The sequence below is a fragment of the Heptranchias perlo genome, unplaced genomic scaffold, assembly GCF_035084215.1.
Source record: "Heptranchias perlo isolate sHepPer1 unplaced genomic scaffold, sHepPer1.hap1 HAP1_SCAFFOLD_156, whole genome shotgun sequence".
Taxonomy (NCBI): domain Eukaryota; kingdom Metazoa; phylum Chordata; class Chondrichthyes; order Hexanchiformes; family Hexanchidae; genus Heptranchias; species Heptranchias perlo.
In genome coordinates, this window is record NW_027138817.1 from 349865 (window position 1) to 478851 (window position 128987).

Below are 128987 nucleotides of genomic sequence, written 5' to 3' on the forward strand. Positions count from 1 at the left end.
AAAAAGGATAGAACAGGGTACTTTCTAAATGGTAAAGTTAAAAACAGTGGATGTCCAAAGGGACTTGGGGGTTCAGGTACATAGATCATTGAAGTGTCATGAACAGGTGCAGAAGATAATCAAGAAGGCAAATGGAATGCTGGCCTTTATATCTAGAGGACTAGAGTACAAGGGGGCAGAAGTTATGCTGCAGCTATACAAAACCCTGGTTAGACCGCACCTGGAGTACTGTGAGCAGTTCTGGGCACCGCACCTTCGGAAGGACATATTGGCCTTGGAGGGAGTGCAGCGTAGCTTTACTAGAATGATACCCGGACTTCAAGGGTTAAGTTACGAGGAGAGATGACACAAATTGGGGTTGTATTCTCTGGAGTTTCGAAGGTTAAGGGGTGATCTGATCGAAGTTTATAAGATATTAAGGGGAACAGATAGGGTGGATAGAGAGAAACTATTTCCGCTGGTTGGAGATTTTAGGAGTAGGGGGCACAGTCTAAAAATTAGAGCCAGATCTTTCAGGAGCGAGATTAGAAAACAATTCTACACACAAAGGGTTGTAGAAGTTTGGAACTCTCTTCCGCAAACGGCAATTGATACTAGCTCAATTGCTAAATTTAAATGTGAGATAGATAGCTTTTTGGCAACCAAAGGTATTAAGGGATATGGGCCAAAGGCAGGTATATGGAGTTAGATCATAGATCAGCCATGATCTTATCAAATGGCGGAGCAGGCACGAGGGGCTGAATGGCCTACTCCTGTTCCTATGTTCCTATCTCCTTCTTGAATACATCTAACGACTTGGCCTCCACTGACTTATGTGGTAGAGAATTCCACAGATTCACCACCCTCTGAGTGAAGAAATTTCTCCTCATCTCAGTTCTAAATGGCATACCCCGTATCCTGAGACTGTGACCCTTGGTTCTGGACTCCCCAGCCATCGGGAACACCCTCCCTGCATCTAGTCTGTCTAGTCCTGATAGAATTTTATGTTTCGATGAGATCAGCTCTCATTCTTCTAAACTCTAGTGAATATAGGCCTAGTCGACCCAATCTCTCCTCATACGTCACTCCTGCCATCCCAGCAATCAGCCTGGTAAACCTTCGTTGCACTCCCTTCATGGCAAGGACATCCTTCCTCAGATAAGGAGACCAAAACTGCACACAACACTCCAGATGATGGTCTCACCAAGGCCCTGTACAATTGAAGTAAGACATCCCTGTTCCTGTACTCAAATCCTCTTGCAATGAACGCCAACATACCGTTCGCCTTCCTAACTGCTTGCTGCACCTGAATGCTCGCTTTCAGCGACTGGCGTACAAGGACACCCAGGTCTCGTTGCACCTCCCCTTTTCCCAATCTATCTCCATTCGGATAATAATCTGTCTTCCTGTTTTTACAACCAAAGTGGATAACCTCACATTTACCCACGTTATACTGCATCTGCCATATTCTTGCCCACTCACCCAACTTGTCTAAATCACATTGGAGCCTCTTTGCATCCTCCTCACAGCTCACATTCCACCCCAGCTTTGTGTTGTCTGCAAACTTGGAAATGTTACATTCCGTTCCCTCATCCAAATCATTGATATATATTGTGAATAGCTGGGGCCCAATACTGATCCCTGCGGTACCCCATGAGTCACTGCCTGCCACCCAGAAAAAGACCCGTTTATTCTTACTCTCTGTTTCCTGTCTGTCAACCAATTCTCAATCCATGCCAGTATATTCCCCCCAATCCCATGTGCTTTAATTTTGCACACTAACCTCTTGTGTGGGACCTTATCAAAAGCCTTCTGAAAATCCAAATACACCACATCCACTGGTTCTCCCCTATCTATTCTACTAGTTACATCCTCAAAAAACTCCAGTTGATTTGTTAAGCATGATTTCCCTTTCATAAACCCATGCTGACTTTGTCCAATCCCGTTAATGCCTTCCAAGTGTTCTGTTATCACATCCTTTATAATGGACTCTAGCATTTTCCCCATTACTGATGTTTGGGTTGGGGGAGTTCTAGATGAGTTGGAGTTTGGGTGGGAGAGTTCTAGATGAGTTGAAGTTTGGGTGGGGAAGTTCCAGGTGAATTCGAGTTTGGGTGGGGGGAGTTCTAGATAAGTTAGAGTTTGGGTGGGTGGGGGAGTTCCAGATAAGCTAGAGTTGGATGGGGTGAGTTCTAGATGAGTTAGTGTTTGGATGGGTGGAGTTCTAGACGAGTTGGAGTTTGGGTGGGGGTAGTTCTAGATAAGCTGGAGTTTGTGTGAGTGTGAAAGTTCTAGATGAGTCGGAGTTTGGATGCGGGAATTCTGGATAAGCTGGAGTTTGTGCGGGGGAGATCTGGGGGAGTTGGAGCTTGGGTGTGGGAGTTCTAGTTGTTTTGGAGCTTGGGTCGTGGAGTTCTGGTTGAGCTGGAGTTTGTGTAGGGGGAGTTCTAGATGACTTGATGTTTGGGTGGGTGAGGGAGTTCCAGATGAGTTGGAGTTTGTGTGGGGGATGGTCTAGATGAGTTGGAGTTTGGGTGGGGAAGTTCCAGGTCAATTCGAGTTTGGGTGGTGGGAGTTCTAGATCAGTCAGAGTTTGGGAGGGGAAAGTCATAGATGAGTTGGAGTTTGGGTGGGGAAGTTCCAGGTGAATTCGAGTTTGGAGTTTGGGTGGTGGGCATTCTAAATCAGTCAGAGTTTGGGTGGGTGGAGTTCTGGATGAGTTGGAGTTTGGGTGGGTGGAGTTATAGATGAGTTGGAGTTTGGGTGGGTGGAGTTATAGATGAGTTGGAGTTTGGGTGGGTGGAGTTATAGATGAGTTGGAGTTTGGGTGGGTGGAGTTTTAGATGAGTTGGAGTTTGGGTGGGTGGAGTTATAGATGAGTTGGAGTTTGGGTGGGTGGAGTTTTAGATGAGTTGGAGTTTGGGTGAGTGGAGTTCTAGATGAGTTGGATTTGGGTGGGTGGAGTTTTAGATGAGTTGGAGTTTGGGTGGGTGGAGTTCTAGATGAGTTGGAGTTTGGGTGAGTGGAGTTATAGATGAGTTGGAGTTTGGGTGAGTGGAGTTATAGATGAGTTGGATTTGGGTGGGTGGAGTTTTAGATGAGTTGGAGTTTGGGTGAGTGGAGTTATAGATGAGTTGGAGTTTGGGTGAGTGGAGTTATAGATGAGTTGGATTTGGGTGGGTGGAGTTTTAGATGAGTTGGAGTTTGGGTGGGTGGAGTTCTAGATGAGTTGGAGTTTGGGTGAGTGGAATTATAGATGAGTTGGAGTTTGGGTGGGGCAAATTCTAGATGTTTTGGGGTTTGGGCGATGGGGGGAGGTCTAGATAAGCTGGAGTTTGGGTGGTGTGAGTTCTAGATGTGTTGGGGTTTAGGTGCGGGGTGTCCTAGATGAGTTGTAATTTGGTTGGGGTGGAATAACGGAGGCTGGCAAGGAATAGATTAGCGGTGTGAGCCTGGAAGCATTAATGAGGGTTTCAGCAAAGGAAAGTGAGATAAGGATGGGGGGATGGGTGATGGGTTGGAACGAGTCTCAATGAGGGAGTGGAGGGGGTTCTGAGGCTCAGCTTAGGGCCGAGCAGGGCGCAGAGGTTCAGCCTGAAGAAGCAGCAGTGGGGCTAGGGGTCATTATTTCTGAAGAGAAAGAAACAAGGTGACTTTTGTCTTGCCAATGTTTGGTCTCAATGTAGAGGAATCAACAACAAAAGATTGGATGGTGAACAACAGATGCCACTGATGAGGAGAAGGAACAGAGTGGGAGAGGGGACAGAGCCTGGGGTTGGGGGGCAGTGTTGATGGGAAAAGAGCACAGATCTGTGCCCATCTGTTCTTCGGATTATGATATCGATGTATTTCCTTGAGTGATGTCTCTTTTATTCATTTCTCTGGTCCTGCATGTGATTGAATGCCAATTTTTTTTCTTTTGCAGAATGGAACCCCCCAGTGCCGGAGAGGCTGTACCAACCCAGCTTGCAGGAGCACATGCCCGTCTATGTAGGGGAGAATGGAAGGAATGTGGTGTACTGTATTGATGCAGGTAATCACCACCCCGGCTGCCTCAGACCATGATCCCCATTGGCTGCAGCCACCTGTGGATGCCTGTCTGATTCCCAGCTGTGTGCCTGGCATTCCTAGATACGCCCAGGGTTCAGATCTCACCATGGGCTGGTTTTGTGTTTGCAACTAAGGTCTTCTTTTTGTTTACTCAGCAAAATATTAGCAGTCTCATGCCTTGGGGAGTTTCTCTATTGCTCGCTGTTGGTGTTTGGGAGCAAAACTGGGAATCTGGAGGAAAGCGATCCTGGAGTTAGATGAAATCCTGATGGGTGAGACGCCCCCTGTTCACTGATCTCAGGGTGAGCTGCTCTCTGTTCACTGATCTCCGGGTGAGACGCCCCTTGTTCACTGATCTCAGGGTGAGCTGCTCTCTGTTCACTGATCTCAGGGTGAGATGCCCCCTGTTCACTGATCTCAGGGTGAGATGCTCTCTGTTCACTGATCTCCGGGTGAGACGCCCCCTGTTCACTGATCTCAGGGTGAGCTGCTCTCTGTTCACTGATCTCAGGGTGAGCTGCTCTCTGTTCACTGATCTCAGGGTGAGCTGCTCTCTGTTCACTGATCTCAGGGTGAGCTGCTCTCTGTTCCTGATCTCAGGGTGAGCTGCTCTCTGTTCACTGATCTCAGGGTGAGACGCCCCCTGTTCACTGATCTCAGGGTGAGCTGCTCTCTGTTCCTGATCTCAGTGTGAGGTGCCCTCTGTTCCCTGATCTCAGGGTTAATTCCTTCCTTTTCTCCTATCTCCTTCTATCTCCCCTCATGCCCTCTCCAAGCTCATCTTGACCATAAGACCCTCCTGCTGCCTCGACCCTAGTCCCACTAAACCGCTGACCGCTCAACTTCCCTTCCTGGGCCCCACGCTAGCTGACATTGATTCAGGTACTGTCCCCCTTCCTTTCAAAACCACTGTAATCACCCTGCTCATCAAAAAAACATCCTCTCCTCCTACAAACTGTCACCTCATCTCCAACCTCCCTTTCCTCTCCAAGATCCTTGAACGTGTTGTCACCTCCCCAATCTTTCCACCATCTCCATGTTTGAATCCCTCCATTGAGGTTTCTGCCATTTTCACAGTACTGAAACGGCCCCTTTCAAAGTCACAAATGACATCCTATGTGACTGTGACCGTGGTAAACTATCTTTCCTCAACATTTTCGACCTGTCTGCAGCCTTTGACACGGTTGACCACACCATCCTCCTCCAACGCCTCTCCTCTGTCGTCCAGCTGGGTGGGACTCGCCTGGTTCCAATCTTATCTATCCAGTCGTAGCCAGAGAATCACCTGCAATGGCTTCTCTTGCCACTCCCACACCGTTACCTTTGGAATCCCCCGAGGATCTATCCTTGGCCCCCTCCTATTTCTCATCTACATGCTGCCCCTCAGTGACATCATCCGAAAACACATCAGGTTCCACATTTACACTGACGACACCCAGCTCGACCTCACCACCACCTCCCTCGACCCCACCACTGTCTCTGATTTGTCACATTGCTTATCCGATATCCAGTACTGGATGAGCCACAAGTTCCTCCAGTTAAATATTGGGAAGACCGAAACCATTGTCTGCGGCCCAGGCCACAAACTTCGTTCCCTCACCACTGATTCCATCCCCCTCCCTGGCCACTGTCTCAGCTTAAACTGCACTGTTCGCAACCTTGGCATCCTATTTGACCCTGAGATGAGCTTCCGACCCCATATCCGCTCCATCACCAAGACCGCCTACTTCCACCTCCGTAACATCGCCCGTCTCCACCCCCTGCCTCAGCTCATCTACTGCTGAAATCCTCATTCATGCCTTTGTCACCTCTAGATTTGTATTCCAATGCTCTCCAGGCCAGCCCCCCATTTTCCACCCTCCATAAACTTCAGCTGATCCAAAACTTTGTTGTTCGTATCCTAACCTGCACCAAGCCCCACTCACCCATCACCACAGTGCTCGCTGACCTACATTAGCTTCTGCTTCCCCCAATGCCTCTAATTTAAAATTCTCATCCTAATATTTAAAATCCTTCACGGCCTTGCCCCCGCTATCTCTGTAACATCTCCAGGCCTAAAATCCGCACCCCTAACTATGGCCTTCTGTGGATTCCTGCTCTCTTTGCCCCTTCATTGGTGGCTGTGCTTTCCATTGTCTTAACAACATAAGGATAAGAAATAGGAGCAGGAGTAGGCCATACGGCCCCTCGAAACTGCTCTGCCATTCAATAAGATCATGGCTGATCTTCTACCTCAATTCTACTTTCCCGCCCGCTCTCCATTCACAGCCCACCAACTCTCCTCTCCACCATCCCCACCAGCTCCCATTCACAGCCCACCGACTCTCCTCCCTACCATCCCCACCCAGCTCGCCATTTACGGCCACATCTCCGCTCTGTACCATCTCCACCAGCTCCCCATGAACGATATACCAATGACATAGGTAGAAAGAGAGATGAGGTCCTGCAGGCAGATATTAAGGAGCTAGGAAAGACATTAACAAGCAGGACCTCAAAGGTAGCGATCTCCAGATTACTCCCGGTGCCACATGCTAGTAAGTATAGAAATAGGAGGATAGAGCAGATGAATGCGTGGCTGGAGAGATGGTGTAGGAGGGAGGGCTTTAGATTCCTGGGGCATTGGGATCAGTTCTGGGGAAGGCCGGAGAGGTTGCACCTCAACGGAGCTGGGACCAATGTCCTCGCGGGGAGGTTCACTCGTGCTGTGGGTTTGGTTTGAGTGACCCATTCCCAGTTGTTGGATTTGAGTGACCCATTCCCTGTTGTCGGGTTTGAGTGACCCATTCCCTGTTGTCGGGTTTGAGTGACCCATTCCCAGTTGTTGGGTTTGAGTGACCCATTCCCAGTTGTTGGGTTTGAGTGACCCATTCCCAGTGGTTGGGTTTGAGTGACCCATTCCCAGTCGTTGGGTTTGAGTGACCCCATTCCCTGTTGTTGGGTTTGAGTGACCCATTCCCAGTCGTTGGGTTTGAGTGACCCATTCCCAGTTGTTGGGTTTGAGTGACCCATTCCCTGTTGTTGGGTTTGAGTGACCCATTCCCTGTTGTTGGGTTTGAGTGACCCATTCCCTGTTGTTGGGTTTGAGTGACCCATTCCCTGTTGTTGGGTTTGAGTGACCCATTCCCAGTCGTTGGGTTTGAGTGACCCATTCCCAGTTGTTGGGTTTGAGTGACCCATTCCCTGTTGTTGGGTTTTAGTGACCCATTCCCAGTTGTTGGGTTTGAGTGACCCATTCCCAGTCGTTGGGTTTGAGTGACCCCATTCCCTGTTGTTGGGTTTGAGTGACCCATTCCCAGTCGTTGGGTTTGAGTGACCCATTCCCAGTTGTTGGATTTGAGTGACCCATTCCCTGTTGTTGGATTTGAGTGCCCCCATTCCCTGTTGTTGGGTTTGAGTGACCCATTCCCAGTCGTTGGGTTTGAGTGACCCATTCCCTGTTGTTGGGTTTGAGTGACCCATTCCCAGTTGTTGGGTTTGAGTGACCCATTCCCTGTTGTTGGATTTGAGTGACCCATTCCCTGTTGTTGGGTTTGAGTGACCCATTCCCTGTTGTTGGGTTTGAGTGACCCATTCCCTGTTGTTGGGTTTGAGTGACCCATTCCCTGTTGTTGGGTTTGAGTGACCCATTCCCTGTTGTTGGGTTTGAGTGACCCATTCCCAGTCGTTGGGTTTGAGTGACCCATTCCCAGTTGTTGGGTTTGAGTGACCCATTCCCTGTTGTTGGGTTTTAGTGACCCATTCCCAGTTGTTGGGTTTGAGTGACCCATTCCCAGTTGTTGGGTTTGAGTGACCCATTCCCTGTTGTTGGGTTTGAGTGACCCATTCCCAGTTGTTGGGTTTGAGTGACCCATTCCCTGTTGTTGGGTTTGAGTGACCCATTCCCAGTCGTCGGGTTTGAGTGACCCATTCCCAGTCGTCGGGTTTGAGTGACCCATTCCCTGTTGTCGGGTTTGAGTGACCCATTCCCAGTCGTTGGGTTTGAGTGACCCATTCCCTGTTGTTGGGTTTGAGTGACCCATTCCCAGTTGTTGGGTTTGAGTGACCCATTCCCTGTTGTTGGGTTTGAGTGACCCATTCCCAGTTGTTGGGTTTGAGTGACCCATTCCCAGTCGTTGGGTTTGAGTGACCCCATTCCCTGTTGTTGGGTTTGAGTGACCCATTCCCAGTCGTTGGGTTTGAGTGACCCATTCCCAGTTGTTGGATTTGAGTGACCCATTCCCTGTTGTTGGATTTGAGTGCCCCCATTCCCTGTTGTTGGGTTTGAGTGACCCATTCCCAGTCGTTGGGTTTGAGTGACCCATTCCCTGTTGTTGGGTTTGAGTGACCCATTCCCAGTTGTTGGGTTTGAGTGACCCATTCCCTGTTGTTGGATTTGAGTGACCCATTCCCTGTTGTTGGGTTTGAGTGACCCATTCCCTGTTGTTGGGTTTGAGTGACCCATTCCCTGTTGTTGGGTTTGAGTGACCCATTCCCTGTTGTTGGGTTTGAGTGACCCATTCCCTGTTGTTGGATTTGAGTGACCCATTCCCAGTCGTTGGGTTTGAGTGACCCATTCCCAGTTGTTGGGTTTGAGTGACCCATTCCCTGTTGTTGGGTTTTAGTGACCCATTCCCAGTTGTTGGGTTTGAGTGACCCATTCCCAGTTGTTGGGTTTGAGTGACCCATTCCCTGTTGTTGGGTTTGAGTGACCCATTCCCAGTTGTTGGGTTTGAGTGACCCATTCCCTGTTGTTGGGTTTGAGTGACCCATTCCCAGTCGTCGGGTTTGAGTGACCCATTCCCAGTCGTCGGGTTTGAGTGACCCATTCCCTGTTGTCGGGTTTGAGTGACCCATTCCCAGTCGTTGGGTTTGAGTGACCCATTCCCTGTTGTTGGGTTTGAGTGACCCATTCCCAGTTGTTGGGTTTGAGTGACCCATTCCCTGTTGTTGGGTTTGAGTGACCCATTCCCAGTCGTTGGGTTTGAGTGACCCATTCCCAGTCGTTGGGTTTGAGTGACCCATTCCCTGTTGTCGGGTTTGAGTGACCCATTCCCAGTTGTTGGGTTTGAGTGACCCATTCTCTGTTGTTGGGTTTGAGTGACCCATTCCCTGTTGTTGGGTTTGAGTGACCCATTCCCAGTCGTTGGGTTTGAGTGACCCATTCCCAGTCGTTGGGTTTGAGTGACCCATTCCCTGTTGTCGGGTTTGAGTGACCCATTCCCAGTTGTTGGGTTTGAGTGACCCATTCCCAGTTGTTGGGTTTGAGTGACCCATTCCCTGTTGTTGGGTTTGAGTGACCCATTCCTTGTTGTTGTGGTTGAGTACCCCATGCCATCAGTGGTGAACACCTTTAATTCTTCTGATGCTGGCATTAACTCCTATTTTCATTGACTGATCGATACCTTGTGGTCCCGTAGCCAGCAAAGGTTCTTATTTCACCTGTTCCCGTGTTGGAGGTCGCCGAGGCCCTCTACATATTGCTTCAATCAGCAAAGATGGCAACACATTGTTCTTCGAGTCAAGATTTGAGAGCGGAAACCTGCAAAAAGCCATTCGAGCGTGAGTATGTGTGATTGCTCCTTGTTTGCACCATGTGCTTTGGATGTAGCCTGGCACCCTGCTCCATACCACGCCTTCTGATCTCACCACTCGACTCCACCTGCGTTGTTCCTGAGAGCCCCTCCTGTCCCCCAGCTGGGCTGTGATCACTTCCCCTGTTTGGTTTTAGTTCGTTCTGCTCCTGTGTTCTGTTAACCACCGTGTGTGTTTTCCCTGCCTTCCTCCTCACTCCATTCTCCATGGCTGCTCTTTCATGTAGTCCTAGAGCCACCAGATGGTGGAGTTTAGACCTGGCTCGAAGAATCTCAGACACTCTCATCAATCACAAACCGTGGCAGCTTCACTTTGTTTCCATGGTGCCTTTCTGGATCCCAAAGGTGATGTGTTCCTCCCCACGGTGCTCCAAGCCCATCAGTTTCCATTGTAATGGTGTTTGCTGCTCAGTTCCAAGGGAGGTGCTGGTCGCTGGCTGACCCTCTGCAACACAGTGCAAAAATCAGATGAGGAGGGGTGCCTCCGCCTATTCACTTGCTCACACTATTTTTTTTTATTCGTTCATGGGATGTGGGCGTCGCTGGTGAGGCCGGCATTTATTACCCATCCCTAATTGCCCTTGCGAAGGTGGTGGTGAGCCGCCTTCTTGAACCGCTGCATTCCAAATGGTGAAGGTTCTCCCACAGTGCTGTTAGGTAGGGAGTTCCAGGATTTTGACCCAGCGACGATGAAGGAACGTCGATATATTTCCAAGTCGGGATGGTCACACTGTGGCGATATGATCATTAGTGGGCTAGGATCAGGCTGCTTAGCTCATTCTCTTCGACACGTGCCAGACATAACCCGGGGGAATGGGGGCAGTGGTTGCCTGGGGAGCGGTGTGAAGGGTGCTTTTATAATCACCTGTTTCTCTGTTTCAGGGGTCCCTACGAATACGAACTGACTCTTCGCACCGACCTATACACAGACAAGCACACACAGTGGTACTACTTCAGGGTCCAGAACACTCGGCCGGGAATCATCTATCGCTTCACTATAGTCAACCTGATGAAGCCCAACAGCTTGTACAATCAGGGCTTGAAACCACTGCTGTATTCTGAGCAGGAGATGCAGCTGAGGCAGGTGGGCTGGCACCGGACAGGCAAAGACATCCGCTATTACAAGAACAGCCTCGGCCAGGAGGGCAGGAGCCTGTACTCGCTCACCTGGACGTGTCAGTTCCCGCACAGGAACGACACCTGCTACTTTGCCCACTCTTACCCATACACGTACTCCGACCTGCAGCGTTACCTAGCAACCATTGCCAGCGACCCCTTGCAATCCCAGTACTGCAAGCTGCGGGTGCTGTGCCGCAGCCTGGCCGGCAACATGGTTCACGTGCTGACTATCACGTCCCCGTCCAGGACCCAGGAGGCCAGCCCTGCCAAGAAGGCGGTGGTGGTGACGGCCAGAGTCCATCCGGGAGAGACCAACGGTTCATGGGTGATGACGGGATTCCTGGACCACATCCTAGGCAGCTCCGACGATGCCCGGCTCTTGCGCGACATGTTCATCTTTAAGGTGGTGCCCATGCTGAATCCGGACGGCGTGATTGTGGGGAACTACCGTTGCTCGCTGACCGGCCGAGACCTGAACCGAAACTACCGGACGGTGCTGCGGGATTCCTTTCCCTGCGTCTGGCACACCAGGAACATGGTGCAGAGGTGAGTGTCACAGCTCCCTGCGCTGCTCTGTGCATGTGTGACGCACTGGGATCTGTTGGAATGTTAATTTGTGTTTGTAATTTACACTGGATTTGATGTTAAAGGGACTGAACGAGGAGAGAGGAGGCAGGGCAGTCTTAATACTGCGGGTTGGCAGTGTCATTGGGGGAGATGGCAGGTCGTGGGAAATGGAAAATATCACACCCGAGCAGCAGGGGACATTCTTCTGAACTTGGGACAGTGTACAGCATGGGTAAGATACAGAGAGGAGAGGGAGCTGTTCACAGGTTACAGCACGGAAGGAGGCTATTCGGCCCATCGAGTCCAGGCCGGCTCTATTCAAGAGAATTCCAGCTAGTCCCACTCCCCCGCCCTATCCCCGTAGCCCTGCAAATTTTTTCCTTTCAAGTACTTATCCAGTTCCCTTTTGAAAGCCCTGATTGAATCTGCCTCCACCACCCCCTCGGGCAGTGCATTCCAGATCTTAACTGCTCGCCGTGTAAAAAAGTTTTTCCTCATGTCACCTTTGGTTCTTTTGCCAAAGAACCTTAAATCTTTGTCCTCTGGTCCTTGACTCTTCCTCCAATGGGAACAGTTTCTCTCTATCTACTCTGTCTAGACCCTTCATGATTTTGAACACTTCTATCAAATCTCTCCTCAACCTTCTCTGTTCCAAGGAGAACAACCCCAGCTTCTCCAGTCTATCCACGTAACTAAAGTCCCTCACCCCTGGAATCATTCTAGTAAATCTCCTCTGCCCCCTCTCTAAGGCCTTCAGATCCTTCCTAAAGTGCACTGCCCATAACTGGACACAATACTCCAGTTGTGGCCGAACCAGTGTTTTATAAAGGTTCATCATGGCTTCCTTGCTTTTGTACTCTATGCCTCTATTTATAAAGCCCAGGATCCCATCTGCTTTTTTAACTGCTTTCTTAACCTGCCCTGCCACCTTCAACGATTTGTGTACATATACCCCCAGATCTCTCTGTTCCTGTATCCCTTTTAGAATTGTGCCCTTTAGTTTATATTGCCTCTCCTCATTCTTCCGATCGAAATGTATCACCTCACATTTTTCTGTGTTAAATTTCATCTGCCTCTATCCGCCCATTCCACCAGCCTGTCTATATCCTCTTGAAATCTATCACTATCCTCCTCACTGTTCACTGCGCTTCCAAGTTTTGTGACATCTGCAAATTTGGAAATTGTGCCCTGTACGCCCAAGTCCAAGTCATAGAATCATAGGAAGGTTACAGCAAGGAAGGCCATTCAGCCCATCAAGTCCACGCCGGCTCTATGCAAGAGCAATCCAGCTAGTCCCACTCCCCTGCCCTATCCCCGTAGCCCTGCAAATTTTTTCCTTTCAAGTACTTATCCAGTTCCCTTTTGAAAGCCATGATTGAATCTGCCTCCACCACCCCCTCGGGCAGTGCATTCCAGATCACAACCATTCGCTGTGTAAAAACATTTTTCCTCATGTCACCTTTGGTTCTTTTGCCAATCACCCTAAATCTATGTCCTTTGGTTCTTGACCCTTCCGCCAATGGGAACAGTCATTAATATATATCAAGAAAATCCATTCTCAACCCACTGAAATTGGCCCTCCTCCAATAGAGTATTTTTACTTTAGAGTGGTCCATGTCCTTTTCCATAGCTATTCTAAACCTTATGATACTATGAATGCTGTTCCCTAAATGCCCTCCCACTGACACTTGCTCCACTTGGCCCACCTCATTCCCCAGAACCAGATTGAGCCATGCCTCCTTCCTCATTGGGCTGGAAACATACTGATCAAGAAAATTATCCTGAACAGACTTCAGAAATTCCTCCCCCCCACCTTTGCCCCTTATATAATTATTGTTATCCCAGTCTATATTAGGATAGTTGAAGTCCCCCATTATCACTACTCTATGGCTTTTGCACCTCTCTGTAATTTCCCTGCAAATTTGCTTCTCTATATCTTTCCCACTAGTTGGTGGCCTATAGAATACACCCAGTGGTGTAATGGCACCTCTATTGTTTCTTAACTCTAACCAAATAGATTCTATTCTTGGCCCCTCCAGGACATCCTCTCTCTCCAGCACTGCAATATTCTCCTTAATCAATACTGCCACCCCCATTCCTTTTTTTCCTTCCCTATCTTTCCTGAACACTTTGTATTGAGGAATATTTAGTACGCAATCCTGCCCTTTTTTGAGCCAGGTCTCCGTTATCTCCACGACATCATATTCCCACATGGCTATTTGCGCCTGCAGCTCACCAACATTGTTTACCAGGTTTTGTGTGTTTACACACATGCACTGTAAACCAGTCTTAGGCTTTCTTGTACTCTCTCCTCGTCTGATCCCACTTAATACTGTACAATTTCTTACTCTAGTGCTATCTTTCCCAATTCTTTGTACCCCGTCTTTCTCCTTTCCAATGCTACATTCTGGTACCCATTCCCCTGCCAAATTAGTATAACCCCCCCCCCCCCCCCCCCCCCACAGCACTAGCGAAATTCCCCGTGAGGACATTGGTCCCAGCTCCGTTGAGGTGCAACCTGTCCGGCCTTCCCCAGAACTGATCCCAATGCCCCAGGAATCTAAAGCCCTCCCTCCTGCACCATCTCTCCAGCCACGCATTTATCTGCTCTATCCTCCTATTTCTATACTTACTAGCATGTGACACCAGGAGTAATCCGGAGATCACTACCTTTGAGGTCCTGCTTGTTAATCTCTTTCCTAGCTCCTTAAAATCTGCCTGCAGGACCTCATCTCCCTTTCTACCTATGTTGCTGTCATATCATTCATGGGGAGCTGGTGGGGAAGGTACAGAGAGGAGAGGGGGCTGTAAATGGGGAGCTGGTGGGATGGTAGGAAGGAGAGTTGGTGGGCTGTGAATGGGGAGCTGGTGAGGATGGTAGAGAGTTGGGGGGCCGTGAATGGGGAGCTGACTGTCACTCATTGCCCCTGCAGGTTAATGGAGGAGCGAGAGGTGGTCATTTACTGTGACTTCCATGGGCACAGCAGGAAGAACAACGTCTTTATGTATGGCTGCAGCAACAATGAGCAGCCGTCCCTGCGGCTCTGGGAGAGAGTCTTCCCGTTAATGATGAGTAGGAATGCAGCTAACAAGGTATGGAGGGGGCGGTGGTGGTGGGGGGATTGTCTGGATGTTACCCTGTGTGAATGCTAATGGTGTGATGGGCCAAGCCACAGCGAGCTTCAGTGGAGACTTCCTCGCATTTTGGATTGTTGAACTTCTGTGTCAGTCAAGCCCTGTGACTCCTGCATTTATTAATATTGGGATGGTACCATTTGTTGGAGCTCCGCATTGAGCCAGGAGCGGTGGGGCGGGGCGGGGGGGATGGAGGCGGTTGTGCCTGTGAGACCCATCTTGAACCCGGCCGCTCTCGTGCTGAGCAGAGGCCTGTTCGGAAAAAAATAGCTCTTTCTCGCACCAAGTTGCTCGTCTCCTGAAAGTGCTGCCTGCTCACTGGGGTAGGCTCTGTACTAGGCTGGTCACTTGACCCCACTGCCCATTCCTCGTGTTGGCTGATGATGCAGTGCAATGGCGTTCTTTGTGTGGGCTGGGCTGTTGGCTTGTCATAGGAGAGGGGAGAGAGAATCAACCTGTAAATAATAGGAATCTAGCGGGAGGAGGAGAGCTAGTGAATGACTGAGCTAACTGCTCCTGTTAATGTCAGTTCTCTTACCAGAGCTGCAAGTTCAAGGTTCAAAAAAGTAAGGAGGGCACGGGCCGGATTGTTATGTGGAGGATGGGAATCACTCACAGTTACACCATGGAAACCACCTTCGCGGGATCCACCCTGGGTAAGGAAGACACTCCCACTAACTGCATGTATTTCCATCTTATTTAGCAGGGTAAGGCTGGTGCCACTTGCTGTGTGTACTGTATACAGAGTCAGAACAGCAGTGTGTGAAGAGTGACTCGCTCCAGCGATGGGGTAACACCTCAACTCTTGGCACTAAACGCAGTTCAGAGCTCCTCCTGTATCCCCCGCCTACCCCCAACCCTTTCCCGTCTGTCTCTCCAGATTTCACACCTCTGCTGTCTCTCTGCTACTCACAGTGAGATTGCAGAATTAACCTTGAACACGTGGCTAGCTCTGCGCCACTGGGTTAAAACAGCGCAGAGAGGAATGTGTTTTAAGCGGTTGTACCGGAACAGCAGCGGCCGTGGCTTGTGCTGGAGCTGGGTTAACCCCTTCAATGCCACGGTAATGACTGGGCGGCCGAGGCAAGTACCCGTCAGTTCTAGTCGCACTGCTAGCTGCCATTTTGCGTGGACATTGTCACCAATCTCAGAAAACGAGTGGCCAAGTCAGCCCTAAAATGCTGGCAAGTCAAGACCCCCCCCCAAAACCGCCCAGTCATTTCTCAATTGGTAGCAGTGGCTCCCCTGACCGACAGTGGACCATAACATGATTTTACCTGACCTGATGTGGAATTAACCAACACTACAATCCAATACCCAGGTATACAGCTTTAACAGGGTCAATTTCAAGGGACTGAGGAAGAGCTTAAACAGATCAACAGGGGGGAGGGGGTTTACTAAAAGAAACCTCAGCTGAGGATCAACGGAGTCCCTTTAAGGGCGTACTACCGAGCATGCAGGTTAAGTTCATACTTAGTATTAGTAAACACAGATTAATGAAACACGACACAAGCTGGATTAATAAGACAATATGACCCCTTCAATGCCCGGCACGGGCTCGATGGGCCGAGTGGCTTCCTTCTGTGCTGTAACCATTCTATGATTCTATGAAGAGAAATACGTAAGAAAAAACAAACTGTACGAGGTGAAGAAGAAAGGTGAGGGGAACCTCCAAAAAAATCAGAAAAGGTGCTCAGAGGGGGACAGAAGGAACCAGAACTGAGCACAGCTGGAGGTGGCAAACAGAATTGTGAGCAATCCCTCCAGTATTATAGCAGCGAGGGGGTTATTAGAGGAGAATGAGAACCCTTAATGTTGCCAGCAGGTTTGAAATGGAGGAGGAACTGGTTATTAATATAGCCAATGGTTACTTCATAGAACTATTGCCTAGAGAAGTTACTGGTAAGAGGCCAGCCCATCATAGGAAATTCTACAATCCAACTTCAAGGCTTTGATATCACTTGCATGGACAAGCGAGAATGGTTTCAAGAGCTCAAAACTAATAAATCCCCAGAAGCTTTATACCGGAGGGAGCGCAGAGACTTGCGACAAAGTGCTGACGCTCCTCGTGAGGGAGTCAATGGTGGGGAGGGTGGTGAGGAGTCCCACTGGACTAGGAGCAAGTCAGGTAACTGCAGACTTAATCGTCTTACGTAACTGAACAGAGGTCGGGAGCCCCGACATGCGAAGAATCTCAGAAGTTAAGGCCGACGCCGTTACAGATTGGGCTGGGGGGGAGGAGCTGTTAAAGCGGACCTCTGAGCAGGTTCACGGTGATTGACCTCCGAGACCTGAGCTGTCGAGGTGACTTTCGATCCACAGATTGTCACTTAGCTGTGATGCCGACAGTATCATCACTGCTTCTGAAAGATCCACCAACCCGACACCAGTGATAATGGCAGGCAATGGGAACTGGCTGTACAAACACGATGTGAAGTGAGCTTGAAGCTGGCTCAGCCCAGTTCCGAGTGCTCATCTCAGTCCTGAGGGGCTGCAGAGGAGCTGGTTTAGGGAATTGGAATAGGTCCCACTGGTCTGGTTAGGGTTAGGTGAAGGGGGAGGTCCTCTGTTTAGGTTGAAGCTCGGTGCATTAAGGGAGTGTGTGGAGGGTGCTGACTGTATCTAACCTGCGCTGTGCCATTTTACTGAATGCTGTGAATTGTATCCGTCTAATAGGCAACCGCAGGGACACCCACTTCAGCACGGAGGACCTCAAGTCACTAGGGTATCACTTCTGTGACACGCTGCTCGATTTCTGCGACCCTGACCGCTCGAAGGTTAGCAGCTTAGGCTCACCGTTCCGCACCCCTCTGAACGTTTGCTCACTGTTTAAGTGCAACGGCATTTGAAATAAGTTGAACACCATTTATTTTGAACAAGGTGCAGCCTGTGCAGCTTTTACTGAAGTTCACAATTTCTGAACCCGCGCACTTAGAAATACGGCTACCTGCGTGAGCGTTTTAACATGTGACACGCACCCCACGCTCATGAATGAACATGCGGCTTGCACCCAACACACATGGATATATACATGTGTCACACAGGTATACGTGGCCATGTGCAAGTATGTGTGACCTGCACCCATTGTTCATATGCAAGTACATGTGACAGGTGCAAATACATTTAACATGCAACTAACACGCATAGGCATGTGTATGTACAGATATGCACCCAACATGTACAAGTATGTGTGACATGTACCTAGCGTACTTATGCAAGTACCTGTGAGATGTACAAGCTTGTCCATACGCACAAAGTACGGTTTTGATTCCCAATGACATTGTCGCTCTCTCTCTCTCTCTCTCCTGTCCTTCAGTTTGAGCAGTGTCTGGGAGAAGTGCACGCAGCACTGCACAGGGAGCTCCGTCTACGGCTGGAAAAGCTGGGCCGCGAGTATAGTTCAGACGTGACACTGAGTGACCTTTCTGTATCAGATGTTGAGTCCAGGTATGAGCGCAAATCAAAAAGGAGGCAGTGCTGAGTGAAGAAATGAAACAATTATGCCTGTGATGTGTGAGGGGGTATTGGCTTTCTATCCTGGTACCTACTGGGCTACCCACAGAAACTGGCCCAGCTTGCTTTGTTACAGAAGCCCCAGCTACATTAGCCAGATGGCTGAGGAGGGGGGCGGGGTGCAAGCTATTCATTTCAAGTTCAGGCAGACTGTGGGCATTATTTGTACGTGGGATCAATAATCTAACTCCCCACCACCCCCACACACCACCGGTGCCTGCCCTATCCAAGCGCTCTCTGCACGTGCTCAGTTAAGGACTGACCTCTCGATAATGCGAGGTCAGCTCATTGCATAATTATCCCATACTCTGGGTAGGGGGCTGGTAACGTACCAGGAGCGCCTGGGCCGGGATGTTGGGCACCAGCAGCTACTAAAGGGCTGCTGGCTAGCCCTTTTCAGCACCGGGTTATTCTCCAGCATTGGAGGAGGGGTAGGGGTGGAGGAGGAGAACCAGGGGGAGTCGCCAGGCGGAAATGCCAGGATCTTGTTGTTTTTATTTTACTTTTTGAAAGGCAGCCTCCCTTCAGTGCATGTTCCAAATAGGTGGCGAGTGGCTGGAGTGCCGCTTGGGACCACCAGCCGCACTATTGGCGTGCCTGCTAATTCAAACAGAGGTTGGGCGGCCCCATGAGCCTTGCACATAGGCGCTGGTCGCCCTCTGGCGCCCCGCCCAGGTCTCCATTCACCATGAGGGAGCTTTGGCGGTGAGTGCCAGCAGGGTATTCGACTGCATGGGTCGTCACAGCTGAGTCCGATCCTGTGGTCAGACATCAACAGAGGTTCAGGAGCAGGAATCCTGGTCGATTTAACTCTCGCTACCTAGAATCATAGAAAGGTTACAGCACGGAACAAGGCCATTTGGCCCATCGAATCTGTGCCGGCTCTGTGCAAGAGCAATCCAGCTAGTCCCACTCCCCCGCCCTATCCCCATAGCCCTGCAAATTTTTTTGTTTCAAGTGTTTATCCAGTTCCCTTTTGAAGGCCATGACTGAATCTGCCTCCACTACCCCCTTGGGCAGTGCATTCCAGATCACAACCACTCGCTGTGTAAAAAAGTTTTTCCTCATGTCACCTTCGGTTCTTTTGCCAAACACCTTAAATCCATGTCGTCTGGTCCTTGACCCTTCCGTCAATGGGAACAGTTCCTCTCCATCTACCCTGGCTCTATCAAATCTCCTCTCAACCTTCTCCGTTCCAAAGAGAACAACCCCAGCTTCTCCAGTCTATCCACATAATTAAAGTCCCTCATCTCTGGAGTCATTCTAGCAAATCTCTTCTGCACGCTGCCTAGACCGTCACATCTTTCCTAAAGTGCAGTGCCCAGAACTTCTCAACCTGCCCTGCCACCTTCAACGATTTGTGTACATAAACCCCCAGATCTCTCTGTTCCTCCACCCTTTAGAGTTGTGCCCTCTCGTTTATATTGCCTCTCCTCATTCGTCCTACCGAAATGTATCACCTCGCATTTTTCCGCGTTAAATTTCATCTGCCACATGTCCGTCCATTCCACCAGCCTGTCTCTTGAAGTCTATCATATCCTCCTCACTGTTCACTACATTTCCAAGTTTTGTATCATCTGCAAATCCCAAGTCCAAGTCATTAATACATATCAAGAAAAGTGATGGTCCCAGTACCGACCCCTGGGGAACACCACTGTATACCTCCCTCCAGTCCAAAAAAACAACCGTTCACCAATACTCTCCGTTTCCTGTTACTTAGCCAATTCTGCATTCTGAGGGGTGTTGAGGAAAACTGTAGCACTCCATTTGTGTGCAGGCCCCCGGCCCCCTTTATGCTGCCCACCCATGTAGGACAGTGTATAAAATAATAGGAAAAATAGCTTAACAATACAGAAGTCAGTATTAACATCTTTGTATTTTAAGAATGTATTCTGTGTGACAGAAGTTAACACATGGATGGATTAAGTTGTTAAGATTCCACGGGGGAATGCTCATTAAGCAGGAGGTGTCAGCTTAATGCAATTTAAGAAACATCAAAGGGTTTGTGTAAGAGTTATTGCTAGTTTGGAGCCAACATGTCTATGTTTCAGATGTTAAAGTGTGATGTTTATAACAACGCAAAATTGTCTTATCATCCACATAAACAAAGCCCATATTCCAGTGAGAAAGGAGTGTATATGGTGCAACATTGTCATCTACTGGTGTAGTAGCATATGAAACATAACAATCACATGACAATAATCTCAGAATTGACAGGTTTAGAGCAAATCATCTGACATTATCCATCTAGGTGGATATAAACTCGCTTTTAGAACTTGCCTGGATTGGTTAGTTAAAGGCAGACCTGAGGCATATCCTACTAGTAAAAGTATATAGATGTATAACACTTTCTGTTGATATTAATAAAACCAACAAGTTGATTTATTTCTGGCATTTGAACTTATAGAATTTGGATCAATCTACTCGGTGATCTAAGAACACGCACTGGGTACACTGGATGCCTCAGATACATTGCAGGCCCAGTGATACAGGTACCAGCAGTGCATCAGGCATCTACCATTGGATTCTCAGCCCTGACATGTTTGATTGGCCACTCTTTTCGAGTTTGAGAGATACATATTTAACTTTGCTTTTTCTTGGTCATTTTTTAAAATGCATTTCTCAGCCTGTCTTGTTAAAATTGAGTAGGCTATCTGGAGCCATCAGAGAGAGATAAACAGACTCCACGCTGGTGAGCAATAAACAGTCACATGGAGTGGAGCCTCGTGTCCAGACCGGTTTATGTTGCAGCAAACGTGACCATTTTGTTACTTTTCTTCTTCTGAGGAGGGATCGTTAAGCCTGTGACTGGTTTAAATCTTGAACCAACAGGAGAACAGGCCATTTTACATTTAGTAATGAGTAACGAGCCTGAATTAGTCAGTAATCGAATGGTTACGGAACATCTAACTAACAGTGACCATAATATGATAGAATTCGATAATAAGTTTGCGAGGGAGAAGGGTGGGTCACGAACCAAGGTTTTAAATTTAGGTGAAGCCGACATTGAAGGGATGAGGCAGAAATTGACCACGATGGCCGAGGCAAAACTTTTTTAAAAATTCGTTCATGGGATGTGGGCGTCGCTGGCGAGGCCAGCATTTATTGCCCATCCCTAATTGCCCTTGAGAAGGTGGTGGTGAGCCGCCTTCTTGAACCGCTGCAGTCCGTGTGGTGAAGGTTCTCCCACAGTGCTGTTAGGTAGAAAGTTCCAGGATTTTAACCCAGCGACGATGAAGGAACAGCGATAAAGTTCCAAGTCGGGATGGTGTGTGACTTGGAGGGGAACGTGCAGGTGGTGTTGTTCCCATGTGCTGCTGCTCTTGTCCTTCTCGGTGGTAGAGGATTTGGGAGGTGCTGTTGAAGAAGCCTTGGCGAGTTGCTGCAGTGCATCCTGTGGATGGTACACACTGCACCCATAGTGCACCTGCAGTGAAGGGAGTGAATGTTTAGGGTGATGGATGGGGTGCCAATCAAGCGGGCTGCTTTATCCTGGATGGTGTTGAGCTTCATTCGTCCAGGCAAAACTCCTGACTTGTGCCTTATAGATGGTGGAAAGGCATTGGGGAGTCAGGAGGTGAGTCACTCACCGCAGAATACCCAGCCTCTGACCTGCTCTTGTAGCCACGGTATTTATGTGGCTGGTCCAGTTAAGTTTCTGGTTAATGGTGACCCCCAGGATGTTGATGGTGGTGGATTCGGCGATGGTAATGCCGTTGAATGTCAAGGGGAGGTGGTTAGACTCTCTCTTGTCTGGCGCGAATGTTACTTGCCACTTATGAGCCCAAGCCTGGATGTTGTCCAGGTCTTGCTGCATGCGGGCAAGGACTGCTTCATTATCTGAGGGGGTTGCGAATGGAACTGAACACTGTACAATCATCAGCGAATATCCCCATTTCTGACCTTATGATGGAGGGAAGGTCATTGATGAAGCAGCTGAAGATGGTTAGACCAAGGACACTGCCCTGAGGAACTCCTGCAGCAATAGAAACATAGAAAAAAATAGGAGCAGGAGTAGGCCATTCGGCCCTTCGAGCCTGCTCCGCCATTCAATATGATCATAGCTGATCCTCTATCACAGTACCACATTCACGCTCTCTCCCCATACCCCTTGATGCCTTTTGTCTAGAAATCTATCGAGCTCCTTCTTAAATATATTCAGTAACTTGGCCTCCACAGCCTTCTGTGGTAGAGAATTCCACAGGTTCACCACCCTCTGAGTGAAGAAATTTCTCCTCATCTCAGTCCTAAATGTCCTATCCCGTATCCTGAGACTGTGACCCCTCGCTCTGGACCCCCCAGCCAGGGGAAACATCCTCCCTGCATCCAGTCTGTCTAGCCCTGTCAGAATTTTATATGTTTCAATGAGATCCCCTCTCATTCTTCTAAACCCGAGTGAATACAGACCGAGTCGACCCAATCTCTCCTCATACGACAGTCCTGCCGTCCCAGGAATCAGTCTGGTAAACCTTCGCTGCACTCCCTCTATGACAAGTATATCCTTTCTTCGGTAAGGAGACCAAAACTACACACAATACTCCAGGTGTGGTCTCACCAAGGCCCTGTATAACTGCAGTAAGACACCCTTGCTCCTGTACTCAGATCCTCTTGTAATGAAGGCCAACAAACCATTTGCCTTCCCAACTGCTTGCTGCACCTGCATGTTTGCTTTCAGTGGCTGGTGTACAAGGACACCCAGATCCCTTTGTACATCAACAATTCCCAATCTATCACCATTTAAATAATACTCTGCCTTTCTGTTTTTCCTTCCAAAGTGGATAACTTCACATTTATCCACATTATACTGCATCTGCCATGTATTTGCCCACTCACTCAACTTGTCTAAATCGCCTTGAAGCCTCTTTGTATCCTCCTCACAACTCACGATCCCACCTAGTTTTGTGTCATCAGCAAACTTGGGAATATTACATTACATTTGGTTCCCTCATCCAAATCATTGATATATATATTGTGAATAGCTGGGGCCCAAGCACCGATCCCTGTGGTACCCCACTAGTCACCGCCTGCCAACCTGAAAAAGACCCATTTATTCCTACTCTCTGTTTCCTGTCTGTTAACCAATTTTCAATCCATGCCAGTATATTACCCCCAATCCCATGTGCTTTAATTTTGCACTCTAACCTCTTATGTGGGACTTTATCAAAGGCCTTCTGAAAATCCAAATACACCACATCCACTGGTTCTCCCTTATCTATTCTACCAGTTACATCCTCAAAAAACTCCAGTAGGTTTGTCAAACATGATTTCCCTTTCATAAATCCATGTTGACTTTGTTTAATCCTGTGATATTTTCTAAGTGTCCTGTTATCACATCCTTTATAATACTCTAGCATTTTCCTTACTACTGATGTTAGGCTAACTGGTCTGTAGATCCCTGTTTTCTCTCTCCCTCCTTTTTGAAATAGTGGGGTTACATTTACCACCCTCCAATCTGCAGGAACTGTTCCATAATCTGTCCTGGGGCTGAGATGATTGGCCTCCAACAACCACTACCATCTTCTTTTGTGCTAGGTATAACTCCAGCCAGTGGAGAGTTTTCCCCCTGATTCCCATTGACTTCAATTTTACTAGGGCTCCTTGATGCCACACTCGGTCAAATGCTGCCTTGAAGTCAAGGGCAGTCACTCTCACCTCACCTCCGAAATTCAGCTCTTTTGTACATGTTTGGACCAAGGCTGTAATGAGGTCTGGAGCTGAGTGGTCCTGGCGGAACCCAAACTGAGCATTGGTGAGCAGGTTATTGGTGAGTAAGTGCCGCTTGATAGCACTGTCGACGACACCTTCCATCACTTTGCTGATGATTGAGAGTAGACTGATGGGGCAGTAATTGGCCGGATTGGATTTGTCCTGCTTTTTGTGGACAGGACATACCTGGGTAATTTTCCACATTGTCGAGTAGATGCCAGTGTTGTAGCTGTACTGGAACAGCTTGGCTAGAGGCGCGGCTAGTTCTGGAGCACAAGTCTTCAGCACTATCAACCGGGATGTCTGGGCCCATAGCCTTTGCTGTATCCAGTGCACTCAGCCGTTTCTTGATATCACCTGGAGTGGATCAAATTGGCTGAAGACTGGCTTCTGTGATATCGGGAGGAGGCCGAGATGGATCATCCACTCGGCATTTCTGGCTGAAGATAGTTGGAAATGCTCCAGCCTTGTCTTTTCAACTCAAGTGCTGGGCTCTGCCATCACTGAGGATGGTGATGTTCACAGACCCTCCTCCTGTCTGTTAGTTTTTTGATTGTCCACCACCATTCACGACTGGATGTGGCAGGACTGCAGAGCTTTGATCTGATCCGTTGGTTGTGGAATCGCTTAGCCCTGTCTATAGCATGTTGCTTCCACTGTTTAGCATGCATGTAGTCCTGAGTTGTAGCTTCACCAGGTTGGCACCTCATTTTTAGGTATGCCTGGTGCTGCTCCTGGCACGCTCTTCTACACTCCTCGTTGAACCCCTGGCTAATTGGTAATGGTGGAGTGAGGAATATGCCGGGCCATGAGGTTACAGATTATGCTGGAATACAATTCTGCTGCTGCTGATGGCCCACAGCGCCTCATGGATGCCCAGTTGTGAGCTGCTAGATCTGTTCTGAATCTATCCCATTTAGCACGGTGGTAGTGCCACAACAACACGTTGGACTGTGTCCTCAGTGTGAAGACGGAACTTTGTCTCCACAAGGACTGTGCGGTGGTCACTCCCACCAATACTGTCATGGACAGATGCATCTGCGACAGGTAGGTTGGTGAGGACGAGGTCAAGCAGGTTTTTCCCTCGTGTTGGTTCGCTCACCACCTGCCACAGGCCCAGTTTGGCAGCTATGTCCTTCAGGACTCGGCCAGCGGTGGTGCTACCGAGCCACTCTTGGTGATGGACATTGAAGTCCCCCACCCAGAGTACATTCTGTGCCCTTGCTACCCTCAGTGCTTCCTCCAAGTGGTGCTCAACGTGGAGGAGGACTGATTCATCAGCTGAGGGAGGGCAGTAGGTGGTAATCAGCAGGAGGTTTCCTTGCCCATGTTTGACCTGATGCCATGAGATTTCATGGGGTCCGGAGTCAATGTTGAGGACTCCTAGGGCCACTCCCTCCTGACTGTATATCACTGTACCGCCACCTCTGGTGGGTCTGTCCTGCTGGTGGGACAGGACATACCCAGGGATGGTGATGGAAGAGTCTGGGACGTTGGCTGAAAGGTATGATTCCGTGAGTATGGCTATGTCAGCTCTCCCAATTTTGGCACATGTCCCCAGATGTTGGTGAGGAGGACCTTGCAGGGTTGACTGGGCTTGGTTTGCCTTTGTCGATGCCGGTGACTTTCTGTAGCGCTATTGTGCAACAGAGTGGCTTGCTAGGCCATTTCAGAGGGCGATTAAGAATCAACCACATTGCTGTGGGTCTGGAGTCACATATAGACCAGACCAGGTAAGGACGGCAAGTTTCCTTCCCTAAAGGGGATTAGTGAACCAGATGGGTTTTTACAACAATCCAGTAGTTTTATGGCCAACATTACTGATACTAGTTTTTTTAAATTCCAGATTTTATCTAATTGATTGAATTTAAATTCCCCAGCTGCCGTGGCGGGATTTGAACTCATGACTCCGGATTATTAGTCCAGGCCTCTGGATTACTAGTCCAGTAACATAACCACTATGCTACCGTCCCAGTATCTCTCCTCAGCCTTCTCGACCTGTCTGCAGCCTTTGACACGGTTGACCACACCATCCTCTTCCAACGCCTCTCCTCCGTTGTCCAGCTGGGTGGGACTGCCCTCGCCTGGTTCCAGTCTTATCTATCCAGTCATAGCCAGAGAATCACCTGCAGTGGCTTCTCTTCCCACTCCCGCACCGTTACCTCTGGAGTCCCTCAAGGATTGGAGGAGTGCAGAGATCGCGGAGGGTTGTGTGGCCGAAGGAGGTTACAAAGATAGAGAGCGGCCATGCCATGGAGGGATTTGAAAAAAAGGATAAGAATTTTAAAATCGAGGCTTTCCCGGACCGGGAATCAGTGTAGGTCAGCGAACACAGGGGTGATGGGTGAACGGGACTTGGTGCGAGTTCGGACACAGGCAGCAGAGTTTTGGATGAGCTCAAAATGGGAGGCCGGCCTGGAGAGCATTGGAATAGCAAAGTCCCTATCCTTGGCCCCTTCCTATTTCTCATCTACATGCTGCCCCTCGGCGACATCATCCGAAAACACAACGTCAGGTTCCACATATACACTGACGACACCCAGCTCTACCTCACCACCACCTCCCTCGACCCCTCCACTGTCTCTGATTTGTCACACTGCTTGTCTGATATCTAGTACTGGATGAACAAAAATTTCTTCCAACTAAATACTGGGAAGACCGAAGCCATTGTCTTCAGTCCCCACCACAACTCAATTCCCCAATCACCAACTCCATCCCTCTCCCTGGCCACTGTCTGAGGCTGAACTAAACCGTTCACAACCTTGGCGTCCTATTTGACCCTGAGGTGAGCTTCTGACCACATATCCCCTCTATCACCAAGGCCGCCTACTCCCACTTCCGTAACATCGCCCGTCTCCGCCCCTGCCTCAGCTCATCTGCTGCTGAAATCCTCATCCATGCCTTTGTTACCTTAGACTTTGCTATTCCAATGCTCTCCAGGCCGGCCTCCCATTTTGAGCTCATCCAAAACTCTGCTGCCTGTATCCTAACTCGCACCAAGTCCCATTCACCCATCACCCCTGTGTTCGCTGACCTACACTGATTCCCGGTCCGGGAAAGCCTCGATTTTAAAATTCTGATCCTTTTTTTCAAATCCCTCCATGGCATGGCCGCTCTCTATCTCTGTAATCTCCTCCAGCCCTACAACCCTCCGAGATCTCTGCACTCCTCCAATTCTTGCCTCTTGTGCATCCCCAATTTTAATCGCTCCACCATTGGCGGCCGTGCCTTCAGCTGCCTAGGCCCTAAGCTCCCTAAACCTCTCTGCCTCTCTACCTCTCTCTCATCCTTTAAGATGCTCCTTAAAACCTACCTCTTTGACCAGGCTTTTGGTCACTTGTCCTAATATCTCCTTATGTGGCTCGGTGTCAAATTTTGTTTGATAATCGCTCCTGTGAAGCACCTTGGGACATTTTACATGTTAAAGGCGCTGTATAAATGGGAGTTGTCGTTGCTGTAACGATCCCGCCGGCTGGGAGAGATATAAAGGCATACGATGAAGTTGGTAAGAGCTGCAAAAAGGGAATACGAGAAAAAGCTTGTGAGGGATATCAAGGATAATACTAAAGGATTTTACAAATATTGTAAGAGAAAGAGGGTGGCTGAGAGTAATGTGAGCCCCTTAATGACAGAAGCAGGTGACATTGTAATTGAGAATCTGGAAATGGCAGACTTACTAAACAGCCACTTTGTATCGGTCTTCACTTGTAAGAATGAGGATAAAATACCAGAGATCCAGGGAAAAGTAAAAATAAATCAAGGGGAGGAACTAACTAGATTCAATCTAAGTAAAGACAGACAGATCTCCAGGACCTGATGGTTTCCACCCCAGGGAATTAAAAGAAGTAGTTGAGGAAACTGCTGGTACGTTACTCCTGACCTTCGAGAACTCCACAATTCAGGAATTGTCCCCTTGGATTGGAAAATTGCCAATGTCACTCCATTATTTAAGAAGGGTAGGAGAGATAAACTAATAAATTATAGGCCCATTAGTCTAACATCAGTTGTGTGGGAAGTTACTAGAATCTGTTATTAGGGACAGAGTGACTGAGCATTTGGATGCTTATGAGTTGAACCAGCATGGATTTGTAAAGGGTAGGTCTTGTCTAAGGAACCTAGTTGAATTTTTTGAGGCGGTAACTAACATGGTAGATAACGGGGGGACTATGGATGTTATTTATATGGACTTCCAGAAGGCATTTGCTAAGGATCAACATAAGAGACTATTAACAAAAATGAGAGCACATGGAAAATGCAGGCTTGGATAGGAAATTGGAGGGGGAGGGACTGTGTGTCTGTGTACAATGGACGGTGTTGTACGTGGGGAGGGAGGGACCGTGTGTCTGTGTACAGTGGACGGTGTTGTACGTGGGGAGGGAGGGACCGTGTGTCTGTGTACAGTGGACAGTGTTGTACGTGGGGAAGGAGAGACCGTGTGTCTGTGTACAGTGGACGGTGTTGTACGTGGGGAGGGAGGGACCGTGTGTCTGTGTACAGTGGACGGTGTTGTACGTGGGGAGGGAGGGACCGTGTGTCTGTGTACAGTGGACGGTGTTGTACGTGGGGAGGGAGGGACCGTGTGTCTGTGTACAGTGGACGGTGTTGTACGTGGGGAGGGAAGGACCGTGTGTCTGTATACAGTGGACGGTGTACGTGGGGAGGGAGGGACCGTGTGTTTGTGTACAGTGGACGGTGTACGTGGGGAGGGAGGGACCGTGTGTCTGTGTACAGTGGACGGTGTTGTACGTGGGGAGGGAGGGACCGTGTGTCTGTGTACAGTGGACGGTGTTGTACGTGGGGAGGGAGGGACCGTGTGTCTGTGTACAGTGGACGGTGTTGTACGTGGGGAGGGAGGGACCGTGTGTCTGTGTACAGTGGACGGTGTTGTACGTGGGGAGGGAGGGACCGTGTGTCTGCGTACAGTGGACGGTGTTGTACGTGGGGAGGGAGGGACCGTGTGTCTGTGTACAGTGGACGGTGTTGTACGTGGGGAGGGAGGGACCGTGTGTCTGTATACAGTGGACGGTGTTGTACGTGGGGAGGGAGGGACCGTGTGTCTGTGTACAGTGGACGGTGTTGTACGTGGGGAAGGAGAGACCGTGTGTCTGTGTACAGTGGACGGTGTTGTACGTGGGGAGGGAAGGACCGTGTGTCTGTGTACAGTGGACGGTGTTGTACATGGGGAGGGAGGGACCGTGTGTCTGTGTACAGTGGACGGTGTTGTACGTGGGGAAGAAGAGACCGTGTGTCTGTGTACAGTGGACGGTGTTGTACGTGGGGAGGGAAGGACCGTGTGTCTGTGTACAGTGGACGGTGTTGTACGTGGGGAGGGAGGGACCGTGTGTCTGTATACAGTGGACGGTGTACGTGGGGAGGGAGGGACCGTGTGTCTGTGTACAGTGGACGGTGTTGTACGTGGGGAGGGAGGGACCGTGTGTCTGTATACAGTGGACGGTGTTGTACGTGGGGAGGGAGGGACCGTGTGTCTGTGTACAGTGGACGGTGTTGTACGTGGGGAGGGAGGGACCGTGTGTCTGTATACAGTGGACGGTGTTGTACGTGGGGAGGGAGGGACCGTGTGTCTGTGTACAGTGGACGGTGTTGTACGTGGGGAGGGAGGGACCGTGTGTCTGTATACAGTGGACGGTGTTGTACGTGGGGAGGGAGGGACCGTGTGTCTGTGTACAGTGGACGGTGTTGTACGTGGGGAAGGAGAGACCCTGTGTCTGTGTACAGTGGACGGTGTTGTACATGGGGAGGGAAGGACCGTGTGTCTGTGTACAGTGGACGGTGTTGTACGTGGGGAGGGAGGGACCGTGTGTCTGTGTACAGTGGACGGTGTTGTACGTGGGGAAGAAGAGACCGTGTGTCTGTGTACAGTGGACGGTGTTGTACGTGGGGAGGGAAGGACCGTGTGTCTGTGTACAGTGGACGGTGTTGTACATGGGGAGGGAGGGACCGTGTGTCTGTGTACAGTGGACGGTGTTGTACGTGGGGAAGAAGAGACCGTGTGTCTGTGTACAGTGGACGGTGTTGTACGTGGGGAGGGAAGGACCGTGTGTCTGTGTACAGTGGACGGTGTTGTACGTGGGGAGGGAGGGACCGTGTGTCTGTGTACAGTGGACGGTGTTGTACGTGGGGAAGAAGAGACCGTGTGTCTGTGTACAGTGGACGGTGTTGTACGTGGGGAGGGAAGGACCGTGTGTCTGTGTACAGTGGATGGAGTTGTACGTGGGGAGGGAGAGACCGTGTGTCTGTGTACAGTGGACGGTGTTGTACGTGGGGAGGGAAGGACCGTGTGTCTGTGTACAGTGGACGGTGTTGTACGTGGGGAGGGAGGGACCGTGTGTCTGTGTACAGTGGACGGTGTTGTACGTGGGGAGGGAGGGACCGTGTGTCTGTGTACAGTGGACGGTGTACGTGGGGAGGGAGGGACCGTGTGTCTGTGTACAGTGGACGGTGTTGTACGTGGGGAGGGAGGGACCGTGTGTCTGTGTACAGTGGACGGTGTTGTACGTGGGGAGGGAGGGACCGTGTGTCTGTGTACAGTGGACGGTGTACGTGGGGAGGGAGGGACCGTGTGTCTGTATACAGTGGACGGTGTTGTACGTGGGGAGGGAGGGACCGTGTGTCTGTGTACAGTGGACGGTGTTGTACGTGGGGAGGGAGGGACCGTGTGTCTGTGTACAGTGGACGGTGTACGTGGGGAGGGAGGGACCGTGTGTCTGTATACAGTGGACGGTGTTGTACATGGGGAGGGAGGGACCGTGTGTCTGTATACAGTGGACGGTGTTGTACGTGGGGAGGGAGGGACCGTGTGTCTGTATACAGTGGACGGTGTTGTACATGGGGAGGGAGGGACCGTGTGTCTGTATACAGTGGACGGTGTTGTACGTGGGGAGGGAGAGACCGTGTGTCTGTGTACAGTGGACGGTGTTGTACGTGGGGAGGGAGGGACCGTGTGTCTGTGTACAGTGGACGGTGTACGTGGGGAGGGAGGGACCGTGTGTCTGTATACAGTGGACGGTGTTGTACGTGGGGAGGGAGGGACCGTGTGTCTGTGTACAGTGGATGGTGTTGTACGTGGGGAGGGAGAGACCCTGTGTCTGTGTACAGTGGACGGTGTTGTACGTGGGGAAGGAGAGACCGTGTGTCTGTGTACAGTGGACGGTGTTGTACGTGGGGAGGGAGGGACCGTGTGTCTGTATACAGTGGACGGTGTTGTACGTGGGGAGGGAGGGACCGTGTGTCTGTGTACAGTGGACGGTGTTGTACGTGGGGAGGGAGGGACCGTGTGTCTGTGTACAGTGGACGGTGTTGTACGTGGGGAGGGAGAGACCGTATGTCTGTGTACAGTGGATGGTGTTGTACGTGGGGAGGGAGGGACCGTGTGTCTGTGTACAGTGGACGGTGTTGTACGTGGGGAGGGAGGGACCGTGTGTCTGTGTACAGTGGACGGTGTTGTACGTGGGGTAGAAGAGACCGTGTGTCTGTGTACAGTGGACGGTGTTGTACGTGGGGAGGGAGGGACCGTGTGTCTGTGTACAGTGGACGGTGTTGTACGTGGGGAGGGAGGGACCGTGTGTCTGTGTACAGTGGACGGTGTTGTACGTGGGGAGGGAGGGACCGTGTGTCTGTGTACAGTGGACGGTGTTGTACGTGGGGAGGGAGGGACCGTGTGTCTGTGTACAGTGGACGGTGTTGTACGTGGGGAGGGAGGGACCGTGTGTCTGTGTACAGTGGATGGTGTTGTACGTGGGGAGGGAGGGACCGTGTGTCTGTGTACAGTGGATGGTGTTGTACGTGGGGAGGGAGGGACCGTGTGTCTGTGTACAGTGGACGGTGTTGTACGTGGGGAGGGAGAGACCGTGTGTCTGTGTACAGTGGACGGTGTTGTACGTGGGGAGGGAGGGACCGTGTGTCTGTGTACAGTGGACGGTGTTGTACGTGGGGAAGGAGAGACCCTGTGTCTGTGTACAGTGGACGGTGTTGTACGTGGGGAGGGAGGGACCGTGTGTCTGTGTACAGTGGACGGTGTTGTACGTGGGGAGGGAGGGACCGTGTGTCTGTGTACAGTGGACGGTGTTGTACGTGGGGAGGGAGGGACCGTGTGTCTGTGTACAGTGGACGGTGTTGTACGTGGGGAGGGAGGGACCGTGTGTCTGTATACAGTGGACGGTGTTGTACGTGGGGATGGAGGGACCGTGTGTCTGTGTACAGTGGACGGTGTTGTACGTGGGGAAGGAGAGACCCTGTGTCTGTGTACAGTGGACGGTGTTGTACGTGGGGAGGGAAGGACCGTGTGTCTGTGTACAGTGGACGGTGTTGTACGTGGGGAGGGAAGGACCGTGTGTCTGTGTACAGTGGACGGTGTTGTACATGGGGAGGGAGGGACCGTGTGTCTGTGTACAGTGGACGGTGTTGTACGTGGGGAGGGAGAGACCGTGTGTCTGTGTACAGTGGACGGTGTTGTACATGGGGAGGGAGGGACCGTGTGTCTGTGTACAGTGGACGGTGTTGTACGTGGGGAAGAAGAGACCGTGTGTCTGTGTACAGTGGACGGTGTTGTACGTGGGGAGGGAAGGACCGTGTGTCTGTGTACAGTGGACGGTGTTGTACGTGGGGAGGGAGGGACCGTGTGTCTGTGTACAGTGGACGGTGTTGTACGTGGGGAGGGAGGGACCGTGTGTCTGTGTACAGTGGACGGTGTTGTACGTGGGGAGGGAGAGACCGTGTGTCTGTGTACAGTGGACGGTGTTGTACGTGGGGAAGAAGAGACCGTGTGTCTGTGTACAGTGGACGGTGTTGTACGTGGGGAGGGAAGGACCGTGTGTCTGTGTACAGTGGATGGAGTTGTACGTGGGGAGGGAGGGACCGTGTGTCTGTGTACAGTGGACGGTGTTGTACGTGGGGAGGGAGGGACCGTGTGTCTGTGTACAGTGGACGGTGTTGTACGTGGGGAGGGAGGGACCGTGTGTCTGTGTACAGTGGACGGTGTTGTACGTGGGGAGGGAGGGACCGTGTGTCTGTGTACAGTGGACGGTGTTGTACGTGGGGAGGGAGGGACCGTGTGTCTGTGTACAGTGGACGGTGTTGTACGTGTGGAGGGAGGGACCGTGTGTCTGTGTACAGTGGACGGTGTTGTACGTGGGGAGGGAGGGACCGTGTGTCTGTATACAGTGGACGGTGTTGTACGTGGGGAGGGAGGGACCGTGTGTCTGTGTACAGTGGACGGTGTTGTACGTGGGGAGGGAGAGACCGTGTGTCTGTGTACAGTGGACGGTGTTGTACGTGGGGAGGGAGAGACCGTGTGTCTGTGTACAGTGGACGGTGTTGTACGTGGGGAGGGAGGGACCGTGTGTCTGTGTACAGTGGACGGTGTTGTACGTGGGGAGGGAGGGACCGTGTGTCTGTGTACAGTGGATGGTGTTGTACGTGGGGAGGGAGGGACCGTGTGTCTGTGTACAGTGGACGGTGTTGTACGTGGGGAGGGAGGGACCGTGTGTCTGTATACAGTGGACGGTGTTGTACGTGGGGAGGGAGGGACCGTGTGTCTGTGTACAGTGGACGGTGTTGTACGTGGGGAGGGAGAGACCCTGTGTCTTTGTACAGTGGACGGTGTTGTACGTGGGGAGGGAGAGACCGTGTGTCTGTGTACAGTGGACGGTGTTGTACGTGGGGAGGGAGGGACCGTGTGTCTGTATACAGTGGACGGTGTTGTACGTGGGGAGGGAGGGACCGTGTGTCTGTGTACAGTGGACGGTGTTGTACGTGGGGAGGGAGGGACCGTGTGTCTGTGTACAGTGGACGGTGTTGTACGTGGGGAGGGAGGGACCGTGTGTCTGTGTACAGTGGACGGTGTTGTACGTGGGGAGGGAGGGACCGTGTGTCTGTGTACAGTGGACAGTGTTGTACGTGGGGAGGGAGGGACCGTGTGTCTGTGTACAGTGGACGGTGTTGTACGTGGGGAGGGAGGGACCGTGTGTCTGTGTACAGTGGACGGTGTTGTACGTGGGGAGGGAGAGACCGTATGTGTGTGTACAGTGGATGGTGTTGTACGTGGGGAGGGAGGGACCGTGTGTCTGTGTACAGTGGACGGTGTTGTACGTGGGGAGGGAGGGACCGTGTGTCTGTGTACAGTGGACGGTGTTGTACGTGGGGAAGAAGAGACCGTGTGTCTGTGTACAGTGGACGGTGTTGTACGTGGGGAGGGAGGGACCGTGTGTCTGTATACAGTGGACGGTGTTGTACGTGGGGAAGGAGAGACCCTGTGTCTGTGTACAGTGGACGGTGTTGTACGTGGGGAAGGAGAGACCGTGTGTCTGTGTACAGTGGACGGTGTTGTACGTGGGGAGGGAGAGACCGTGTGTCTGTATACAGTGGACGGTGTTGTACGTGGGGAGGGAAGGACCGTGTGTCTGTGTACAGTGGACGGTGTTGTACGTGGGGAAGGAGAGACCCTGTGTCTGTGTACAGTGGACGGTGTTGTACGTGGGGAGGGAGAGACCCTGTGTCTGTGTACAGTGGACGGTGTTGTACGTGGGGAGGGAGGGACCGTGTGTCTGTGTACAGTGGACGGTGTTGTACGTGGGGAGGGAAGGACCGTGTGTCTGTGTACAGTGGACGGTGTTGTACGTGGGGAGGGAGGGACCGTGTGTCTGTATACAGTGGACGGTGTTGTACGTGGGGAGGGAGGGACCGTGTGTCTGTGTACAGTGGACGGTGTTGTACGTGGGGAGGGAGGGACCGTGTGTCTGTGTACAGTGGACGGTGTTGTACGTGGGGAGGGAGGGACCGTGTGTCTGTGTACAGTGGACGGTGTTGTACGTGGGGAGGGAGAGACCGTGTGTCTGTGTACAGTGGACGGTGTTGTACGTGGGGAGGGAAGGACCGTGTGTCTGTGTACAGTGGACGGTGTTGTACGTGGGGAAGAAGAGACCGTGTGTCTGTGTACAGTGGACGGTGTTGTACGTGGGGAGGGAAGGACCGTGTGTCTGTGTACAGTGGACGGTGTTGTACGTGGGGAGGGAGGGACCGTGTGTCTGTGTACAGTGGACGGTGTTGTACGTGGGGAGGGAGGGACCGTGTGTCTGTGTACAGTGGACGGTGTTGTACGTGGGGAAGAAGAGACCGTGTGTCTGTGTACAGTGGACGGTGTTGTACGTGGGGAGGGAGGGACCGTGTGTCTGTGTACAGTGGACGGTGTTGTACGTGGGGAGGGAGGGACCGTGTGTCTGTGTACAGTGGACGGTGTTGTACATGGGGAGGGAGGGACCGTGTGTCTGTGTACAGTGGACGGTGTTGTACGTGGGGAGGGAGGGACCGTGTGTCTGTGTACAGTGGACGGTGTTGTACGTGGGGAAGAAGAGACCGTGTGTCTGTGTACAGTGGACGGTGTTGTACGTGGGGAGGGAAGGACCGTGTGTCTGTGTACAGTGGATGGAGTTGTACGTGGGGAGGGAGGGACCGTGTGTCTGTGTACAGTGGACGGTGTTGTACGTGGGGAGGGAAGGACCGTGTGTCTGTGTACAGTGGACGGTGTTGTACGTGGGGAGGGAGGGACCGTGTGTCTGTGTACAGTGGACGGTGTTGTACGTGGGGAGGGAGGGACCGTGTGTCTGTGTACAGTGGACGGTGTTGTACGTGGGGAGGGAGGGACCGTGTGTCTGTGTACAGTGGACGGTGTTGTACGTGGGGAGGGAGGGACCGTGTGTCTGTGTACAGTGGACGGTGTTGTACGTGGGGAGGGAGGGACCGTGTGTCTGTGTACAGTGGACGGTGTTGTACGTGGGGAGGGAGGGACCGTGTGTCTGTGTACAGTGGACGGTGTTGTACGTGGGAGGGAGAGACCGTGTGTCTGTGTACAGTGGACGGTGTTGTACGTGGGGAGGGAGGGACCGTGTGTCTGTATACAGTGGACGGTGTTGTACGTGGGGAGGGAGGGACCGTGTGTCTGTGTACAGTGGACGGTGTTGTACGTGGGGAGGGAGGGACCGTGTGTCTGTGTACAGTGGACGGTGTTGTACGTGGGGAGGGAGAGACCGTGTGTCTGTGTACAGTGGACGGTGTTGTACGTGGGGAGGGAGAGACCGTGTGTCTGTGTACAGTGGACGGTGTTGTACGTGGGGAGGGAGGGACCGTGTGTCTGTGTACAGTGGATGGTGTTGTACGTGGGGAGGGAGGGACCGTGTGTCTGTGTACAGTGGACGGTGTTGTACGTGGGGAGGGAGGGACCGTGTGTCTGTGTACAGTGGACGGTGTTGTACGTGGGGAGGGAGGGACCGTGTGTCTGTATACAGTGGACGGTGTTGTACGTGGGGAGGGAGGGACCGTGTGTCTGTGTACAGTGGACGGTGTTGTACGTGGGGAGGGAGGGACCGTGTGTCTGTGTACAGTGGACGGTGTTGTACGTGGGGAGGGAGGGGACCCTGTGTCTGTATACAGTGGACGGTGTTGTACGTGGGGAGGGAGGGACCGTGTGTCTGTGTACAGTGGACGGTGTTGTACGTGGGAGGGAGGGACCGTGTGTCTGTATACAGTGGACGGTGTTGTACGTGGGGAGGGAGGGACCGTGTGTCTGTGTACAGTGGACGGTGTTGTACGTGGGGAGGGAGGGACCGTGTGTCTGTGTACAGTGGACGGTGTTGTACGTGGGGAGGGAGAGACCGTATGTCTGTGTACAGAGGATGGTGTTGTACGTGGGGAGGGAGGGACCGTGTGTCTGTATACAGTGGACGGTGTTGTACGTGGGGAGGGAGGGACCGTGTGTCTGTGTACAGTGGACGGTGTTGTACGTGGGGAGGGAGGGACCGTGTGTCTGTGTACAGTGGACGGTGTTGTACGTGGGGAGGGAGGGACCGTGTGTCTGTGTACAGTGGACGGTGTTGTACGTGGGGAAGAAGAGACCGTGTGTCTGTGTACAGTGGACGGTGTTGTACGTGGGGAGGGAGGGACCGTGTGTCTGTGTACAGTGGACGGTGTTGTCCGTGGGGAGGGAGGGACGTGTGTCTGTGTACAGTGGATGGTGTTGTACGTGGGAGGGAGGGACCGTGTGTCTGTGTACAGTGGACAGTGTTGTACGTGGGGAGGGAGGGGCCGTGTGTCTGTGTACAGTGGACGGTGTTGTACGTGGGGAGGGAGAGACCGTGTGTCTGTGTACAGTGGACGGTGTTGTACGTGGGGAGGGAGGGACCGTGTGATGTCTGTATACAGTGGACGGTGTTGTACGTGGGGAGGGAGAGACCCTGTGTCTGTGTACAGTGGACGGTGTTGTACGTGGGGAGGGAGGGACCGTGTGTCTGTGTACAGTGGACGGTGTTGTACGTGGGGAGGGAGAGACCGTGTGTCTGTGTACAGTGGACGGTGTTGTACGTGGGGAAGAAGAGACCGTGTGTCTGTGTACAGTGGACGGTGTTGTACGTGGGGAAGGAGAGACCCTGTGTCTGTGTACAGTGGACGGTGTTGTACGTGGGGAGGGAGGGACCGTGTGTCTGTATACAGTGGACGGTGTTGTACGTGGGGAGGGAGGGACCGTGTGTCTGTGTACAGTGGACGGTGTTGTACGTGGGGAGGGAGGGACCGTGTGTCTGTATACAGTGGACGGTGTTGTACGTGGGGAGGGAGGGACCGTGTGTCTGTATACAGTGGACGGTGTTGTACGTGGGGAGGGAGGGACCGTGTGTCTGTGTACAGTGGACGGTGTTGTACGTGGGGAAGGAGAGACCCTGTGTCTGTGTACAGTGGACGGTGTTGTACGTGGGGAGGGAAGGGACCGTGTGTCTGTGTACAGTGGACGGTGTTTTACGTGGGGAGGGAAGGACCGTGTGTCTGTGTACAGTGGACGGTGTTGTACATGGGGAGGGAGGGACCGTGTGTCTGTGTACAGTGGACGGTGTTGTACGTGGGGAAGAAGAGACCGTGTGTCTGTGTACAGTGGACGGTGTTGTACGTGGGGAAGAAGAGACCGTGTGTCTGTGTACAGTGGACGGTGTTGTACGTGGGGAGGGAGGGACCGTGTGTCTGTGTACAGTGGACGGTGTTGTACGTGGGGAGGGAGGGACCGTGTGTCTGTGTATAGTGGACGGTGTTGTACGTGGGGAGGGAGAGACCGTGTGTCTGTGTACAGTGGACGGTGTTGTACGTGGGGAGGGAAGGACCGTGTGTCTGTGTACAGTGGACGGTGTTGTACGTGGGGAAGAAGAGACCGTGTGTCTGTGTACAGTGGACGGTGTTGTACGTGGGGAGGGAAGGACCGTGTGTCTGTGTACAGTGGACGGTGTTGTACGTGGGGAGGGAGGGACCGTGTGTCTGTGTACAGTGGACGGTGTTGTACGTGGGGAGGGAGGGACCGTGTGTCTGTGTACAGTGGACGGTGTTGTACGTGGGGAGGGAGGGACCGTGTGTCTGTGTACAGTGGACGGTGTTGTACGTGGGGAAGAAGAGACCGTGTGTCTGTGTACAGTGGACGGTGTTGTACGTGGGGAGGGAAGGACCGTGTGTCTGTGTACAGTGGATGGAGTTGTACGTGGGGAGGGAGGGACCGTGTGTCTGTGTACAGTGGACGGTGTTGTACGTGGGGAGGGAAGGACCGTGTGTCTGTGTACAGTGGACGGTGTTGTACGTGGGGAGGGAGGGACCGTGTGTCTGTGTACAGTGGACGGTGTTGTACGTGGGGAGGGAGGGACCGTGTGTCTGTGTACAGTGGACGGTGTTGTACGTGGGGAGGGAGGGACCGTGTGTCTGTGTACAGTGGACGGTGTTGTACGTGGGGAGGGAGGGACCGTGTGTCTGTGTACAGTGGACGGTGTTGTACGTGGGGAGGGAGGGACCGTGTGTCTGTGTACAGTGGACGGTGTTGTACGTGGGGAGGGAGGGACCGTGTGTCTGTGTACAGTGGACGGTGTTGTACGTGGGGAGGGAGAGACCGTGTGTCTGTGTACAGTGGACGGTGTTGTACGTGGGGAGGGAGGGACCGTGTGTCTGTGTACAGTGGACGGTGTTGTACGTGGGGAGGGAGGGACCGTGTGTCTGTGTACAGTGGACGGTGTTGTACGTGGGGAGGGAGGGACCGTGTGTCTGTGTACAGTGGACGGTGTTGTACGTGGGGAGGGAGAGACCGTGTGTCTGTGTACAGTGGACGGTGTTGTACGTGGGGAGGGAGAGACCGTGTGTCTGTGTACAGTGGACGGTGTTGTACGTGGGGAGGGAGGGACCGTGTGTCTGTGTACAGTGGACGGTGTTGTACGTGGGGAGGGAGGGACCGTGTGTCTGTGTACAATGGACGGTGTTGTACGTGGGGAGGGAGGGACCGTGTGTCTGTGTACAGTGGATGGTGTTGTACGTGGGGAGGGAGGGACCGTGTGTCTGTGTACAGTGGATGGTGTTGTACGTGGGGAGGGAGGGACCGTGTGTCTGTGTACAATGGACGGTGTTGTACGTGGGGAGGGAGGGACCGTGTGTCTGTGTACAGTGGATGGTGTTGTACGTGGGGAGGGAGGGACCGTGTGTCTGTGTACAGTGGACGGTGTTGTACGTGGGGAGGGAGGGACCGTGTGTCTGTGTACAGTGGACGGTGTTGTACGTGGGGAGGGAGGGACCGTGTGTCTGTATACAGTGGACGGTGTTGTACGTGGGGAGGGAGGGACCGTGTGTCTGTGTACAGTGGACGGTGTTGTACGTGGGGAGGGAGGGACCGTGTGTCTGTGTACAGTGGACGGTGTTGTACGTGGGGAGGGAGGGACCCTGTGTCTGTGTACAGTGGACGGTGTTGTACGTGGGGAGGGAGAGACCGTGTGTCTGTGTACAGTGGACAGTGTTGTACGTGGGGAGGGAGGGACCGTGTGTCTGTGTACAGTGGACGGTGTTGTACGTGGGGAGGGAGGGACCGTGTGTCTGTATACAGTGGACGGTGTTGTACGTGGGGAGGGAGGGACCGTGTGTCTGTGTACAGTGGACGGTGTTGTACGTGGGGAGGGAGGGACCGTGTGTCTGTATACAGTGGACGGTGTTGTACGTGGGGAGGGAGAGACCGTGTGTCTGTGTACAGTGGACGGTGTTGTACGTGGGGAGGGAGGGACCGTGTGTCTGTGTACAGTGGACGGTGTTGTACGTGGGGAGGGAGGGACCGTGTGTCTGTATACAGTGGACGGTGTTGTACGTGGGGAGGGAGGGACCGTGTGTCTGTGTACAGTGGACGGTGTTGTACGTGGGGAGGGAGGGACCGTGTGTCTGTGTACAGTGGACGGTGTTGTACGTGGGGAGGGAGGGACCGTATGTCTGTGTACAGAGGATGGTGTTGTACGTGGGGAGGGAGGGACCGTGTGTCTGTATACAGTGGACGGTGTTGTACGTGGGGAGGGAGGGACCGTGTGTCTGTGTACAGTGGACGGTGTTGTACGTGGGGAGGGAGGGACCGTGTGTCTGTGTACAGTGGACGGTGTTGTACGTGGGGAGGGAGGGACCGTGTGTCTGTGTACAGTGGACGGTGTTGTACGTGGGGAAGAAGAGACCGTGTGTCTGTGTACAGTGGACGGTGTTGTACGTGGGGAGGGAGGGACCGTGTGTCTGTGTACAGTGGACGGTGTTGTCCGTGGGGAGGGAGGGACCGTGTGTCTGTGTACAGTGGATGGTGTTGTACGTGGGGAGGGAGGGACCGTGTGTCTGTGTACAGTGGACAGTGTTGTACGTGGGGAGGGAGGGGCCGTGTGTCTGTGTACAGTGGACGGTGTTGTACGTGGGGAGGGAGAGACCGTGTGTCTGTGTACAGTGGACGGTGTTGTACGTGGGGAGGGAGGGACCGTGTGTCTGTATACAGTGGACGGTGTTGTACGTGGGGAGGGAGAGACCCTGTGTCTGTGTACAGTGGACGGTGTTGTACGTGGGGAGGGAGGGACCGTGTGTCTGTGTACAGTGGACGGTGTTGTACGTGGGGAGGGAGAGACCGTGTGTCTGTGTACAGTGGACGGTGTTGTACGTGGGGAAGAAGAGACCGTGTGTCTGTGTACAGTGGACGGTGTTGTACGTGGGGAAGGAGAGACCCTGTGTCTGTGTACAGTGGACGGTGTTGTACGTGGGGAGGGAGGGACCGTGTGTCTGTATACAGTGGACGGTGTTGTACGTGGGGAGGGAGGGACCGTGTGTCTGTGTACAGTGGACGGTGTTGTACGTGGGGAGGGAGGGACCGTGTGTCTGTATACAGTGGACGGTGTTGTACGTGGGGAGGGAGGGACCGTGTGTCTGTATACAGTGGACGGTGTTGTACGTGGGGAGGGAGGGACCGTGTGTCTGTGTACAGTGGACGGTGTTGTACGTGGGGAAGGAGAGACCCTGTGTCTGTGTACAGTGGACGGTGTTGTACGTGGGGAGGGAAGGACCGTGTGTCTGTGTACAGTGGACGGTGTTTTACGTGGGGAGGGAAGGACCGTGTGTCTGTGTACAGTGGACGGTGTTGTACATGGGGAGGGAGGGACCGTGTGTCTGTGTACAGTGGACGGTGTTGTACGTGGGGAAGAAGAGACCGTGTGTCTGTGTACAGTGGACGGTGTTGTACGTGGGGAAGAAGAGACCGTGTGTCTGTGTACAGTGGACGGTGTTGTACGTGGGGAGGGAGGGACCGTGTGTCTGTGTACAGTGGACGGTGTTGTACGTGGGGAGGGAGGGACCGTGTGTCTGTGTATAGTGGACGGTGTTGTACGTGGGGAGGGAGTGACCGTGTGTCTGTGTACAGTGGACGGTGTTGTACGTGGGGAGGGAGAGACCGTGTGTCTGTGTACAGTGGACGGTGTTGTACGTGGGGAGGGAGGGACCGTGTGTCTGTATACAGTGGACGGTGTTGTACGTGGGGAGGGAGGGACCGTGTGTCTGTGTACAGTGGACGGTGTTGTACGTGGGGAGGGAGGGACCGTGTGTCTGTGTACAGTGGACGGTGTTGTACGTGGGGAGGGAGGGACCGTGTGTCTGTGTACAGTGGACGGTGTTGTACGTGGGGAGGGAGAGACCGTGTGTCTGTGTACAGTGGACGGTGTTGTACGTGGGGAGGGAGGGACCGTGTGTCTGTATACAGTGGACGGTGTTGTACGTGGGGAGGGAGGGACCGTGTGTCTGTGTACAGTGGACGGTGTTGTACGTGGGGAGGGAGGGACCGTGTGTCTGTGTACAGTGGACGGTGTTGTACGTGGGGAGGGAGGGACCGTGTGTCTGTGTACAGTGGACGGTGTTGTACGTGGGGAGGGAGGGACCGTGTGTCTGTATACAGTGGACGGTGTTGTACGTGGGGAGGGAGGGACCGTGTGTCTGTGTATAGTGGACGGTGTTGTACGTGGGGAAGAAGAGACCGTGTGTCTGTGTACAGTGGACGGTGTTGTACGTGGGGAGGGAGGGACCGTGTGTCTGTGTACAGTGGACTGTGTACGTGGGGAGGGAGGGACCGTGTGTCTGTGTACAGTGGATGGAGTTGTACGTGGGGAGGGAGGGACCGTCTGTCTGTGTACAGTGGACGGTGTTGTACGTGGGGAGGGAGGGACCGTGTGTCTGTGTACAGTGGACGGTGTACGTGGGGAGGGAGGGACCGTGTGTCTGTGTACAGTGGACGGTGTACGTGGGGAGGGAGGGACCGTGTGTCTGTGTACAGTGGACGGTGTACGTGGGGAGGGAGGGACCGTGTGTCTGTGTACAGTGGACGGTGTTGTACGTGGGGAGGGAGGGACCGTGTGTCTGTGTACAGTGGACGGTGTTGTACGTGGGGAGGGAGGGACTGTGTGTCTGTGTACAGTGGACGGTGTTGTACGTGGGGAGGGAGAGACCGTGTGTCTGTGTACAGTGGACGGTGTTGTACGTGGGGAGGGAGAGACCGTGTGTCTGTGTACAGTGGACGGTGTTGTACGTGGGGAAGGAGAGACCGTGTGTCTGTGTACAGTGGATGGTGTTGTACGTGGGGAGGGAGAGACCGTGTGTCTGTGTACAGTGGACGGTGTTGTACGTGGGGAGGGAGAGACCGTGTGTCTGTGTACAGTGGACGGTGTTGTACGTGGGGAGGGAGAGACCGTGTGTCTGTGTACAGTGGACGGTGTTGTACGTGGGGAGGGAGAGACCGTGTGTCTGTGTACAGTGGACGGTGTTGTACATGGGGAGGGAGGGACCGTGTGTCTGTGTACAGTGGACGGTGTACGTGGGGAGGGAGGGACCGTGTGTCTGTGTACAGTGGACGGTGTTGTACGTGGGGAGGGAGGGACCGTGTGTCTGTGTACAGTGGACGGTGTTGTACGTGGGGAGGGAGGGACCGTGTGTCTGTGTACAGTGGACGGTGTTGTACGTGGGGTAGAAGAGACCGTGTGTCTGTGTACAGTGGACGGTGTTGTACGTGGGGTAGAAGAGACCGTGTGTCTGTGTACAGTGGACGGTGTTGTACGTGGGGAGGGAGGGACCGTGTGTCTGTGTACAGTGGACGGTGTTGTACGTGGGGAGGGAGGGACCGTGTGTCTGTATACAGTGGACGGTGTTGTACGTGGGGAGGGAGGGACCGTGTGTCTGTGTACAGTGGACGGTGTTGTACGTGGGGAGGGAGAGACCGTGTGTCTGTATACAGTGGACGGTGTTGTACGTGGGGAGGGAGGGACCGTGTGTCTGTGTACAGTGGACGGTGTTGTACGTGGGGAGGGAGGGACCGTGTGTCTGTGTATAGTGGACGGTGTTGTACGTGGGGAGGGAGAGACCGTGTGTCTGTGTACAGTGGACGGTGTTGTACGTGGGGAAGGAGAGACCCTGTGTCTGTGTACAGTGGACGGTGTTGTACGTGGGGAGTGAAGGACCGTGTGTCTGTGTACAGTGGACGGTGTTGTACGTGGGGAGGGAAGGACCGTGTGTCTGTGTACAGTGGACGGTGTTGTACATGGGGAGGGAGGGACCGTGTGTCTGTGTACAGTGGACGGTGTTGTACGTGAGGAAGAAGAGACCGTGTGTCTGTGTACAGTGGACGGTGTTGTACGTGGGGAAGAAGAGACCGTGTGTCTGTGTACAGTGGACGGTGTTGTACGTGGGGAGGGAGGGACCGTGTGTCTGTGTACAGTGGACGGTGTTGTACGTGGGGAGGGAGGGACCGTGTGTCTGTGTATAGTGGACGGTGTTGTACGTGGGGAGGGAGGGACCGTGTGTCTGTGTACAGTGGACGGTGTTGTACGTGGGGAGGGAGAGACCGTGTGTCTGTGTACAGTGGACGGTGTTGTACGTGGGGAGGGAGGGACCGTGTGTCTGTATACAGTGGACGGTGTTGTACGTGGGGAGGGAGGGACCGTGTGTCTGTGTACAGTGGACGGTGTTGTACGTGGGGAGGGAGGGACCGTGTGTCTGCGTACAGTGGACGGTGTTGTACGTGGGGAGGGAGAGACCGTGTGTCTGTGTACAGTGGACGGTGTTGTACGTGGGGAGGGAGGGACCGTGTGTCTGTATACAGTGGACGGTGTTGTCCGTGGGGAGGGAGAGACCGTGTGTCTGTGTACAGTGGACGGTGTTGTACGTGGGGAGGGAGGGACCGTGTGTCTGTGTACAGTGGACGGTGTTGTACGTGGGGAGGGAGAGACCGTGTGTCTGTGTACAGTGGACGGTGTTGTACGTGGGGAGGGAGAGACCGTGTGTCTGTGTACAGTGGACGGTGTTGTACGTGGGGAGGGAGGGACCGTGTGTCTGTGTACAGTGGACGGTGTTGTACGTGGGGAGGGAGGGACCGTGTGTCTGTGTACAGTGGACGGTGTTGTACGTGGGGAGGGAGGGACCGTGTGTCTGTGTACAGTGGACGGTGTTGTACGTGGGGAGGGAGAGACCGTGTGTCTGTGTACAGTGGACGGTGTTGTACGTGGGGAGGGAGAGACCGTGTGTCTGTGTACAGTGGACGGTGTTGTACGTGGGGAAGAAGAGACCGTGTGTCTGTGTACAGTGGACGGTGTTGTACATGGGGAGGGAGGGACCGTGTGTCTGTGTACAGTGGACGGTGTACGTGGGGAGGGAGGGACCGTGTGTCTGTGTACAGTGGACGGTGTTGTACGTGGGGAGGGAGGGACCGTGTGTCTGTGTACAGTGGACGGTGTTGTACGTGGGGAGGGAGGGACCGTGTGTCTGTGTACAGTGGACTGTGTTGTACGTGGGGTAGAAGAGACCGTGTGTCTGTGTACAGTGGACGGTGTTGTACGTGGGGTAGAAGAGACCGTGTGTCTGTGTACAGTGGACGGTGTTGTACGTGGGGAGGGAGGGACCGTGTGTCTGTGTACAGTGGACGGTGTTGTACGTGGGGAGGGAGGGACCGTGTGTCTGTGTACAGTGGACGGTGTTGTACGTGGGGAGGGAGGGACCGTGTGTCTGTATACAGTGGACGGTGTTGTACGTGGGGAGGGAGGGACCGTGTGTCTGTGTACAGTGGACGGTGTTGTACATGGGGAGGGAGGGACCGTGTGTCTGTATACAGTGGACGGTGTTGTACGTGGGGAGGGAGGGACCGTGTGTCTGTGTACAGTGGACGGTGTTGTACGTGGGGAGGGAAGGACCGTGTGTCTGTGTACAGTGGACGGTGTTGTACGTGGGGAAGAAGAGACCGTGTGTCTGTGTACAGTGGACGGTGTTGTACGTGGGGAGGGAGAGACCCTGTGTCTGTGTACAGTGGACGGTGTTGTACGTGGGGAGGGAGAGACCGTGTGTCTGTGTACAGTGGACGGTGTTGTACGTGGGGAGGGAGGGACCGTGTGTCTGTGTGCAGTGGACGGTGTTGTACGTGGGGAGGGAGAGACCGTGTGTCTGTATACAGTGGACGGTGTTGTACGTGGGGAGGGAGGGACCGTGTGTCTGTGTACAGTGGACGGTGTTGTACGTGGGGAAGGAGAGACCCTGTGTCTGTGTACAGTGGACGGTGTTGTACGTGGGGAGTGAAGGACCGTGTGTCTGTGTACAGTGGACGGTGTTGTACGTGGGGAGGGAAGGACCGTGTGTCTGTGTACAGTGGACGGTGTTGTACATGGGGAGGGAGGGACCGTGTGTCTGTGTACAGTGGACGGTGTTGTACGTGGGGAAGAAGAGACCGTGTGTCTGTGTACAGTGGACGGTGTTGTACGTGGGGAAGAAGAGACCGTGTGTCTGTGTACAGTGGACGGTGTTGTACGTGGGGAGGGAGGGACCGTGTGTCTGTGTACAGTGGACGGTGTTGTACGTGGGGAGGGAGGGACCGTGTGTCTGTGTATAGTGGACGGTGTTGTACGTGGGGAGGGAGGGACCGTGTGTCTGTGTACAGTGGACGGTGTTGTACGTGGGGAGGGAGAGACCGTGTGTCTGTGTACAGTGGACGGTGTTGTACGTGGGGAGGGAGGGACCGTGTGTCTGTATACAGTGGACGGTGTTGTACGTGGGGAGGGAGGGACCGTGTGTCTGTGTACAGTGGACGGTGTTGTACGTGGGGAGGGAGGGACCGTGTGTCTGCGTACAGTGGACGGTGTTGTACGTGGGGAGGGAGAGACCGTGTGTCTGTGTACAGTGGACGGTGTTGTACGTGGGGAGGGAGGGACCGTGTGTCTGTATACAGTGGACGGTGTTGTACGTGGGGAGGGAGGGACCGTGTGTCTGTGTACAGTGGACGGTGTTGTACGTGGGGAGGGAGGGACCGTGTGTCTGTGTACAGTGGACGGTGTTGTACGTGGGGAGGGAGAGACCGTGTGTCTGTGTACAGTGGACGGTGTTGTACGTGGGGAGGGAGAGACCGTGTGTCTGTGTACAGTGGACGGTGTTGTACGTGGGGAGGGAGGGACCGTGTGTCTGTGTACAGTGGACGGTGTTGTACGTGGGGAGGGAGGGACCGTGTGTCTGTGTACAGTGGACTGTGTACGTGGGGAGGGAGGGACCGTGTGTCTGTGTACAGTGGACGGTGTTGTACGTGGGGAGGGAGGGACCGTCTGTCTGTGTACAGTGGACGGTGTTGTACGTGGGGAGGGAGGGACCGTGTGTCTGTGTACAGTGGACGGTGTACGTGGGGAGGGAGGGACCGTGTGTCTGTGTACAGTGGACGGTGTACGTGGGGAGGGAGGGACCGTGTGTCTGTGTACAGTGGACGGTGTTGTACGTGGGGAGGGAGGGACCGTGTGTCTGTGTACAGTGGACGGTGTTGTACGTGGGGAGGGAGGGACTGTGTGTCTGTGTACAGTGGACGGTGTTGTACGTGGGGAGGGAGAGACCCTGTGTCTGTGTACAGTGGACGGTGTTGTACGTGGGGAGGGAGAGACCGTGTGTCGGTGTACAGTGGACGGTGTTGTACGTGGGGAGGGAGAGACCGTGTGTCTGTGTACAGTGGACGGTGTTGTACGTGGGGAGGGAGAGACCGTGTGTCTGTGTACAGTGGACGGTGTTGTACGTGGGGTAGAAGAGACCGTGTGTCTGTGTACAGTGGACGGTGTTGTACGTGGGGTAGAAGAGACCGTGTGTCTGTGTACAGTGGACGGTGTTGTACGTGGGGAGGGAGGGACCGTGTGTCTGTGTACAGTGGACGGTGTTGTACGTGGGGAGGGAGGGACCGTGTGTCTGTGTACAGTGGACGGTGTTGTACGTGGGGAGGGAGGGACCGTGTGTCTGTGTACAGTGGACGGTGTTGTACGTGGGGAGGGAGGGACCGTGTGTCTGTGTACAGTGGACGGTGTTGTACGTGGGGAGGGAGGGACCGTGTGTCTGTGTACAGTGGACGGTGTTGTACGTGGGGAGGGAGGGACCGTGTGTCTGTGTACAGTGGACGGTGTTGTACGTGGGGAGGGAGGGACCGTGTGTCTGTGTACAGTGGACGGTGTTGTACGTGGGGAGGGAGAGACCGTGTGTCGGTGTACAGTGGACGGTGTTGTACGTGGGGAGTCTTGCTGGGAGATGCTGCAATTGTGGTGATCTGTGTGCCGGGGGTGAGGGATGTCGTCACGTTGGAGAATGTTTGGCTCTTACCGTGGGTCTGAACTTATTTGCGTTTGTTTCATTGTTTTGTTGAGCAGCACCAGTGGATCGGACAGCTCTGTGTCGGATGGGCCACCAGCACATTTAATGAGCCTGGCAGAAAAGGTTAGTGTGGTCAGAGAGATTCTCCTTCTGATGGAGTTTGTGGTCAGTATTTCTCTGTTGTTTATAGTCAGTGCCGGCAAAGGGTTGGGGCTGTTAAAGTAACGAGCACGACCATCAATCCCCATGTCCCAGTTGGTTCTGGGGTTTCACCACCTCCCCCATCCCCGGTCTGTGCCGCACTAGGTGGTCTCGGCCTGGCCCTGCGTGTGGGAGGAGTAAATAAACAAATCAGCCTGGGTTGCTGCTCCTGATCACAATCCAGCAGCGTATGTGATGGCCAGGTCAGGACAGGCTCCGGCCGACACCCTCCGGCCAGGGTCACGGTGAGGGACTGACCACTCGGGTCAGGACAGGGTCCGGCCGACGCCCTCCGGCCAGGGTCACGGTGAGGGACTGACCGCTCGGGTCAGGACAGGGTCCGGCCGACACCCTCCGGCCAGGGTCACGGTGAGGGACTGACCACTCGGGTCAGGACAGGGTCCGGCCGACACCCTCCGGCCAGGGTCACGGTGAGGGACTGACCACTCGGGTCAGGACAGGGTCCGGCCGACACCCTCCGGCCAGGGTCACGGTGAGGGACTGACCACTCGGGTCAGGACAGGGTCCGGCCGACACCCTCCGGCCAGGGTCACGGTGAGGGACTGACCACTCGGGTCAGGACAGGGTCCGGCCGACGCCCTCCGGCCAGGGTCACGGTGAGGGACTGACCGCTCGGGTCAGGACAGGGTCCGGCCGACACCTTCCGGCCAGGGTCACGGTGAGGGACTGACCGCTCGAGTCAGGACAGGGTCCGGCCGACACCCTCCGGCCAGGGTCACGGTGAGGGACTGACCACTCGGGTCAGGACAGGGTCCGGCCGACACCCTCCGGCCAGGGTCACGGTGAGGGACTGACCACTCGGGTCAGGACAGGGTCCGGCCGACGCCCTCCAGCCAGGGTCACGGTGAGGGACTGACCGCTCGGGTCAGGACAGGGTCCGGCCGACGCCCTCCGGCCAGGGTCACGGCGAGGGACTGACCACTCGGGTCAGGACCGGGCCCGGCCGACACCCTCCGGCCAGGATCACGGCGAGGGACTGACCACTCGGATCAGGACAGGCTCCGGCCGACACCCTCCGGCCAGGGTCACGGCGAGGGACTGACCGCTCGGGTCAGGACAGGGTCCGGCCGACGCCCTCCGGCCAGGGTCACGGTGCGGGACTGACCACTCGGGTCAGGACAGGGTCCGGCCGACGCCCTCCGGCCAGGGTCACGGTGAGGGACTGACCACTCGGGTCAGGACAGGGTCCGGCCGACGCCCTCCGGCCAGGGTCACAGTGAGGGACTGACCGCTCGGGTCAGGACAGGCTCCGGCCGACGCCCTCCGGCCAGGGTCACAGTGAGGGACTGACCACTCGGGTCAGGACCGGGTCCGGCCGACGCCCTCCGGCCAGGGTCACGGCGAGGGACTGACCACTCGGGTCAGGACAGGGTCCAGCCGATACCCTCCGGCCAGGGTCACGGTGCGGGACTGACCACTCGGGTCAGGACTCGGTCCAGCCGACCCTCTCCGGCCAGGGTCACGGTGAGGGACTGACCACTCGGGTCAGGCGCCAGTGGGCACTGGTGGAAATGTAGCCCAGTGAGCACCCGCACCTTTGGGGAAGGAGAGCAGGAACCTGTGAAAGAAGGAGTCCGAGGGTGAAGGACAGATTCAGTTTGTAAAAACAAATTGTTGAGCCGAGGTGGCAGCATTGGTAGTGCGTTAACCAGATGTTCTCCGACAGTGCGGGAAGGTGAAACCACTATGTCAGTATTTTACACGACAAAACACACCGCTCCCTGACACAGCGACCTGCTAACACACTGCAGCATTTACACACGCTCCCGGACCCAGCGCCTGCTTATACACCGCAGCGTTTACACACGCTCCCTGACTCAGCGCCTGCTAATACACCGCAGCGTTTACACACGCTCCCTGACACAGCGACCTGCTAACACACTGCAGTGCTTACACACGCTCCCTGATCCAGTGTCCTGCTAACACACCGCAGCGTTTACACACACTCCCTGACCCAGCGTCTTAATGCACTGCAGCGTTTACACACGCTCCCTGACCCAGCATCCTGCTAACACACCGCAGCGTTTACACACACTCCCTGACCCAGCATCTTCACGCACTGCAGCGTTTACACATGCTCCCTGACCCAGCATCCTGCTAACACACCGCAGTGTTTACACACGCTCCCTGACCCAGCGTCCCGCTAACACACCAAAGCATTTACACACGCTCCCTGATGCGCTGCGGTGTGTTAGCAGGACGCTGGGTCAGGGAGTGTGTGTAAATGCTGCAGTGTGTTAGCAGGACGCTGGGTCAGGGAGCGTGTGTAAATACTGCAGTGTGTTCGCAGGACACTGGGTCAGGGAACGTGTGTAAATGCTGCAGTGTGTTAGCAGGGAAGAAGAGCAGGGGAGTTCTCCCTGGTGTCCTGACCAATATTTATCCCTCACTCAGCATTACTAAAACTGATTATCTGGTCACTTACCTCATTGCTGTTTGTGGGATCTTGCTGTGTGCAGATGGCTGCCATGTTTCCCTACATTACAACAGCCACTGCACTTGAAAAGTACTTTGTTGGCTGTCAATTGCTTTGGGACATCCCTAGTTTGTGAAAGGCACCATATCAATGCAAGTTCTTCCTTTCCTTCAGCAGTTACACCCTCTCCCATGCACCATGGTTTCTCAATCACAACCCACTCACAGTGTGAGTGACAGAATTCCAGCTGAACACATGGAAATTGGACAGGTAGCGGGGGTTATTACTGCACTCATCTTCTCCGGGGAGGGTTGGAGGTGGGGTGGGGGAGGTCACAAGCTTACAATGTAGGGTTTGGGTGAACAAGCCCCTCTGGAGCGGTTGATGCTTCCAGAAAGCCAACCACACTGTTATAAATTGGATAATCAGGTGGTGGAGGATAGAATATTACAGCCTGGTCTTCAGTTGCTTCCAAGCCTTTATTCACAGAGATCCCCCTTACACACACAACACACCCCCGATAAGCTCTCATATAAGGATACAAGAGTCCCCAATTGACACCCACCACCTGAACCCAATGAACACTAACTGATATAAATCACATGATACAATTAACACACACTGTCATGGCACATTGTGTGAGCAGCGCTGCCTGTGAGCTGTAGAGGCGCATCTCCCCCGACACGCCCCTCAGCTGCACTGCTTGGATTATACAGTGCCACTCGATGATAACTCTGCTCCTCTTGCTCAGTCTCGCCAGAAAAAGAAACAGCTAAGGACCAGAAAGGAAAGAAATAGACTGCGACAGAGACAGCTGCTGCATGGGCTGCCTCTGCCAGCTCATCTCGGGCAAAAGACGGTGAGTGACCATCGGTCCAGGATATCACGGTCAGCGTGGTTATCAAACAGCAGCAATAGAGGCTGTGAGAGATATAGCGACAGAGCGAGTGATGCTATCGGGGCAGGGTGAGTGATTCTATCGGGGCAGGGTGAGTGATGCTATCGGGGCAGGGTGAGTGATGCTATCGGGGCAGGGTGAGTGATGCTATCGGGGCAGGGTGAGTGATTCTATCGGGGCAGGGTGAGTGATTCTATCGGGGCAGGGTGAGTGACGCTATCGGGGCAGGGTGAGTGATTCTATCGGGGCAGGGTGAGTGATGCTATCGGGGCAGGGTGAGTGATTCTATCGGGGCAGGGTGAGTGATGCTATCGGGGCAGGGTGAGTGATTCTATCGGGGCAGGGTGAGTGATTCTATCGGGGCAGGGTGAGTGACGCTATCGGGGCAGGGTGAGTGATTCTATCGGGGCAGGGTGAGTGATGCTATCGGGGCAGGGTGAGTGATTCTATCGGGGCAGGGTGAGTGATGCTATCGGGAGTGAGTGAGTGATGCTATCGGGGCAGGGTGAGTGACGCTATCGGGGCAGAGTGAGTGATGCTATCGGGAGTGAGTGAGTGATGCTATCGGGAGTGAGTGAGTGATGCTATCGGGGCAGGGTGAGTGACGCTATCGGGGCAGAGTGAGTGATGCTATCGGGAGTGAGTGAGTGACGCTATAGGGAGTGAGTGAGTGATTCTATCGGGGCAGGGTGAGTGATGCTATCGGGGCAGGGTGAGTGATGCTATCGGGGCAGAGTGAGTGACGCTATAGGGAGTGACTGAGTGATGCTATCGGGGCAGGGTGAGTGATGCTATCGGGAGTGAGTGAGTGACGCTATAGGGAGTGAGTGAGTGATTCTATCGGGGCAGGGTGAGTGATTCTATCGGGGCAGGGTGAGTGATGCTATCGGGGCAGGGTGAGTGATGCTATAGGGAGTGAGTGAGTGATGCTATAGGGAGTGAGTGATGCTATAGGGAGTGAGTGATGCTGTAGGGAGTGAGTGATGAGATAGGGAGTGAGTGATGAGATAGGGAGTGAGAGAGTGATGTTATAGGGAGTGAGAGAGTGATGTTATAGGGAGTGAGAGAGTGATGTTATAGGGAATGAGAGAGTGATGTTATAGGGAGTGAGAGAGTGATGTTATAGGGAGTGAGAGAGTGATGTTATAGGGAGTGAGAGAGTGATGTTATAGGGAGTGAGAGAGTGATGTTATAGGGAGTGAGTGAGTGATGTTATAGGGAGTGAGTGAGTGATGGTATAGGGAGTGAGAGAGTGATGGTATAGGGAGTGAGAGAGTGATGGTATAGGGAGTGAGAGAGTGATGTTATAGGGGGCGAGTGAGTGGTGTTTTAGGGAGTGAGTGAGTGATGTTATAGGGGGCGAGTGAGTGATGTTATAGGCAGTGAGTGATGTTATAGGGAGTGAGTGAGTGAGTGATGTTATTGGGAGTGAGTGAATCATGTTATCGGAAGTGAGTTATGTTATACGGAGTGAGTGTATCATGTTATTGGGGGTAAGTGATTGATGTTATAGGGAGTGAGTAATTGTTGTTATAGAGAGTGAGTTGTCAGTCTCCATTAATTGGGTATCAGTCTGTACCCCAGTCCCCATTCACTGGGTGTCCCACTGTCTCTCAGTCCCCATTCTCTGGGTGTCCCACTGTCATTCAGTCCCCATTCACTGGCTGTCAGTCTGTAACCCAGTCCCCATTCACTGTATGTTAGTCTGTAACTCAGTCGCCATTCATTGGGTGTCTGTCAGTAACCTAGTTCCCATTCACCAGGTGTCAGTGTGTAACTGATTCCCCATTCACTGAGTGTCAGCCTGTAACGCAGTCCCCATTTACTCTGCGTCAGTCTGTAGCCCAGTCCCCATTCACTGGGTGTCAGTCTGTAACCTAGCCGCGCCTCCAGCCAAGCTGTTCCAGTACAGCTACAACACTGGCATCTACCCAACAATGTGGAAAATTGCCCAGGTATGTCATGTCTACAAAAAGCAGGACAAATCCACTCCGGCCAATTACCGACCATCAGTCTACTCTCAATCATCAGCAAAGTGATGGAAGGTGTCGTCGACAGTGCTATCAAGCGGCACATACTCACCAATAACCTGCACACCGATGCTCAGTTTGGGTTCCACCAGGACCACTCGGCTCCAAACCTCATTACAGCCTTGGTCCAAACATGGACAAAAGAGCTGAATTCCAGAGGTGAGGTGAGAGTGATTGCCCTTGACATCAAGGCAGCATTTGACCGAGTGTGGCACCAAGGAGCCCTAGTAAAATTGAAGTCAATGGGAATCAGAGGGAAAACTCTCCAGTGGCTGGAGTCATACCTAGCACAAAGGAAAATGGTAGTGGTTGTTGGAGGCCAATCATCTCAGCCCCAGGACATTGCTGCAGGAGTTCCTCAAGGCAGTGTCCTTGACCCAACCATCTTCAGCTGCTTCATCAATGACCTTCCCTCCATCATAAGGTCAGAAATGGGGATGTTCGCTGATGATTGCGCAGTGTTCAGTTCCATTCACAACCCCTCAGATAATGAAGCAGTCCGTGCTCATACGCAGCAAGACCTGGACAACATCCATGCTTGGGCTGATAAGTGACAAGTAACATTTGCACCAGACAAGTGCCAGGCAATGACCATCTCCAACAAGAGAGAGTCCAACCACTTCCCTTTTACATTCAACGGCATTACCATCGCCGAATCCCCCACCAACAACATCCTGGGGGTCACCATTGACCAGAAACTTAATTGGACCAGCCACATAAATACTGTGGCACAAGAGCAGGTCAGAGGCTGGGTATTCTGCGGCGAGTGACTCACCTCCTGACTCCCCAAAGCCTTTCCACCATCTACAAGGCACAAGTCAGGAGTGTGATGGAATACTCTCCACTTGCCTGGATGAGTGCAGCTCCAACAACACTCAAAAAGCTCGACACCATCCAGGACAAAGCAGCCCGCTTTACTGGTGCCCCATCCACCACCCTAAACATTCACTCCCTTTACCACCGGCGCACTGTGGCTGCAGTGTGTACCGTCCACAGGATGCACTGCAGCAACTCGCCAAGGCTTCTTCGACAGCACCTCCCAAACCCGTGACCTCTACCACCTGGAAGGACAAGGGCAGCAGGCACATGGGAACAACACCACCTGCACGTTCCCCTCCAAGTCACACACCATCCCGACTTGGAAATATATCGTCGTTCCTTCATCGTCACTGGGTCAAAATCCTGGAACTCCCTTCCTAACAGCACAGTGGGAGAACCTTCACCACACGGACTGCAGCGGTTCAAGAAGGGCAGTTAGGAATGGGCAATAAATGGGCAGCGACGCCCACATCCCATGAACGAACAAAATAAAAGTGATGTTATAGAGGGTGAGTGAGTGATGTTATCGGGGATGAGTGAATGATGTTATTGGGGGTGAGTGTTGGAGATTTTGACTGGCTGGTCAGTCAGTCGCTGTCTGCTTGCCGTCCGCTGGTTCGACTGTTCCTGGGGCTCTTTCATTTTCTCCTCCTGTCCTACTCTTCGCCCATTTCCCTTTCTCTCGGGGTTGTGACGCTGTCTCTTTTTCTCTCTCCCTCACATACAGTGTCCAGGCGAGAAAGGGACCAAACAAATTGAAGTCCAAGGGAACTTTGACAAAACCGGCAAAGCAAAGAACGTGATGGGAAAGGTACAGTGACCAGGCCCGGTGGTTGCACGTGCCTTCACCCACATAACCACAGGCACTGGGCTCTGACGCTAATCCCTGGCGTGAGGCCTGAACTCTGCCCTCTGACGCTCAAGCCCCACCCCACCGCCGCCCCCCCCCCCCCCCCGGCAGCGTACGCAGAGGACGGGGGGGCATTGTTCCCCGCGCACCGCAGCGGCGACTGAGTGAAATCGGAAGCAGTTGGTTGCTCCAGATGGATTTATCATTTGCGCCTCAGAATCTGGAGAAGCCCCAGATTGCCTCCGCTGACGCCCTGCTGCCGTCTGTAGGGTTCAGTGGGGTGGGGACAGGTATCACATCAGGTGTGTATCAACATCATGCCTGCCCGCGCGGATAGATTGATCGTGTCCCCACGCCCGCCAGACCCTGGCCACATTGCCCCTTGCCCACCTCCCCTGGAATCATGAGGACAGGTTGCATAGTCTGGGGATTTATTACCTTAAATATTGAAGATTAAGGGGTGATCAGGTCGAGATTTTTAAGATGATTAAAGGATTTGATAAAGGAAAGAAACTATTTCCTCTGGTAGGGTTGGGGGGTGGGGGTAGTTTGGTGGGGGAGGTGATAGTGAGGGTGTGAGGTGGGAGTGGGGTTGGAGGGGTGGTGGTGGGGTGGGATGGGGATGGTAGGGGGTGTAGGGGAGGGAGGGGGCATGGGGGTGGGAGGGGGTGGGGCGGGAGCAGGGTGGTGGTGGGGTGGGGAATGGGGCTGGTGGTGAGTATGGGGTGGTGGGAAGGAGGCGGCATGGGCAGGTGGTGGTGGGAGGGGGTGCTGGGGTGGGGGCAGGAGCGGTTTGGGTGGGATGTGCAGGCTTCATGGATGAAATGAGATTAGTGAGAGCTGCAGGAGTGATGGAAGGGAAACTATGGTTGGGTGGGGAGGCGAGAGAGGTGGGGCACAATAACAGAGAGGGCAGGAGGGAGGGTGAGTTTCCAGAGGGGTGGGGCAGGAGAAGGACCTGAGTAGGCACTGGCAGCTGAGTTGCTGGCATTCGTGCCCGGTCGGTGGAGACAGGGAGCCGTTCCTACCGTCCAGGGTACCCTCTATCAGTGCGGCGATTGGGACAGGAAACGGGTGGTGGAGCCCAGCTTCCTGCTGGAGCAGGCCTCACATGACCGTTCAGTGTTGAGATTTCAGCCACAGGTGATGGGCGGGGTGGTGATGAGTGCTATCCACGGGGTATGTGATGTGTTACCGGGGTCATGACTTGCTAACACGTCATTTTTCCGTCCTCACTTTGCCGTACCTAGGTTCAGCTGCAACACACACACAACATGGAGATTACGCTCGCGCATCCCTGGATACCTCAGACCGTGACTGGATTCTCAGTTATATGTGACAAGAACGCCAAAAGAAAGGTGACAGTTTGGAACCCAAGGCTGACTGGTGAGGGGGCTCGAGGCCCCACCTCCTGTACAGAAATGCAGCGGAGCGGAAATAGATCGGGGGTGGGGACTGGGATACAGACTGACACCCAGTGAATGGGGACTGGGTTACAGACTGACACCCAGTGAATGGGGACTGGGTTACAGACTGACACCCAGTGAATGGGGACTGCTACAGACTGATATCCAGTGTTTGGTTTGCAGACTGTCACCCAGCGAATAGCGATTGGGTTACAGACTGACACCCGGTGAATTTTGACTGGTTTATAGACTGACACACGCTGAATGGGGACTGAGTTACAGACTGAGACCCAATGAATGGGGACTGGGTTACAGAATGACACCCAGTGAGTGGGGACCGGGTTACAGAATGACACCCAGTGAATGGGGACTGTGTTGCCGAATGACACCCAGTGAATGGGGACTGGGTTACAGACAGACACCCAGTGAATGGGAACTGGGTTGCAGACTGACACCGAGTAAATGGGAACTGGATTACAGACTGACACCCAATGAATGGGGACTGGATTAGAGACCGACACCCAGTGAATGCGGACTGTGCTACAGACTGACACCCAGCGAATGCGGACTGGGCTACTGATTGACACCCAACGAATGGGGACTGGGCTACTGATTGACACCCAGCGAATGGGGACTGGGCTACTGATTGACACCCAGTGAATGGGGACTGGGTTACAGACTGACACCCAGTGAATGGGGACTGGGTTACAGACTGACACCCAGTGAATGGGGACTGGGTTACAGACTGACACCCAGTGAATGGGGACTGGGTTACAGACTGACACCCAGTGAATGGGGACTGGGTTACAGACTGACACCCAGTGAATGGGGACTGGGTTACAGACTGACACCCAGTGAATGGGGACTGGGTTACAGACTGACACCCAGTGAATGGGGACTGGGTTACAGACTGACACCCAGTGAATGGGGACTGGGTTACAGACTGACACCCAGTGAATGGGGACTGGGTTACAGACTGACACCCAGTGAATGGGGACTGGGTTACAGACTGAGACCCAGTGAATGGAGACTGGGTTACAGACTGACACCCAGTGAATGGGGACTGGGTTACAGACTGACACCCAGTGAATGGGGACTGGGTTACAGACTGACACCCAGTGAATGGGGACTGGGTTACAGACTGACACCCAGTGAATGGGGACTGGGTTACAGACTGACACCCAGTGAATGGGGACTGGGTTACAGACTGACACCCGGAGAGTGGGACTAGAGAAAGGTTTGGCAACTGGCGAGGTGACTCTCAGGTTGTTTTGTGGCTGAGGAGATCGGCCATGGTAAAGCTTGACATGCTCGAGCCAAACCTGGCGAACGGTGACGAGGCTAGTGTTGTGCTAAGTACACTGGAGTTTGTGCCCCTCTGACTTGAGGGTGTAAAGTTGGGTATTACAGCCAGGAAGTGATGGAGGTGGGAGACACTGATCACTCTTGCTTCCCTTTTTCACGCCCTTGTTCCCAGCAAATCGATTGCCGCATCCCGCTCTCCTCAGTAAAAACTCCTTCATGAAGATCCTGCAGGGGAAGGACAACCTGAGGGTCTCCTCTCCATGGCCAACCAATTCCTCAAATCCCTTTGTCCGTCCCCTCCACCCTCACCCGCACTTCCATCCCTGATATTTAACTACACCTTCTGACCTCCATGCTAGCTGACGTTGTAAAGAGTCCTCTTTACACAGGCTCTGCCCTTTGACCCAACTGCCCTCTCTAACTATTGCCCCATCTCTAACCTCCCTTCCCTCTCTCTGGTCCTCAAGTGTATCGTTGCCTCCCAGCTCCAATCCCACCTCCACCCAGATTTCCTATTCAAGACCCTTGAGACCAGCTTTGGCCCATCTCACAACACTGAGAACCACCCTGGCCATCGTCAGGAATCACACGCTCTGTTGTCCCTTGACCATGGAATGCTCCTCCATTATCTCTCCTCTTTGTGGTTCCACTTTTTCCTATCTGAACACAGATAATCCATCTCCGGCACTGGCTTCTCTTCCCTGTTCCACACCATCAATACCAGCATCCCCTCCCTCATCATCTGATCTTGACCCCCTCATTTTCCTCATCTCACACTCTCCCTCAGTGACATCACCTGCAGACTCAAGGTGGGGGCGAGAATCGGCTTTCATCTGCATGCTCTTCCTCGCCACCCGCTTCTCTCCATCCCATAACCACCTCCGCACTATCAGGCAGCCTTTCTGACATCAAGCCCGAGATGAGCCTTGACTTCCTTCAGACGGCAGGGAGGCCAAGTCCGTGAATCTCGGGGCCCACCATAGACTCCACTCCCCCCACCACCGATGCCATCCCACTCCCTTGACTCCCACTCTGGCCAAAAAAAAGCTGTGCACTGCCCCAGCATTGTGTTTGACCCTGAGAGAAGCTGCATATCCCACATCCTCTCCATCACCAAGATCACCTCCACCCGATCTGAATCCCCCGCAGTGTCCCGGCCAATATTTATCCCTCAACCAACATCACTAAAAAACAGATGATCTGGTCATTAACTCATTGCTGTTTGTGGGATCTTGCTGTGCGCAATTTGGTTGCTGCTTTTTCCTACATTACAACAGTGACTTCAAAAGTACTCCATTGGCTGTAAAGTGCTTTGGGACGTTCTGAGGTTGTGAAAGGCGTTATAGAAATCCAAGTTCTTTCTTTGTATGATAAAGTAAGTTCCTGTTGCTAGGCCCGTCCTTTGATGGCCATTCGTCCTGTTTTCCAGGCTGTGTGGCTCGAGGCGATGTCCACAGCTTACCTGCGCAAGGGGCCTATCGCTACTCCAGGATCGAAATATGGTAAGGTTTCCAGATTTGGAGATTTGGACTCCAGCATTTAATGGGAGTGCAAGCGGTGCAGGAATTCTTGTTAAATCCTTAACTCAGACTGACGACACCCTGACTGAATGGGATCTGGGGGTTCTCTGCTCCTCTAATATAAAAGGGCTGTTTCTTGACATTCTATGAATTTCATGCTCATTGTGGTGAGGGATACTGCTGAAGAATGGAACACTTTCGAATGCAGGCACCCAGTAACAAAAACCAGCATTCCCAGGGCAGATGCAGCAGGGTTAGATACAGAGTAAAGCTCCCTCTACACTGTCCCATCAAACACTCCCAGGGCAGATGCAGCAGGGTTAGATACAGAGTAAAGCTCCCTCTACACTATCCCATCAAACACTTCCAGGGCAGGTACAGCACAGGTTAGATACAGAGTAAAGCTCCCTCTACACTGTCCCATCAAACACTCCCAGGGCAGGTACAGTACGGGTTAGATACAGAGTAAAGCTCCCTCGACACTGTCCCATCAAACACTCCCAGTGCAGGTACAGTACCAGGTTAGATACAGGGTAAAGCTCCCCCTACACTGTCCCATCAAACACTCCCAGGGCAGGTACAGCACAGGTTAGATACAGAGTGAAGCTCCCTCTACACTGTCCCATCAAACACCCGCAGGGAAGGTACAGCACGGGTTAGATACAGAGTAAAGCTCCCTCTACACCGTCCCATCAAACACTCCCCGGGGCAGGTACAGCATGGGTTAGATACAGAGTAAAGCTCCCTCTACACCGTCCCATCAAACACTCCCAGGGCAGGTGCAGAGTAAAAAGCATTTCGATGGATTAGGCAGTTTGACATTCCACCTGAACTCTATGTCGTGTTTCTACACTCAATCCTTCCTCCCTGGCTCTGTCTCCCCAGGAGTCAGCACAGTGTTTTTTTTTATTCGTTCATGGGATATGGGCGTCGCTGGCAAGGCCAGCATTTATTGCCCATCCCTAATTGCCCTTGAGAAGGTGGTGGTGAGCCGCCTTCTTGAACCGTTGCAGTCCATGTGGTGAAGGTTCTCCCACAGTGATGTTAGGAAGGGAGTTCCAGGATTTTGACCCAGCCACGATGAAGGAACGGTGAGATATTTCCAAGTCGGGTAGGTGTGTGACTTGGAGGGGAACGTGCAGGTGGTGTTGTTCCCATGCTGCTCTTGTCCTTCCAGGTGGTAGAGGTCGCGGGTTTGGGAGGTGCTGTCGAAGAAGCCTTGTCGAGTTGCTGCAGTGCATCCTGTGGATGGTACACACTGCAGCCACAGTGCGCCGGTAGTGAAGGGAGTGAATGTTTAGGGTGGTGGATGGGGTGCCAATCAAGCGGGCTGCTTTGTCCTGGATGGTGTCGAACTTCTTGACTGTTGTTGGAGCTGCACTCATCCAGGCAAGTGGAGAGTATTCCATCACACTCCTGACTTGTGCCTTATAGATGGTGGAAAGGCTTTGGGGAGTCAGGAGGTGAGTCACTCGCCGCAGAATACCCAGCCTCTGACCTGCTCTTGTAGCCACAGTATTTATATGGCTGGTCCAGTTAAGTTTCTGGTCAATGGTGTTGATGGTGGGAGATTCGACGATGGTAATGCCGTTGAATGTCAAGGGGAGGTGGTTCGACTCTCTTGTTGGAGATGGTCATTGCCTGGCACTTGTCTGGCACAAATGTTACTTGTCACTTATCAGCCCAAGCATGGATGTCGTCCAGGTCTTGCTGCATGCGGGCACGGACTGCTTCAATATCTGAGGGGTTGCGAATGGAACAGATCACTGTGCAATCATCAGTGAACATCCCCATTTCTGACCTTATGATGAAGCAGCTGAAGATGGTTGGGCCAAGGACACTGCCCTGAGGAACTCCTGCAGCAATGTCCTGGGGCTGAGATGATTGGCCTCCAACAACCACTACCATCTTCCTTTGTGCTAGGTATGACTCCAGCCACTGGAGAGTTTTCCCCCAGATTCCCATTGACTTCAATTTTACTAGGGCTCCGTGGTGCCACACTCGGTCAAATGCTGCCTTGATGTCAAGGGCAGTCACTCTCACCTCACCTCTGGAATTCAGCTCTTTTGTCCATGTTGGGACCAAGGCTGTAATGAGGTCTGGAGCTGAGTGGTCCTGGCAGAACCCAAACTGAGCATCGGTGAGCAAGTTATTGGTGAGTAAGTGCCGCTTGATAGCACTGTCGATGACACCTTCCATCACTTTGCTGATGATTTAGAGTAGGAACATAGGAACAGGAGTGGGCCATTCAGCCGCTTGTGCCTGCTCCGCCATTTGATAAGATCATGGCTGATCTGTGATCTAACTCCATTTAGATAAATGTGAGGTGATGCATTTTGGGAGATCGAATCGGGCCAGGACCTACTCCGTTAATGGTAGGGCGTTGGGGAGAGTTATAGAACAAAGAGATCTAGGAGTACAGGTTCATAGCTCCTTGAAAGTGGAGTCACAGGTGGATAGGGTGGTGAAGAAGGCATTCAGCTTGCTTGGTTTCATTGGTCAGAACATTGAATACAGGAGTTGGGATGTCTTGTTGAAGTTGTACAAGACATTAGTTAGGCCACACTTGGAATACTGTGTACAGTTCTGGTCACCCTATTATAGAAAGGATATTATTAAACTAGAAAGAGTGCAGAAAAGATTTACTAGGATGCTGCCGGGACTTGATGGTTTGACTTATAGGGAGAGGTTAGATAGACTGGGACTTTTTTCCCTGGAGAGTAGGAGGTTGAGGGGTGATCTTATACAAGTCTATAAAATAATGAGGGGCATAGATAAGGTAGATAGTCAAAATCTTTTCCCAAAGGTAGGGGAGTCTATAACGAGGGGACATAGATTTAAGGTGAGAGGGGAGAGATACAAAAGGGTCCAGAGGGGCAATTTTTTCACTCAAAGGGTGGTGAGTGTCTGGAACGAGCTGCCAGAGGCAGTAGTAGAGGCGGGTACAATTTTGTCTTTTAAAAAGCATTTGGACAGTTACATGGGTAAGATGGGCCAAGTGCAGGCAATTGGGACTAGCTTAGTGGTATAAACTGGGCGACATGGACATGTTGGGCCGAAGGGCCTGTTTCCATGTTGTAAACTTCTATGATTCTATACCTGCCTTCGGCCCATATCCCTTAATACCTTTGGTTGCCAAAAAGTTATCTATCTCAGATTTAAATTTAGCAATTGAGCTGGTATCAATTGCCGTTTGCAGAAGAGAGTTCCAAACTTCTACAACCCTTTGTGTGTAGAAATGTTTTCTAATCTCGCTCCTGAAAGGTCTGGCTCTAATTTTTAGACTGTGCCCCCTACTCCTAAAATCCCCAACCAGCGGAAATAGTTTCTCTCTATCCACCCTATCTGTTCCCCTTAATATCTTATAATGATGGGGCGGTAATTGGCCGGATTGGGATTTGTCCTGCTTTTTGTGGACAGGACATACCTGGGCAATTTTCCACATTGTCGGGTGGATGCCAGTGTTGTCGCTGTACTGGAACAGCTTGGTGAGAGGCGCAGCTAGTTCTGGAGCACAAGTCTTCAGCACTACAGCCGGGATGTTTTCGGGGCCCATAGCCTTTGCTGTATCCAGTGCACTCAGCCGTTTCTTGATATCACGTGGAGTGAATCGAATTGGCTGAATTCGAGTGTGCTTAAAAACAAGTCACTGAAGGGAATTCATTGAGTTGGCCACACTGCAATTGTTGAAGTTTGCTTTTTCTCAATCAGCCAAAAGTCTCGGGTATTGAATAATCTGCCTTCAAAATCCTTCCCTGCTTCCTGCCTGGCTCGAAATACAAAGTACAAAGATTTGGGTAAAATTAATACAAACTCTAGCAGTGAAGAGAGGGAGAAATCGATGCAGTGACCTTGCCTTCAGAGCCTTCAGATTGCGAATAAACAGATTTCTCCATCAGGCTAGAAGGTAGGGTTGGTTTTAATTGAGAGAATTAAACTGCTTAAACAAATATTCACCTTGCATCCTTCCTTCAATTAGCACCTCTGCAATTGTACTTCTTGTTATCAAAGAGCTCCTGTTTATATACAAAATCTATATTAGGAAATTTCCATACAGACCTTGGCTACCCACTCAAATAATGGTACAGTCCTTCCAGGATGTCCCTCCTTAAGTTAACCCTTGTTCTCTCTCAGATACACATAATGGAAGAGGATCAACTGGCCCAACTATTCAGAGCATGTTGCAAAATAAACAAGCAATGCAAGATTTCAAAAGCAAACTTTCACTTGTCATCCCAGCAAGGAGTTAGGAGAGAAACCAAGCTCATTGATTTAATGCACAGTTAAAATACCCATCCTGCTATTCCAGCTGTAAAGTGCAGAACAAATATAGTTGGAAATACTCAGCGGGTCAAGCAGCATCTGCGGAGAAACAGAGATCAATCAGGGAACATTTCATGTCTCAGCAGGACTCGCAGTGCTGAGGAAGGGTCTTTAGACATGAAACGACAAATGTCTAACTTCTGTTTCTCCACAGATGCTGCCTGGTCTGCTGAGTATTTCCAGCTTTTTTGTTTCAGATTTCCAGCATCTGCACAATGTTATTGTTTTGCTTCTCGCTGTAAGGTACCATTGACCCTGTGTGAAAGCATTTTTGCATCTTCTCAGATACCTCTCCCTTGCAGCCGTGCATTGGACAAGTGGAGCAGCAATTTAGAGACTGTTACCCAGTAAAGGAGCTCTCCAACATCGCCAAGTTAGCATGTGATTGTACCGTGAGGTGTTCCTGTCTTCTAGAGACACTTTGTGAGAATAATTCATTAATATTGATTTGTTTTTGCCACTCGGAGAGATTCCGCCGCATGGGTCCAAGTAACGCCAGGTTTCACAGCCAGTCCCTTCCTCGATGTACGAGCCCAATCAGTTCTCTGCCAAGCTTCAAGATAACACATACCTTCTCTCTCTTTATCTCTCAGACGAATTTGCTTGGGACAACGGGTGCAGTGGCTGTCGACTCGCCCCTGTGACCTTGCAGCGGCGAGCCCTCCCGATGAGCATAGTCGACCAGCAGCAGACTCCGGAGCAACATCAGGAGGCCACTCCATCCATCAAGCAGCATCCGCTCCCCTTTGATGCCGAGCTGGAGTGTGTAGACGCGTTGCGGCGGTGTTTCAGCAACTACAGCTGGAACCGAGGTAACAAAGTGCTTTGTGTGAGACGGAGTCTGAATACAAGTGCTGGAGGACACTTCCCTCACCTCTCACTCTGGGCTGTTCAGTAATCACTATGCTGGTGGTGCCCCTCAATAGGGAATCACAGGTTTGCAGGCCACGTGGAAGTGAACTTCAATGGATGCAAGTTCTGTCCACAAAACAATGGCCAATGGAGATCCTGGCGGGTCTGTTCTGGATCTTCGGCTGTTCAAACATGACTTGGAGGAGGGTACTTCTTGTTCTGAATATTATTAAGTGTATTGATGACACCAAGCTCTGTGCCAGGACATGGAGATAAGAGAATCTGACAGCATGCAATGTGACGTGGTGGGCTAAGGAGAGGCAGATGGACTGTCATGAAGAACAGGAAACAGTAAAGCTGTACACGGTGAAAGGGTTCAGTTACACTACCATAGCCTGTATCCACCCATTTAATCTCAGCCCACAGGTCATGTACACACTCCCCTATCATGGACCCTACCCACCCATTTAATCTCCTTCCACAGCCCATGTACACTCTCCCCTATCAGGGACGCTTCCCACCATTTAATCTCCTTCCACAGCCCGTGTACACTCTCCCCTATCATGGACCCTACCCACCCATTTAATCTCCTTCCTCAGCCCGTGTACACTCTATCCTATCAAAAGCAAAATACCACGGATGCTGGAAATCTGAAATAAAAACAGAAAATGCTGGAAATACTCAGCAAGTCAGGCAGCATCAGGTCGATGACCTTTCATCAGAACTGGATGAAGTTAAAGATTAAACAATTTTTAAGCAAGTACAGAGCCAGGGAAAGGGGAGAAAAGAACAAAAGGGAAGGTCTCTGATACGATACAGGGCAGGAGTGATTAAATGACAAAAGGGAGAATGGTGCAAGGCAAGGAGGGTGGGAATGGGATGAGTAAAGAAACAAAAGATGGGTCTAGAGGAGCTGTAAATGGTAACAGCAGAACCATTACCAGCACCTGCTGTCCAAAAAATAGGAGCAGTGGTTCTGATCTGAAGTTTTTGAAATCAGTGTTGAGTCCAGAAGGTTGTAAAGCACCTAATCGAAAGATGCGGTCCTGTTCCCCGAGCTTATGTTGAGCTTCATTTGAACGGTGTAAGAGGCTGAGGACAGAGGTCAGAGTGGGAGTGGGACAGGAATTGAAATGACAAGTGACCGGCAGGTCAGGGTCACTCTTGCGGACTGAGTGGAGGTGTTCAGCACAGTGATCATTCAATCTGTGTTTGGTCTCCCCAGTGTAGAGGAGACTGTATTGTGAGCAGCGAATACAGTGTACTAAATTGAAAGAAGTACAAGTAAATCACTGTTTCAACTGGAAGGAGTTTTTGGGGCTCCGGATGGCGGGAAGGGAGGAGGTGAAAGGGCAGGTGTTGAATCTCCTGCGTTCGCACGGGAAGGTGCCATGGGAAGGAGAGCGGATGTTGGAGATGATGGAAGAGTGGACCAGGGTGTCGCGAAGGGAACGGTCCTTTCGGAATGCTGAAAGGGGAGGGGAAGATGTGTTTGGTGGTGGCAATGCGCTGGAGGTGGCGGAAATGGCAGAGGACGATTCATTGACTGTGGAGGCTGGTGGGGTGGAAGGTGAGGGCAAGGGGGACCCTATCATAGTTCTGGGAGGGAGGGGAAGGGGTGAGGCCCAAAGTGCAGGAAATGGGACGGACATGGTTGAGGGCCCTGTCAACTATAGTGGAGGGGAATCCTCGGTTGAGGAGAAGGGAAGACACTCTACCATATCATGGACTCTTCACACCTATTTAATTTGCTTTGCAGCACATGTACACTCAACCCCATCATGGACACTACTCACACATTTAATCTCCTACCACAGCCCATGTACATTCCACCCTATCATCGACTATACCCACCTATTTAATCTCCTTTCTTAACCCATGTACACTCACCTTACCACAGGCTCCACCCACATTTAATCTTCTTCCATAACCCACGTGCACTCTACCCTATCATGGACTCTACTCCCCCATTTAATCTGCTTCCGTAGCCTACACACACTCTCCCCTTTCATACACTCTACCCACATTTAATCTCCTTCCACAGCCCATGTGCACTCTACCCTATCATGGTATCTATTCCACCCATTTAATCTCCTACAGCTGTCAATGTACACTCTAGCCTAATATGGACTCTACCCACCCATTTAATCTCCTTCCACAGTCCGTGCACACTCAACCCTATCATCAACTCTACCCATCTATTTACTCTCTTTACATAGCCCATGTATACTCAGCCTTATCATAGACTCTACACACATTTAATCTGCTTCCACAGCCCATGTGCACTCTACCCTATCATGGACTCTTCCCACCTATTTAATCTCCTTCCATAGTCAGCGTTATCATAGACTTTACCCACATTTAATCTCCTTCCAAAGTCCACGTGCACTCCACCTTGTCAGGGACTCTACCCCATCCATTTAATCTCTTTCCATGGCCCATGTATTCTCTAACTTATCACGGACTCTACCCACCCATTTGATCACCTTCCTCAGCCCATGTACATTCTACCCTATCATGGACTCTACCCACATTTAATCTCCTTCCATAGCCCATGTACACTCTACCCTATCATGGTCCATTTAATCTCTTTCCATGGCCCATGTATTCTCTACTCTAATATGGACTCTACCCATACATTTTACCTCCTTCCATAACCCATGTACACTCTACCCTTTCATGGACTCTTCCCACCCATTTAATCTCCTACCACAGCCCACGTACAATCTACCCTTTTATGGACTCTACACATCCATTTAATCTCCTTCCATAGCTTATGCATATTCTCCCTTTTCACGGACTCTACCCATCCATTTAATCTCCTTCCTCAGCCCATGTACACTCTCCCCTATCATGGACTCTACCCCATCCATTTAATCTCCTCCCACAGCCCACATCCACTCTCCCCTATCATGGACTCTACCCCATCCATTTAATCTCCTCCCACAGCCCACATCCACTCTCCCCTATCATGGACTCTACCCCATCCATTTAATCTCCTCCCACAGCCCACATCCACTCTCCCCTATCATCGAATCTACCCGCCTATTTAATATCCTGAGAAAAAAATTCTGAATTAAGGCTCCCTGATCTGCAAAGGAAATGAAGCAGAACATATGAACAAAGATGGACAGGAAAAGACCTTCTGGTCCATCCAGCCTGTCCCACACAATTGTGATATGTTGTCTCTCACAATATATACACTCCCCACCCCACCCAAACCATTGCATCTCCTGTGAAGGATGAAAAAACATAAATGCCCAGTGAAATGTGGGGGAAAAAATCTGGGAAATTCCTCTCCAACCCTCTTTGGCATTCGAAACTATAGGGTAGAGTGTACGTGGGCTGTGGGAGGAGATTAAATGTGGGTAGAGTCCATGATAGGGTAGAGTGTACGTGGGCTGTGGAAGGAGATTAAATGGGTGGGTAGAGTCCATGATAGGGGAGAGTGTACATGGGCTGTGGAAGGAGATTAAATGTGGGTAGAGTCCATGATAGGGGAGAGTGTACACGGGCTGTGGAAGGAGATTAAATGTGGGTAGAGTCCATGATAGGGGAGAGTGTACATGGGCTGTGGAAGGAGATTAAATGTGGGTAGAGTCCGTGATAGGGGAGAGTGTACATGGGCTGTGGAAGGAGATTAAATGTGGGTAGAGTCCGTGATAGGGGAGAGTGTACATGGGCTGTGGAAGGAGATTAAATGTGGGTAGAGTCCATGATAGGGGAGAGTGTACATGGGCTGTGGAAGGAGATTAAATGGGAGGGTAGAGTCCATGATAGGGGAGAGTGTACATGGGCTGTGGAAGGAGATTAAATGTGGGTAGAGTCCATGATAGGGGACAGTGTACATGGGCTGAGGAAGGAGATTAAATGGGTGGGTAGAGTCCGTGTTAGGTTAGAGAATACATTGGCCATGGAAAGAGATTAAATGGATGGGGTAGAGTCCCTGACAGGGTGGAGTGCATGTGGACTTCAGAAGGAGATTAAATGTGGGTACAGTCTATGATAAGGCTGGGGGAGATCACTCTGGCCCTGATAATTCTATACATTACATTATCTACCTTTTGTAAGAGGTCATCTCTGCCCCAGCAAGAAACAGGTCCAGCTTGAAGGAATTCAGTGAATTGGCAGCCTGTTCCAGAGGTCCACTATTCTCTGGGAAAACAACCACCTCCTGACATCGAACCCACATCTGGTCTTGTACAACTTGAAATTGTGACCCCTGGTCCTCCCTAACGTATTTACTTGGAACAAACTGTCACTGGAACACAATCTATTCCTTTCATCATCTTTATAAACCTCAATCAGATCACCCCCAAAACCTACCCTTCTCTAAAGTGCAGAGTCCCTGCTCTTTTAGCCTATCCTAATAACTAAAATGCTTTAAACTGGGAATTAGTCTAGTGGCCCTCTGCACCCTTTCCAAAGCCTCAATATCACATAAGAACATAAGGAATAGGAGCTGGAGTAGGCCATTCGGCCCCTCGAGCCTGCTCCACCATTCAATCAGATCGTGGCTGATCTTCGACCTCAACTCCACTTTCCTGCCCGATCCCCATATCCCTTGATTCCCCTAAGTCCAAAAATCTATCAATCTCAGCCTTGATTATATTCAACGACTGAGCAGCCACAGCCCTCTGGGGTAGGGAATTCCAAATATTTACGACCCTCTAAGTGAAAAAGTTCCTCCTCATCTCAGTCTTAAACCCCTTATCCTGAGACTATGTCCCCTAGTTCTAGACTCTCCAGCCAGGAGAAACATCCTCTCAGCATCTACCCTGTCAAGCCCTCTTTTTTTTTTATTCGTTCATGGGATGTGGGCGTCACTGGCGAGGCCGGCATTTATTGCCCATCCCTAATTGCTCTTAGAATCTTATATGATTCAATGAGATCACCTCTCATTCTTCTAAACTCCAGAGAGTATAGGCCCATTCTACTCAATCTCTCCTCATAGGACAATCCTCTCATCCCAGGAATCAATCTAGTGAACCTTCGATGCATCGCCTCTAAGGCAAATATATCCTTCCTTAGATAAGGAGACCAAAACTGTACACAGTACTCCAGGTGAGGTCTCACCAAAGCCCTGTACAATTGTAGTAAGACTTCCTTACTCTTGTACTCCAATCCACTTGCAATAAAGGCCAACATGCCATTCGTCTTCCTAATTGCCTGCTGTACCTGCATGTTAACTTTCTGTATACGAGGACACCCAAATCTCTCTGAACACCAACAATAGTTTCTCATCATTTAAAAAATATTCTGTTTTTCTATTCTTCCTACCAAAGTGAATAACCTCACACTTCCCCACATTATACTCCATCTGACACCTTCTTGCCCACTCACTTAACCTGTCTATATTCCTTTGCAGACTCTTTGTGTCCTCCTCACAGCTTACTTTCCCACCTAGCTTTGTATCGTCAGCAAACTTGGATACATTACACTTGGTCCCTTCATCTAAGTCATTAATATAGATTGTAAATAGCTGAGGTCCAATCACCAATCCTTCGACACCCCACTAGTTACAGCCTGCCATCCTGAAAATGACCCGTTTATCACTACTCTCTGTTTTCTGTCCGTTAACCAATCCTCTATCCATGCTAATATATTACCCCCAACCCCATGAGCCCTTATCTTGTGTAACAACCTCTTATGTGGCACCTTATCGAATGCCTTTTGAAAATCCACACATACTACATCCACTGGTTCCCCTTTATCTATTCTGCTAGTGACATCTTCAAAACTCTAATAAATTTGTCAAACACAATTTCCCTTTCATAAAACCGTGTTAACTCTGCCTAATCATATTATGATTTTCTAAGTGCCCTGTTACGTCTTTAATAATGGATTCCAGCATTTGCTGATGTCAGGCTAACTGGCCTGTGGCTCCCTGTTTTTTCTCTCCTTCCTTTCTTGAATAGCGGGGTTACATTTGCTACCTTCCAATCCACGGGGACTGCAGTAGAATCTAGGGAATTCTGGAGGATTGAAATCAATATCCACTATCTCTGCAGCCACCTCTTTTAAAACCAGCGACGGGGGAGAGGATGGGGGTGGGTGGATGCTCCCAAGATTACACACCTGCAGTGGGCATGCCCCAGTGCCAAGTGAGCAAATGCGGCTCCAACTATATGGCCCCCTCTCATATCCCAGGGGCCCAGTATAGTGGGCCCGAGTCCAGCCCCTCTCGTATCCCAGAGACCGGGTATAGTGGGCCCGAGTCCAACCCCCTCTCGTATCCCAGAGACCGGGTATAGTGGGCCCGAGTCCAGCCCCCTCTCGTATCCCAGGGACCGGGTATAGTGGGCCCGAGTCCAGCCCCCTCTCGTATCCCAGGGACCGGGTATAGTGGGCCCGAGTCCACCCTCCCCCTCGTATCCCAGGGACCGGGTATAGTGGGCCCGAGTCCAGCCCCCTCTCGTATCCCAGAGACCGGGTATAGTGGGCCCGAGTCCAGCCCCCTCTCGTATCCCAGGGACCGGGTATAGTGGGCCCGAGTCCAGCCCCCTCTCGTATCCCAGGGACCGGGTATAGTGGGCCCGAGTCCAGCCCCCTCTCGTATCCCAGGGACTGGGTATAGTGGGCCCGAGTCCAGCCCCTCTCGTATCCCAGAGACCGGGAAAAGTGGGCCCGAGTCCAGCCCCCTCTCGTATCCCAGAGACCGGGGATAGTGGGCCCGAGTCCAACCCCCTCTCGTATCCCAGAGACCGGGTATAGTGGGCCCGAGTCCTGCCCCCTCTCGTATCCCAGAGACCGGGTACAGTGGGCCCGAGTCCAGCCCCCTCTCGTATCCCAGGGACCGGGTATAGTGGGCCCGAGTCCAGCCCCCTCTCGTATCCCAGGGACCGGGTATAGTGGGCCCGAGTCCAGCCCCCTCTCGTATCCCAGAGACCGGGTACAGTGGGCCCGAGTCCAGCCCCCTCTTGTATCCCAGAGACCGGGTATAGTGGGCCCGAGTCCAGCCCCCTCTCACACCCCAGAGACCGGGTATAGTGGGCCCAAGTCCAGCCCCCTCTCGTATCCCAGAGACCGGGTATAGTGGGCCCAAGTCCAGCCCCCTCTCGTATCCCAGAGACCGGGTATAGTGGGCCCGAGTCCAGCCCCCTCTTGTATCCCAGAGACCGGGTATAGTGGGCCCGAGTCCAGCCCCCTCTCACACCCCAGAGACCGGGTATAGTGGGCCCAAGTCCAGCCCCCTCTCGTATCCCAGAGACCGGGTATAGTGGGCCCGAGTCCAGCCCCCTCTCGTATCCCAGAGACCGGGTATAGTGGGCCCGAGTCCAGCCCCCTCTCACACCCCAGAGACCGGGTATAGTGGGCCCGAGTCCAGCCCCCTCTCACACCCCAGAGACCGGGTATAGTGGGCCCGAGTCCAGCCCCCTCTCGTATCCCAGGGACCGGGTATAGTGGGCCCGAGTCCAGCCCCCTCTCGTATCCCAGAGACCGGGTATAGTGGGCCCGAGTCCAACCCCCTCTCGTATCCCAGAGACCGGGTATAGTGGGCCCGAGTCCAGCCCCCTCTCGTATCCCAGGGACCGGGTATAGTGGGCCCGGGTCCAGCCCCCTCTCGTATCCCAGGGACCGGGTATAGTGGGCCCGAGTCCAGCCCCCTCTCGTATCCCAGAGACCGGGTGTAGTGGGCCCGAGTCCAGCCCCCTCTCGTATCCCAGAGACCGGGTATAGTGGGCCCGAGTCCAACCCCCTCTCGTATCCCAGGGACCGGGTATAGTGGGCCCGAGTCCAGCCCCCTCTCGTATCCCAGAGACCGGGTGTAGTGGGCCCGAGTCCAGCCCCCTCTCGTATCCCAGAGACCGGGTATAGTGGGCCCGAGTCCAGCCCCCTCTCATATCCCACAGACCGGAGAGTGGGCCCGAGTCCAGCCCCCTCTCGTATCCCAGAGACCGGGTGTAGTGGGCCCGAGTCCAGCCCCCTCTCGTATCCCAGAGACCGGGTATAGTGGGCCCGAGTCCAGCCCCTCTCGTATCCCAGAGACCGGGTACAGTGGGCCCGAGTCCAGCCCCCTCTCGTATCCCAGAGACCGGGTATAGTGGGCCCGAGTCCAGCCCCCTCTCACACCCCAGAGACCGGGTATAGTGGGCCCGAGTCCAGCCCCCTCTCGTATCCCAGAGACCGGGTATAGTGGGCCCGAGTCCAGCCCCCTCTCGTATCCCAGAGACCGGGTATAGTGGGCCCGAGTCCAGCCCCCTCTCGTATCCCAGAGACCGGGTACAGTGGGCCCGAGTCCAGCCCCCTCTCGTATCCCAGAGACCGGGTACAGTGGGCCCGAGTCCAGCCCCTCTCGTATCCCAGAGACCGGGTATAGTGGGCCCGAGTCCAGCCCCCTCTCGTATCCCAGAGACCGGGTACAGTGGGCCTGAGTCCAGCCCCCTCTCACACCCCAGAGACCGGGTACAGTGGGCCTGAGTCCAGCCCCCTCTCACACCCCAGAGACAGGGTATAGTGGACCCGAGTCCAGCCCCCTCTCACACTCCAACACCCCAACACCGAGTATAATGGGCCCGAGTCCAGCCCCCTCTCGTATCCCAGGGACCGGGTATAGTGGACCCGAGTCCAGCCCCCTCTCACACTCCAACACCCCAACACCGAGTATAATGGGCCCGAGTGCAGCCCCCTCTCACACTCCAACACCCCAACACCGAGTAGAGTGGGCCGAGGGCTGATCAAAATGGCAGAACTTTGGGGGAAGATTGTAGAAAATGGGAAAACAAACGGAATGGGGTGAAGACAAAGAAACACAAGTAAATCTCTTTTACTTGCCATTCAATACGGTCCTAACTTCACGACCCCTGCCTCTCCCCACGACCCCTATACCTCTTCAGAAAAACCTGGTATCAGCATCCGTGTCCACGAAGAATTTCATCTGGAACAAATCCCTCGTCTCCTGGGAATAGAAAACCAAGATCCCCTCAAAGAGTACCACGTCACCTATCATGTGAGGAGACCAAAACTGGACACTATTCCAAATGAAGCCTGACCAAGTGCAGAATATTCATCCATCCTCATGGACAGATCAGCTTATAATCTGTAACGCCTTCTCTTTCCCCAGGTGGCTTGCACTTGACATGTTCTCCGACACCAATTATACCAAACATACAACGGTAAGTATCTGTGTGTGCGTCTGTGTGTGTGTATGTGCATAACGTGTGAAGAGATTCTGTGTGTCTGTATAGTGTTTGTGTATTGTGTGTTGTGTTGTGCGAGTGATCTCCCAGCAGCACCCTCTGCCTGTCAGTCAACTTGCCTGTCCTGCAATACCCTTCACATCTTCATGTTGCCCCCGATCAAGCTGTTACCATTGTGACCCCACATTCACACTCAGATTCAGCAGCAGCAAACTGTTCCTTCAATTATAACCCGACCCTTCAGTTACCTGCTGTTCGATCAATTATTTCCTGATCCTTCAGTTACCTGCTGTTCCTTCAATTATCTCCCGACCCTTCAGTTACCTGCTGTTCTATCAATTATCTCCTGATCCATCTGTTACCTGCTGTTCCTTTAATTATCTCCTGATCCTTCAGTTACCTGCTGTTCCATCAATTATCTCCTGATCCTTCAGTTCCCTGCTGTTCCTTTAATTATTTCCTGATCCATCTGTTACCTGCTGTTCCTTCAATTATCTCCCGACCCTTCAGTTACCTGCTGTTCCATCAATTATTTCCTGATCCTTCAGTTACCTGCTGTTCCATCAATTATCACCTCTTCCTTCAGTTACCTGCTGTTCCTTCAATTATCACCTCTTCCTTCAGTTACCTGCTGTTCCTTCAATTATCTCCTGATCCTTCAGTTACCTGCTGTTCCTTCAATTATCTCCTGATCCTTCAGTTACCTGCTGTTCCTTCAATTATCTCCTGATCCTTCAGTTACCTGCTGTTCCTTCAATTATTTCCTGATCCTTCAGTTACCTGCTGTTCCTTCAATTATTTCCTGATCCTTCAGTTACCTGCTGTTCCTTCAATTATCTCCTGATCCTTCAGTTACCTGCTGTTCCTTCAATTATCTCCCGATCCTTCAGTTACCTGCAGTTCCTTCAATTATCTCCTGATCCATCTGTTACCTGCTGTTCCTTCAATTATTTCCTGATCCTTCAGTTACCTGCTGTTCCTTCAATTATCTCCTGATCCTTCAGTTACCTGCTGTTCCTTCAATTATCTCCTGATCCATCTGTTACCTGCTGTTCCTTTAATTATCTCCTGATCCTTCAGTTACCTGCTGTTCCATCAATTATCTCCTGATCCTTCAGTTCCCTGCTGTTCCTTCAATTATTTCCTGATCCTTCAGTTACCTGCTGTTCCATCAATTATTTCCTGATCCTTCAGTTACCTGCTGTTCCTTCAATTATCTCCTGATCCTTCAGTTCCCTGCTGTTCCTTTAATTATTTCCTGATCCTTCAGTTACCTGCTGTTCCATCAATTATTTCCTGATCCTTCAGTTACCTGCTGTTCATTCAATTATCTCCTGATCCTTCAGTTACCCACTGTTCCTTCAATTATCTCCTGATCCTTCAGTTACCTGCTGTTCCTTCAATTATCTCCTGATCCTTCAGTTACCTGCTGTTCCTTCAATTATCTCCTGATCCTTCAGTTACCTGCTGTTCCTTCAATTATCTCCTGATCCTTCAGTTACCTGCTGTTCCTTCAATTATCTCCTGATCCTTCAGTTACCTGCTGTTCCTTCAATTATCTCCCGATCCTTCAGTTACCTGCAGTTCCTTCAATTATCTCCTGATCCATCAGTTACCTGCTGTTCCTTCAATTATCTCCTGATCCTTCAGTTACCTGCTGTTCCTTCAATTATCTCCCGATCCTTCAGTTACCTGCTGTTCCTTCAATTATCTCCTGATCCTTCAGTTACCTGCTGTTCCTTCAATTATCTCCCGATCCTTCAGTTACCTGCTGTTCCTTCAATTATCTCCCGATCCTTCAGTTACCTGCTGTTCCATCAATTATCTCCTGATCCTTCAGTTACCTGCTGTTCCTTCAATTATCTCCTGATCCTTCAGTTACCTGCTGTTCCTTCAATTATCTCCTGATCCTTCAGTTACCTGCTGTTCCTTCAATTATCTCCCGATCCTTCAGTTACCTGCTGTTCCATCAATTATCTCCTGATCCTTCAGTTACCTGCTGTTCCTTCAATTATCTCCCGATCCTTCAGTTACCTGCTGTTCCATCAATTATCACCTGATCCTTCAGTTACCTGCTGTTCCTTCAATTATCACCTGATCCTTCAGTTACCTGCTGTTCCATCAATTATCTCCTGATCCTTCAGTTACCTGCTGTTCCTTTAATTATCTCCCGATCCTTCAGTTACCTGCTGTTCCATCAATTATCTCCTGATCCTTCAGTTACCTGCTGTTCCTTCAATGATCTCCTGATCCTTCAGTTACCTGCTGTTCCTTCAATTATCTCCTGATCCTTCAGTTACCTGCTGTTCCTTCAATTATCTCCTGATCCTTCAGTTACCTGCTGTTCCTTCAATTATCTCCCGATCCTTCAGTTACCTGCTGTTCCATCAATTATCTCCTGATCCTTCAGTTACCTGCTGTTCCTTCAATTATCACCTGATCCTTCAGTTACCTGCTGTTCCTTCAATTATCTCCCGATCCTTCAGTTACCTGCTGTTCCTTCAATTATCTCCCGATCCTTCAGTTACCTGCTGTTCCTTCAATTATCTCCTGATCCTTCAGTTACCTGCTGTTCCATCAATTATCTCCTGATCCTTCAGTTACCTGCTGTTCCTTCAATTATCACCTGATCCTTCAGTTACCTGCTGTTCCTTCAATTATCACCTGATCCTTCAGTTACCTGCTGTTCCTTCAATTATCTCCTGATCCTTCAGTTACCTGCTGTTCCTTCAATTATCTCCCGATCCTTCAGTTACCTGCTGTTCCATCAATTATCTCCTGATCCTTCAGTTACCTGCTGTTCCTTTAATTATCTCCTGATCCTTCAGTTACCTGCTGTTCCTTTAATTATCTCCTGATCCTTCAGTTACCTGCTGTTCCATCAATTATCTCCTGATCCTTCAGTTACCTGCTGTTCCTTTAATTATCTCCTGATCCTTCAGTTACCTGCTGTTCCTTTAATTATCTCCTGATCCTTCAGTTACCTGCTGTTCCTTTAATTATCTCCTGATCCTTCAGTTACCTGCTGTTCCTTTAATTATCTCCTGATCCTTCAGTTACCTGCTGTTCCTTCAATTATCACCTGATCCTTCAGTTACCTGCTGTTCCATCAATTATCTCCTGATCCTTCAGTTACCTGCTGTTCCTTTAATTATCACCTCTTCCTTCAGTTACCTGCTGTTCCTTTAATTATCTCCTGATCCTTCAGTTACCTGCTGTTCCTTTAATTATCTCCTGATCCTTCAGTTACCTGCTGTTCCTTCAATTATTTCCTGATCCTTCAGTTACCTGCTGTTCCTTCAATTATCTCCCGATCCTTCAGTTACCTGCTGTTCCATCAATTATCTCCTGATCCTTCAGTTACCTGCTGTTCCTTCAATTATCTCCCGATCCTTCAGTTACCTGCTGTTCCTTCAATTATCTCCTGATCCTTCAGTTACCTGCTGTTCCTTCAATTATCTCCCGATCCTTCAGTTACCTGCTGTTCCTTCAATTATCTCCCGATCCTTCAGTTACCTGCTGTTCCTTCAATTATCTCCTGATCCTTCAGTTACCTGCTGTTCCTTCAATTATCTCCCGATCCTTCAGTTACCTGCTGTTCCTTCAATTATCTCCCGATCCTTCAGTTACCTGCTGTTCCTTCAATTATCACCTGATCCTTCAGTTACCTGCTGTTCCTTCAATTATCTCCTGATCCTTCAGTTACCTGCTGTTCCTTCAATTATCTCCTGATCCTTCAGTTACCTGCTGTTCCTTCAATTATCTCCCGTTCCTTCAGTTACCTGCTGTTCCATCAATTATCTCCTGATCCTTCAGTTACCTGCTGTTCCTTCAATTATCTCCCGATCCTTCAGTTACCTGCTGTTCCTTCAATTATCTCCCGATCCTTCAGTTACCTGCTGTTCCTTCAATTATCTCCCGATCCTTCAGTTACCTGCTGTTCCTTCAATTATCTCCTGATCCTTCAGTTACCTGCTGTTCCATCAATTATCACCTCTTCCTTCAGTTACCTGCTGTTCCTTCAATTATTTCCTGATCCTTCAGTTACCTGCTGTTCCTTCAATTATCTCCTGATCCTTCAGTTACCTGCTGTTCCTTCAATTATCTCCCGATCCTTCAGTTACCTGCTGTTCCATCAATTATCTCCTGATCCTTCAGTTACCTGCTGTTCCTTCAATTATCTCCCGATCCTTCAGTTACCTGCTGTTCCTTCAATTATCTCCCGATCCTTCAGTTACCTGCTGTTCCTTCAATTATCTCCCGATCCTTCAGTTACCTGCTGTTCCTTCAATTATCTCCTGATCCTTCAGTTACCTGCTGTTCCATCAATTATCACCTGATCCTTCAGTTACCTGCTGTTCCTTCAATTATCACCTGATCCTTCAGTTACCTGCTGTTCCATCAATTATCTCCCGATCCTTCAGTTACCTGCTGTTCCATCAATTATCTCCTGATCCTTCAGTTACCTGCTGTTCCATCAATTATCACCTCTTCCTTCAGTTACCTGCTGTTCCTTCAATTATTTCCTGATCCTTCAGTTACCTGCTGTTCCTTCAATTATCACCTGATCCTTCAGTTACCTGCTGTTCCATCAATTATCTCCCGATCCTTCAGTTACCTGCTGTTCCATCAATTATCTCCCGATCCTTCAGTTACCTGCTGTTCCATCAATTATTTCCTGATCCTTCAGTTACCTGCTGTTCCTTCAATTATCTCCTGATCCTTCAGTTACCTGCTGTTCCATCAATTATCACCTGATCCTTCAGTTACCTGCTGTTCCTTCAATTATCTCCTGATCCATCTGTTACCTGCTGTTCCTTTAATTATTTCCTGATCCTTCAGTTCCCTGTTGTTCCTTTAATTATTTCCTGATCCTTCAGTTCCCTGCTGTTCCTTCAATTATTTCCTGATCCTTCAGTTACCTGCTGTTCCTTCAATTATCACCTGATCCTTCAGTTACCTGCTGTTCCTTCAATTATCTCCTGATCCATCTGTTACCTGCTGTTCCTTTAATTATTTCCTGATCCTTCAGTTCCCTGTTGTTCCTTTAATTATTTCCTGATCCTTCAGTTCCCTGCTGTTCCTTCAATTATTTCCTGATCCTTCAGTTACCTGCTGTTCCTTCAATTATCTCCTGATCCATCTGTTACCTGCTGTTCCTTTAATTATCTCCTGATCCTTCAGTTACCTGCTGTTCCATCAATTATCTCCTGATCCTTCAGTTCCCTGCTGTTCCTTTAATTATTTCCTGATCCTTCAGTTACCTGCTGTTCCATCAATTATCACCTCTTCCTTCAGTTACCTGCTGTTCCTTCAATTATTTCCTGATCCTTCAGTTACCTGCTGTTCCTTTAATTATTTCCTGATCCTTCAGTTACCTGCTGTTCCTTCAATTATCTCCTGATCCTTCAGTTACCTGCTGTTCCTTCAATTATCTCCCGATCCTTCAGTTACCTGCTGTTCCTTCAATTATCTCCTGATCCTTCAGTTACCTGCTGTTCCTTCAATTATCTCCTGATCCATCTGTTACCTGCTGTTCCTTTAATTATCTCCTGATCCTTCAGTTACCTGCTGTTCCATCAATTATCTCCTGATCCTTCAGTTCCCTGCTGTTCCTTCAATTATTTCCTGATCCTTCAGTTACCTGCTGTTCCATCAATTATTTCCTGATCCTTCAGTTACCTGCTGTTCCTTCAATTATCTCCTGATCCTTCAGTTCCCTGCTGTTCCTTTAATTATTTCCTGATCCTTCAGTTACCTGCTGTTCCATCAATTATTTCCTGATCCTTCAGTTACCTGCTGTTCATTCAATTATCTCCTGATCCTTCAGTTACCCACTGTTCCTTCAATTATCTCCTGATCCTTCAGTTACCTGCTGTTCCTTCAATTATCTCCTGATCCTTCAGTTACCTGCTGTTCCTTCAATTATCTCCTGATCCTTCAGTTACCTGCTGTTCCTTCAATTATCTCCTGATCCTTCAGTTACCTGCTGTTCCTTCAATTATCTCCTGATCCTTCAGTTACCCACTGTTCCTTCAATTATCTCCTGATCCTTCAGTTACCTGCTGTTCCTTCAATTATCTCCTGATCCTTCAGTTACCTGCTGTTCCTTCAATTATCTCCTGATCCTTCAGTTACCTGCTGTTCCTTCAATTATCTCCTGATCCTTCAGTTACCTGCTGTTCCTTCAATTATCTCCCGATCCTTCAGTTACCCACTGTTCCTTCAATTATCTCCTGATCCTTCAGTTACCTGCTGTTCCTTCAATTATCTCCTGATCCTTCAGTTACCTGCTGTTCCTTCAATTATCTCCCGATCCTTCAGTTACCTGCAGTTCCTTCAATTATCTCCTGATCCATCAGTTACCTGCTGTTCCTTCAATTATCTCCTGATCCTTCAGTTACCTGCTGTTCCATCAATTATCTCCTGATCCTTCAGTTACCTGCTGTTCCTTCAATTATCTCCCGATCCTTCGGTTACCTGCTGTTCCATCAATTATCTCCTGATCCTTCAGTTACCTGCTGTTCCTTCAATTATCTCCCGATCCTTCTGTTACCTGCTGTTCCATCAATTATCTCCTGATCCTTCAGTTACCTGCTGTTCCATCAATTATCTCCTGATCCTTCGGTTACCTGCTGTTCCTTCAATTATCTCCTGATCCTTCAGTTACCTGCTGTTCCATCAATTATCTCCTGATCCTTCAGTTACCTGCTGTTCCTTCAATTATCTCCCGATCCTTCGGTTACCTGCTGTTCCATCAATTATCTCCTGATCCTTCAGTTACCTGCTGTTCCTTCAATTATCTCCCGATCCTTCAGTTACCTGCTGTTCCATCAATTATCTCCTGATCCTTCAGTTACCTGCTGTTCCATCAATTATCACCTCTTCCTTCAGTTACCTGCTGTTCCTTCAATTATTTCCTGATCCTTCAGTTACCTGCTGTTCCTTCAATTATCACCTGATCCTTCAGTTACCTGCTGTTCCATCAATTATCTCCTAATCCTTCAGTTACCTGCTGTTCATTCAATTATCTCCTGATCCTTCAGTTACCTTCTGTTCCTTCAATTATCTCCCGATCCTTCAGTTACCTGCTGTTCCTTCAATTATTTCCTGATCCTTCAGTTACCTGCTGTTCCTTCAATTATCACCTGATCCTTCAGTTACCTGCTGTTCATTCAATTATCTCCTGATCCTTCAGTTACCTGCTGTTCCTTCAATTATCTCCTGATCCTTCAGTTACCTGCTGTTCCATCAATTATCTCCTGATCCTTCAGTTACCTGCTGTTCCTTCAATTATCTCCCGATCCTTCAGTTACCTGCAGTTCCTTCAATTATCTCCTGATCCATCTGTTACCTGATGTTCCTTCAATTATCTCCCGATCCTTCAGTTACCTGCTGTTCCTTCAATTATCTTCTGATCCTTCTGTTACTTGCTTTTCCTTCAATTATCTCCTGATCATTCTGTTACATAAGAACATAAGAAATGGGAGCAGGAGTAGGCCAATCGGCCCCTCGAGCCTGCTCCGCCATTCAATAAGATCATGGCTGATCTGATCCTAACCTCAAATCTAAAGAACACAAGAAGTAGGAGCAGGACCTGACCACTCAGCCCCTGGGCCCTCTCCGCCACCCACAGGGCCTTGACCGATCCGAACTCAGCTTCATGTCCAATTTCCTGCCCGCTCCCCGTAACCCCTAATTCCCTTTACTTCTAGGAAACCGTCTAATTCTGTTTTAAATTTATTTAATGTTGTTGCTTCCACAGCTTCCTGGGGCAGCAAATTCCACAGACCTACTACCCTCTGAGTGAAGAAGTTTCTCCTCATCTCAGTTTTGAAAGAGCAGCCTCTTATTCTAAGATTATGCCCCCTAGTTCTAGTTTCACCCATCTTTGGGAACATCCTTACCACATCCACCTGATCAAGACCCTTCACAATCTTATATGTTTCAATAAGATCGCCTCTCATTCTTCTGAACTCCAATAAGTAGAGTCCCAATCTACTCAACCCCTCCTCATATGTCCACCCCGTCATCCCCGGGATTAACCGAGTGAACCTTCTTTGTACTGCCTCGAGAGCAAGTATGTCTTTTCTTAAGTACGGACACCAAAACTGTATGCAGTATTCCAGGTGCGGTCTCACCAATACCTTATATAACTGCAGCAATACCTCTCTGTTTTTATATTCTATCCCCCTAGCAATAAAAGCCAACATTCCGTTGGCCTTCTTGATCGCCTGCTGCACCTGCATACTAACTTTTTGATTTTCTTGCACTAGGACCCCCACCCAGCCTGTCTATATCCCCTTGTAGGTTTTTTATGTCCTCCTCACTCTCTACTTTCCCTCCCATCTTTGTATCATCTGCAAACTTTGATATGTTACACTCGGTCCCCTCCTCCAAATCGTTAATAAAGATTGTAAAGAGTTGGGGACCCAGCACCGACCCCTGCGGAACACCACTGGCTACTGGTTGCCAGTCCGAGAATGAACCATTTATCCCAACTCTCTGCTTCCTGTTAGATAACCAATCCTCCACCCATGCCAGAATATTACCCCCAATCCAGTGATTCTTTATCTTGAGCAATAATCTTTTATGTGGCACCTTGTCGAATGCCTTCTGGAAGTCTAAATACACTACGTCCCCTTTATCCACCCTGTACGTTATGTCCTCAAAGAACTCAAGCAAATTTGTCGGACATGACTTCCCCTTCATAAAGCCATGCTGACTTTGTCCTATTAAATTATGTTTATCTAAATGTTCCGTTACTGTCTCCTTAATAATAGGCTCCAAAATTTTACCCATCACAGATGTTAGGCTAACTGGTTTATAATTTCCAGCCTTCTGCCTACTACCCTTTTTCAATAACGGTGTTACATTAGCAGTTTTCCAATCTGCCGGGACCTTTGCTGAGTCCAGAGAATTTTGGAAAATTATTACCAATCCCTACTGCCACTTCCCTCAAGACCCTAGGATGGAAGCCATCATGTCCAGGGGATTTCTCCGCCTTGAGTCCCATTAATTTACTGAGTACCAATTCCTTAGTGATTTTAATCGTATTTTGCTCCTCCCCCCCTAGAGCCCCCTATTTGTCCAGTGTTGGGATATTCTTAGTGTCCTCTACCGTAAAGACTGAAACAAAATATTTGTTCAGCAGTTTTGCCATCTCCATGTTTCCCACCATTAATTTCCCGGTCTCACCCTCTAAGGGACCTACGTTTGCCTTAGCCACCCTTTTTCTTTTTATATAACTGTCGAAACTCTTGCTATCTGTTTTTATATTTTTTGCTAATTTATTTTCATAACCTATCTTCCCTTTCTTAATCAATCCTTTAGTTACTTTTTGCTGTCTTTTGAAGACTTCCCAATCTTCTGTCCTCCCACTAAGTTTGGCTACCTTATATGTCCTTGTTTTTAGTCGGATACTATCCTTAATTTCTTTACTTAGCCACGGATGGCTGTCATTTCTTTTACACCCTTTTTTCCTCAGTGGAATATATATTTTTTGAAAGTTGTAAAATAACTTTTTTTCTATTCGTTCACGGGATGTGGGCGTCGCTGGCGAGGCCAGCATTTATTGCCCATCCCTAATTGCCCTCGAGAAGGTGGTGGTGAGCCGCCTTCTTGAACCGCTGCAGTCCGTGTGGTGAAGGTTCTCCCTCGGTGCTGTTAGGAAGGGAGTTCCAGGATTTTGACCCAGCGACAATGAAGGAACGGCGATATATTTCCAAGTCGGGATGGTGTGTGACTTGGAGGGGAACGTGCAGGTGGTGTTGTTCCCATGTGCCTGCTGCTCTTGTTCTTCTAGGTGGTAGAGGTCGCGGGTTTGGGAGGTGCTGTCGAAGAAGCCTTGGCGAGTTGCTGCAGTGCATCCTGTGGATGGTACACACTGCAGCCACAGTGCGCCGGTGGTGAAGGGAGTGAATGTTTAGTGTGGTGGATGGGGTGCCAATCAAGCGGGCTGCTTTATCTTGGATGGTGTCAAGCTTCTTGAGTGTTGTTGGAGCTGCACTCATCCAAGCAAGTGGAGAGTATTCCATCACACTCCTGACTTGTGCCTTGTAGATAGTGGAAAGGCTTTGAGGAGTTAGGAGGTGAGACACTCGCCGCAGAAAACCCAGCCTCTGACCTGCTCTCGTAGCCACAGTATTTATATGGCTGGTCCAGTTAAGTTTCTGGTCAATGGTGACCCCCAGGATGTTGATGGTGGGGGATTCGGTGATGGTAATGCCGTTGAATGTCAGGGGGAGGTGGTTAGACTCTCTCTTGTTGGAGATGGTCATTGCCTGGCACTTATCTGGCGCGAATGTTACTTGCCACTTATGAGCCCAAGCCTGGATGTTGTCCAGGTCTTGCTGCATGCAGGCTCGGACTGCTTCATTATTTGAGGGGTTGCGAATGGAACTGAACACTGTGCAGTCATCAGCGAACATCCCCATTTCTGACCTTATGATGGAGGGAAGGTCATTGATGAAGCAGCTGAAGATGGTTGGGCCTCGGATACTGCCCTGAGGAACTCCTGCAGCAATGTCCTGGGGCTGAGATGATTGGCCTTCAACAACCACTACCATCTTCCTTTGTGCTAGGTATGACTCCAGCCACTGGAGAGTTTTCCCCCTGATTCCCATTGACTTCATTTTACTAGGGCTCCTTGGTGCCACACTCGGTCAAATGCTGCCTTGATGTCAAGGGCAGTCACTCCTTAAATGAACACCACTGCTCATGTACCGTCTTACCCTTTAATCTATTTTCCCAGTCCACTTTAGTCAATTCCGCTCTCATACCATCATAGTCTCCTTTATTCAAGCTCAGTCCGCTTGTTTGAGAACCAACCTTCTCACCCTCTAATTGGATATGGAATTTAACCATGTTATGGTCACTCATTCCAAGGGGATCCTTAACTAGGACATATTAATTAATCCTGGCTCATTACACAGTACCAGGTCCAAGGTTGCCTGCCCCCTGTTCCTTCAATTATCTCCTGATCCTTCAGTTACCTGCTGTTCCTTCAATTATCTCCTGATCCTTCAGTTACCTGCTGTTCATTCAATTATCTCCTGATCCTTCAGTTACCTGCTGTTCCTTCAATTATCTCCTGATCCTTCAGTTACCTGCTGTTCCTTCAATTATCTCCTGATCCTTCAGTTACCTGCTGTTCATTCAATTATCTCCTGATCCTTCAGTTACCTGCTGTTCCTTCAATTATCTCCTGATCCTTCAGTTACCTGCTGTTCCTTCAATTATCTCCTGATCCTTCAGTTACCTGCTGTTCCATCAATTATTTCCTGATCCTTCAGTTACCTGCTGTTCCTTCAATTATCTCCTGATCCTTCAGTTACCTGCTGTTCCTTCAATTATCTCCTGATCCTTCAGTTACCTGCTGTTCATTCAATTATCTCCTGATCCTTCAGTTACCTGCTGTTCCTTCAATTATCTCCTGATCCTTCAGTTACCTGCTGTTCCTTCAATTATCACCTGATCCTTCAGTTACCTGCTGTTCATTCAATTATCTCCTGATCCTTCAGTTACCTGCTGTTCATTCAATTATCTCCTGATCCTTCAGTTACCTGCTGTTCCTTCAATTATCTCCTGATCCTTCAGTTACCTGCTGTTCCTTCAATTATCACCCGCTCCTCCAGATACCCTCTGATTCCACAGCGTCCCCCGATCCTACAGTTACTCCTCTGATCTTTCTTTTACACCAATCTTGCAGTTACTCCTTTGATCCTTCTATTACCCTTGATCCTTCAGTTACCCCCAATGTGGCACCAGTACTGGGACAGGAGGGAGCTGTACCATTGGGAGGTGTACCTCTTTGAAAGGGATATCAAAATTAACATCACGATTTACTTATATTAGAAGAAAAAGGGTTGTCAAGGGTTTGGACCAAGGTCCTAGGAGAAAGGATAAATGAGGTGGTAAAAAGGACTTTAAATTAATAAATGGGGGGGTTCTCAGTCAGAAACAATAGTAAAAATGATAGTTTAAAGATAAAAAACAAAAGGGATAAGAGCAGAGTTCAGGCCACAAACAGTGATAGAGATAGTCCAGGTGAAGGGAATACTAAAGTAACGAAAGTAGTTACTGCAGGAGTGACAAGAAAGGTGTTAAGTTGAATGGTGTGAGAAAGACAGCATCAGGGCAGAGTGAGTGGTCGGGATCTCTTGCCCAAATTAGAGTTTTATATACTAACCCAGGGAGTATAAGAAATAAATTGAGTAAATTAGAGGCTCAAATCCAGCTTAGAGGGTATGACATGGTGGCCATTACTGAGAGATGGCTACAAGCTGGTCATGATTGGGAGTTAGATATTTCAGGTTATAAGGCCCCCGATATTACCAGGGAGGTGGGATGGTGGGGGTCGGGTGGGGGGGAGTGCGACTGGGCACGTGGGTAACCTGTCCAGTAAAATCCGTCCGTTCCCTTGCGATCGCGGGTAAATTGAAGCCACTTACCGTGGCTTCCGGGTTTCCCGTCATCAACCTGCGCAGTGGGCGGACTGCGCACCCTCATCACAGGCTGTCAGCTGGAGGAGACCTATTTAAAGGGGCAGTCCTCCAATGCTGCTCCTGCAGCAAAGAAACAAAATTATAGAATGGAGCAGACCAGGGGAAAGGCTGCTCCAAGATTTAGCAATGCTTCACTCCAGGTCCTACTGGATGGGGTGAGGAGGAGGAGGGATATTTTCTCCCCGGCGGACGGGAGGAAGTGGCCTGCCTCTGACAACAAGAAGGCCTGGCTCGAGGTGGCAGAGGAGGTCACCAGCAGCAGCAACGTCTCCCGCACATGGATCCAGTGCAGGAAGCGCTTCAATGACCTAACTAGGTTAGTCAAAGTGAGTACATTTACTCATTCTCCTACACTCTGTCTTCCACATCACCGCCCCCACCCCACAACTCATTTCTGCACTGCCAACACTACTCTATCACATCACTCCTCACACCCACTCAAACCTCACCCTCAACTTACCTGCACTTACTCACCTCCCCAGTACTCATCCCACCACTACTACTCAACCCAATCCTCATACAATGTCATGGCTCTGTCTCATACTCACCCTCTGATGCATCTCTTTCACTGTCAGCCTCACCCAAACCAATGCATTCAGCAGTTGACCATGTCACCATCCCTCACTCACGCCTCTCTACTTTCTCCCTTTATAGGAGAAGAGAACACAGAATGCACGGGAGAGGGCAAAGACCAGAGGGGGGCCGCAACATCTGGTCGTCCTCACAGACGCGGAGCAGGAGGCTCTGGAACTAAGCCGCACCCTCGAGTGCCTGTCTGTCAGGGACGCTGAGACTGGCACCCGACAAACAGCTGGTGACAGAACTTTAACATTCAGCACTCACAATAGCAAATGATGTTAACATGTCTTGCCATCTTCAGCATCTCAACATCTGTCATCATGCTTAATATTGCCTTCTGTTCTCTTACAGGGCCTTCAGCGACTGCCATGACGGTGGAGGGCGATTCCTCAGAGGACCAGCTGGTCTCTGAGGGGGCACCGTCACATCTGAGCGAGCCATCCATCAGCGCAGAAACACACATCTCTGTGGGTCCCCGTCCTCACTTAGTTGGGGTCGCACATGGTGAGTCACCACATACATGTGAGCACGAGCAGACACTGGTGGCAGGGGAAGTTGTGGAGAGTCGCGTCAGTGGGAGCACTCTTCTCCAGGCTCTGCTCAGCTGGACACAGATGCTGAACCCTGGGGGCCATCCATGAAAAGGAGAATGATGGAGGGACAGCAGCACATTTGCGAGGTGCTGGAACAGGTGCCACGCGCACTCTCCACAATCGCGCAGAGGACGGAGGAGTCCAACTCCTGCATGAGTGGAATGGTGGCACAGGTACAGGAGGGAATCTCTGAGATACTGTCACAGAGACGTGAGGGCATCTCTGAGATAGTGTTGTGGGTAAGTGCGGGAATGTCTGCGATGGAGGGAAGGCTAGCCTCCATCGAGCTTCAAGCACGGCTCAACAATGAGTCCATTGAAGCCCTGACAACGGCCCTTTGGACTCAGGGTGAGCAACTTTCTGCCACCTTAAACAGGCAGGCAGATACACTAGCACTGGCCTTACAAGGCTTCACAAAAGTCCTCCAAACTGTCGTCCAGCAGGGTGGTAGGAATGATGTAGGTCTAGCCCAGGAGAAGGATGATGGTGAAAGGGGACATGGAAGTGGGGATGCTACTCAAAGCGTCCCCACGTCTCACCCAATGCCCCCCTCTCAACCAGTACCCGCAATGCTGTCCCCTCTCCAGGTGCAGGTGGAGCAGTCTTTGGAGGGGCCCTCAGGGGCTCCAAAACCCAGAGGGCGTAGGCCCAAAGCATCTAATAGGTCAGGGCATGAACAAGAGCATCCTGCCTCTACCTCTGCTGCAGCCACAGGGGAAGCACCACGTAGGAGTACTCGTAAGCGTAATGTGAAGGATTTGTGATCACGAAGGGGATGCACGCGGATGTTTGACAGTTTGTCATGTTTTTTATTTATATTTGATTTTTGTTAATGGCACATTAAATATTATTATTGTCACCACTACTGCCACGTCTTGGCCATTCTTGATTGGCTTGTGTAATAAGTCCCTTTCATGAGATTCACCATGAACACTCACACTTGATGCCACCCACTGGGTCACCCTACAGTGGGTGTATGTGTAGTTGCACGACTATTTTGTGCAGGTGCCTGTTGCACAGCACTGTGTTGTTGAGCTCCACGTGGCGGAGGTGGACGGCGTGCCTGGCGAGGCTGGTGATGTTGCTCGTCCTCGGATGAAGTGATGAATGCAGCTATGGCGCCCCCCATCCTGACGGTGTGAGTTTGAGGGGGTCCGCAAAGTAGGTAAATGTATTTGCACAGCAGAGTTTAGGGTAAAAATTAAGCATTTTGAGTGGAAAGACAAAGATGTTGCAGCCAAACCTTTGTCTGAAGTGACAGAGTGCCCTACTACAATAAATGAGGTTTTCCCCCCACCTGTCAAATAATGCTTTGAATCTCCCACTGGCTGCTGGCTGAAACACGTCTGCTCCAACAGGGAATGTTTCCCACAGCACGGGAAACACGCTGAGGATCCTTCAAAATTGCGCCCCTGACAAAATCTCCACTCAATGAGGTCTGCCAAATACCTCAAGTATCTAACTATCTAAAGTAGCATCCCGCCAGCTTTAATTGCCGGTGGGAGTCCCGCATTCGGGAGCTGTGCGCACACCAGAATGCGTCACTGGGCAACCCGGAAGTCAGCGGGTTGGAGCCGGTCTCCAAACCCGCCCCGGGATTCTGCCATTTTAGGAGCCCCCCCTGCCCCCCAACGCACCCGCTCGACCATCCGAAAATCAGCCCCAAGGTCTTTAGAAAGGATAGGGAAACTGAAAGAAGAGGAGAGGTAGCCTTATTGATTAAAGATATTATTACAACATTAGTAAGAGAGGATATAGGCAAGGGAAAGTAATCAGCAGAGACTCTATGGTTAGAATTGAGGAATAAGAGAGGACTTAAAAATGTAATGGGAGTTGTCTACAGGCCTCCTGATAGCAGCAATGAAATGGCAGAATGTATTAATTCAGAGATTAGAGAGGCTTGTAGCAAAAGCAGAGTTGTTTTAATGGGAGGCTTTAATTTTCATATAGATTGGGAAGAGCAGAGTAGATCAAATCAGAAAGGCAGTGAATTTCTTGAGTGCATTCAAGATAGTTTTCTGGAGCAATATATTCTAGAACCAACAAGGAGGTAGCGCAGGCCATACTAGGTTTAGTCATGAGTAATGAACCAGACCTAGTTAATAATCTAACAGTAAGAAAACATTTATTTAACATTGATCATAATATGATCAAATTCAATGTTAGGTTTGAAGAGGAGAAACGTAACAGTTAGTAAGATTCTACATTTTGGTGAGACTAACTTTAACAGGATGAGACAGAGACTGACGACAGCAAACTGGTCAAAACTGTTATCGGGTAAAACTAAAGATGAACAGTGGGAGGCGTTCAAAAAGAATTTAGTTTAATACAGGACCAGTATATACCCCTAAGGGGCAAGAGCTCTACTTATCAAATAAAACAGCCATGGTCGCCAAAAGAAGTGAGAGATGACATAAAACTAAAGGAAAGAGCGTACAAAAGTGCAAATAGTGTAGATCCAGGGGACTGGGAGAGAGATAAAGAACAACAAAGGAAGACAAAAAAAGATAGTAAGAGCTGCAAAAAGGGACTATGAAAAGAAGTTGCAAGGGATATCAAGATTAAAACAAAAAGTTTTTACAATTATATTCGAAGAAAAAGGGTGGTCAAGGGTAATGTGGGCCCTTTAAAAACAGATGCGGGTAATATTGCAAATGAAAATAAGGAAGTGGCAGACATGTTGAATAATCACTTTGGGACAGTCTTCACAGTAGAGGAAGAAGAGGATAATATACCTGACATTCCACGGAAACCAATAATGAATCAAGGATTGGAACTCACTAAAGTTAACGTAAGCAAGAAAACAGTTTTAGAAAGTATAACGGGACTAAAGACTGACAAATCCCCAGGACCTGATGGTTTCCACCCCAGGGTTTTAAAGGAAGTAGGTGAGGAAATTGGAGATACTTCAGCCATAATCTTCCAAAGCTCTCTCGATTCAGGAATTGTCCCTTTAGATTGCAAATGTAACTCCATTATTTAAGAAAGGTGAGAGAGAAAAGCCAGGAAATTTGATAAGGTTCCACATAAGAGAATGTTAGCTAAAATTAAAGGTCATCAAATTGAAGGCAAATTATTGACCTGGTTAGGATATTGGTTAGGCGGTAGAAGATAGAGAGTAGGGATAATGGGTATGTATTCGAATTGGAAGGAAGTGACTAGTGGTGTCCCGCAAAGATCTGTGCTGGGCCCTCAACTAGTCACTATATTTATTAATGACTTAGATAACACAATAGAAAGCCATATATCCAAGTTTGCTGATGACACAAAGATTGATGGCATAGTAAGTAGTGTAGATGGGAGCATAAAATTACAAAGAGACATTGATAAAGTGAGTGGGCAAAACTGTGGCAGATGGATTTCAACGCAGACAAGTGTGAGGTGATTCATTTTGGACCAAAAAAGGATCGATCCAAGTATTTTTAAAATGGCGAGAAGCTATGGAGGTCCATAGACACAGATCACTAAAATGTAGTAGTCAGGTGCAAAAAATAATCAAAAAGGCTAATGGAATGTTAGCCTTTATAATTAGAGGGCTAGAATATAAAGGGGAGGAAGTTTTGCTACAGCTATACAAAACCCTGGTTAGACCACATCGGGAGTACTGTGTACAGTTCTGGGCACCGCACCTTAGAAAGGATATATTGGCCTTGGTAGGAGTGCAGCACAGGTTCACCAGAATGTCACCAGGGCTCCAAGGGTTAGATTATGAGGTGAGATTACATAAACCAGGCTTGTATCCCCTGGAATATAGAAGGTTAAAGGGTGATTTGATTGAGGTTTTTAGATTTTGAAAGGAATTGATAGGATAGGTAGAGAGAAATGTTTTCCACTAGTGGGGAAGTTTAGGACAAGGGGAAATAACCTTAAAATCATAGCCAGATCATTCAGGAGAGAAGTTAGGAAACACTTCTTCACGCAAAGGGTGGTGGAAGTGTGGAACTCTCTCCCACAAAAAGCAGGAGATGTTAGCTCAATGAATAATTTTAAATCTGAGATGGATGGAGTTTTGCTAACCAAGGGTATTAGGGATATGGTACCAAGGTGGGTGGATGGAGTTAGGATATAAATCAGCCATGATCTCATTGAATAGCGGAACAGGCTCGAGGAGCTGAATGGCCTACTCCTGTTCCTATGTTCCTAATCCTTCTATTACCCCCAATCCTTCTGTTACCCCCATCCTTCTGTTACCCCCATCCTTCTGTTACCCCCATCCTTCTGTTACCCCCATCCTTCTGTTACCCCCAATCCTTCTGTTACCCCCATCCTTCTGTTACCCCCATCCTTCTGTTACCCCCATCCTTCTGTTACCCCCAATCCTTCTATTACTCCCAATCCTTCTGTTACCCTGATCCTTCTGTTACCCTGATCCTTTAGTTAACCTGATCCTTTAGTTAACCTGATCCTTCGATTACCCTGAACCTTCTATTGCTCCCCATCCTTCTATTACTCGATCCTTCAGTTACCCCTAATCCTTCAATTACCCTAATCTTTCTATTACTCCCAATCCTTCTATTACTCCCGATCCTTCAGTTACCCCGATCCTTCAGTTACCCCGATCCTTCAGTTACCCCGATCCTTCAGTTACCCCGATCCTTCAGTTACCCCGATCCTTCAGTTACCCCGATCCTTCAGTTACCCTGATTCCTCTATTACCTTAATCTTTCTTTGCCCTCAATCCTTCTATTATTCCCAATTCTTCAGTTATTCCTGATTCTTCTATTGCCCTCATTCATTCTATTACTCCAGATCCTTCAGTTACCCTGAACTTCTATTACCCTGATCCTTCTATCCCCCTGAATCCTTCTATTACTCCCAATCCTTCAATTAACCTGATCCTTCCATTCCTTTCAATCCTTCTATTACCCTGATCCTTCAGTTCTTCCCGGTTCTTCTATCGCCCTCAATCCTCTATTACTCCCGATCCTTCAGTTACTCTGATCCTTCTATTAACCTGATCCTTCTATTCCTTTCAATCCTTCTATTACCCTGATCCTTCAGTTACTCCCGATCCTTCTATTGGCCCTCAATCCTTCTATTACTCCCAATAGTTCAGTTACCCTGATACTTCTATTACCCTAATCTTTCTTTGCCCTCAATCCTCCTATCACTCCCGATTCTTCAGTTACTCCCGATCCTTCTATTTCCCTCAATCATTCTATTACTCCCAATCCTCCAGTTACCCTGATCCTTCCATTAAACTGATCCTTCTATTCCCTTCAATCCTTCTATTACCCTGATCCTTCAATTAATCCCGATTCTTCTATTGCCCTTAATCCTTCTATTACTCCTGATCCTTCAGTTATCCTGATCCTTCTATTGCTCTCAATCCTTCGATTACTCCCAATTCTTCAGTTACTCCCGATCCTTAGAGTCATAGAGTTATACAGCACGGATAGAGGCCCTTCGGCCCATCGTGTCCGCGCCAGCCATCAGCCCTGTCTACTCTAATCCCATATTCCAGCATTTGGTCCGTAGCCTTGTATGCTATGGCATTTCAAGTGCTCATCCAAATGCTTCTTGAATGTTGTGAGGGTTCCTGCCTCCACAACCCTTTCGGGCAGTGAGTTCCAGACTCCAACCACCCTCTGGGTGAAAAAGTTCTTTCTCAAATCCCCTCTAAACCTCCCGCCTTTTACCTTGAATCTATGTCCCCTTGTTATAGAACCCTCAACGAAGGGAAAAAGCTCCTTAGTATCCATCCTATCTGTGCCCCTCATAATTTTGTACACCTCAATCATGTCCCCCCTCAGCCTCCTCTGCTCCAAGGAAAACAAACCCAATCTTCCCAGTCTCTCTTCATAGCTGAAGCGCTCCAGCCCTGGTAACATCCTGGTGAATCTCCTCTGCACCCTCTCCAAAGCGATCACATCCTTCCTGTAGTGTGGCGACCAGAACTGCACACAGTACTCCAGCTGTGGCCTAACCAGTGTTTTATACAGCTCCATCATAACCTCCTTGCTCTTATATTCTATGCCTCGGCTAATAAAGGCAAGTATCCCATATGCCTTCTTTACCACCTTATCTACCTGTTCCGCCGCCTTCAGGGATCTGTGAACTTGCACACCAAGATCCCTCTGACCCTCTGTCTTGCCTAGGGTCCTCCCATTCATTGTGTATTCCCTTGCCTTGTTAGTCCCTCCAAAGTGCATCACCTCGCACTTTTCCGGGTTAAATTCCATTTGCCACTGTTCCGCCCATCTGACCAACCCATCTATATCGTCCTGCAGACTGAGGCTATCCTCCTCGCTATTTACCACCCTACCAATTTTTGTATCATCAGCGAACTTACTGATCATACCTTTTACATTCATATCCAAGTCATTAATGTAGACCACAAACAGCAAGGGACCCAGCACCGATCCCTGTGGTACCCCACTGGCCACAGGCTTCCAGTCACAAAAACAACCTTCGACCATCACCCTCTGCCTTCTGCCACTAAGCCAGTTTTGTATCCAAAGTGCCAAGGCACCCTGGATTCCATGGGCTCGTACCTTCTTGACCAGTCTCCTGTGGGGGACTTTATCGAAGGCCTTACTGAAATCCATGTATACCACATCCACTGCGTTACCCTCATCCACACGCCTAGTCACCCCCTCAAAAAATTCAATCAAATTAGTCAGACATGATCTTCCCTTGACAAAGCCAGGTTGACTATCCCTGATTAATCCTTGCTTTTCCAAGTGGAGACTAATTTTGTCCTTCAGAATTTTTTCCAATAATTTTCCTACCACTGATGTTAGGCTCACTGGCCTGTAGTTCCCCGGTTTTTCCCTACTCCCCTTCTTGAATAATGGTATTACATTAGCGGTTCTCCAGTCCTCTGGCACATCCCCTGTGGCCAGAGAGGTTCTGAATATATGTGTCAGAGCCCCCGCAATCTCCTCCTTTGCCTCACACAGTAGCCTGGGATACATTTCGTCCGGGCCTGGGGATTTATCCATTTTTAGGCCTGCTAAAACCGCCAATACCTCCTCCCGCTCGATGTTAATTTGTTCGAGTATATCACAGTCCCCCTGCCGTATTTCTATGTCTACGTCGTCCTTCTCCATAGTGAAAACAGATGCAAAAAATTCATTTAGAACCCCTCCTACATCTGCCGGCTCCACACACAGATTGCCATTTTTGTCCCTAATGGGCCCTATTTTTCCCTAGTCATCCTCTTACCCTTAATATACTTATAAAACATCTTAGGATTTTCCTTTATTTTGCTCGCCAGTGTTATTTCATGGCCCCTCCTTGATCTCCTAATTTCTTTTTTAAGTATCCCCCTGCACTTTTTGTACTCCTCTAGGGCTTCCTCCGTCTTTAGCCTTTTGTATCTGCCAAAAGCCCTCCTTTTTTTCCTAATCCATTCTCGTATATCCCCTGACATCCAAGGTTCCCTGGAGTTCTTGGAACCACCCTTGACCTTTACGGGAACATGTTGCCATTGTATGGTCTCAATCTCCCTTCTGAAAGACTCCCATTGCTCCGATGCGGATTTTCCTACAAGCAGCTGATCCCAGTCCATTTTGGCCAGATCCTGCCTTATCCTATTAAAATCGGCCTTCCCCCAATTTAGAACCTTTATTTCCGGCCCCTCCCTGTCCTTTTCCATGACCACCTTAAATCTCACCGAATTATGGTCACTGTCACCAAAGTGCTCACCTACTAGCACTTCTTCCACTTGGCCGGCCACATTCCCTAGAATTAGGTCCAGTACCGCCCCCTCTCTTGTAGGACTTTCTACATGCTGGCTCAAAAAGCTCTCCTGGATGCACGTTAAGAATTTTGTACCCTCTAAGCCTTTTACACTCTGAGTATCCCAGTTAATATTGGGGAAGTTGAAATCCCCCACTATTATTACCCTATTATTTGCACAATTTTCTGAGATTTGCCTACATATCTGTTCCTCTATCTCCCCCTGACTGTTTGAGGGCCTATAGTACACTCCCATCAAAGTGCTTGCCCCCTTTTTGTTTTTAAGCTCCACCCATATGGCCTCATTAGAGGAACCTGCTAATATATCATCCCTCCTTATGGCAGTAATTGATTCTTTAATTAATATTGCGACCCCCCCTCCTCTTATACCTCCCCCTCTGTCTCGCCTGAAGATTCTGTACCCCGGAATATTGAGCTGCCAGTCTGCCCCTCCCTCAACCATGTCTCTGTGACAGCAACAATATCATACTCCCATGTGTTTATCAACACCTTCAGTTCATCCACCTTATTCGCAAGACTCCTTGCATTAAAATAGATGCCATCCAGCCTTGCCCTCACATATTTGCCCTGTCTTCCAAGCTGACTTGTTTTTTTCTCTATATTTGGCTGCACATCACCCCCTATTGTAGCTCCACTCTGTATCCCATCCCCCTGCCAAGTTAGTTTAAACCCCCCCCCAACAGTGCTAGCAAACCTCCCCGCAAGGATATTTGCCCTCAATCATTCTATTACTCTGAATCCATCAGTTACCCTGATCCTTCTTTTACCCTGATCCTTCAGTTACTCTCAATTCTTCTATTGCCCTCAATCCTTCTATTACTCCTGAATCTTCTATGACCCTGATCCTTTGATTGTCCTGATTCTTCTATTACCCTAAATCTTCTATCACCCCGATCCTTCAGTTTACTTCCAATCCTTCTATTAGACCATAAGACCATAAGATATAGGTGCAGGAGTAGGCCATTTGGCCCCTCGAGCCTGCTCCGCCATTTAATGAGATCATGGCTGATCTGATTTTTACCTCAACTCCACTTTCCCGCCCGATCCCCATATCCTTTGACTTCCTTGCTGATCAAAAATTTGTCTAACTCAGCCTTGAATGTGTTCAATGACTCAGCCTCCACAGCTTTTTGGGGTAAAGAATTCCAAATATTCACGACCCTCTGGGAGAAGAAATTCCTCCTCATTTCTGTCTTAAATGGGCGACCCCTTATTCTGAGACTATGCCCCCTAGTTTTAGATTCCCCCATGAGGGGTAACATCCTCTCAGCATCTACCCTATCGAGTCCCCTCAGAATCTTGTATGTTTCAATAAGATCTCCTCTCATTCTTCTAAACTCCAATGAGTATAGACCCAACCTGTTCAATCTTTCCTCATAAGACAACCCTTCCATACCAGGAATCAACCTAGTGAACCTTCTCTGAACTGCCTCCAATGCAAGTATGTCCTTCCTTAAATACGGGCACCAGAACTATACGCAGTACTCCAGGTGTGGTCTCACCAGCACCCTGTACAATTGTAGCATGACTTCCCTCCTTTTATACTCTATGCCCCTAGAAATAAAGGGCAATATTCCGTTTGCCTTCCGGATTACCTGCTGCACCTGTACGTTGACTGTTTGAGTTTCATGTACGATGACACCCAGATCCCTCTGTACCGCAGCATTTTGTAGTATTTCTCCATTAAAATAATATTTTGCTTTTTTATTTTTCCTCCCAAAGTGGATGACTTCACATTTTCCCACATTATATTCCATCTGCCAAATTTTTGCCCATTCGCTTAACCCTGTCAATATCCCTTTGCAGACACTTTGTGTCCTCACTGCCCTATTCTTGGGTATAGGGACTAAAATATCGAAGTTTGCGGAAAGTACAAACCTTGACAATGTAATAAAGAGTAAGGAGGATGGTAGCAGACTTCAGGAGGACATAGACAGACTGGTGAAATGGGCAGAATCATGGCAGATGAAATTTAATGAGGATATGTGTGCATGATGCACTTTGGGAGGAACAACATAGAGAGGCAATATAATCTAAATGGTACTAGTTTGAGGGGGTTGCAAGAGAAGAGGGACCTGGGGGGGCATATTCACAAATCTTTGAAGGTGGCAGAGCAAGTTGGTAAGGTGGTTAAGAAAGTGTGTGGGATACTTGGCTTTGTAAATAGGGGCATTGAATACAAAAACAAGGAAGTCATGCGAAACCTTTACAAATCATTGGTTAGGCCTCAGCTGAAGTATTGTGTATAATTCTGGGCACCACACTTTGGGAAGGATATCAAAGCCTTGGAGAGGGTACAGAGGAGGTTTACCAGGATGATACCAGGGATGAGGGACTCCAGCTATGTGGAGAGATTGGAGAAGCTGGGATTGTTCTCCTTGGAGCAGAGAAGGTTAAGGGGAGACCAAATAGACGTATTCAAAATTATGAAGGGTTTTGTTAGAGCAAATAGGGAGAAAATGTTTCCTCTGGCAAGTGGGTCAGTAACCAGAGGTCACAGATTTAATATAATTGGCAAAAGAACCAGAGGGGAAATGAGGAGAAATGTTTTCACACAGAGGGTTGTTAAGATCTGGAACGCACTCCCTGAAAGGATGGTGGAAGCAGATTCTATAGGAACTTTCAAAAAGTAATTGTACGTGTACTTGAAGAAGACTAATTTGCAGGGTTATGGGGAAAAAGCTGGACTAAATTGGACAGCTCTTTTAAAGAGCAGGCACAGGCATGAAGGGCCGAATGGCCTTCTCCTGTGCTGTAAGATTCTATTGATTCTACTCAGATCCTTCAATTACCCTGGTCCTTCTATTACTCCCAATCCTTCAGTTACCCTGATCCTTCTATTGCCCACAATCCTTCAGGTTACCCCTGATCCTTCAGTTACCCCGATCTTTATATTGCCCTCAATCCTTCTATTACCCTAATCCCTCTATTACCACAATCCTTCTAAAATCCCCAATCCTTCTATTACTCCTGATCCTTTGTTTACCCTCAATCATTCAGTTACTCCAATCCTTCAATTACCTTGATCCTGGTGTTACCCTCAATCCTTCTATTACTCTCGATCCTTCAGTTGCACCCCCCCAATTCTTCAGTTGCCCTGATCCTTATATTGCCCTTAATCCTTCTATTACTCCAGATTCCTCAGTACCCTGATCTTTCATTTATCCTGATCTTTCATTTATCCTGATCCTTCCATTAGCCTGATCCTTTTATTACCTCGATCCTTCTATTACTTCCGATCCTTCCATTGCCCTCCATCCTTCTATTACTCCCGCTCTTTCAGTTACCCCAATCCTTCAGTTACCCCAATCCTTCAGTTACCCCCGATCCTTCATTGCCCTGATCCTTCTATTATTCCCGATCCTTCAGTTACTCTGATAGTTCTATTGGCCACAATCCTTCATTCACCCCGATCCTTCAGTTACTCTGATAGTTCTATTGGCCACAATCCTTCATTCACCCCGATCCTTCAGTTTCCCCCAGTGCTTCAGTTACCCCCGATCCTCCATTTCCCCCATCCTTCAGTTACCCTGATCATTCTATTGCCCTTAATCATTCTATTATTCCTGATCCCTCTATTACCTCATGGGCATTGAGTGAAGTAATGGAAACCCGACTCCAGCAAAAGTCAGTGCCTTCAGGAAGGGTGGGAGAAAATTGGGGGAGAATTGGAAAATTGAAGTTTTTGTGAGCCGATTTTTACAGGGTGCATGCGGGTCAGTCTCAGAAACATGCTCTTTAATCAGTTTGAACAGTTTGGGATATCCCAGGGAGCAGACACTGGCTGGGATGTCCCTGTGTGGCTCCAAGCATGGAGTGTCATTATAACCATTGCTCTTCTGCCTGCACAGGTCTCTGAGCATGTGGTCAGCATCCAGCACCAGGCCTCTGATAACAAACAGCCATCTCGGTTCCAGGTCCGCGGCTCCTCAGCTGGGGGGCCCAAAGGGAGTGAGACCACTTGAAGTACAAAGTCCAGCTGCTGATGGATTTACACCCATACTGAAGACCGAAGTAAAACCCAAGCCAGACACAACTGCAGAGTCAGGTACTGTTGCTGTGATTCACAGAGGGAAGAAAAGGAGGAGAACCAGACATTGGGCAAGAGAACAGGGAGCTGCGATTGGTGCAGGAGGGGACGACAGGGCTGGGAAGAGGTGCGGCTGGGCAGAATGAGGCTAGAGGATGTTTGGAATGGGTGTGGTAACTAAGGTAGGGTGAACCTGCTACTATTTGCTCCCGCAGCTCGTTTTACCTGTCTGACCATTCAGTTCACGTAGCTGCAGGTGATGCAGTGCATGTGGCAGTGAGCTAGCTGAGGTGGCCGCTACAAAAAGTCATAATAAGAATGAAACCGACAGACCACCCAGCATCGGACCACTAGGCACCGGACACGACAAAGACAAACAAAGCCCAGTCGACCCTGCAAAGTCCTCCTCACTAACATATGGGGACCTGTACCAAAATTGGGAGAGCTGTCCCACAGACTAGTCCAGCAATAGTCTGACATAGCCATACTCACAGAATCATACCTTTCAGCCAACGTCCCAGACTCCTCCATTACCATCCCCGTCCCACCGGCAGGACAGACCCACCAGAGGTGGCGGCACAGTGGTATACAGTCAGGAGGGAGTGTCCCTGCGAGTCCTCAACATTGACTTCGGACTCCAGGAAGTTAGTTTTTTCCAGTTATTGATCTGTGATCTGTTTAGTTTTTTTAAACGTCTCTATCTAATATACTTTTCATAGCCGAGAGTATCTGAGAGTTGGGGAGAAGACTCCTCTGCTTAAGATATTGATCAGTGATCTGATTAGGAATTAGGTTTTTCTCAGTTATTGATCAGTGATCTGATTAAACAGTTTGTTTTTTCCAGTTATTGATCAGTGATCCGATTAAACGGTTTGTCTTTTATAAGAGACCATAAGAGCATAAGAGATAGGAGCAGGAGAAGGCCATTCGGCCCCTCGAGCCTGCTCCGCCATTTAATGAGATCATGGCTGATCTGATTTTTACCTCAACTCCACTTTCCCGCCCGATCCCCATATCCTTTGTCTCCCTTGCTGATCAAAAATTTGTCTAACTCGGCCTTGAATGTATTCAGTGACTCAGCCTCCACAGCTTTTTGGGGTAAAGAATTCCAAAGATTCACGACCCTCTGGGAGAAGAAATTCCTCCTCATTTCCGTCTTAAACGGGCGACCCCTTATTCTGAGACTATGCCCCCTAGTTTTAGATTCCCCCATGAGGGGTAACATCCTCTCAGCATCTACCCTATCGAGTCCCCTCAGAATCTTGTATGTTTCAATAAGATCTCCTCTCAATTTTCTAAACTCCAATGAGTATAGACCCAACCTGTTCAATCTTTCCTCATAAGACAACCCTTCCATACCTGGGATCAACCTAATGAACCTTCTCTGAACTGCCTCCAATGCAAGCATGTCCTTCCTTAAATAAGGGCACCAGAACTATACGCAGTACTCCAGGTGTGGTCTCACCAGCACCCTGTACAGTTGTAGCACAAAATCCCTGCTTTTATACTTCATCCCCCTCGAAATAAAGGCCAATATTCTGTTTGCCTTCCGGATTACCTGCTGCACCTGTATTTTGACATTTTGTGTTTCATGTACGAGGACACCCAGATCCCTCTGTACTGCAGCATTTTGTAGTATTTCTCCATTAAAATAATATTTTGCTTTCTTATTTTTCCTCCCAAAGTGGATGACTTCACATTTTCCCACATTATATTCCATCTGCCAAATTTTTGCCCATTCGCTTAACCTGTCACTATCCCTCTGCAGACACTTTGTGTCCTCATCGCAACTTGCTTTTCCACCTATCCTTGTATCATCAGCAAATGTGGCCACAAGACACTCTGTTCCTTCATCCAAGTCATTGATATATATTATAAATAGTTGATCCCTGCGGCACCCCACTAGTTACAGATTGCCATTTTGAAAATGACCCTTTTATCATGACTCTTTGTTTTCTGTGAGTTAGCCAATCCTCTATCCATGCCAGTATGTTACCCTCAACACCATGAGCTCTTATCTTGTGCAGTAATCTTTTATGTGGCACCTTATCGAATGCCTTTTGGAAATCCAAATATACTGCATCCATTGGTTCCCTTTTATCCACCCTGCCCGTTACTTCCTCAAAGAACCCTAATAAATTTGTCAGACACGATTTCCCCTTCATAAAACCATGTTGACTCTCCTTGATTGTATTCTGAGTCTCCAAAAGTCCTGCTACTACTTCCTTAATAATGGATTCTAGCATTTTCCCAATGACAGACGTTAGGCTAACTGGTCTATAGTTACCTGCTTTCTGTCTCACTCCCTTCTTGAATAGGGGTGTTATGTTTGCGGTTTTCCAATCCGCTGGGACCTTTCCAGAATCTAGAGAATTCTGGAAGATTATAACCAATGCATCCTCTATCTCTGTAGCCACTTCCTTTAAGACCCTTGGATGCAAGCCATCAGGTCCAGGGGACTTGTCAGCCTTTAGACCCATTAGTTTGCCTAGTACATTTTCTCTAGTGATAGTGATTGTTTTTAGTTTCTCCCTCCCCTTTGCCCCTTGATTTTCTACTATTATTGGTATGTTATTAGTGTCTTCTACTGTGAAGGCAGATACAAAATATCTGTTCAATGCCTCTGCCATTTCCTTGTTTTCCATTATTATTTCCCCAATCTCATCCTCTAAGGGACCAATGTTTACTTTAGCTACCCTCTTCCTTTTTATATACTTGTAGAAGCTTTTACTGTCAGTTTTTATATTTCTTGCTAGTTTACTCTCATAATTTATTTTCTCCCTCTTTATTATTCTTTTAGTCATCCTTTGCTGGTTTTTAAAGTTTTCCCAATCTTCAGGCTTACCAGTAATCTTTGCCATGTTGTATGCTTTTTCTTTTAACCTGATACTATCCTTGACTTCCTTAGTTAGCCATGGTTGGTTCACCCTTTTTGTGGAGTCTTTCCTCCTCACAGGGATATATTTTTGTTGCGAGTCATAAAATATCTTTTTAAATGTTTGCCACTGCTTATCCACCATCATACCATCTAATCTGTTTACCCAGTCCACTTTAGCCAATTCCGCCCTCATTCCTTTATAATTGCCCTTATTTAAGTTTAATACAGTAGTTTCAGGCCCAAGATCCTTGCTCTCAAACTGGATGTGAAATTCGATCATGTTATGATCACTGCTTCCCTAGGGATCCTTTACTTTGAGATCATTAATTAATCCTGTTTCGTTACCCATTACCAGATCCAAAATGGCCTGTTCCCTGGTTGGTTCCCCGACGTATTGGTCTAAGAAACAGTCCCTAATACACTCTATGAACTCCTCAGAGCTATTTTTGCCAATTTGATTTGTCCAATCTATGTGAAAGTTAAAATCGCCCATGATTATTGCATTACCTTTTTTACAAGCCCCCCTTATTTCCTGATTTATATTGTGCCCTACAGTGTAGCTACTGTTAGGGGGTCTATATATTACTCCCACCAGTGATTTCTTTCCCTTGCTATTTCTTACCTCCACCCAAATTGATTCAATATCTTGATCTTCTGAGCCAAGATCATTTCTCACTATTATACCAATTTCATCCTTTATTAACAGAGCTACCTCACCACCTTTACCTATTTTCCTATCCTTCCGAATTGTTAAATAACCCTGAATATTTAGTTCCCAACCTTGGTCACCTTGCAACCACGTCTCTGTAATGGCCACGAGATCATACTCATTTGTTTCTATTTGTGCCGTCAATTCATCTACCTTATTACGAATGCTGTGCGCATTCCGATAAAGAACCTTTAATTTTGTCTTTTTACCATTCTTTCCTACCCCGGCCCCATTTGCGAGTGCACTCTTATGTTTGTACACTCTGTCCCTTCCTGACACACTCTGTTTATCATTACCCCCATCACTTTCCTGGACTACTTCCTTGTCTTTTCTCTTTATCAATCTAAACTTCGCCCCACCTGAGCCCTCCTCCCCCCTCTATTTAGTTTAAAGCCTTTTCTACTGCCCTAGTTATTCGGTTTGTCAGAACACTGGTCCCAGCATGGTTCAGGTGAAGCCCGTCCCAACGGAACAGCTCTCTCTTTCCCCAGTACTGGTGCCAGTGCCCCATGAATCGAAACCCACTTCTCCCACACCAATCTTTGAGCCACGCATTCATCTCTCTGATCTGATTTACCCTGTGCCAATTTGCTCGTGGCTCAGGTAATAATCCGGAAATTATCACTTTTGTGGTTCTGCTTTTTAATTTAGTCCCTAGTTGCTCAAACTCCCTCAGCAGTACCTTTTTCTTAGTCCTACCTATGTCGTTGGTACCTACGTGGACCACAACAACTGGATCCTCCCCCTCCCACTCCAAGTTTCTCTCCAGTCCTGAGGAGATGTCCTTAACCCTGGCACCGGGTAGGCAACACAGACTTTGGGACTCTCGCTCTTGGCTGCTGAGAATAGTGTCTACCCCTCTAACTATACTGTCGCCTACTACAACCACATTCCTTTTTACTCTCCCCACTTGAATGGCCCCCTGAACCACGGTGCCGTGGCCAGTTTGCTCATCCTCCCTGCAGTCCCTGCACTCGTCCACAAGGGTTAGTGGTTTGTTTTTTCCAGTTATTGATCAGTGATCCAGTTAGTGGTTTGTTTTTTCCAGTTATTGATCAATGACCCGGTTAATGGTTTGTTTTTTCCAGTTATTGATCAGTGATCCGGTTAGTGGTTTGTTTTTTCCAGTTATTAATCAATGATCCGGTTAGTGGTTTGTTTTTTCCAGTTATTGATCAGTGATCTGATTAAAGAGTTTGTTTTTTTCTGTTATTGATCAGTGATCCGGTTAGTGGTTTGTTTTTTCCAGTTATTGATCAGTGATCCGGTTAGTGGTTTGTTTTTTCCAGTTATTGATCAGTGATCTGATTAAAGAGTTTGTTTTTTCCAGTTATTGATCAGTGATCTGATTAAAGAGTTTGTTTTTTTCTGTTATTGATCAGTGATCCGGTTAGTGGTTTGTTTTTTCCAGTTATTGATCAGTGATCCGGTTAGTGGTTTGTTTTTTCCAGTTATTGATCAATGATCCGGTTAGTGGTTTGTTTTTTCCAGTTATTGATCAGTGATCTGATTAAAGAGTTTGTTTTTTTCTGTTATTGATCAGTGATCTGATTAAACAGTTTGGGCGGTAAATGGGGCCGTGTAGCACCCATTGTTTCGGCGCTGCACGGCCTCTTGGATGCGCACGCACATTTCCAGCGTGACGTGCGCCAGACGCTATCTTGGTATAGGAGTTAGCGCAGGCGCAGATAACGAACGCTGAAATCATGTAAAGTAGGGAGAAAATGGCTTCAATCAGTGTGCAACGCTGATTTAAAGTGATAGACACCATTTTGGGACTTAACGCTCAACTCAATGCACAGTCTTAACCCCGACCATCTGAACATGTCTTAGAGTGCCTGGAGGACCCCCCACTGGTGCTATTTAAAGGGACCATGCAGGATTTACAGGTTAGTGGCTGGATTATTGCCTCTGGCTGTCGAGACATTCGTAACTGTTTTTGGAGGTCTCCTAGACTTCAATACTAGGGCGCAGGGACATAGCCTATCATTTAGAGCCAGGACGTGCAGGAGTGAAGTTAGGAAATGCTTCTACACGCAAAGGGTGGGAGACGTTAGGAACGATTCTCTACAGAGGGCAGTAGATGCTAGCTCAATTGTGAATGTTAAATCTGAGATTGATAGATTTCTGTGAACCAAGGGTATTAAGGGATATGGAGCTAAGACGGGTATATGGAGTTAGGTCACAGGTCCACCGTGATCTCATTGAATGGCAGAACAGGCTCGAGGGGCTAAATGGCACGGCCACTTGCTGCCTCTTGATATGTACCACCTTCTCCTGCAAGAAAGTGGGATGTGTGCCTGGGTGATGTGCCTGTCATGGTTGAATAGCTGCCAGTGTGGGTGGGCGACTTGAAACGGTGGTAATGTGTAAGGGTGAGAGGAAGCATCTGATTGGAAGAGTTGACTACTGATGGAAAGAGTTTGTTGGTATGTGGGTGATGAGGGGTGTCGTGCATGGTGCAGTTGGCAGGAGACATAACTTGAGAGTTGACCTCACTCATCTTGACCACTCATGTCAAAGCATTGAACTTCTTCCTGCACTGCATCCATGCTCATGTTCAGAGAACCTTGGTGCATGCACTCTCGCAGGCCTGGTACCAACTCAGATCGGCAGATTGGTGAGGTCTGTTGTGCAGATTGGAGGATGTGGGATTTAGTAGTGCTCAACCTTTATTCAAGGCTTTCACATAACTCATCAGTGTGTAAACATAGGGATGGGATCTGCATCTATGTTTTATGTGTACGATGTCTGATGTCTGATCTCTGTTCAGACTCCGTGCAGACAGTAGACTGTTATTTTCAGCAAATATTGGGTACCAGCTACCTTTAAGAGATTTCGAAGAAACCTCCTCCCTTTAAGAGATTGAGCTCCCCCTGGTGGTGGAAAGTGTGAATTACATTGATTCCATGTGCAAGGCCTGGAATGGAACGCTGATTGCAGGTAAGAGCTCCCTTGGGTCCAAACTTGGGTCTTGCCTGTGCAGGGTCCGTCGGATCAGGGGTGTGAGCGCATCGCGTTACCACCGCCCAAAAACGGACCCTTATTGAATTTTTCCCCCTTTGTTTTTTCCAGTTATTGATCAGTGATCTGATTCGGGGTTTGTTTTTTCCAGTTATTGATCAGTGATCTTATTAAACAGATTGTTTTTTCCAGTTATTGACCAGTGATCTGATTGACCAGTGATCTGATTGACCAGTGATCTGATTGACCAGTTTGTTTTTTCCAGTTATTGATCAGTGATCTCGTTAAACAGATTGTTTTTTCCAGTTATTGATCAGTGATCAGATTGACCAGTTTGTTTTTTCCAGTTATTGATCAGTGATCTGATTGACCAGTTTGTTTTTTCCAGTTATTGATCAGTGATCTGATTGACCAGTTTGTTTTTTCCAGTTATTGACCAGTGATCTCATTAAACAGATTGTTTTTTCCAGTTATTGACCAGTGATCTGATTGACCAGTGATCTGATTGACCAGTGATCTGATTGACCAGTTTGTTTTTTCCAGTTATTGATCAGTGATTTGATTAAACAGTTTGGTTTCTTTCCAGTTATTGATCAGTGATCTCGTTAAACAGATTGTTTTTTCCAGTTATTGATCAGTGATCAGATTGACCAGTTTGTTTTTTCCAGTTATTGATCAGTGATCTGATTGACCAGTTTGTTTTTTCCAGTTATTGATCAGTGATCTGATTGACCAGTTTGTTTTTTCCAGTTATTGATCAGTGATCTGATTGACCAGTTTGTTTTTTCCAGTTATTGATCAGTGATCTCATTAAACAGTTTGTTTTTTTTCCAGTTATTGATCAGTGATCATTTAGTTGTTTTAAACCTCTCTATCTAATATACTTTTCATAGCCACAGAGTATCTGAGAGTTGGGGGGAAGACTCCTCTGGCACAAAGCAATCAGACACAGGAGACGAGGTTGGCAACAGACGTATCATCGAGGTGAGCAGATAGGCCGGGAGGGATTGTTATTCTCCATTCCCTTCCACTCCCAGAACAGAACATTCCAGGGTGTGACAGGGAGGTTTGTTTTACCCCCAGAGATTCTTTGCTGCAGACACCTCAGTTGTGATGACCGTTCAGTTAAGCCTTCTCTCCAAAAAGCGTCTCAAAATATTTCACATACAATGGGGGTCATTTTAATTTTGGCCAATAATGTAAAATGGGCGATATCGCACTGGCCGCCCGTTTTACACCCATGGCCAGTTTTCTCTTCCATTGACTTAAGAGTTTAACGACTCATCGGCAAGACGGCACCTCTGACAATGCAGCACTCCCTCAGTGCTGCACCACCGACAGTGCAGCACTCCCTCAGTGCTGCGCCTCCGACAGTGCAGCACTCCCTCAGTACCGTCCCTCCGACAGTGCAGCACTCCCTCGGTACCGCCCCTCCGACAGTGCAGCACTCCCTCGGTACCGCCCCTCTGACAGTGCAGCACTCCCTCGGTGCTGCCCCTCCGACAGTGCAGCACTCCCTCAGTATTGCCCCTCAGTCAATGCAGCACTCCCTCAGTACTGACCCTCCGACAGCGCAGCACTCCCTCAGTACTGACCCTCCGACAGCGCAGCACTCCCTCAGTACTGTCCCTCCGACAGTGCAGCACTCCCTCGGTGCTGCCCCTCCGACAGCGCAGCACTCCCTCAGTACTGCCCCTCCGACAGTGCAGCATTCCCTCAGTACTGACCCTCCGACAGTGCAGCATTCCCTCAGTACTGACCCTCCGACAGTGCAGCACTCCCTCGGTACCGCCCCTCTGACAGTGCAGCACTCCCTCGGTGCTGCCCCTCCGACAGTGCAGCACTCCCTCAGTATTGCCCCTCAGTCAATGCAGCACTCCCTCAGTACTGACCCTCCGACAGCGCAGCACTCCCTCAGTACTGACCCTCCGACAGCGCAGCACTCCCTCAGTACTGTCCCTCCGACAGTGCAGCACTCCCTCGGTGCTGCCCCTCCGACAGCGCAGCACTCCCTCAGTACTGACCTTCCAACAGTGCAGCGCTCCCTCAGTACTGACCCTCCGACAGTGCAGCACTCCCTCAGTACTGCCCCTCCGACAGTGCAGCATTCCCTCAGTACTGACCCTCCGACAGTGCAGCATTCCCTCAGTACTGACCCTCCGACAGTGCAGCACTCCCTCAGTACTGACCCTCCAACAGTGCAGCGCTCCCTCAGTACTGACCCTCCGACAGTGCAGCACTCCCTCAGTACTGCCCCTCCGACAGTGCAGCACTCCCTCAGTACTGCACCGGAGTGTCAGCTTAGATTATGTGCTCAAGTCTCTGAAATGGAGCTTGAACCCGTGAACTTCTGACTCAAAGGTGAGAGTGCTACCGCTGAGCCAAGCTGATCATGTAGTTCAGTTAGCACAGAAACCAGGCAGGGAAACTCATCCCTGAGTGAGGTCTGGGGTCTGGGGAACTCATCCATGTCCGTGTCCCTCTCAGTGAAGCCTGGGAGTAGGTCCCCAAGAGGTGGCCGGGAAGGCCCTGAAGTCTGGTTCCAGCACCTTTCTCTCCCCTTCCCCCAGACCTGCACAAGGTACTGAAGGATGAACATATCTTTAGCAGAGGGAGCCTCAGCCTCTGAAACACCATCTTACGTATGGTTTCGCACCGCTGGGCAGTCACTCAGAGAATCCAGGTGAATGATCAGGTGAATCGTATTCTGCTCACCCAGGCCCGAGCCAGTACCTCTGGCCCTAGGCCTTCTCCTCAATTCCAGAACTTTCTTTGAATGAAGTTGGCTTCCCTCTGTATGCAGGAAGAATCCCGCATCATCTTCTGACGCAAGCAAATCCCTCATATCAACACAGCGCGGCCGCAGCAACAGCGGATTTGGGTTACAGGACGACAGTGGGGTGAGGCGAGGGCCTGGGGCCCTGCTCACCATGGCAACAGCCTCACTGGTCAGCATGGACACTGTACTGGAGCAGACGAGGTAAGCAGTCTCATTCGGTTGCTGCTGATTGATCACAGACAAGAATGAAGCCAGCCTCACTGGCAGCTCGTGGTCGCGGGCAGGGTTGACCCGGCCATGCCCCCGAGACGGGCCAGGGCACAGCTCCGGCAAAGGCTTCTGGCTCAGGGCCTAAAGAATCAAAGAAAGCTATGGCACAGAAGGAGGCCATTTGGCCCATCGTGTCCATGCTGGTTGAAAATGAGCTATCCAGCTTAATCCCACTTTCCAGCACTTGGTCCGTAGCCCTGTAGGTTACAGCACTTCAAGTGCACATCCAAGTACTTTTTAAATGAGTTGAGGGTTTCTGCCTCTACCACCCTTCCAGGCAGTGAGTTCCAGACCCCCACCACCCTCTGGGTGAAAAAATCTCTCCTCAGTTCCCCTCTAATCCTTCTACCAATTACTTTAAATCTATGCCCCCTGGTCACTGACCCCTCTGCTAAGGGAAATAGGTCCTCCCTATCCACTCTACTGAATCCCCTCATAATTTTATATTAAATCTCCCCTCAGCCTCCTTTGTTCCAAAGAAAACAACCCCAGCCTATCCAATCTTTCCTCATAGCTAAAATTCTCCAGCCCTGGCAACATCCTCGTAAATCTCCTCTGTACCCTCTCTAGTGCAATCACATCTTTCCTGTAATGTGGTGACCAGAACTGTACACAGTACTCAAGCTGTGGCCTAATCAATGTTTTAGCATAACTTCCTGCTCTTATATTCTATGCCTCAGCTAATAAAGGAAAGTATCCCGTATGCCTTTTTAACCACCTTATCTACCTGTCCTGCTACCTTCAGGGATCTGTGGACATGCACTCCAAGGTCCCTCACTTCCTCTACACCTCTCAGTATCCTCCCATTTATTGTGTACTCCCTTGCCTTGTTTGCTCTCCCCAAATGCCTCCCCTCACACTTCTCCGGATTGAATTCCATCTGCCCACCTGACCAGTCCATTGATATCTTCCTGCAGTCTACAGCTTTCCTCCTCACTATCAACCACACAGCCAATTTTTGTATCATCTGCAAACTTTTTGATCAAGCCCCCCACATTCAAGTCCAAATCATTAATATATACCAGAAAAAGCAAGGGACCTACTACTGAGCCTTGTGGAACCCCGCCTTCCAGTCGCTAAAACACCCATCAACCATTACCCTTTGTTTCCTGTCACTGAGCCAATTTTGGATCCAACTAGCAACTATCCCTTGGATCCCATGGGCTTGTACTTTTTCTGACCAGTCTGCCAGGTGTCAAAAGCCTTGCTAAAATCCATGTAGACTACATCAAATACACTACCCTCATTGACCCTCCTTGTTACCTCCTCAAAAAATTCAATCAAATTAGTCAGACACGACCTTCCCTTAACAAATCCATGCTGACTGCCCTTGATTAACCTGTGCCTTTCTAAATGACGATTTATGCTGTCCCTCAGAATTGATTCCAATAGCGGGTGGGGGGAACATAGGAACAGGAGGAGGTCATTCAGCCCCTCGAGCCTGGTCTGCCATCCAATTAGATCCTGGCTTAGATCTTAACTCCATTTACCAGCCTTGGTTCTGTAACCCATAATACCCTTACCTAACAAAAATCGATCAAACTCAGTTTTGAAATTTTCACTTGACCTCCAGTCTCCACAGCTTTGTGGGGGAGAGAGTTCCAGATTTCCACTACCCTTTGTGTGAAGAAGTGCTTCCTGACATCATCCCTGAACGGCCCAGCTCTAATTTTATGTTCTGGACTCCCCCCACCAGAGGAAACAGTTTCTCTCTATCTGCCCTATCAACACCTTTAATCATCGTAAACACCTCAATTAGATCACCTCTTAATTTTCTCTGCTCAAGGGAATACAAGCCCAGTTTATGCAACCTGTCCTCATAATTTAATCCTTTTAGCACCGGTATCATTCTGGTGAATCTGCACTGCACCCCCTCCAAGGCCAATATATCCTTGACATTCAACGGCATTACCATTGCCGAATCCCCCACCATCATCATCCTGGGGTTCACCATTTACCAGAAACTTAACTGGACCAGCCACATAAATACTGTGGTACAAGAGCAGGTCAGAGGCTGGGTATTCTGCGGCGAGTGACTCACCTCCTGAATCCCCACTACCTTTCCAACATCTACGAGGCACAAGTCAGGAGTGTGATGGAATACTCTCCACTTGCCTGGATGAGTGCAGCTCCACCAACACTCAAGAAGCTCGACACCATCCAGGACAAAGCAGCCCGCTTGATTGGCATCCCATCTACCACCCTAAACATTCACTCCCTTCATCACCGGCACACTGTGGCTGCAGTGTGCACCATCCACAGGATGCACTGCAGCAACTCGCCAAGGCTTCTTCAACAGCACCTCCCAAACCTGCAACCTCCACCACCTAGAAGGACAAGAGCAGCAGGCACATGGGAACAACACCACCTGCACGTTCCCCTCCAAGTCACACACCATCCCGACTTGGAAATATATCGCTGTTCCTTCATTGTCGCTGGGTCAAAATCCTGGAACTCCCTTCCTAACAGCACTGTGGGAGAACCTTCACCACACAGACTGCAGCGGTTCAAGAAGGCGGCTCACCACCACCTTCTCGAGGGCAATTAGGGATGGGCAATAAATGCCGGCCTCGCCAGCGACGCCCACATCCCATGAATGAATAAAAAAAATCCTTCCTGAGGTGCGGTGCCCTTAACTGAATGTAGTACTCCAGATGGGGTCTAACCAGAGCTCTGTACAGCTGTAACATAACTTCCACCTCTTTGTATTCCAGCCCTCTTTAGATAAAGGATCAACATTCCATTAGCCTTTTTAATTATTTTTTGTACCTGTCCACTAGGTTTTAGTGATCTCTGTACTTGGACCCCTAAATCCCTCTGCTCCTCCACAGTTCCTAGATTCTCACCATTTAGAAAATATTCTGATCTCTCTTTCTCTGGTCCAAAGTGGATGACCTCACACTTCCCCACACTAAACTCCATCGACCACAGTTTTTTCCCATCACTTAATCTATCAATCTTCCTCTGCACTATTTACTGTGCCACCTAACAGTGTCGTCAACAAACTTGGATAAACAGCTCTCTGTTCCTTCATCTAAGTTATTTATAAACATAGTGAAAAGTTCAAGTCCCAGAACAGACCCCTGGGGAACACCACTTGTCACATCCAGCCGATCTGAGTATCTACCCTTTATCCCCACTCTCTGTCTCCTACCTCCCAACCAATTTCCAACCAAATCAAAAAGGCTACCTCCAATTCTGTGCACTCTCGTGGTGGGGGGACACAGGGGGGATGCTTGAAGAGCCCAGCAATCACAGACCCAGCTTCCCGCAGCACCCTCACCCTCCCCCTTCCTCCCCTCCCCCTCTCCTCCCCACCCCCCCACCCCCACTTCATGCAGGAGAGCTGTAACTGGCCTGGAAGATGGACCGTCCGATCTAAAGCCTGGATTTTGCAACTCACCTTTTACCCCACTGGGTTTCCACGGTGTTAAAGTGACTCTGATCAAAGAATTGGCCACAGTGCTTTCAGTGTACGATAATGACAGGGAACACGTGTTACCTTGACAGAGACGTGGTGAATATTCAGGAGGGGCTCTCCAAGGTCCCACCCCTGCCCAAGGCCCACCCATCATTGCTTCAAAGCACCGCAGCGAACCGCAAGAGAGACAAGGTACAGAGACTCCAGAAACTCTCGGCAAGAGCCCACGGGTTGGCACTGCCCAAAGGGGTGAGCGGGAGAACGGTGGTGATACACCAGGCCAGCTGGGCAACAGCGCATGAGAGGCACCCGTCGGAACCCACCGCTGCAGGCGGCACAGCCGGGCATGGGCTGGCACCACACAGGAAATCCCGGGAAACACAGCCCAAGAACTCTGAGACACAGATTCAGGTCAAACAGAACCTGCTGGTGGAAACGCTCAAACACCAACTGTCCACCGTCTACCTGCGGGAGGAGGGCGAGCAGCATACGCACTCCGCAAGGCCTCAAAACACCAGTACCGCTATTTAACCACAAGAACCCTGGCTCAGCTCCTGGCTGGGTCAGCTCAACACCGACACACCCAGACACACCGCCTCACACCCGGTCACACCGACACACACCCGGTCACACCGACACACACCCGGTCACACCGACACACCCAGACATACCGCCTCACACCGACACACCCAGACATACCGCCTCACACCCGGACACACACCCGGTCACACCGACACACACCCGGTCACACCGACACACACCCGGTCACACCGACACACACCCGGTCACACCGACACACACCCGGTCACACCGACACACCCAAACACACCGTCTCACACCGACACACTGACCCACCGTCTCACACCGACACACTGACCCACCGTCTCACACCGACACACTGACCCACCGTCTCACACTGACCCACCGTCTCACACCGACACACTGACCCACCGTCTCACACCGACACACTGACCCACCGTCTCACACCGACACACTGACCCACCGTCTCACACCGACACACTGACCCACCGTCTCACACCGACACACGGACCCACCGTCTCACACCGACACACGGACCCACCGTCTCACACCGACACACTGACCCACCGTCTCACACCGACACACTGACCCACCGTCTCACACCGACCCACTGACCCACCGTCTCACACCGACACACTGACCCACCGTCTCACACCGACACACTGACCCACCGCCTCACACCGACACACTGACCCACCGCCTCACACCGACACACTGACCCACCGTCTCACACCGACACACTGACCCACCAACTCACACCGACCCACATGGACACACTGACCCACCATCTCACACCGACACACATGGACACACTGACCCACCATCTCACACCGACACACATGGACACACTGACCCACCATCTCACACCGACACACTGACCCACCATCTCACACCGACACACATGGACACACTGACCCACCATCTCACACCGACACACATGGACACACTGACCCACCATCTCACACCGACACACATGGACACACTGACCCACCATCTCACACCGACACACATGGACACACTGACCCACCATCTCACACCGACACACATGGACACACTGACCCACCATCTCACACCGACACACATGGACACACTGACCCACCATCTCACACCGACACACATGGACACACTGACCCACCATCTCACACCGACACACTGACCCACCATCTCACACCGACACACATGGACACACCGACCCACCATCTCACACCGACACACATGAACACACCGACACACCATCTCACACCGACACACATGGACACACTGACCCACCATCTCACACCGACACACATGGACACACTGACCCACCATCTCACACCGACACACATGGACACACTGACCCACCGTCTCACACCAACACACATGGACACACCGTCTCACACCGACACACATGGACACACTGACCCACCATCTCACACCGACACACATGGACACACTGACCCACCATCTCACACCGACACACATGGACACACTGACCTACCATCTCACACCGACACACATGGACACACTGACCCACCATCTCACACCGACACACATGGACACACTGACCCACCATCTCACACCGACACACATGGACACACTGACCCACCATCTCACACCGACACACTGACCCACCATCTCACACCGACACACATGGACACACTGACCCACCATCTCACACCGACACACATGGACACACTGACCCACCATCTCACACCGACACACATGGACACACTGACCCACCATCTCACACCGACACACATGGACACACTGACCCACCATCTCACACCGACACACATGGACACACTGACCCACCATCTCACACCGACACACATGGACACACTGACCCACCATCTCACACCGACACACATGGACACACTGACCCACCATCTCACACCGACACACTGACCCACCATCTCACACCGACACACATGGACACACCGACCCACCATCTCACACCGACACACATGAACACACCGACACACCATCTCACACCGACACACATGGACACACTGACCCACCATCTCACACCGACACACATGGACACACTGACCCACCATCTCACACCGACACACATGGACACACTGACCCACCGTCTCACACCAACACACATGGACACACCGTCTCACACCGACACACATGGACACACTGTCTCACACCGACACACATGGACACACTGACCCACCATCTCACACCGACACACATGGACACACTGACCCACCATCTCACACCGACACACATGGACACACTGACCTACCATCTCACACCGACACACATGGACACACTGACCCACCATCTCACACCGACACACATGGACACACTGACCCACCAACTCACACCGATGCACATGAACACACCGACACACATGGACACACTGACCCACCAACTCACACTGATGCACATGGACACACTGACACACCAACTCACACTGACACACATGGACACACTGACCCACCAACTCACACCGATGCACATGAACACACTGACCCACCATCTCACACCGACACACATGGACACACTGACCCACCATCTCACACCAACACACATGGACACACTGACCCACCAACTCACACCGATGCACATGAACACACCGACACACCATCTCACACCGACACACATGGACACACTGACCCACCATCTCACACCGACGCACATGGACACACTGACCCACCAACTCACACTGATGCACATGGACACACTGACCCACCAACTCACACCGATGCACATGGACACACTGACACACCAACTCACACTGACACACACTGACACACCGTCACACCCTCAGAAAGAAAAGAAAATTTCCACTTGTACATTTTTGGAAGATTTAATTTTAAAACGATTAGATATTTTTTAAACTGATTTTGTACTTGAATGTGTGAATGATACCAGGGCAGTGGTTGTGATCTCCAGATTATACTGCAAGTTACTTCCTCCTACTGACAGGGGTCTGTCGCAGGTTAGACAGCCGCAGACAATCTCAACCACCAATTGACAATGGTGCAGGGGGAGTCCACCGGTCAAAATGAACTTGGTACCACGAGCTTCGCGCACGTAATCCCTGTCCCTGTACCAGGATGGAATTCTGCACTGAATCCCTGTCCCCACATGAGTACGGAATCCTATATCGATTCCCTGTACTGAATTCCCTGTATCGATCCCCTGTACTACATTCCATCCATCGAAACCCTGTACTGAATTACCTGTATCGAACCCCTGTACTGAATTCCTTGTATGGAATCCCTGTATCGAATCCCTGAACTGAATTCCCTGTATCGATTCCCTGTACTGAATTCCTTGTATGGAATCCCTGTATCGAATCCCTGAACTGAATTCCCTGTATCGATTCCCTGTACTGAATTCCGTATAACAAATCCCTAGTGTAGAGATATACTGAAATCCCTCTATCGAATCCCTATCCTGAATTCCCAATATCGAATCCCTGTACTGAATTCCCTGTATCAAATTCCCTATATGAACATATGAATTAAGAGCAGGAGTAGGCCATTCAGCCCCTTGAGCCTGCTTTGCCATTTGATAAGATCATGGCTGATCTGATTGTGACCTGAACCCTACTTTCCCGTCTACCTACTATAACCTTTGAATCCCTTGTTAATCAGGAATCTATCTAACTCAGCCTTAAAAATATTCAATGACCCTGCCTCCACCGCTCTCTGGGGGAGGGAGTCCCACAGACTCACGACCCTCAGAGAAAAAATTTCTCCTCATCTCCGTCTTAAATGTGAGACCCCTTATTTTTAAACTGTGGCCCCTAGTTCTAGTCTCTCCCACAAGGGGAAACATCCTCTCAGCATCTACCCCTTCTAGTCCCCTCGGGATCTTATATGTTTCAATAAGATCACCTCTCATTCTTCTAAACTCCAGTGTATACAGGCCCAACTTGTCCAACCTTTCCTCATAAGATAACCCCCCTCATCCCAGGAATCAGCCGAGTGAACCTTCTCTGAACCGCCTCTAAAGCAATTATGTCCTTTCTTAAATAAGGAGACCAAAACGGCACATAGTATTCTAGATGTGGTCTCACCAATGCCCTGTACAACTGCAGCAAAACATCTCTACTTTTATATTCCATTCCCCTTGCAATAAATGACAACATTCCATTTGCCTTCCTAATCACTTGCTGTACCTGCATACTAACTTTTTGTGATTCATGTGCTAGGACACCCAGATCCCTCTGTACCTCAGAGTTCTGCAATCTCTCTCCATTTAAATAACATACTGCTTTTCTATTCCTCCTGCCAAAATGGACAAGTTCACATTTTCCCACATTATACTCCATCTACCAAATTTTTGCCCACACTTAACCTATCTGTATCCCTTTGCAGACTCCTTATGTCCTCTTCACAACTTACTTTCCTACCTACCTTTGTGTTATCAGCAAATTTAGCAAACCATACATTCGGTCCCTTCATCCAAGTCATTGATATAGATTGTAAATAGTTGAGGCCCAAGCACTGATCCCTGTGGCACTCCACTCGTTACATCTTGACAACCTGAAAATGACCCATTTATGCCGACTCTGTTTCCTGTTAGCTAACCAATCCTTTATCCATGCTAATATGTTACCCCCACACCATGAGCTCTTATTTTGTGTCGTAGCTTTTGATGTGGCACCTTTTCAAAAACCTTCTGGAAATCCAAGTACACCACATCCACAGGATCCCCTTTATCCACATTGCTTGTTACTTCCTCAAAGAACTCTAATAAATTAGTCAAACACGACTTCCCTTTCACAAAGCCGTGTTGACTCTGCCTGACTGCATTGAGATTTTCTAAGTGCTCTGCTATAACCTCCTTAATAATAGATTCTAGCATTTTCCCTATGACAGATGTTAAGCAAACTGGCCTGTAGTTTCCTGCTTTCTGTCTCCCTCCTTTCTTGAATAAAGGAGTTACATTCGCTATTTTCCAATCTGATGGGACCTTCCAGAATCTAGGGAATTTTGGAAAATTAATACCAATGCATCTACTATCTCTGCAGCCACTTTTTAAGACCCGAGGATGAAGTCCGTCAGGACCTGGGGACTTGTCAGCTTTTAGTTCTAATATTTTTTTCAGAACCCTTTCCCTGGTGATTGTAAATGTTTTAAATTCCTCCCTCCCTTTCACCTCTTGATTTACAATTATTTCTGGCATGTTTTTTGTATCCTCTACAGTGAAGACGGACGCAAAATATCTGTTCAATTCATCCGCCATTTCCTTATTCTCCATTATTAATTCCCCAGACTCACTCTCTAGAGGACCAACGCTCACTTTACTTACTCTTTTCCTTTTTAAATACCTGTAGAAACTCTTACTATCTGTTTTTATATTTCTAGCTAGCTTTCCCTCGCACTCTAATTTCTCCCTCCTTATTATTCATTTAGTCATTCTTTGCTGTTTTTTATATTCTGACCAATCTTCTGACCTGCCACTAATCTTCGTGGAATTGTATGCTTTTTCTTTCAATTTGATACTATCTTTAACTTCCTTAGTTAGCCACAGATGGTACATCCTTCCCCTAGAGTCTTTCTTTCTCACTGGAATGCATCTTTGCTGAGTGTTATGAAATATCTCATTAAATGTCTGCCACTGCATCTCTACTGACCTATCCTTTAACCTAATTTCCCACTTCACTTTAGCCAGCTCTGTCTTCATGCCCTCATAATTGCCCTTATTTAAGTTTAAAACACTAGTCTTAAACTTACTCTTCTCTCCCTCAAACTGAATGCAAAATTCAATCATATTGTGATCACTGCTACCTAGAGGCTCCTCTACAATGAGGTCATTAATTAATCCTGTCTCATTACACAGTACCAGATCTAGAATAGCCTGCTCTCTGGTTGGTTCTAGAACCTGCTGCTCTAAGAAACTCTATGTCACTGGGGGTGTGTCATTATTAACAGGGGGTCCCTGGGAGCGTGTCAGTATTTACAGAGGGACCCCCGAGAATGTATTAGTATTTACAGGGGGCCAGGAGTGTGTCAGTATTTACAGGGGTTCCCTTGGGAGCACTCTACAAACTCATCTTCCAGGCTACCTTTGCCAATCACATTCTTCCAATCTATATGTAGATTAAAATCACCCATGATTATCGCTGTTCCTTTCTCACAAGCCCCCATTATTTCTTCCTGTATACCCTGTCCTATAGTGTGGTTACTGTTAGGGGGCCTTTGAACTACTCCCACAAGTAACTTCTTGCCTTTACTATTTCTTATCTCTCCCCAAACTGATTCTATATCTTGGTCTTTAGGACTGAGATCATTTCTCTCTATTATACTCATCTCATCCTTAATTAACGGAGCTACCTCTCCACCTTTTCCCAGCTTCCTGTCCTTCCGAAATGTCAAGTACCCTTGAATATTCAGGTTCTAGCCTTTGTCATCTTGCAGCCATGTCTCTGTAATGGCTATCAGATTGTACATAGTTATTTCTATTTGAGCCGTCAATTCATCCATTTTGTTACGAATGCTACGCGCATTCAGATACGAAGCCTTTAGTGCTGTCTTTTTACTATTTTTGCAACCTCTAGCGTTACCTGCTGGCGTACTCTTAAGTTTGCATGCTTTGTCCCTTCCTGCCACTCTCTAATTATCATTTCCCTTATTGCTACCTTGCTCTCTTGCCTTGTCTTCTTTCTTTAATTTATCACATCTTCCCTTACTTGATCCCTCACCCCCACTATTTAGTTTAAAGTCTTCTCTACTGCCCTAGTTATTCGGTTTGCCAGAACACTGGTCCCAGCACAGTTCAGATGAAGGCCGTCCCAATGATACATCTCCCACTTTCCCCAGTACTGGTGCCAGTGCCCCATGAATTGAAACCCACTTCTCCCACACCAATCTTTGAGCTACAAATTTAACTCTCTAATCTTATTTACTCTATGCCAATTTGCTCGTGGCTCAGGTAATAATCCAGAGGTTATTACCTTTGAGGTTCTGCTTTTTAATTTAGCCCCTAGCTGCTCATACTCCCTAAGCAGAACCTCTTCCCTCGTCCTACCTGTGTCGTTGGTACCTACATGGACTATGACAACTGGATCCTCTCCCTCCCGCTGCAAGTTCCTCTCCAGCCCAGAGCAGATGTCCCGAACCCTGGCACCGGGCAGGCAACACAGCCTTCTGGACTCTCGTTCTCGGCTGCAGAGAACTGTGTCTATCCCCTTGACTAAACTGTCCCTTACTACCACTACATTCCTACTAACTCCCCCCGTTTGAATGGCTTCCTGTACCATAGTGCCACGGTCAGTTTGCTCTTCCACCCTGCAGCCCCTCCTTTCGTCCATACAGGCAGCAAGCACCTCAGACCTGTTGGACAATTGCGAAGGCGGAGGCTCCTCCACGTCTATCTTGTCGATCCCCTTACCTGCCTCACTCGCAGTCACACCCTCCTGTCCCTGACCACTGACCAATTCATGATGTGGAGATGCCGGTGATGGACTGGGGTGGACAAATGTAAGGAATCTTACAACACCAGGTTATAGTCCAACAGTTTTATTTGAAAATCACAAGCTTTCGGAGCTTTCCTCCTTCATCAGGTGCGTGTGGGATTCCTTGAAAGGTACCGCACACACGCTACACATAACCCCACCAGCAGAAAAAATAGTTATCTGTTTTTAATACAACTGGTCATTCTCTCTCTTTCTCTTCCTTTCGGATGTTTCTCCCTCTCTCTCTCTCTCTGGGTTCTGGCCGTTTGTATATTCAGTAGTCTTGTATCTGATGTCTCTCTGTCTGAACACTATTCAACAGTCTTTGATTGCCTTGATAACGGGCAGTTGGAAAGATCATCTGTGATCACCAGGCATTGTTCTCTGTCTATATATGCGGTAAATTTCAAGGAATCCCACACACTCCTGACGAAGGAGGAAGCCTCCGAAAGCTTGTGATTTTCAAATAAAACTGTTGGACTATAACCTGGTGTTGTAAGATTCCTTACAACTGACCAATTCAGACGACCTTATCCTAAGGGGGGTGGGACTGCCTCCTGGAATCGAATGTCCAGGTATTTTTCCCCCTCCCTGATGTGTCGCAGTGTCTGCAGCTCAACCTCCATTTCAATGAATTCCCTACATCGAATCCCTGTACTGAATTCCTGGAATTAATTCGTGTACTGAATTCCCTATATCACATCCCTGTGCTGAATTCCCTATAACAAATCCCTGTACTGAATTCCCTATAACAAATCCCTGTGCTGAATTCCCTATAACAAATCCCTGTACTGAATTCCCTATAACAAATCCCTGTGCTGAATTCCCTATAACAAATCCCTGTGCTGAATTCCCTATAACAAATCCCTGTGCTGAATTCCCTATAACAAATCCCTGTGCTGAATTCCCTATAACAAATCCCTGTACTGAATTCCCTATAACAAATCCCTGTACTGAATTCCCTATAACAAATCCCTGTATTGAATTCCCTATAACAAATCCCTGTACTGAATTCCCTATAACAAATCCCTGTGCTGAATTCCCTATAACAAATCCCTGTGCTGAATTCCCTATAACAAATCCCTGTACTGAATTCCCTATAACAAATCCCTGTACTGAATTCCCTATAACAAATCCCTGTATTGAATTCCCTATAACAAATCCCTGTACTGAATTCCCTATAACAAATCCCTGTGCTGAATTCCCTATAACAAATCCCTGTACTGAATTCCCTATAACAAATCCCTATACTGAATTCTCTATATCAAATCCCTGTACTGAATCCCCTGTACCGAATCCCTGGACTGAATTCCCTATAATAATTCCCTTTATTGAATCTCATAGAGTCATAGAGTTATACAGCACGGATAGAGGCCCTTCGGCCCATCGTGTCCGCGCCGGCCATCAGCCCTGTCCACTCTAATCCCATATTCCAGCATTTGGTCCGTAGCCTTGTTGGCTATGGCATTTCAAGTGCTCATCCAAATGCTTCTTGAATGTTGTGAGGGTTCCTGCCTCCACAACCCTTTCAGACAGTGAGTTCCAGACTCCAACCACCCTCTGGGTGAAAAAGTTCTTTCTCAAATCCCCTCTAAACCTCCCGCCTTTTACCTTGAATCTATGTCCCCTTGTTATAGAACCCTCAACGAAGGGAAAAAGCTCCTTAGTATCCATCCTATCTGTGCCCCTCATAATTTTGTACACCTCAATCATGTCCCCCCTCAGCCTCCTCTGCTCCAAGGAAAACAAACCCAATCTTCCCAGTCTCTCTTCATAGCTGAAGCGCTCCAGCCCTGGTAACATCCTGGTGAATCTCCTCTGCACCCTCTCCAAAGCGATCACATCCTTCCTGTAGTGTGGCGACCAGAACTGCACACAGTACTCCAGCTGTGGCCTAACCAGTGTTTTATACAGCTCCATCATAACCTCCTTGCTCTTATATTCTATGCCTCGGCTAATAAAGGCAAGTATCCCATATGCCTTCTTTACCACCTTATCTACCTGTTCCGCCGCCTTCAGGGATCTGTGAACTTGCACACCAAGATCCCTCTGACCCTCTGTCTTGCCTATGTCGAAGTCTCTGGAGTGGGTCTTGAACCCACATCCTTCTGACTCAGAGGCGACGGTGCTACCCACTGAGCCAAGGCTAAGAAGTTATTTAAATCAGTTCCAGAATACTGGCTGATGTGTATTGGACCAAAAATTGGCCTACCACCTCTGGCACCTGGGTTTAAATCCAGCCTGATGTCTGGGATGAGAATCTCCTCTATCGATTGCCAGTCCACTCACTAATGGGAACAGTACAAAACCATCGCTAATTTAGCAGAAACTGTCAAACTAAAAAGCCTTACCTGCCCTGGGAGTGTTTGATGGGACAGTGTAGAGGGAGCTTTACTCTGTATCTAACCCGTGCTGTACCTGCCCTGGGAGTGTTTGATGGGACAGTGTAGAGGGAGCTTTACTCTGTATCTAACCCTGTACCTGCCCCGGGAACATAAGAACATAAGAACATAAGAAATTGGAGCAGGAGTAGGCCAATCGGCCCCTCGAGCCTGCTCCGCCATTCAATAAGATCATGGCTGATCTGATCCCAACCACAAATGTAAAGAACACAAGAAGTCGGAGCAGGACCCGGCCACATAGCCCCTGGGCCCTCTCCGCCACCCACAGGGCATTGACCGATCCGAACTCAGCTTCATGTCCAATTTCCTGCCCGCTCCCCATAACCCCTACACTGGGACAGTGTAGAGGGAGCTTTACTCTGTATCTACCCGTGCAGTACCTGCCCTGGGAGTATTTGATGGGACAGTGTAGAGGGAGCTTTACTCTGTATCTACCCGTGCAGTACCTACCCTGGGAGTGTTTGATGGGACAGTGTAGAGGGAGCTTTACTTTGTATCTAACCCGTGCTGTACCTGCCCTGGGAGTATTTGATGGGACAGTGTAGAGGGAGCTTTACTCTGTATCTAACCCGTGCTGTCCCTGCCCTGGGAGTGTTTGATGGGACAGTGTAGAGGGAGCTTTACTCTGTATCTAAGCCATGTTGTAGCTCTACCACCTAGAAGGACAAGGGCAACAGGCGCATGGGAACACCACCACCCGCATGTTCCCCTCCAAGTCACACACCATCCTGACCAGGACATATATCGCCGTTCCTTCATCGTCGCTGGGTCAAAATCCTGGAACTCCCTTCCTAACAGCACTGTGGGAGAACCGTCACCACACGGACTGCACGACTGAAGAAGGCGGCTCACCACCAGTTTCTCAGGGCAATTAGGGACAGGCAATAAATGCGGCCTTGCCAGCGACGCCCACGTCCTGAGAACGAATAAAAACCAAGATGCTGAAACCCTGTACACTCTGGAGGGAGAAGTTTAGAGAGGAGAAAAGGGCAGTGAAATCAGAGGAGAGGAGCTGAGATGGAGGTTGAAATTGCTGAGGAGGAATTGCTGAGTGCAGAGGCTGAGGGAGGAAAGGAGGATATCTGGGGGGAGGAAAGGAGGATATCTGGGGGGAGGAAAGGAGGATATCTGGGGGGAGGAAAGGAGGATATCTGGGGGGAGGAAAGGAGGATATCTGGGGGGAGGAAAGGAGGATATCTGGGGGAAGAAAAGTGGGGTGGGGTGGGGTGGGGTGGGCTCAATCATGATGAGGCGCTCGAATAATGAGAAGGTGCTGGAGGATAGGGGGACAGACTCAGCAGTGATTTGGTCATAAGGGGCTCACTGAGCAGGACAGGCGGTGAAAGTATAACCAGGTGGGGAGGCTTCGGTAAGGGGACACGGTGGTGCCAGTGAGAGCTAAGTTTCAGTCAAAGCCAGGACGTCAGTGCAATCATCCACAATAAAGTCATGGATAGCAAGGGCCCATTTACCACCTAAACATGTAACTGTGGTAAAATCGTCTTGTTACTATCTCAATATATAACTGAGCAGAAAGGAGAACCAGCTCCCACAGCAAAACATAACCACAGTCATCGATACCAGTCGTGGTACAATTTATCACTTGTTACCATTCAAAAACATAACTCATCATAAATAATCACTCGCTTTAATTCAAATACTTAACTTGTGTAAATGATCACTGGTTACTATTTAAAATCCATAACTAAGCATAACAAACGTCCTGTTAACAACACTTGTGTAAATGATCACTTGTCACTATTGAAACCCGTAACTAGGAATACATACTAAATTTGTACCATTCACTTCTTATCCTTCGGGAAAGTAACTGCTACATATCATCACTTGTTACCACATATCTAGATCCAACTAAACACAAATCTCAAAAAAGTGAAATAGTGCACATTCTGGAAATCTGAAGGCAGAAAGTGGTGGAAATGCTCAGCAGGTCAGGCGGCATCTGTGGAGAGAGGAAGGGACGATTAACGCTTCAGGTCGATGACTTATCTTCAGAACCGGGAGATGGTACAGATAAACAGCTTATAAGATGGAACAGAGCCAGGGAAAGGGGCGGGGAGACAAAAAAAAGGAGATAATTAGATGGAGGGAGAGGAGATGATTAAATGACCAAAGTGATAATGGTGCAAGGCATAAAGGGAGGCAATAATGAGAGAAACGTGACACTCAGGGGATGTGTGAATGGTTACAGCAGAATAGCAGAGGGGGAAGAGAAGTATGGAAAATCTGGCAGAGTGAAACAGGCTCCAGTGACCCAGGAATGTGGCGGAAAAAAGCTCAGGCAGACCCCAGGGGTGAGGACCCCTCGGCCAGTCCATCCCAAGCACCAACCCGTTCCAGGTGGCGCTGGTGTACCCATCCCATAGCACCAACACCTGCTGTCCAAGAGAAAATGGGAGTAGCAGTTAAGGTCTGAAGTGGTTAAAGTCAATGTTACGGCCAGAGGACTGTAAAGTGCTGAGTGGAAAGATACGGTGCTGTTCCTCGAGCTTGCGTGAGCTTCAGTGGAACAGTGTAGGAAGCCAAGGATAGAGAAGTCAGAGTGGGAGTGGGAAGGACAATCAAAGTGCCAAGCGACAGGGACTCAGGGTCACACTTGGGAATGGCACGGAGGTGTTCAGCAAAGCCATCACCCAATCTGTCTTTGGTTTCCCGATGTAGAGACCGAACCGTGAGCGGAAAATACAGTATAGTGGAGAACTCGCAAGTCAATCACGGTCTCACCCGGAAGAAGTATAGGGACATAGGAATTGCTAGACAAAAAAAAGGCCAAGGTCTATCTAGTTCACCTTCTACCATCCTGGTCGTCACACGATACAACGATGATGGATTTGTTGTTTGATCATAGCAATCAATCTCTATCAATGAGTCTCCAACAGACCCAGACACGAGGCAAGGAAAACCCTCAGTGGTGGAGAGATTTGGGAACCATAGGTCCAAAGTCACCTGTTCCTCTCAAGCCTCATACACTTACCACATCATGTCCCAAATTACACATCTGGGATTCTGGATGGTGGTGTAGGAGGAGGAGAATGGGCAGGTGTTGCATCTAAACACACATCTCCATTTGAATAAGTAACTGGTATAATCTACCCTTGTTCAAATTCAAATACGTCACTGGTGCAAATAGATACTTGTTAGCTTTCAAATACATATCTCGTGTAAATAATCACTTGTTATTGTTCAAACTAGTAGTTGTGTACAGACAATTATTTCTAGGCCATCAAATAAGTGACTGCAGTAAGAAATCACTGATCACCATTCACATATTAACTGAAGATGAAAAAAAACTAACTTCTTGTTTAAAGATGTGATTGTTGTGAATAATCATGCATTTACGTTTCTTGTGTAAGTTGTTACATATCAGTACTGAAATAGAACTGGGAATAACTATTGACTTGTTATCCCTCGCGTGGAAAAAAAATCACATCATCATTCAGAAACATTCTTGCTACAAATCACTTGTGCCTTTCAAACACACATCATATAAACGCTCATTTGTTCTGGAGGGAAATACGGAGAAGGGTGTTGATTGTTGATCCACTGGTGGAGTCCATGGGGGCAGTGGTGGGAGGGGAGGAGGTTGGTGAGATTAGCTTTCTGCAGGTGCTGGGTGGGGCAATTGGAGTTGCTGCTTATAAGGAGGCAGCGACGAGTGCCTGGACGGGCCCTTTGGAGAGTCACGAGAGAGGCACAGAGGGAAGCTGTGGGCTTATCCAAGAGGGAGTCAAGCCTGGGATGGTGGACGGAGAGTAGGAAGGTAGAGGAATAGGGATGGGATGGGGGGGGGGTTAGGGATGGGGGGGGGGTTAGGGATGGGGGGGGGGGTTAGGGATGGGGGGGGGGTTAGGGATGGGGGGGGGGTTAGGGATGGGGGGGGGGGGGGGGGGGTTAGGGATGGGGGGGGGGGGGGGGGTTAGGGATGGGGGGGGGGGGGGGGGGTTAGGGATGGGGGGGGGGGGGGGGGTTAGGGATGGGGGGGGGGGGGGGGGGTTAGGGATGGGGGGGGGGGGGGGGGGGTTAGGGATGGGGGGGGGGGGGTTAGGGATGGGGGGGGGGGGGGGGGGGGGGTTAGGGATGGGGGGGGGGGGGGTTAGGGATGGGGGGGGGGGGGGGGGTTAGGGATGGGGGGGGGGGGGGGGTTAGGGATGGGGGGGGGGGGGGGGGTTAGGGATGGGGGGGGGGGGGGGGGGGGTTAGGGATGGGGGGGGGGGGGGGGTTAGGGATGGGGGGGGGGGGGGTTAGGGATGGGGGGGGGGGGGGTTAGGGATGGGGGGGGGGGGGGGGGTTAGGGATGGGGGTGGGGGGGGTTAGGGATGGGGGGGGGGGTTAGGGATGGGGGGGGAAACAACGTACCCGAGATGGGAGAAATGGAAGGTGGCTTGGTGTCGGAGGGGAGGTGGGACGAGGGACAAGAGAAAGGCCCGAGAGGAGAAAAAAAGGAGATAGAAGTAGTGGGCTTGGGTGCAGAGCGGCAACCAAAAGGCTCACACGAAAGGACAGAGAGGATACTGCGCTACATTGTTGTGGCAGAGATTAGGAGAGACACATTCTTTGTCATAAAGAGGGCAGTCTCAGCAGCCCAGGTAATGAAACAGAATCAGACAGTCTCAGCAGGTAACAACAGCACCCAACACATGTACTCTCTGTATTCCTCCTGTACACTCAGTCACTCCCCTGTACCCCCACCCCACATAGACACTGCATCCTCCTGTACACATAGGAACAGGAGTAAGCCATTCAGCCCCTCGAGCCTATTCCGTCAGTCAGCGAGATCATGGCTGATCTGTGACTTGACTCCTTTTACCCGCCTTGGCTCCATATCCATTAATACCCTTGGCTAGCAAAAATCCATCGATCTCAGGTTTAAAATTATTAATTGAGCTAGCGAGCATGAGCTAGGAAATTACAGAGAGGTGCAAAAGCTATAGAGTACTGATAACTGGGGACTTCAACTATCCTAAAATAGACTGGATAACAATATCCTGTTGACCAGAAGTCACCGGTTAACGGTTTTAGCTTAGTACACAGAGGAAGAGTCAATTCTCTCTTAATTCTCAATTCGCTTTATTAACGTTATTAGATCATGTACATACCGCTTATACGTCTAGTTAGATATAGGCATGTAGTTTACAGCAGGTTATACAGGTTTATACTCAAACTAGGATTTAAACGCACACCCACTAGGTTTCTCTATTAATACTCCCCGAGTATCAGGCTTTAAACGCACACCCACTAGGGTTCCTATTAATACTCCCCGAGTATCAGGCTTTAAACGCACACCCACTAGGGTTCCTGACGACACTCCCAGAGTGGTCCCAGAATAGAAAGGATATTATATTACCCGGAAAGGAGAGACGCTGCTGGCCAGGCAATTCTCCCTCTTACTCCCGACGTCGTCTCCACGTCCTTGACGCAAGGTTCCTACTTCCACGAGGGTTAGTTTCCAGAGTCTCCCAGAGTCTCCTTCACAAACAAAGACACACCAACAAAAACACTCTCACTCTCACTCTCACTCTCACTCTCACTCACAAACAAAGACACACACTGACCCCAAGCCAGCAACTCTTCAGTTTTTATTTCCCAAGTCTGTCTTTTCGAACGATGCTGTCTTCTCCGGTTGGCTCAGAGTTGCTGGAGTGACCGATGTCATTCCCTGATTGACTCTGTTCCAAGGGCCCAGGTAGCATCACCGTTTCTTTGTCTCTGTAAGAAGCGGAACGAATTCAAACCGGTTCTGGCCAGTTCAGACCAGTGACTGAACTCCAGGTCACCTCAGTTCAAAAGGTCAGTGTCTTTGTTAGCACTTTGAATTCAGCTCAGCAGTCTTCTGCAGCCTCTGGCCAACATCTCAATAACAATAATAATAACAGAGGGGGGAAGAATTTTTGAAATGTGTTCAGGATAACTTTCTTAACCAGTACATTTCTGGCCCAACGAGGAAGGAGGCATTGCTGGACTTGGTTCTAGGGAATGAGGCGGGCCAAGTGGAGCAAGTGTGTGTGGGGGAACATTTAGGGAGCAGCAATCATAGAATCATAAGGTTTAGGATAACTATGGAAAAGGACACGGACCACTCTAAAGTAAATACTCAATTGGAGGAGGGCCAATTTCAATGGGATGAGAACAGATCTGGCCCGGGTAAATTGGAATCAAAGATTGGCAGGCAAAACTGTAATTGAACAGGAGGTGATTCGGGTACAGTCTAGGTACATTCCCATGAGGCAGAAAGGTAGGGCAACTAAAGCCAGAACTCCCCGGATGACAAAAGAGATAGTGAGTAAGATGGAGAAGAAAAAAGGTGTGTCTAACAGATGTCAGGTTGATAACACAAGTGAGAACCAGACAGGATATAGAAAGTTCAGAGAGGAAGTGAAAAAGGAAATGAGGGGCAAAGAGAGAGTATGAGAATAGACTGGCGGCCAACATAAAGGGGAATCCAAAAGTCTTCTGTAGGAATGTAAACGGTAAATGGGTAGTAAGTGGAGGCGTGGGGCCGATTAGGGACCATAAAGGAGATCTACTCGTGGAGGCAGAGGGGATGGCTGAGGTACTAAATGAGTACTTTGCATCCGTCTTTACCAAGGAAGAAGATGCTGCCAGAGTCTCAGTAAAGGAAGATATAGTTGAGATACTGGATGGGCTAAAAATTGCTAAAGAGGAGGTACTTGAAAGGCTAGCTGTATTTAAAGTAGATAAGTCATCCAGTCCGGATGGGATGCATCCTAGGTTGCTGAGGGAAGTAAGGGTGGAAATTGCAGAGCTACTGGCCATAATCTTCCAAACATCCATAGATATGGGGGTGGTGCCAGAGGACTGGAGAATTGCAAAA

At 49.9% G+C, this 128987-nt stretch overlaps 2 protein-coding genes across 2 annotated transcripts; both read left to right on the forward strand.

Annotated features, from left to right (window-relative positions):
• Positions 1–3919: 3919 nt before the first annotated feature.
• On the forward strand, positions 3920–18578 carry LOC137309255 (cytosolic carboxypeptidase 2-like). The gene is made up of 9 exons (XM_067977516.1): positions 3920–4012; positions 9426–9567; positions 10482–11264; positions 14219–14378; positions 14950–15076; positions 17097–17197; positions 17737–17867; positions 18250–18364; positions 18447–18578. The coding sequence occupies exons 1-9, from the start codon at positions 3958–3960 to the stop codon at positions 18576–18578; spliced, it is 1746 nt and encodes a 581-aa protein (XP_067833617.1). The 5' UTR covers positions 3920–3957.
• A 28977-nt stretch (positions 18579–47555) lies between these two features.
• Positions 47556–113273, forward strand: LOC137309256 (uncharacterized). Its single transcript, XM_067977517.1, has 11 exons — positions 47556–47702; positions 50969–51076; positions 54692–54775; positions 56065–56172; positions 58955–59027; positions 63962–64180; positions 73285–73336; positions 98594–98790; positions 106217–106307; positions 108127–108303; positions 111883–113273. Exons 1-11 carry the CDS (start codon positions 47556–47558, stop codon positions 112322–112324), a joined length of 1698 nt encoding a protein of 565 aa, XP_067833618.1. The 3' UTR covers positions 112325–113273.
• Positions 113274–128987: the final 15714 nt, after the last annotated feature.

Coding starts and splice junctions, on each gene's coding strand:
- LOC137309255 (XM_067977516.1), top strand. CDS start 3,958: ATGCCCGTCTATGTAGGGGAGAATGGAAGGAATGTGGTGTACTGTATT. Junction 17,198..17,736: donor GCGACCCTGACCGCTCGAAG/GTTAGCAGCTTA, acceptor CCTGTCCTTCAG/TTTGAGCAGTGTCTGGGAGA. Junction 17,868..18,249: donor GTATCAGATGTTGAGTCCAG/GTATGAGCGCAA, acceptor TACTCTGGGTAG/GGGGCTGGTAACGTACCAGG.
- LOC137309256 (XM_067977517.1), top strand. CDS start 47,556: ATGTCGTCACGTTGGAGAATGTTTGGCTCTTACCGTGGGTCTGAACTT. Junction 47,703..50,968: donor TAATGAGCCTGGCAGAAAAG/GTTAGTGTGGTC, acceptor CCTCTTGCTCAG/TCTCGCCAGAAAAAGAAACA. Junction 108,304..111,882: donor ACTGTACTGGAGCAGACGAG/GTAAGCAGTCTC, acceptor TTACCTTGACAG/AGACGTGGTGAATATTCAGG.